Raw genomic sequence first — 144179 nt, 5'->3', positions numbered from 1 at the left:
CCTAACAAAGGTAAGATTAGTACCCCCCCTGTAGATATTCTTTCTAGAACAGATCCCAACCCTAATAACCCAATTGTTGAAGATGTATCAGAGGATCAACCACCTAACAGACAACCTTCCACTTCTATTCCTTCTAAAGGAAAAGTAGGAGAGCCTCTAAAACTTGATTTGGAAGCAACTCCAGGCCATAATCCCACTCCTGAAGAGGAGATAAATGAAGAAAATCCAGATGTCTGAAATACAAGAACTCAAACCGAAAAACCCTTCAATATTGAGACAGAAGTAAGCAAACTAAAGATAGTTTTTCCATTATCAGAATTAGCTAAACATGATGTCTACAGAAGTCAAATCAGCAGATCACTCAAAATTTCTGTGAACAAAGATTCAATAAATGTTTTTGATGACAAATCTGAATTGATATTTGGCCCTGGAGTAAATGCAAAAACAGTAGAGGGAGAAGTTCCTCCTTTTTATGTAGGTTTAAACATTTATAATAAAATACTTCATAATGCCATGTTTGATTCTGGTGCTTCTCATAACTTAATGCTTAAATCTGTAATGGAGAGGTTAGACCTTGACATCACCAGGCCATATAAAGACCTTTTCTCTTTTGATTCAAGTCAGGTCAAATGTTTGGGTTTAATCAAAGACTTATGTGTGTCACTAGTCCAATATCCTGCCAAAACCATCTTAATGGACATAGTAGTAGCTGATATTCCACCAAAGTATGGTATGTTATTGTCTAGATCTTGGGGTGCAAAGCTTCAAGGATCTCTACAGTTAGACATGTGTTACGCTACTATTTCAGTGTTTGGTCAACCCAAGAGACTATATAAGGAAACCTTAATGAAGTATGTAGTAAGTAGTCAAGAGAAACCTCAAAATTTCCCTATCTACTCAGTACATTCATATATGGATTCTTTTATCCTTTACAATGCTAAAATTGATCCCCCACATGAAATAAAAGTTCTAGTAGATGAAATAGGAAAAATTGCAAATGAAAGGTCTAGTGTTTGAATCCAAGAAATTTCTAAAAATCATGAAACATTAGATAAACCAGAAGAAACTAAAGAACCAGATCTCCCTATTAAATAGATCCTTGAATCTCCAGATACTAATTATGAACATTAAATCCTTTGGTACTTAGAATTTGATGGTTCTGTGAACAAAATAGGAGCAAGAGCAGGAGTCTAGGTGCACAATCTTGAAAACAATCATGCTAAAGGCCATGCCTACAGATTAAACTTTAGGTGCACTAATAATATGGCTGAATATGAAGCTCTATTGGTAGGTCTTAAACTGGTCAAGAAATTGGGAGCAACTAGAGTGTCAGTCCTAGGAGATTTTGATTTAATCATTCAATAGATAAAAGGAAAGTTCTTGACAAATGATCCTAGATTAAGAGAATACAGAGGAACAGCTATAGAGATCCTCAATACATTTCTAGAAACTCAGCTTGCTAAAATCCCAAGAAAACATAACTTGCAAGCTCATAGCCTAGCAATGTTTGCCAGCACCTGTAAATTAACATTTGAACCAAATCATCAATTCACAACTGAAATTAGACACAGGCCAGCCATACCTGATAATGGAAAGCACTGGCAAGTGTTTGATAGTGATAATCAGATGAACATTTTTTTAACACTAGAGGAAGAATTTTCTATCACTAACATAGATGTAGATATAGTTAGTGAGTCTGATCCAACAAATCAGACAGAAACAGACATTTCAGCAGAAAATGAAACTCAAATGCTTCATCCAATGAAATTTACCAAAAAGGGAATACATGATCTTAAAGAAATAGATGTTGATGAGATTATTGAAGAAAAATCCGAAGTTATCAATTTGAAAGACAAACATTTGCCCAAAGGATTAACTCCTTTGGAGGATCGCTTTAACTTCAACGATATTCCAAAGAAACCCCAGATGGAACCTCTAAAAGCAGACATTGAAGACTACAACATAGGAACCGAAGAGAATCCAAAAATGGTAAAATTATCCAAATCTTTGCCCCCTGATCAAAAACTTAAGTATGTTGAATTGATCAAAGAATTCCAGGATGTTTTTGCCTAGAGCTATGAAGACCTGAAGTCTTATGACACCTCTATAATTCAACATACAATACCCCTCAAGGAAAATCAAAAACCATTCAAACAAAAGCTCAGAAGAATCAACCCTGTACTGCTTCCTTTAATTGAAAAAGAAATCAAACGAATGCATGATGTAGGGATAATTGCTCCAATCATATTTTCAGAGTAGGTGTCTAATTTAGTGCCTACCAGGACGAAAACAGGAGAAATCAGATTATGTGTTGACTTAAGAAATGTAAACAAGGTTTCTTTGAAAGACAATTACCCTTTACCTAAGATGGATCATATTTTCCAAAGAGTAGTAGGTGCTTCTAGGATTTCACTTTTGGATGGGTTTTCAGGTTATAAGCAGATTCTGGTTCATCCTGATGACCAAGAAAAGACTGCATTTACAATACCATGGGGTACATTCAAATATGTTAAAATGCCATTCAGACTTAAGAATGCAGAGGAAACCTTTCAACGAGCAATGGACATAGCTTTTGCAAAAGAAATTCACTATTTTCTAGTTATATATCTAGATGACCTCACTGTGTTTTCTAGACCAAATCAGCAACATTTAGATCATTTGAGACAAGTGTTTTTAAATTGCAGAAAGTATGGTATTTCATTAAATCCTAAAAAATCTTTGTTTGGTCTAGAAGAAGGCAAATTGTTAGGCCATATCATCTCCAAAGATGGCATCAAAATTGATCCTACTAGAATAGAAGCTATTCTGCAAATACCCCACCCCAGAAATGTCAAATAAATTCAAGCTTTCATAGGAAAGATTAACTTTTTAAGAAGATTCATATCTAATTTGGCTAAATTAACCAGATTGTTGAACAATATGTTAAAAAAGGATTCAAAAGTTAAATGGACAGTAGAAGCCGAACAAGCATTTGAAGAAATTAAAATGGCTTTGACCAGAACACCAGTCCTTACAAGTCCAAAGTTCGATAGAGAATTCATAGTTTTCTCATTTACATCAGAACACATTATAGCAGCTGTTTTACTACAAAAAGATGATCAAGGATGTGAAAAACCCATAGCCTTTTTCAGTAAAGCACTTAGAGATGCACTTCTAAATTACAAAATCATGGAAAAACAGGATTTTGCACTTGTGAAAGCCATTAAAGACTTTAGAGTCTATATATTGTACTCCCATGTAATAGCTTATGTGCCAAATGCTGTTGTCAAAGACATCCTAACTCAATATGGAATTGAAAGAAAACGAGGTAAATGGATAGCTAATATATTGGAGTATGATATTGAAATAAAACCTACGAAGCTTATAAAATGATAGGGATTGGCTAAACTCGTGATTGAAACAAACTTTCAAGCCCTGGATATTAATGAACTGGATAACGAACAGGAGATGGCAACTCCACAAATTAGCCAGGCCTTCTTAGAATCACCTTGGTATGATAATATAACTCATGTATTATTAAACCTGCAGGCTCCTCCAGGGTTATCCAGAACAAATAAAAGGTTTTTAAAGATGAAAGCTTCAAAATTCTGTATTTTAGATAATGCTCTTTTTTGGAAAAATCATGAAGGTATTCTATTGAATCGTTTAATAAAGGAAGAAGCTGACAAAGTTCTTAAAGAATTTCATGCAGGGGACTGCGGTGGACACCTTTACTTGAAATCAACTATAGAAAAAATCCTAAGGGCTGGATTTTACTGGCCAACCTTGTTCGCTGATGTAAAGAGGTTTGTCACTGCTTGCCACAAATGCCAAATTTTTGAAGGAAAAAGGAAACTTTTACCCTTACCCTTGAGACCAATTTCCACTGAAAAGCCCTTTCAACAATGGGGTTTGGACTTCATTGGAAAAATATACCTTCCCTCTTCTGGCAAACATAAATGGATTCTTACTGCCACAGACTATTTCACCAAATGGATAGAAGCCATTCCTTCTAGACAAGCCAATGATACAGTGATTATAGGATTCTTAGAAACCAACATATTGTCCAAATTTGGCTGTCTTGAAAAGATCATGACTGATAATGCTGCTACCTTCAGGTCCAAGAAAATGATAAATTTCCATAACAAATACCATATCACTTTAGGCCATTCTACAACCTATTACCCTCAAGGTAATGGTCTAGCTGAATCTTCCAATAAAAGCCTGATTAATATTATTAAGAAATTGTTGGAAGAGAACAAGAAAAACTGGCACAAGAAACTTACAAATTCACTATGGGCAGACAGACTTACTACAAAGAGATCTAGTGGAACTAGCCCTTATGAGTTAGTTTATGGCATGGAGGCTGTGTTTCCTTCATCTTTAGGAGTTCCTTAATAAAATTACTGCAAGAAGCTCAGGTGGAACCTAATGACATTCAAAGAAGAATAAATTAGACCATCCATTTGCAGCAGACCAGGGAAGAAGTGCACCAAAGATGCCACGTATTACAAGAAAAACTCAAGAAAATATTTGATAAAAGGACCAAAGCAGAAGACTTCTACCTTGGAGACAAAGTTCTAAGGTGGGATTCTAGGAGAGAAGACAAAGGAAAACATGGGAAGTTTGACTTCCTATGGAAAGGGACATTTATCATCCAGGCATTGCAAGGGAACAATACTTACTTTCTGAAGAGCCTAGATGGTATAGAAACAGAAGAAGGACCAGTGAATGGTCGAATGCTGAAACATTACTTTGATCTAGTTTTTTAATGTATTATGACTCTAACATGTACATATTATATCCTTAATAATGTCACAGTTTGGATTGGATAGTAACTTGCTGCAGTTGAAGCCCGAAGAGAAGGGCCTAAGCTCCACAAGTGTGCTGTCACATATACAATAAAGCAACCAGCAAAAGGAGATTTCAGAACACTGTAAAAGTTACTCATAAGGCTCTCTGACCTGTTGTTCTTGACTTTCCACCAGGGAAAGCCATCCCCAAGTGGAGCCACTATTATACTCCTATACCAATAGGTGTCATATTTCATGATTGACTTGTTGAGCTCTGTAATCTGTTCATCCCTTTCTTTGTTGCAAAGGTTTTCCATATTATCAAAAAAATCAAAAAATGTAAAAAATGTAAACAGGGTATGCCCTAAAAGAAAAATAAAAGGGTAAAAAAACAAAATGGTCAAAAAATGAGAAGAAATGAACCCAAAAAAAAATAGACCAGGAAAGTGTGCAAGTCCAAAATTCCACTACTTTTATTTTCTGTAATAAGCATTGTGTGTGGCTTGTTGATTTATGCCACAATTGATGAATGGCCAAAACAGCTTAATCTTGGCTAGTTCATGTTTGAATTTCCTGTTCTAGAGATAGAGAATAAAAATCTGACCAAACTGTTTAATCTTGGCAGATAAGTAGATAGGTAGAGAAGCAAAGAAGCTCAACAATTTAATATGAGCCCTTGGATGTAATAAGTGCAGACTTAGGTAAGCTTACCATGAAAAGAAAAGAAAAGTTGATGAGGGTTTGCTAGTCTAAGTGCACCCAAAGAAAGAAGGAAAAAATGCTAGGACTAAAGTAGGCAGGGTAGGTAGATGGTGTTGCAGAATGATAATTGTGATAGATTTTGTCTCTTAATATGTTAATCTTATCTCCATCACAAGTACAAGGTGAACATTAGACTAAGAGCAGCTCAAGCAAGATAAGATTCAATAACTAATGCCTAAGTAAAACCCTACTTTACTTAGGGAAATGGCAATATTTCCCATATAAATTCCTTTTTCCACTACAGCCTAAGTTTTAATGCAAAAAAACATTTTAAACTTAGCACCGGTTCATTTCATAAATTCATATTAATCTTTTAAATGTTTATTATATAAATCCTTTACAATCGTTACCCTTCCCGTATTATATTAATATTAACACTACCCCGATATTTTACATACCCCGCCCTTGTTAACTATAACCATATTCGCTGTATATAAAACAGGGATTAATAAGTTTGTTTGAAACTTATTAAGAACCATAACCTTTCCCCCGCCGCGCAGAAAAGGGTTAATTAACCACCTGGGTTAATTAATAACCATCCCGCAGACCAATAGAAACGCACCCAAAACTATTAAAATTGTTTGAGAAACACATTGGCCCCACAAGTTAACCTCCCGCCATGTGCAAAGCGCGTCCGCCATCTGATCAGCCCATCCACCATCCAACGGTCGATGATCAATATCGCGACCCCCTAACCGCCGAACGTTAACGCGCGATCAACTGGCGGTTTTCCACCATACCAAAGCCACACGTTGCGCTCTCAGCCTGCTCGCTCTCCCTCCGTCTGAAACTGCCCAGCCCCACAAGTGGTGAAGGCAAAACCGCTTACCAACCTTCGTTGACGTCATACGCTAACATCACCCTTTGCTAACATCACCCGCCATGTCATCTGCCCCCGTACTCCCCCTGACGTCATCTATATTACTTACGTCATCCTTCCTTCAAATCAAAAAATCCTGCCAAAACTTCAGTTTGTAAAAAAAAAAAGGGGTAAAATCGTCATTTTTTCTATATTTTTCTGCATATCGCGCTCTCGTGCAAAAAATGATCTGCTCCAATTTCCGACCAAAAAGGCTACATCGACGAGCTCGCGGCCATTCAAACTGCAGCATGCAGTTTTCATCTGTAAACACAGGTACGTTTTTCAGCTATCTCCAACAATCGGCTATCAGTGCATCAATTGCCAAGACTTCTCAGCAATCTCCACAGAAAGATCTAAATGTTATGAATTAAAAGGCGTAGAACAGCCTCCAATGTCCCAACAACAAGTGTTTATCCATAGCTACGTTGTTACCATTGGAAAAAGGGAGATTTTGGGCCAAATACCGGACAAAGATGAACAAAGATCACAGTCAAAGAGTATCAGAGCAAGTTTCAAGACAAGTCAAAGTGTATCAGATTAGCAATAAAGGTAGCAGATCATAATTAAATTTAGCAGATCAGAGTTAAAGTGTAGCGGATCAGCACTAAAGAGTATCAGTTAAGATAGGCAGCTGGCGCAGAGCTACTACAGAAGACAGCTGCCAGCCGAATTAATGGTCCTGCCTCCAGCACAACATCAGTTATCTTTTTCTAGCTGTTTCTATTCTTCTTGTAAACTATTATTAGTTAAACCTAGATATTATCTCACAGCTGTTATGAGATATTTATTTTACAATTTTGAGCATAAATACCCTCTCCATTGGAGTATTGAGGGTGGATTCCTAGACTTTGCTGTAATACTAAAATTTTGGAATATAGAGCTGTTTGAATCAACTGTCGAGGCTACTGGATGAAGAATTGAAGCAGAGGACTTGTCACAGATTTCTTGAATCAACCACTGGATCAATAAGTCCTCTATACCTTGTGTTTTAACAATTTCCTTGTTTATTATGTCATCTGTGTCTCATAATCTGAATGATAAAGAAAAGATTAATATCAGAATATGCTTGATTGCACTCTGTTTTCAGTCTTTATTGTATATTTTCATTAGAATTAGAATAAGTCGTGAACTCTTAATTGCTCCTGTTTCCTGATTCTTTCATGTTGATTATTTGCTAAAGAATACTTAACTACTTCTTATAAGTAATCACCCATTTTCCCTCTTTCAATAGGTTGAAGGATTTTTAACTGCCCTTCACCCCATTTGAGCCCATTCCATCTGTTTCAAGTCTATATTTGTTCCTTGTTTGACTGCCTTGCTCTATGAAGCCATCCTCTGTTAAGAAACCAAATCCAGAAAGCCATTTTCTTCGACTCCATTAGCCCAATGGACTGAACTACTCTGTTTTACCTCTCTACTCTATTGAATCTCACCACCCAAACTCAAACAAAACCCTTGAACTTCATAAATAGCCTAATACCTTTAAAAAACAAAGCTAAATCATAAAGAGAGAGCCCTCTCTGGATACAGATTGGCTAGATTCTGTATCTAAAATATTGGTCTGCGGTTACCTCGGCATCCTTCCCTTTCTTACAACTTTGGGGAAAACCTGAGTGATAACAAGTTCTCTTATTGGTTCAATATGTAATAGGTCCAAGGGGACATTTAACAATCTCTTATTCCTATATACATAAAAAGCATTAATATATTTTAGGCTTAACTGTAATGGTGCCAAATGCAGGACCTGTGCAAATTTTTATTCTCCTTGAAAGAGGTCATCAAAGGCATCCTCTTCATGAGTGAACTATTTGAATTTAACCATAGTGGTAAATTCTTTAGCAACGTGATTTCGGTCATGTTGTGTCCCGGGAACTGTGGCCAATTTCAAAGACATAATAATCTCTGCTTCTTTTACTACGTGCCCATAGTCATGTAGTGTGAAAGCACCACATTGTAATGGGAAGGTTGGCCAAATGGATTTCTTCTGTTCCCTCGAGACTTTGGTTAAACCGCCCTCCCCTGCTATCTAATAAGCTATTTCTCTGGCCAATAGCTTGTCTAGGGCTTAATATCGGAGGACATGTGGAGAAGCAATGCTCCAAAAAACTCCGATGTAAGTGAACATCTCTTCACCAAACCAGCTGGCCACTGGTAAGATGTCTACTTTGGCCTCTTCAAAAAAACTAGGGGTTGTTCTATCAAAAACAGTTTTATGAATATGCAGCATAATACCCTGGTAGATTTTGTAAAAATGGGGATGGAATTAAGATTCCTGCAAAATTTTATGGTATATATGGATGGGGAACAGGTTGTGTATAGTCCACTTCCAACCCATGTTTGGAAATCGAGAACAAAAACAAATTGCGTCCATAACAAAAGCACTCATCAAGAAAGGGGGAAAACTTCTTGAACAAACACTTCTCTTTTGTCTATATTCCATGATGGCCTTTGCTAAATTGTCTGATAAGATCTGACTCCAGTTCATAATAGTTGCATTAGCTACTGCATCAATTAATGGGACCCACTCCATAGAAAAATTGGTGCTATCAGGTTTACCGAATAACCAACACATCATTGTTGCTATGAAATTATGAGGGGCATAGAGGAAATTATGAGGGGCATAGAGGGATGCTATTGAGTACATACCAGATTTATCCCATTTGAATTTTCCTTCACTTGACCTCTAGGTGTGTGTAATGTCCAGTGGGTCCTCATTTCCTTTGGCAAAATTCTCAAGGAACTCTTTGTATAGAGATTTTGAGGCTCTGGTAGCTGGTACATCAGTCGCAGAATGTCTGGTGTGAAAGACCCCATGACCTCTTGTCTTTTATTCCTGAAAGTCTTGTCCGAGAGATATACATCATCAATTACCCATTTTATGATATCTATTTATGATAATATCTTTGGTCTCGCAGCTATTTGGTACAAAATGAACATGTTGCTTCAAAATAGGAGGCATCAAATGATTCTTGGGCATTAGTAGTTGCCTTGGTTACTAGTGGTCTGGGCTTCTTTTCTTCTAGCAGGTTATAGATGGCTTCCTAGGATGTCGTTCCTCTATCTGTGTTGTAGGTGGTATCGAAGAAAAGTGGTATCATGTCTGATTTCTTAGATGCAGTAGCTTTTCCCTTCTTCACCATCCTTTCCAACATTGTTTTCTTCAGAGGTTTCCTAAAATCGAGAAATGGAAATTATTGGCTAAACACACGGCCAAAATGACAGTGAAAATTCAATGATACAGTTAACTCCAAAAGGTGACAAGAAAGGATCTCTTATTTGAAAATACAGATGAAAGATATCAAATCACGTTGAGTTGTTTTTAACATAGATGTCATTAAAACTTATTAAATATGCACGAAGATCTTTTATCATGGCCTTTATTACTCATTTAAGTTATCACATTGCAAATAGGAAATGGAAAAATTTAAGGTGACAGGTTTAATGTGTGAAATTTTGATTATGCATTTGCGATAAGATTATCGCAATATCGCAATTTCGAGTGTGCATTTTTCGAAGTTGTTTAAAATTTTGTGAGATGCGAGTGTGATATTTTACTAAGCACCAGACTTAACTGCAATTTATAACATTTATCGCATACTTTCATCAGGTTTGGGTCGCATCGTGTTTCAAAAACATTTCATAGTTCACAAGATTGGCTTTTAATTAGAGCGTTGTGATGCAATGAGTGTTGGATTGCTATGCCGCAATATTGCAATTCACATATTCCAAAGGCTTTGTTAGTTGTTCTTTTCGTAAATGCCAATATGAGATTGTGATAGGCACTTTATTTTACAAGGAATACCTTAAGTCTTAGTTTTAAATGGACAGTTCAATGATATCCTAAGTTTATTACAGTGATCCCTTCTTATCTCAATTCGTAAATCCTGGTTTGCTAATTAAACTTTGACACACATGATCCAGCGAGAATTGCTAGCCTTATGTTAGGAATACTGAGAGGGGGGGTGAATCAGTATTTATTATTTTTCGTTCCAGTGATTGCCAAAAGAATATATAGATATGTATGTGTATATACTGAACACATAAATCAACAGCTGGAATAAATGCTTTTATTAAAACTCAAGACAGTGCAATGAAATAAATACAATATAAGTATCTCTGACTGTGAGTAGTTGCCAAGATCCAACTTGGACTTCAGTGAGGCTCCAACCTCCAGAGCACCAACTCTGTTTTACCAAGACACCAATCTTGGACTTAGGAGCACCAACTCCCAAGGACTTCAATCATGTTCAATTCTAAGGCTCCAACCTCTTGGGTTCCAACCCAACTTTGGTATACACTCGTGTGCTGCTGCACTCTTTTCAGCTTCCGTTGCTTCTGCTGCCCCCTTTGCCTCTACTGCTTCCACTATCTCATACTCAGGTTATACCATACACCAATAACCTCAACTGTTCTCTGTTTTTACTGTTTTATACATCCTCATGCCTTTGTCGATTCGTTTCCGCTCACTCGCTGGCTCTTTTGCTTCCTCATCGCTCGCTTCAGCTTCCTCAACACTCGCTCTCTTCTTCAGCTTCCCATCTTTTGGTTTCCTCTGTCTATTCATGCTCACAAGACACATTGAGTCAATGGAGTGAGCCAAATAATCCACGGAGAACACATCTTACTGATTAAAAGACTGTAACAGCGCTGCTTTTTTCCAATGATTGCAGGCATACAGAGGGACTGCTTCATTTAAGGGATAGCCACATTCTATTGCAATCATAATCACCATGATTCAGCCTCTTAAACTATCGAGACAGTTATCATATGCATTTTTGCCTCACAAGCCCAGCGCAATACAATTTTGAGTTACATAGGAAATATATGAAAAAACAGGCGAAAAAACGCTAAAGGTGGACTTAAAATTTTAATTCACCCGCATTTAAACCTGTATCGGGTCCACCTTGTAATCGTAATCGGCAGTCGCCAATGGTCGATGGCCGATGGGCCGATCCACTTGCGGATGCGATATTGCATTGAACCATGTTTTATATGCCCGTCGAGTCTGCATGCTTATCGCAATCGGCGATTGGGTGTGGGAAGACTTTATAACATATGCGATTACCGCGGATGCGATATATCATTCAATCTAACTATGATATGCCATCGGGTCCGTGTATATTATCGCAATTGGCGCTTCCAGAGGTTCTCCTATAAGTCGAGCCTAAAACATTGCCGATGACCGAAGGCCGATACACCACTGCTCCAACGAACCGGATGCGATATGATATTAAGCCACAGTCTATATTCCCGTCGGGTCCGCAACAGTTCATTGCAATCAGGGACTGCCCTTGGCGAAGGTCCGATGCGATATCACTATCGGCAATCGCAATGGCCCACTTGACACTGTATCACCGCTCCCGAAGTTCCGATGCAACATTGTGTGCCGGACCTGATATAGCTTCAACACTTCCGTGAATAAGGTTTCAAATCCGCTGATAGTTTTAAAGCTTATGTACACGCCTTAGCCTCCGTTTACGCCTCCGATAGTGTTAAACACATATATGCATAGTTTTTGTTGCCGATGGTGTATTTGCATATATAACCAAGTCTTCCACCTCTGTTTGCATTATATGCATATTTATATGGTTTTTAACCGCTGATAATGTTAAAGCATGTATACATGGGTTTTACAAGCCCGATAACGTAACTGGATATATCTATATGAGTTATACTCCCGATGGCTCCCGATTACTCTGTCTGCTTCTTCTGATGCTCTGTCTACTCCTCTGTTGCTCCGATGGCTGTGTCCTCTACTTTTTTTCTATGCTCCTTTGATCGGTCTCTGTGTGCTCCTCTTCTTTGGCATATATATATGTGACATATACATATATATGGCTCCTCTGGTGGTGCTTCATGCTCTGTTAGCTCCTCTCATCTCCGTCTGCTCCTTTGGTGGCTCTGTCTATATATTACTCCATTTGCTCTATATTGCTCTGTTTGCTCTTTTTCTCTGCTCCCGATAGGCTCTCGATAGCTGTGTATGCTCCTCTTCTTTGACATATATATGGCATATATATATATTGCTCCTCTTGGCTCCTCTTGCTTGGTCTGCTCCTCTTGAATATTGCCATATTGACATCAATGACAATCTGTGTCCAACAATCTCCCCCTTTGTTATTGATGGCAATATTCTTCTGCTCTCTCCCCCTTTGACATCAATGGCAAAGGAATGCATACGAACTCCCCCGTCAAACTGCTCCCCCTGTCCTGCTGCATCTTTATGAATGAACTTGAGTGATGATAACAAAATAACCCCCATCTTTTGACGCAAATGTTCGAATGCTTCCCGAGGAAGAGGTTTTGTGAAATATCAGCTATCTGCTCCTTAGTACTAATATATTCCAGAGCGATGTTTTGTTCAGCTACTTGCTCACGAAGGAAATGATACTTGATTGGTATGTGTTTGGTTCTTGAGTGCATCACTGGATTTTTGCTGAGATTGATAGCGCTTGTGTTGTCACAATAGATGATAATCGGTTGATCTGTACATATGTCGAGATCTTTTAGAGCTTCCTTCATCCATAGTATCTGAGAACAACAGTCTGCTGCAACAATATACTCGGCTTCGGCTATGGATAATGATATGGATGACTGTTTTTTGCTGAGCCAGGATACTAAACAGTCTCCTAGGAAGAATGAATTTCCACTAGTACTTTTCCAATCATCTATACTTCCAGCCCAATCAGCATCAGTGTATGCAGTTACCGTCAGTGTTGAGTCCTTTGGGTACCAAAGGCCAAAATCAGAAGTTCCCTTCAAATATCTGAGAATTCTTTTACAGCTAATAAATGAGATTGTTTGGGAGCAGATTGAAATCTTCCCACCATTCCTACTGCTTGCATTATGTCTAGTCGTGTAGCTGTTAAGTATAGAAGGGCTCCAATTATTAATCTGTAATGAGTTGCATCTACTAGAGGGAGTCATCATCTTTGCTCAATTTGCAGTTTGTGGTCATAGGTGTACTCACAGGTGCACAGTCCACCATTCCATATTTTTTGACTTGAGATATACACAATCCTGCTCTGGTTTGAGATACTTGAAGTCCAAGGAAGTGGGACAGCTCTCCTATCATTGACATCTCAAACTCTTTTGCCATGCTTTGAGAAAATTCATGGCTCATTTCATCATTATTACTAGCAAAAATCAGATCATCGACATAAACAAGAGTAGCTAGTAACTTACCTTGATCTGTCTTTATGTATAGATTACTTCCAGCTACTCCCTTTTTGAAGCCTTGTTGTTGTAGATAGTGATCCAATCTTGCATACCAAGCTCTAGGAGCTTATTTCAATCCATACAAAGCCTTTTTCAACTTACAGACTAGGTCCTTTCCTGCTGTTAGATCAAAACCTTCTGGCTGCTCCATGTAGACTTCCTCCTTGAGTTCCCCATTTAGAAATGCTGATTTCACGTCCATTTGATAGATTTTGAATCCTTTTGAGCAAGCAAATGCTAAGAACATCCTGATCGCTTCCATACGGGCCACTGGTGCAAATGTCTCTTCAAAGTCAACTCCTTCAATTTGTGAATAGCCTTTGCAGACAAGTCTTTCCTTGTTTCTGATAACCTGTCCTTCCTCATTCATTTTATTTTTGAACACACATTTGGTTCCTATTATGTTTTTGTCCTTTGGATGAAGTACCAGCTCCCATGTCTTGTTCTTCTCAATTTGGGTCATTTCTTCTTCCATGGCTTTTACCCAATGAGGATCCTTACTTGCTTCTGCAAATGTTTCTGGTTCTATCATAGATAGGAGAGAAATGACTTTTCTCTGGGGTGTGATTGTTATCCTTCTTCGGGTCTGCACAACTTCATCTTTATCGCCAATGATCTACTCTTTTGGATGATGTTTTTGGACATACTTCATCTTTGAAGGGGTATTAGGTGGTTCTCTTTCCTCTTCTTCTTCTCCTTCTTTCTCATCTATTTCTTCTTCTTTAGGTTCTTCTTCTTCAATGAGAAAGTCATCTTCATGTTCTTTAATTTCCTTTTCTGGAAGATCTTCATCAACCTTTACATCAATGCTTTCCACTATTTTCTTCAGTCGATAATTGTAGCACTTGTAGGCCTTGCTCCGTGTAGAGTAACCAAGAAATATCCCTTCATCAACCTGAGAATCAAACTTTCCGGGTGAGCCATCATTATTTTTATGAAGCACTTGCTTCCAAAGATCTTGAAGTACTTCACCAAAGCAGGTCTTCCTTTTCATAGCTCATAAGGAGTTTTATCACAGTTTGGTCTTAATTGAGTTCGATTTAGTGTGTAGACAACTGTCCCTATGCTTCTCTCCAGAATCTAGGCTATAAGTCTGCTGCTAATAGCATGGTTCTTGTCATCTCTTGGACTGTTCGGTTTCATCTTTCAACTACCCCATTTTGCTGAGGTGTTCTGGCAGCCGAGAATTCCCTTTTAATTCCATGAATATTACAGAACTTACTAAACTCGTTTGATGTGAATTCTCCTCCTCTGTCTGTTCTGAGGCACTTAATTTTTGAATCTTTTTCATTTTCTACAAGGGCTTTTAGATTCTTAAACACTCAAAAGTTTCAGATTTATACTTTGTGAAATATATCCACATCATTCTACTATAATCATCAACAAATAGCACAAAGTACCTTTCTCCTTGGAGTGCTTGATTTCTAGTTGGCCCACACACATCAGTATGGATGATCTCCAAGGGCTTCGATGTACAGTGTTCCTTTGTCTTGTGGCTGGTTCTGGTCTGCTTTCCATGTTGACATGGACCACACACTACTTGATTTGGTTTGAACAGCCTTGGGATGTCTTGTACAACTTTGATCTTGCTGATATTGATCAGATTTTCGAAGCTTGTATGTCCAAGTCGCTTGTGCCACAGCCAACTTTCATCTTTCTGACTCAAGTAGCATTTATTTTCCTGAATCTTGTTCATAATGTAAATGTTGTTTGGTGTTCTCACCCCTTTTGCCACAAGTTTCCCTGAGGTAAAGTGCCTTATTTTACAGTCTTTGGTGTTGAAAACAACCTTATGTCCTTGATCATAGATTTGGTTGACACTCAGAAGGTTGTGTTTGAGTCCGTCAACCAGCAGAGCATCTTGAGCTTTTCCTTTTCCATTGATTATAGTAATTGTTCCTCTTCCTGCAATTTTGCCAGTTCCGCTTCCAAAGGACACATTCCCTTCCTTTTTGCTCAGTGAGATAAACTTCCTTCTGTCTCCTGTCATGTGTCTGGAGCACCCACTATCCACAAACCATTGGTTTCCATTATTTTGAGAAAATAGAGCCAAGCCGCATTTGTCCATGCCAGAGTTCTTGTTACTCGTCTTTCTTCCTTTGAGTGGGCAGTCTTGTTCATAATGTCCATTATTGTAGCAGAAAGAGCAAATCAAATCAAATTTGGTCAAGGGATCAAATGAATTGAAGGTTTTGATTTGTCCCTGCCTTTTGGGGGCATATGAGTTGATTACTCGGTCCTTTTGTGTTGTCTTTTCACTTCTGCGAGCCATATAGTGTCTAGCTTGGTGACCGAAGTTTTTACAGTGAAAGTAGTGTCCAAGAAAGATGGTTTTGAAGCAACCACGGTTTGAGTCGATTTCCTTCCTGGGAATTACTCCTCCCTCGTCCTTTGGATTTTTGATGGGCCCTTGGTGGAGTACAGGTTTGTATTTGCTGTAGTGTCCATGATTCGACTCCACATTCTTCTTTGGAGTAATTCTTTCTTCATTCTTGGAATCTGGGATGCACTTTTGATAACATACTTTTTCATCTTTTGGATTGCAGGAAAGTGCATCGGCATAGCTTTTCGCACTTTTCTTAGTGCTTGAGGATTCTCCTTTGAAACCTATTCTAGACTTATCATGTTGAGGTTTTTGATTTTTCAGAATAGTCTCAAGTATTTGAGAGCTTTTACAACCCTTTTTAATTTGCTCCAACTCCTTTCTCAAAGACACTATTTCAGCCTCGCGTTCTTCACAAGTCTCTTCTTTTTCTTTAAGCTTTGCTTCCAAGATATCTTCTCTCCTTCTTATTTCCTCGTTTTCCACTTTGAGAGAAATGATTTTGTTCCGTAGTTTCTCTTTTTCTTCAATGGTGCTTATTAACAGTTCATCTACTTTTCCTTCTAGCCCCGAGTCATCATCATCTGTGAGTGCCATGAATAATGCTTCTTGGCTTTCATCATGATCACTTTCCTCATCTAATTTCTTTTTGATGACCATAAACTCATCCTCATCAGACTCATCTTGCTTGGAGAAGAAGTTTTTCTTATTGAACCCTTTCTTTTTATGTGCCATTCTTTTAGAATTTCCTTCATCATCATTGTCATGTTTATGAGGACATTTTGTTGCATAATGACCTATTTTACCACATTTAAAATAGATAAGAGGATACTTGCCTTTAAGCTTAGATCCTCTCTTCATATTTCGTACATATTGAGCCAATTCGAATTCCACATCTGACTCATCACTACAGTCATTCCTTTCTTTCCCTTTCTTTGACTTTGAGGCCTTGAATGCTGCATCTTTGGAGCTTGGGCCACCTTTCCTCATTTCATAGGCAGTAAGAATTCCATGGAGTTCATCCATTTTGAGGGTATCTAGATCCTTTGCTTCTTCTATAGCGCTTATTTTGGAGTCAAATCTGTCTGGAAGAGACCTTAATACCTTTTGAACAATGGTACTTTCTTCCACCTTTTCGTCCAATCCTTTTAGGGAATTTACTACTTCAGCTACTCGAAGGAGGTATGCTGCAATATCTTCTTCATCTTCCATCTTCAAACTTTCAAATTGTCTTCTGTGAGTTTGAAGCTTTGCCTTTTTGACTTTTGAGTCTCCATCGTACAAGCCAACTAGCTTCTCCCACATTTCTTTGGCAGAGGTACAGTGCATGATTTTTGTAAACTCGGAATCAGTGATTCCACTAGTGATGGAGTTCATTGCCTTTGCATTTGTGATGTAGGATTTCTTGTCGTCTTGGTCTGTTGGAAGAGTGGAAGTCGTTCAATATTCAGTTTCACAAAAATGCCAGACTTCAGGTCCAAGGGACATTAAGTAGTAAGTCATTCTTTTCTTCCAGAAACCAAAGTTAGTGCCATCGAACAGAGGAGGTTTTCCTGATGCCTAGTGATTTCTCATCATGGCTGCGGATCCTTCTTCAAGCTGCTAGGCTAGAATGAAGAAGCTGGCTCTGATACCAATTGTTAGGAATACTGAGAGGGGGGGTGAATCAGTATTTATTATTTTTCGTTCCAGTGATTGCTAAAAGCATATATAGATATGTATGTGTATATACTGAACACAAAAATCAACAGCTGGAATAAATGCTTTTATTAAAACTCAAGACAATGCAATGAAATAAATACAATATAAGTATCTCTGGCTGTGAGTAGTTGCCAAGCTCCAACTTGGACTTCAGTGAGGCTCCAACCTCCAGAGCACCAACTCTGTTTTACCAAGACACCAATCTTGGACTTAGGAGCACCAACTCCCAAGGACTTCAATCCTGTTCAATTCTGAGGCTCCAACCTCTTGGGCTCCAACCCAACTTTGGTATACACTGGTGTGCTGCTGCACTCTTTTCAGCTTCCGCTGCTTCTGCTGCCCCCTTTGCCTCTACTGCTTCCACTATCTCATACTTAGGTTATACCATACACCAACAACCTCAACTGTACTCTGTTTTTACTGTTTTATACATCCTCATGCCTTTGTTGATTCGTTTCCGCTCACTCGCGGGCTCTTTTGCTTCCTCATCGCTCGCTTCAGCTTCGGCTTCCTCAACACTCGCTCGCTTCTTCAGCTTCCCGTCTTTTGGTTTCCTCTGTCTATTCATGCTCACAAGACATGTTGAATCAATGGAGTGCGCCAAATAATCCATGGAGAACACATCTTACTGATTAAAAGACTGTAACAGCGCTGCTTTTTTCCAATGATTGCAGGCATACACAGGGACCGCTTCATTTAAAGAACAACCACATTCTATTGCAATCATAATTGCCATGATTCAGCCTCTTGAACTATCGGGACAGTTATCATATGCATTTTTGCCTCACAAGCCCAGTGTAATACAATTTTGAGTTACATAGGAAATATATGGAAAAACAGGCGAAAAAACGCTGAAGGCGGACTTCAAATTTTAATTCACCTGCATTTAAACCTGTATCGGGTCCGCCTTGTAATCGCAATCGGCAGTCGCCAATGGCCGATGGCCAATGGGCCGATCCACTTGCGGATGCGATATTGCATTGAACCATGTTTTATATGCCCGTCAGGTCCGCATGCTTATCGCAATCGGCGATTGGGTGTGAGAAGACTTTATAACATATGCGATTACCGCGGATGCGATATATCATTCAATCTAACTGTGATATGCCATCGGGTCCGCGTATATTATCACAATCAGCACTTCCAGAGGTTCTCCTATAAGTTGAGCCTAAAACATTTCCGATGACCGAAGGCTGATACACCACTGCTCCGATGAACCGGATGCGATATGATATTAAGCCACAGTCTATATTCCCGTCGGGTCCGCAACAGTTCATCGCAATCGGGGATTGCCCTTGGCGGAGGTCCGATGCGATATCACTATCGGCGATCGCAATGGCCCACTTGACACTTTATCGCCGCTCCCGAAGTTCCGATGCGACATTGTGTGCCGGACCCGATATAGCTTCAACACTTCCGTGAATAAGGTTTCAAATCCGCCAATAGTGTTAAAGCTTATGTACACGCCTTAGCCTCCATTTGTGCCTCCGATAGTGTTAAACACATATATGCATAGTTTTTGTTGCCGATGGTGTATTTGCATATATAACCAAGTCTTCCGCCTCTGTTTGCATTATATGCATATTTATATGGTTTTTAACCGCCGATAATGTTAAAGCATGCATACATGGGTTTTACAAGCCCGATAACGTAACTGGATATATCTATATGAGTTCTGCTCCCGATGGCTCCCGATTACTCTGTCTGCTTCTTTTGATGCTCTGTCTACTCCTTTGTTGCTCCGATGGTTGTGTCCTCCACTCTTTTTCTATGCTCCTTTGATTGGTCTCTGTGTGCTCCTCTTCTTTGGCATATATATATATATGACATAGATATATATATATATATATATATATATATATATATATATATATATATATATATATATATATATATATATATATATATATATATATGGCTCCTCTGGTGGTGCTTCATGCTCTGTTAGCTCCTCTCGTCTCCATCTGCTCCTTTGGTGGCTCTGTCTATATATTACTCCATTTGCTCTATATTGCTCTGTTTGCTCTTTTTCTCTGCTCCCGATAGGCTTCTGATAGCTGTGTATGCTCATCTTCTTTGACATATATATGGCATATATATATATATTGCTCCTCTTGGCTCCTCTTGCTTGGTCTGCTCCTCTTGAATATTGCCATATTGACATCAATGACAATCTCTGTCGAACACCTTAAAGGGATTTGACTTGATATCTTATATTATTTAGCAATTTATTCCCAATATTTTAAAACGAAAGCCTTTAAGTGCTAAATTTCTTTGGAGGATTGTTTATAAGGGTCCCCATTTATTAATAGAATATTAACTGTTAAATCAATAAATGGGGGGGTTGTTCAATAGTACAACAGAACCACATTTATAGCATTGGATGTAGACTAAGGATTTTCTTTCTTCTCCTTTTTGGCTATCCCATTGGTATTTTGTAACATTTTCTTGGGACCTTTTCCCTCTACGTAGTTTTTATTCTCCCCCCTGTGGACAATTTGAAGTATGTCCTTTTTCTCCACATAATCAATAGGTGAGCCTATTCCAGGCTTCTTATTTGTGAGACCTAAGATGAATATCTTGAGGACCATAATAGTGGGAATTTGGAATTCTTTTATAGTAGCCTTTTTCTTTTCTTATTATTTGGGGTTTTGCAGGATAGTTCATTTTTCTTTTTGAGATTTTCTTCAGGGCCTTCTTCACCTTTTTCCTTTTTACAACATGATAATTTATAGATAGATCATATTTCTTGTAGATAGATCTATTGTCACGTAATATAGAGAATTTTTGTATAGATTTAATCACCTTCATATTTGTGCATAGTCCAACCAAGCCTTTTGTTATGATACTATATATTTCCCCCAAAGTATAAGATTCATAGGGGTTTTCGAATAATTCTTGAATTTTCAAGTAATCTACAATTTTAGAAGGTAGAGCTATACGATACAGTTGTTTCCATAAGATATTATTGCTATCTTTTACTTCATACATTATTTGAATCCAATCCCTATGGAAGTATTCATACTAGGACATTTTCTTACATTTGAGATTCATTAATATCAGAGTGTTTATTTGATATTTCTAATTTTGCACCACACCAATGTTCAAGAATGAATGATGTTAGAGCTCCAATCATGTTATTTTGGGGATTCCCGTCTTCATTATGTACTGTTGGAATTTCTAAGTCTAACCCGTTAGAAACCCTTCATGTACTTTCTGATTTATTCCTACCTACTTGTTCTATTAATTAATAAGTTATTTACCATGTAAATACTAGAAATAAATACAAGTACATGCTCAACACATTACAGATCATCAATTGAAGGAAACAAAACAAGCACACAAGTGAAACCGTTGTTTTTGGACCAATGTCCCCAGAAAAACCCAATGCGGGAAAACTGGTGCAGCTATCTGAGGGTTTTATTATTATGAATTTTTTGAATACAATCTGGGTGCCAAAGTCTGCTCACCCAACAGAGAATAATCTCTTCAGTAGTACCTCTCCTATGGAGACAGATGCTCTGGTTGAAACCCCAGATAAGCACTCCAGCAGCTCCTCAGCTCCAATTTGCCCGATGAAAAACCCAAGCATTAGCCTCTAGGGAATGCATCAGCCTCTTCTGCCCTTTAAGTCAGCTTTCCCGGTAGTTCCAGTAGTTTTGGCAGTTCCTGGCAGTTCCGGCAATTGCAGTCTTTCCCGACAGTTCCAGATTTTCCCCTCTGCGTTAGCTTTCCCAGTTATTCCTGTTGTTCTGGTTGTTCCTATAGTTCCCAGTAGTTATGGTTGTTCCTGGCAGTTCTAGCTTCTACCCTCTATGTCAGCTTTCCTGGCATTTCTGGAAATTCCCAACTGTTCCGACTGTTCCTAGCAGTTTTGGCTTCTACCCTCTGCGTTAGCTTTCCCAGATGTTCCAATAGTTCTGGCTTCTACCCTTTGTGTCATCTTTCCTAGCTGCAATGATGATCCTCCCAACATTATCTCTACCTCTCTTCTTCTGTATTCACTGCCCCTTAGCTGCAACTCTGATCAGTCTCTCAACTTTCTCAGCAAACCCAACCTAGAAAGTCGAAATATTGATCTCTTGGTGTGTTCTCCAAGTGACCCTCAAGCCTCCTATTATACTTTTCTTGTTGACAGATCAACGACCAATATTAAGTCCCTAATCAATGGCTAAGATTAGATCTGGCTTGATCCATGACTTTTGGACCATTCAAACACAATTTTATATTAATTCAAATTAATATTTTAATTTCCCTAAGTTTATATTAGAGACTCCATTAAAAATATTAATTATTTTAATATCTCTCAAACTGTTTAGAATCTACCCAAGCCCCTTTTGGGTATTTTAGATATCATGTTCCTTAGCCTCTCCACCAAATTTTGTGGCTAGAGCACATCCGATGCTACCCCAAATCAACACTCCCTCTTAGCGAGGACTGCGCTCTCGCAATACTCCTCATTGAGTATTACTCTGATCATCCGTCATCGGTCCCTGATGCTAGGCCTATTGCCCATCATTTGTATTTTTGCATCTTGTACTTCCACCCATGGCTCTACCACTACCACTATTGCATCTGTACGATAGCTCCCTCAGCATCTGTGTTGCTGCCCATGGCCCTGCCACTGCCACTATTGTGTCTGCACTACATCCCCTCTCATCATGTTGCATCGTGCAGCCCATAGCACTGCCACTACTAACTGTTGCACTGCAGCTTAGTTACTGAGAAGTAAGTAATCTCCCAACACTGACATCTCTGTCAGGCTAGAGACATCCACGATGTTGAAACTCCCTCTATCACTGACAAGTGCTCCCTCTATGACTTCTGTGTCACTCCAACTACTCCATGCATCTTGCATCATTACACACCTTTTTGTGCCATCCTACACTGGTGCAACACTCTCGTGCCTCTCGCACTGCTGCCTCACGCTGTCTTGGGAATCCTGCACCGTAGCTCCCTCTGTCATTCCAACCTCATCCGTCTCTACTAACAACTGCCAGTACTACTACTCTTCTTCGGGGCTCCCGTATCAAGGTGCAATCCAAGAGGCTAGGTACCTCGAGGATCCTGCTCCTCATCACCTGTAGTCCACTTAACTACACCTCGATGTCTCCCCACTTCTTCTCAAGTGGCACATGGGTACTCAGGGCACAATCATCATCCCTCAAGGCGAGGGCCTTAATATGATGTTTATCTAGAATGGATAGGATCCTGGCCTTCTAGACCACAAAGTTGGATGCTCCATCCAGCCTATCTTGATCCCTTATCCCATTCATGATACCTCTCTACTATTCTCTGTTGACTCCTCCGCGTCTCTCTACTTCCCGCCTAGAATTTCTCAGTTCGACTCCTATCGAGTCTCTCTACTTCCCATATGGAAGTTCTCGGTTAGACTCCTTTGAGTCTCTCTACTTCCCATCTAGAAGTTCTCTTCTAGAATCCCTCTGAGTCCCGATTTCCCTCCTAGAAATCCTTCTGACAACCGTTAAGTTGCCCCTCTCCAATCATCTATGCAACTGCACCACTGATCAGGATTCCTTAGCTAGAAATCCACCATGGTAGCAACTCCCTACCCTTGGTCTTACCCTGTTAGGTATTGTTTTGACTACAGTACTCCACCAGCTTCACTTTGCAACTTACACACAACCTCCTAAGCCCCAACAAACTGAAGATTAGAGCTTCTAGGCTCTATGCAATCCCAACACCAGCAAAATTTGCACCTCCTAGCCATGGGCATCAATCCTTCCTGACTAAGAAATATGACTAAGCATTTCATAGGTCGAGTCTGCTCCCCTATGCCACTACACTAATCCTCTTCCCGGTTCAAACTTAATGACGCAGGCACTACGTCACCCCTTCCTTGTTGCTTCTCTGCTAGGAACAACTTCTATCACTTAGGATAGCTATTTTCTGTTGCTGCTACTATGCTCAGCTGGTGTCCTTAGTTCTCCAGTGATCTGCAACCACCCTCTGATACCATGTTGGAAATTCTAAGTCTAACCCGTTAGAAACCTTTCATGTACTTTTTGATTTATTCCTACCTGCTTGTTCTGTTAATTAACAAGTTATTTACCATGTAAATACTAAAAATAAATACAATTACATGCTCAACACATTACAGATCATCAACTAAAGGAAACAAAACAAGCACACAAGTGACACCGTTGTTTTTGGACCAATTTCCCCAGAAAAAACCCAATGCAGGAAATCAGGTGCAGTTATCTCAGGGTTTTATTATTATGCAGTTTCTGAATACAATCTAGGTGCCAAAACCAACTCACCCAACAGAGAATAATCTCAGAAATAGTACCTCTCCTTTGGAGATAGATGCTCTGACTAAAACCCTAGATAAACACTCTGACAACTCCTCAATTCCAATCTGCCCCACGAAAAACCCCAGCATCAGCCTCTTATGCCCTTTGCGTCAAATTTCTCGGCAGTTCTGACAGATACTTCTTCTACCCTCTACGTCAGCTTTCCTGGATCTTTGGCAGTTCCCAGTAGTTCCAGTTGTTCCCGACAGTTCCGATTTCTACCCTCTGTGTCAGCTTTCCCAGCTATTTCGACAGTTCCAGCTATTCCCAGCAGTTTCAGCTTCTGCGCTCTACATCAGCCTTCATGGCAGTTCCAACAATTCTGGTTGTTCCTAACAGTTCTAGCTTTTGTCATCTTCGTCAGTGTTCCTGGCTGTTCTAGGTAGTTCCAACTTCTGTCCTCTGCGTCAGCTTTCCCAGTTGTTCCAGCAATTCCCGACAGTTCTGGCTTCTGCCCTTTCAATCATCTTCCTCGACTACTGCCCTGATCCTCCCAACACCATCTCTGCCTCTCTCCTTTTGTATTCACTACCCCTCAACTGCAACTCTGATCAGTCTCTTAACTTTCTCAGCAAACCCAGCCCCAGAAAGTCGAAATCTTAATCTCTTGGTGTGTTCTCCAAGTGACCCTCAAGCCTCCTCTTATACTTTTCTCATTGACAAATCAACGATCGATATTAACACCCTAATCAATGGCTAAGGTTAGATTTGGTTTCATCCATGACTTTTGGACCATTCTAACACAGTTTTATATTAATTGAAATTAATATTTTAATTTCCCTAAGTTTAGACTTAGGGACTCCATTAAAAATATTAATTATTTTAATATCTCTCAAACTGTTTATAATCTACCCAAACCCTTTCTAGGTATTGGATATCTCATGTGCCTTAGGCTCTCAACCAAATTTCGTGGCTATATCACATCCGATGCTACCCCAAATTAACATGTACAACATCCCCTACTTTATATTTAACTATTTCTTCTGCCATTTTATCTACCAACACTGGAGAGGAATCTGTTTCCCACAAACTTCTGAGTGTACTAGTAAAACACTGGATTAGTGTCCTATAGGTTTCTACTTCAATTTTACACCTCATGCACATTAGCTTATATTAAGTGAAAATTTGATCAATCATCTGCCTTATCTGACCATAACTTATATTGTCAATGTTCCATTCTTTATGTGCACCATTGGAAAATGTTTGAGATACTAGTAGCTTACCCTTACCACTCAAATCAAGAGAAAGATAACTAGAGTATTGGATAGGCAATGGATCATAAACTGGTAGTAGATGAGAGTCAAATGAGGTTTATGAATTTTATGATTTTTCTTTAGGAAACAAACTGAGAAATTTATCTACCGATTTCTAGATAGAATGTACAAGGATAGGATGGCTAAACAATAGTGAAGAAGGAATGTTTTTATCTTTGGACGTAGAAGACAATTTTCCCAATTGTGAGAAAAAACCTTCAATGTTTGTATGGGTCAACACAAAATCTTTGTGGATTTCATTTTTGATTTCCTCAAACTATCCATCTATTTTCGAAGGCAATGTTCTTTCTTCACTATGACCTTCTCGTACAAATCATTCCATTGTAGAAACAAAAAACTAGAAATCATTCAAACTTTTATTTATACTACATACAAAGACTTGTAGAGACTCTACTTGTTATTTTTGTGCATTTGATGTTGATGCATGCATACCTAAACCTTTAAATTTAGTATATGTCCAATTTACTTGTTCACCGACTCTTTTTATTCTTCATTCTATTCATATGGCTAATTCATATTTGAGGACTAATGAACCTACTTTAGCCGCCTTTCTTGTTTCTTCAAGGATGATTCCTTTAAATGGAGGAAAAGTAGAGGTGGATTCTATCTTACTACCATCACAAGTTGTCCAATTGTGTTTAGAAGAAGAATACGCTAATAACATTTATATATCCATGTTTTCTTCCTTCTTCTTCCATTCATTAAAATAAATCCATGGATCTATATAATCCATATATTCCTTCCATATTAATGAAAGATTTGTTTTTTCTGCTACGGTTGTAGTCAAATAGAATTCCTTGGCATCTAGATGAGTAAATAAATATCAATTTATCATACATGGTGGCTTCATTTTGCTAAACATTTATGTTAGCCTTGGATCTTCATTTTCAAGGGATGGAAGTTCACGTAGCATCATGAAAGTATCATGTGGAAATGAGATGTCATTGCATGTTAGCTTTGGACAAGAATTGTTTAACAGAGCAGATGGAGCTTCTCTTGTCATTGGATTATGATTTCTATGGGAGGTAATATGTACAAGAGAATTTATACTTACTAATGTCTCACACATGAGACACTTGATTACTAAATCTGAAAAATTTAAAATTTGTGAAGCTCAAATAACTCAATGTGGGAAGATTCTGTACAAGGGGATAGATGATGTGACACAAATTCTTTAGAAGGAATAGGATGGGAAGCTTTATATTCTTGACATTATCTTTCACTTTTTTGAGTTGGGATGTCACATCTCCTTGGAAATGATAGAATGGAAGGGGAGGGATTCTCTTTGATTTGTGCAAATGTGGTCTTCTGTATTTTTGGAGACCTGGGCATGTCCACTACCCAACCTTATCGAAAACTTAATTCTTCCCATTTTATGACCTGGTGTTCAATATTATTATTTTGAGAATCAGTAATGACTACAACACTTGACATTGAATCTTGGCTAGGAGAATGTAACACAATAGGATACAAGGTATTTGTATGCTGAAAACAACCCCTTTTATGGTTTGAAATATTTTTTCTTTTTTTCTTCATATCAAATCAAGAGGTTTTGATCTGTAGTTGCATAATGTATTTAATACATTCATCAAAGACATAGAATGAAAAATTTCGATAACAATCAGATAATACTAGACCATTGCACAAGGGAGTAACAATCCGACCATGCAGGGAGTCAGTGTACTTGTTATGAGTGAGTTCTCTTATAGTTGCTAAGACGAATGTGTTTAATCCTCAGTGAATTAAAGAAGAGATCCTGACACTTATACAACCAAGATGGAAATATGAATTATTATGTTTTCGGGCTTCCTGTTGAAGGTTTTTGGGATCTAACATAAGAATGGTTTGGATGGTTATGTGTTTTCGTGAATTTGACTAGCATGTTCTTTAATAGAGACTCTTGTGATAGATTTGAGATGAAATATAGAGAAATCAGAGTACACTTCTGAGGGGTCGATATTAGGAAGCTTCCGGCATGATGAAGGTTGGATTTCTACAATCTCTAGCTCAACCTAATTTACTATAGATGACGTGCATTATGAAGCAAAATTTTCATATCAATATTTTCTATTTTTTGTTCATTCCCTTGAACTTCACGAAAAGAGATAGACTTTCATCTACCTTCCATTTTTAACTGAGAATAGAACCAGACATTATTGGCTCTGACAATAATTTGTGATAAAGGCTTCCTCCAACAGAGAATGAAGCTTGCAGATGAAAATTATTTTGGATTTAGCTACACAAACCTTTAGGAAAATCCAATGCAAACATCTTGTTTCAATGACCTCTTTCCTATACAAGAAAATTGCACTCGAGGATCCTAAGTGAACCTCAGATGAACCTCAGATGAACATCACTCAATCACAAAAATTCTATGCACAAAGATATAACATGGAATGGAACTTCTTATTTTTATTAAAGAAAGTTGATATTATATCATATGTATGTTACAAATATATCCGAAGATTGATAAGACACAGAACTATCTCAAGCCAAACCAAAGGTTGACTGCAAAGCCATTTACCAGTTATACTAGCTCGTTATAAGCTAGGAACCAAAGGCTTCTTGACCTATTATAGACTCTGTCTATTAACCAAAGTAGTCTAAACCAAAGGACTATTTCCCTATGAAACTTTAGCCACTTTAGGTTCTCATTAGGCTGACAGGAATTGATGTGCAGGCTTCTCAAACTTTCGACTCCTAGTCTCTTACATACTGAGCTCTCTAAATCTCTCCCAAACTCCCGATGCCCCAAATGGTTCTCCTCATTGTTACACATCATTTTGTCAATGTCCCTATACTCCCCGTCCCTTGATCCTGGAGGACCTCTACAATGAACCCCGCATGATTTTCCTTCATGGACAAACTCCCATTATGTCCCTCTTCATGAGCAGATCATCCCCCTTTTGCACCATTTCCCCTAAAACTTATGTTTTGAACAGTTTACAAGGTCGATGTTAATAACCATTGTCTCCCCTGCACCGACTTTTAGATATTATCACTTTTCCCTGAGCCGACCAGTGTGACTGAGTTGTGTTCGAGTCGCGTCGTTCCTATTATCGAAAGTTTTTTAAATTAGAGTTGAAGCTTCCAGCTCTAGAAGCTCCGTAACGGAAGTCTGGTAAATGGTTTGTACGGATGGGGTCGAGGATGATAGTTTGGGATCCTTTCCCATATAATGATGGAACTACCTCAAGGGATAAGTCCTTCTCCCATGAGAAAAGGATCCATCTCCCATCCATATTTCCTATATAAACCTCCCTTCTTCCCAAGCACAAGCTAGTTAGAGTGCTGGTCGAGTGTGAGTATACTATTTTGATTAGACAAGCAAGATATTACTAGTTGTAGCCGTATAGTTGTGTGAGGGAGAAGTGTGTTTGGTTTGGAGTGAAGCCTAAAGGGAAGAGCCTTTAAACTGTTGTTGTTTGAAGCCATCATGTAATGCTAGTAGAAGCGTGTGGGAACCTGGTCTTGTCAAAGTAAGACTGCGACATCAAGACTAATGGTTGTAATCTCTCTTTGATATTAATATATGTAATTATCGATTGATTTCCTACGTGTTTTGTAATATTACATACTCATGGCTTAATGTTTCTTGACTTGTTAAGTAGGTTAAATTGAATTTTTTCTATTATTATGTTTGTGTGTTGTTGTTGTTTACTTGTTTCAGGACCTTGAAGAAGGAAGCGAGAGATTGCTGGAGCGATCAAGTGAGGACATCATCAAGGAGGATAAGTGACCAAGCAGTAGGACCTCTTGATTGGTTCTAACCTAAGGAAATCTTCCATAGAATGTATCTATTGTGGCTAGACCCATTATCGGGCTAGAGGAATTCGTTCATTTCTGCACTTATAATTTTACTTCACCATAAATTGGCGACTCTGCTGGGGAGATCCCATCTTTTGTTTGTTTTGGATTTCATGATTTCATGAGAACTTTGCTAGTTTCACATTTTCCCTTTGGTTCTATTTCTTTTCTCCTGCTTATTGGCCTAAGTCTAAAATTCATAGTAGCAAATCTGGTCCCTGTTTTGAATTTTTTTTTTCCTTAGTTGCCTTGGCCAGTGCGTTTAATCCACTGACAGTCACGCTGACCAGCGCGAATTGCAGAGTAACAGTAATGCCGACCAGCCTCTGGCACTTGTTGTCAGTTAGGTAGTTGCACCGATGCCTATAAGTGAAGATTAGGGCTTGACCCCAATCTTGTCCAATGTGTTATTCTCTTGTGTTTTAACCCTGTGAGCCTTTTTGACTGTTTTCTCCCTAACTAGGCAGCTACTTTTCATTTGGTTTTTTCTTGCTTGTTGGCTTGTCATCTTGCTATTTGATTGATTGAGTCATTCAGTGGTCAGTGACACTAGGGCATCTAGTTAGTCACCCATTCAACAGCTTGTGGACTCATCAATTCTTAGTGTGGGTGTGTTTTCTCCCTGCATTTGTTTTTGGTCCTTTTATGACTTTGACCTCTTTTGCACAAGTTTGAAAAAGGTTTCATTTACTAGCTTGAACGTCTTTTTCCAGCATAGATTACATTGTTGGTCTTGTGTTTGGTAAATTCGGTGTTTCATTGATCTGAATGAACTTCTCTTTTCATGTTTTCATCTGCTTGAAGAGGCCATAGTCTCGAAAAAAAATTCATTGAAAGATTGTATGTGAAAAGTTTGTTTCGTTGTTTCAATAGAAAGTTTGGAATTCTAGCTTGTTGCATCATTATGATTTGCATCTCTTAAAAACTAGAATTTCACCAGCATTTGAAAAAGGAAGAGATTTTTTTTTCATTTTGAAAAGACTGATAGATAAGTGCTTGTCAGGAAATTAGGAATTGGAATGCATTTTTCATTAGTTTATTTTTTGAAAAAGTGAAGTAGTGAAAAATCATTTCGTTTTTAGTTGCTTGATTTTTTGCATTTGATTGAGTAGTTTCTACCCTCTCTAGTGTAGGCATTTCATCAAATTGAAAGGGTATTGTCTCATTTAGTTGCATTTTAGGTTTTTCGAGTAGCATCACTAAGACCTGAAAACTGAAACTTAACTCAAGATCAACTCTAAAATGAATTCAATTAACCTAAGGCACATTTGACATTAACGATCATATCTAGAAGGCCTAGGCTAGAGATGTGTTTCAGTGTCTTTAAACCTAGCAGCTGTCGTTAGATTCAGGATTAGACATCGCTAGCATGGATTTGTGCTCCCCATATTGTCGAGTATATAACGGGAGACCCCACTAGGCTGTAATCCTTTTATCCTTAGGAAGCCAAGTCGACCACCTTGCGAACATAATACACCAAACATAACATTCGAGGAGATTGCCTACTCGTACTTCTTGGTGCGCCAGGAGGTATTCTGCAGTTCACGGTTGCTTGGTAATCCTGTATACCTATATCATCCAAAGTAGTCATTTGATCTTTTTGACTCATTAAACTTAAAATATCATTCGAGCACTAGTCCTTTCGAGCTCATTTCCAATCGAAAGTGATAGAGTCATCTTTGTTTCTTTCTCGACTCTTTAAAAATGAAAGAACATCAGTATTTTATATGTCTTAATAATTGAATGACCATCATCCAAAACATCCTGTTTGTATTTTTAACCAAATAGTGAGTTCCCTTAAAAGGACATTTCAAAGCCTTGAAGTTAGTTGTTCTGTCGACAAAGACAAGGTCATCATGGCTAAACCATCTGGTTCACCCAATCCCTCTTCCTCTCCTTCATTTGAAATATTGTATAAGGAGACATTTCCTAAGTTCTCAGAGTCACTTGAGGACCAAAATGTTGAACTCGTAATTGTTTTGATTGTTTAACCTTTTTCATCTCGTCCTCTGCATACCTTCGATTCATGGTCATCTGCTAATCTTGGCCCAAAATCTCCGGATAACCCTGTTCGAACTCCAAAGAACTCACCAACCACTGACAGTTAGCTTGGACTAGTTATCTATCCTCCGAACCCTTTGTTTGACACTGTTGAGATATCACCGCAACATCCTTACAGTCCATACGACCAGCCAGATATTCCTTTGGAACTATCCCCCCATACGCGTTCGACCATTCATTGTCGTTTGTTTTCAAACATGGAACCCGAAGTTTCTACTCCACACATTGTTGAGGGGGAAGAATTGCAATTGCAGTTTCCTCTCCAGGGTTTCCCTTATTCGGAAGGTATTCCCGCCAACTTGCCACCTGGCTATGTGTCTTTGGTACACTTAGTTTTAGGCACACCTAGTGCCTCATGACTCTACCATAATTCTATTTTGGCATCAGGCGTCAGGCCTACGTCAGGTATACTCGTCATGAACATGTATTCCCAACCAGCTATTACTTCAGTCCTAGTGCAACCCACCATCCCGAATAATCTTGTATCATCAATCCCAGTTTCACGTTAGTCACAACTGGTGGTTTCAAAGATTGTCTCTACCAGTTCTTCCATCCCATTAGTCAGTGGCCAGATTGTGCCACCACCTGGGGGGTAGAACCTGAATGTCTCTATGGTGTCAGGTGCCACTAATGTGAGTGGCTCACAAGCTCACATGCTTGGTATAAACCAGCCCACTTCTGGTATTATCTATAACCCTGTTGACCCTACTAGATCAAGCAATGTCCAATACCAAAAGGTTCAGAATCATGTTGGTCTGTCTGGATCAAGCAATGTTTAGTATCAGTGGTCATATGGGGCTTAGGTCCAATACCAAAATCCTTACGTATCATATGTTCTCAAGAATTGGTTAATTAACCTTACACCCTCCAATCTGGGCAGTACATCTAGCATGGGTACGACTAGATTCAGTTCAGTAATTTCCTTGGCACTATTCAAGTACCCTTGCAACAACAAGGACAACCTTTACAACAACCAAGGTAGCCTTTGTTATCGCAAGGGCAACCTTTATTGCAGCAAGGGTTTTTCACGCAATAATAAGGGCAGATTATCCTGCAACAAGGTCACCTGCAACAACTGCAAGGTTAATCCTTCCAACAATTGCAGCAGGTCACGCAGCAGCAGATGCAATATGCTCCACATACCTCTCAACCCATACCCACACAGGGCCAACCTCTGCAAACCCAGGGACAAATTTTTCAACCACATGATCAGCCCTTACAACAACAAAACCAACCAGGGAAGCAACAACCCACGTATACATATCAACAAGGTCAACCCTTGCAAGGACAGGGTCAAGGTCAAGTCCTGTAGTAGCAGGCATAGATTCCTCTTCTCTAGGTAACCAGGTTCAAAATCCTTCCAACTAAGGGAACCATGTACAAAACCCCTATGTCCAAGGGAAATAAGTGTATCAACCTTATGCCCAAGGACTGCAGGTCCAGAAACCTCTTGTTCATGGAAAACAAGCTCAACAGCCCTATGTTCCAAGACAACAGGTCCCATATCCATATGTCCAAGGTCAATAGGCTCAATAGCCTTTTAACCCATACGTTGCCTATCATCAACCTATGCCTGGACAGTTTCAAGATATTCAAGGTCAGAATCCTCCCTTTGGTCAAGGTAATCCACAATGGGGGAAGCTTCATATGCCATATGGCCAAAAGCCCCCACTATGGGGCCAAAATCCTTACCAGTAGGGATGGGCTCCTCCCTATGGACCAGTTTATCGACCTCCCATGCCTTTTAACACTAAATTACCTTTCTTGGCTACACTTGAGTTGCCATATGTATCATGCCTTACAAATGATCCAATCCTTCATTCACCGCACTGGCCTCTAGTGTCATCCAATATACCAAGTGATTGTCCAAAGTTTGATGGAAAAGCTAAAGAAGATCCTAAGGCCCATGTGATGACATATCACCTTTGGTGCTCATCGAACTTATACAGGGACGATTCCATTCGCCTTCGTCTTTTCCAATGGACCCTCACGGGTGCCGCAGTAAAATGGTACATCAAGCTACCTCGAAGTACTTTCCATGACTTCAATTCGTTAGCCATGGCTTTCCTCGCGCATTTTTAGCCGCTGGTTCGTTATGAAACTAGCACCTATTTGCTTACATCGCTTAAGCAAGACACTGCAACACACATCTCTGATCATACCCATGAATGCAGACGTAAACTTCACCTGATCAAGTTTGAAATAACTGATCAATTGCTCACTGAATGGTTTACCAAATCACTCGTAGCCCCAATTGCTCACGATATAGCTATGGGTGGATGCGTCACTGAAGAGCAAGCCATTTCCCATGCCCAATACTTGGATCTGGTCTACTCTCAGTCTGGCACCTTAAACGAGTTGTTACCCAATGGTCCACAGCCATCATCTGATCCCCCAGCATCAAAGTCATCAGTTGTTCCTCCCATTAATGGAGTTATTGTTTAGTATCCCAGGCCCCTGCTAAAACTTCTTCCAAACACAAGTTGGTCTCGAATGTTACTCCTAATAGTTCATCTCAAAACTTGCCAGGACCTGGTAAAAACTTAGAGGTCCACGCTGTCCAGTCCACCGTAGTGAACAAATCCTCGAAAGGAAAAAATAAAGGCAAAGGTAAAGCTAAAGCCGATGCCCCAAAACAAGGTCCTCTCAAATCGTCTGCCGACGAATCTTCGCAATGGAAACATAAGTATCGCTGCCTCATTTGCGAGGAGGATCACTATACTAAGGATTGTCCACAATGATCCGAAGTTAGTCGCTTGCTCAAAGGGACTGCTGTTGTCCTTAAAGAGCCATTTCCGTCTCAGCAGACACAAATGGCAGACCAACCCTGATCTGCTTCCTCTGGATCTCAAGTGTTCATGATGAGCATGCCCATTAATGTGGCTACCCGATCAAAAGATTATCAAACTCCAACTCTGGCAGCTAGGAAAGAACAAAAGAAGCACCTTCTTCTTCTACCTAGAGTTCTGGCCCTCTGCAAATCAAGCGCCCTAGCTCTGATTCCGCTATGTGACCACCCTCTCGAGGTGTGCTGTAGAAATCATCGTATAACCCCAACGCCCAAGCCACTCAGCACTACAATATTGTTGAGGATTTGGCTCAGGCATCGTCTACCATGTCAACTCTCAAGGTACTCCAAAGTTGTCCATCACAGCGGAAGTCTTTGGTGTCAACTATTGGGGGCATCGATCCCACTAATTCTAATTTGATCTGTTTTGATCTAAAGAACCATGTTCCACGACTCCCTCATTAGATTCCCTTTCTTATTCAAGTAATCATTAACGAGAAGACCATCCACTGCATTGTCATCAATGAAGGTGCTTCTACCTGCTTCATGTCAACTGCATGTTGGAAGGCTATTGGTTCCCCTATGCTAAACCAGTCTCTGAACACTTTGGAAGCTTTCGATGGGCACGATTCGTGACCCTTCAGTGTCTTACCTAACCTTTCCATCACCCTGGAAGGCAAGACAATGCAAGTCGAAGTAGAGATTGTTGACACCAATCTCAATTATAATCTTCTACTTGGCCAAAGTTGGACTCATGCCATGCATGCCGTGGCCTCCTCTTTGTTTCGGGTGATCTATTTTCCCCATCAAGGGAAGATTGTCACTATCAATCAACTATCTTTCTTTGCCTCTTCCTCTTCATATGGAAATGTTCTGTACACTAAGCACTTTGGTGCTCCCTATGAGAGTGTGGGGGAAGGTCTCTTCAAAGATTCTTCCTTAATGGGAATTTTTCCACTCCCACCTCCTCATGTTCCCTCTATCAACATGGTCTCGGTCAAATCTGATCCTTGGGTAATACCTGCACCAGATCATGTTGATGCTTGGGGTGAGGTCATGCCGCTTAGTCCCGCTGAAGTCAATTACATGGAAATTGTTTTAGCTTCGAACTCTGCATCCTTTGATTCTCATATGTCGAAGACCTCTCTTGATATGTACTCTCAATCCACCTAGCTTGAAACTTTGGAATCATCTAATCCCTTAGCCGAGACATTCCTCGCTGATGAAGGTATCATGGAAATCATGTCTCTCGAGGAACCACCATGGATCGATACTCATCATCAATCCTCGTTCCTGCCTCGCCCAGCGGTCGTGTCTACCACTTTCTAAGAGCCCTCTTCTCCGTTTCCACCACTGACTCTTACTCATGAAATATGGTCAAAAGGAAATTTGGGTAATATTACCCAAAAGATGGTGATTGACATTTATCAAACTCGGTGTCGTTGAACACGTTCATATTGGGGTATCTTGTTCTCCAAATGAGATCAAGACATATAATCATCTATTTCAGGAATTTTGTGATGTGCTTGCATGGTCTTACGAAGAAATTCCTAGCATCGATCCTAGCATTGTGGTTCATGAAATACCAACATATCCGCACGTGAAGCTCGTTTTCCAATGGCTTCACCCGGTGCACCCTAGGAAGGCCGCTGCTATTAAGGGTGAAGTCAAAAAGCTTCTCAAATTTGGGTTCATCCATCCCATCCCCCTTGTAGACTAGTTGTCCAATATTTTCCCATTAACTAAAAAACAAGGCACAATCTGCGTTTGCGTGGATTATCGAGATCTTAATTGTGCCTGACCTAAAGATAACTATCCTACTCCCTTCATTGATCAAATCATTGATGAATGTGTCAGGAGCCAGATCTTTTCCTTTATGGATGGTTTTTCTATTTATAACTAGATTAATATCGCACCGGCCGACCAAGAAAAGACAAACTTTATCTACCCATGGGGTACATTCGCATACAAGAAGCTCCCTTTCGGCCTAAAAAATGTTGGAGCCACGTTTCAACAAGCAATGTCCTATGCATTTCATGATATTCGCAACATTGTTCAGCCTTACTTGGATGACCTTCCTGCCCATTCTCATAAGCCCCAAGATCACCCAGACCATCTTTGGTAGATTTTTCTACCCTACAGGCACTATAACATTCGGTTAAATCCACACAAATGTGTTTTTTGTGTGGAATCAGGTTGACTCCTTGGCTTCATCGTTTCCAAGGATAGGATTCGCCTAGATATGCTAAAAGTTGAGGCCATTGAAAATTTACCCCCTCCATCTTCACTGCACCAACTTTAGAGCCTGCAAGGAAAGGCAAACTTTCTCCGTTGTTTTATACCCAACTACGCCAGGCTAACCACAATATTTACCCAGTTTCTCAAACAAGGAACACCCTTGCATGGGATGAGGTGGCCCAAAAATCTTTTGATGGTCTTAAGGCCGTCCTCATAAATGCTCCTCTGTTACATCCACCAGACTATTATCAAGATTACTTCCTTTACCTAGCTACAGCCCCTAGCACCATTGCTATGGTGTTAGTCCAAGATGACAACAAAGGCAGTGAACATGTGATCTACTACCTTGGTCAGAACCTTCTCGACACTGAAACGCGTTATGCACATGTCAAGAAGTTTTCTTTGGCTGCCGTTCAGGTTGTTCAATGTTTTCGGCACTATATCCTTTTATGTACAACTATAGTGATTTCTGAATGCAACCCTATGATCTATATCCTGACTCGTCAGTTGTTGGGGGCAAGTATTCTAAATGGATCGTTTTCCTACAAGAATTCGATTTGGTCTTCACTACAACAAAATCTAAGAAGTCACTTATTTTCACTGAATTGATTTTTTCCCTTCCCTCCAAAGCTCTCCCTATTGGTGCAGATGAACAGCTTCTAGATGAGACCCTTTTCTTGATTAGCACCCTTGATCCATGGAATGGTGATATCATCATGTATCTCCAAACCTCCACGTTCTGGTCCACGTTGACCAAGGATGATCGTCGAAGGATTCGACATCATTCCCAATCCTATCGTATTATTGGCAATACTTTATACCATGTCGGTGTCGATTTTGTTCTTTGTCGATGCCTCACAATCAAGGAAGCTGAAAGAGCTCTCAATAATTTCCACTACGGGGCATGTGGTGGTCATATGTCTGGTTACACTACAGCTCAGAAAATCCTTCACACTGGTTATTTCTGGCCATCTATCTTCAAAGACTGCATTCTTACTATCTGCAAGTGTCACGAATGCCAAATTTACTAATGCAAGATGCGCACCCCACCCACTCACCTACACCCTGTCATCACCATTTGTCCCTTTGCCAAATGGGGCATCGATTATATGACATGTAACCCTCGTTTAGTCGGGGGGCATGGCTATATTATCATCGATGTAGATTATTTCACCAAATGGGCCGAAGCGATGCCTACATATTCTGCAGATGGTAAGATAGCGACTCAATTCCTTTTTAACCATGTTTTTTCCAGGTTCGGCATACCCCAAGCCATTGTCACAGACCATGGCTTCCATTTCAGAGATTACATGATGGTAGAACTGACATCCGATTTGGGCTTGCACCACGATGGCTCAACCCCATATTACCCTCAGGCTAATCGCCAAGTTGAAGTCATGAACAAGGTTTTGGTCACCATGCTTCAGCGTACTATTGGGATGCACAAGTCAAATTGGCATCTCATGCTTTTTTCAACTTTGTGGGCCTATCAAACTTCAACCAAAGAAGCAACTGGTTTCACACCTTTCCAGCTGGTCTATGGTTTGGAAGCAACATTGCTGATCAAATGTGAGATTCCTTCACTTAAGCTCGCTGTTGAACTCCTCCTTGAAACATTACCTCAAGAGGAACGCCTCTTACATTTAGAATGACTGGATGAGACTTGTCGTCTTACTGCCTTGGTCATCGAAACACAAAAGAAATGGGTCAAATCCCATTTCGATCATTCGGTCTCCCCTCACGCTTTCTCTGAAGGTGATTTGGTCCTGCTATACAACCAAGCTAACTATAAGCTGGGGGCAGGCAAGTTCAAAGCTATGTGGCGTGAACCCTATATTGTAAAATGTGTTTTGTAGAAAGGAGCCTATGAGCCTATTGATCATGGGAAATCCTCTCGATAAGCCCCGAAATGGGCTTTACCTCAAAATGTACTATGATTAGGTCATCTTGCATGGATACTCATGTACATTAGTGTGTGATTTATTTTTGTACAGTGTGGTTTTGTGTGATAGTTTTCAAACGGCTTTCCTGTTTACTATGCTTTTCTTGCTTTGCAAATGTCTGCAACTTCTCATGTTGGTTTCACCGATGGTGCTTGTCATAGTACCTAGAACCTATCATCCATGACATGGCTATCTATGACCCTAATAATGAGTTGATTGACCTTCAAGGTATTTTCCTGGGTCATACAACCAACAACATTTCTGAATATAGTGCGGTCATCGAACTATTGTCAGAAGCCATCGCTCTTGGCATTAGAGAATTGGTTGTCAACCCGGATTCACAACTTGTTGTCCTTCAACTCAATGGGCCATATTCCGTCAAGAACCCTCAAATATTACGAACGTATCTCTGTATCCTTCTATCGGAAAGACATTTTGATTATATTACATATCATCATATTCCTAGATGCATGAATACATTGACAGATACATTAGCTAATTATGTGTTGGATAGACATTTACGAAACATGTAAAAGATAAGACAAACCATTTGTACCATAATAGAAAGGAAAATATAACATATATGTGTGTGTGTGTGTGTGTGTGTGTGAAAATGTTTGATACATCAGAACCCCAAAAAATAATATATGTCTATAATAACATCAGTGGCTCGCAGGCCTCGTACATCTGTGGCACGCAGGCCTCAAAATATATGTAAGTGCTGGACCTAGGAACTACTCAGCATAGTGGTCATGGTAGCACAAGACATCTCGTGCAACCCGACTCAGTAGTAGGTGGATCTAATCCAAGACTCCCACTGTGTGCCTCTGGTACCGACGAGGCATGTCTCCTATCCAAGTATACTCAGGGATACCATGAGTTAACCCCTCAAGGTTCCTCGCGATCTCCTCTTCGTTTTTGCTCCCCTCCTTATAAGAGGTGACAGCATCGATAGGGTGAGGTATGCACCTGGCTATCGGGGAAATTCCGGCTGGCTGCACTAGTCCAACATCTGTCTAAGAAAGATATCTAAGTCCTCCCCATCTGGTAAGGGGATATCTGGGTCTCCATGAAAATCATTGTCATTGTATGGCCATTCCTCCATGACAATCTTCTATCATCATATCCATGAGAAGAATGCTAGTCAGTATGACATATGCTGACCCTTCAGTGATCCTGGGCATTAGAAGACTCCAGCGGGCCATCCGTGGATCGTGTGGTGCAGGAGGATCGACCTCAGTCAACTGATACTGGAACAATGGCACTTGTTCCAGGAAGAAGGCCACAAGTACTAATCCAAAGCCAAAGTGCTTCAGGGTCCCTGCCTTGGCCTTGGAAAACTCACGCTTGATGTTCATCTTCATGGCCTCTGCCCAGTTGAAGATCGTAGGAGCTATGTAATCAAGAGCATAAAGGAACTTCGACTTGTTAGTCTCATGTTCCACATAGGACCCCTCCACTCTGTGGATAGTCAACAGAAGCACCCTTAGTGTTAGATCCCTTACACTGGAAATCTCTGTCTTCTCACTCTTGGATTTCAGGGCCTGAGGACAATGTTTGGCAAGCAGAGAAGATATGCTTGCCCCGATCGGATGTGACCCATACAAGTTCACTGGCTCGCCTTTGTGAGACAGCCGAGTGATGAAGTAGATATCTGTAGTTGTCAACTCTAGCTCCTAGTCATCAATGACAAAAATCTCATGATTGATGTCCCAAAGGCTTATCAAGTATCGAAGCAACTCGGTGTGGGCCCACATCTGTGGTGTAAGGAAAAATTTGAGGAGCTCGCAAACCCTCAAAGCCTCCAAGAAATTTGGATCATTCAATGCCTGGCTGTCAACATCTTTGTGTTATCCTTCCTTACAATCCACCATTTTCGGTAATTTATCTCCTACAAAAGCCATTTATTTGAGTCAATCATCAATTTTGGCACATAAAATTCAAGTTTTAACGGTCATTTTTTGAGAAAAAATGGTTTTGCCCTATCCACAGTGCCGGCGCGCCTGTTTTAGAAACAGCCGCACCAGTCAGCACGGATGGTTATGCAAATAACCCTTCGCTGGCGCGATCCTGTGCCCGAAAATCACGCCAACGGAGGGCGGAAATTTCTCTCAAAAACCTCCCTAAAAATCCTAAAAAATGGCTTAAAACATAAATGAATAGCATGAAAATGGAGCTCAAGGCTTCAGCTGTTACCTGGAACTCATGATCATCGATTGACCTCCCGGATCGCCTATAATCTGCTCTGGAACAACTAGGGAAAAAGTGGGTAAAAAGTCTTCACTGCAAAGGTAAAATCGTAAATGGTAAAAATATATTTACTTTTCTCCTTTCTATTCATTTTTTCATGAAAATATCAAGTTTTGTAAATATTTTTGACCTATTTTACCTCAAGGACTCGATAATACACTTTTTCTTACTTGTGCAACAACAGGTGATGAATGTTCAGCGATGACAATGAGTCGCATTTCAACTCTTTTCTCGGCACGTTAAACTCATATGAAAAGATTGCCGAGTATTTTTTTCCCCTTTTGACTCGTTAAAGAAAATAAAAATGGGGGGTCCTTTTTCAGCTCTTTTCCGACCCTTTAAAAATGAAAACATGGCCGAGCCCTTGTCATTTCGAACTCGTTAACAGATGTGAAACGTTGTGCACCTAGTGTAAGTTTACCCCTTTTTCGGGCTGGGAGGCACTATTTACAAAAAAGGTACTCCTTGTATGAAATGGTGAAGCGGTTCTCTCAAGTATTATTTTCTACCTTTTCGAGCTCGAGAGACACAAATGTACGAAAAGGGACCATTTGGATTTTTCTTTTACATGCCATGAAAAAGATACCGAGTTACACCTTTGTCAGACTTGTTAAACTATTAAACGACATCAGATTCGTCACCATGACAAACATGAGCTTCTCCTTCCTAGGGCTCGTTAAACTTACTAGGTCGGATTCATCTGAAGGATGAACTTACAGTGCAAGCATATGTTATCCCCTTCAAGCTTGCGATTAAAAAATAATTGGGGTACTTGCCAGAAATGGTGGGGGAAAATTTGGAAATCTATCGAGTCATGTCAACAACTTACTCTTGAACATGACACTCTTTGCTTCGTGTCAGGTTGGGACGTCCTCCTCTATATCATTGAACTTCCTAGGTTTGGCCATTCATTTTTGCCTTCCATCTGATCTCTGCTATGTCACCATGACCATCGATCCTATGGATCCAAAAGCTGCCAAATTTCTAGTTGTGTCACTGATATGTTCAAGAGTTGTCCTTCTGCAGTTACACTTACCTCTGTTTCTTTGTATCATCCAAAATCATTTTGCATCCTCTCATCTCACGTTGATCATGTGGGATTCATTATGGCCCTCCTTTGACACGATCATTTTCCGTCGACATCAACTCATTATCTGGGAAGTTGATCAAGAGACTCCCTTCCAGTACCTTAGAGCTTGCATGCCTTAATGGCAAGTTCTTTGCACTCAACGAAAAATTCACGTCATTGGCTTTCAATTTATTGATTTCATGAGTGTTCAACTTCAGTTCCTGTATTCACATTCCGTGAATTGTGTTGATAGTACCTTGAGGGTCATTGTCGTTATTGGTGGTTTCTCTCATGCCTGTTAACAATTTACATCATTGACTAGCAATCAAGTGACTTTCTAGCATGTTCAATGTCAATACATCTATTCGCATGCTAGGATTTGTATTTTGATCGGGTCGTGTTGGAGTGCAAGACCCTAGACTCAGATCACACAAGTCCAAGTTGTGAAGTGGTGTTGCATGGTTTATGATGATATGCATGTCTCTTTTAGATGGTTGGCTACGACCAGACCATGAGTTATCATATGTGTTCCTTCTCATTATTGTATGGCCGCGACCATACCTTGGTTTCATTATGATCCTCTTTGATGGATGGTTGTGCCCATACCTGGATCCATTTACATGATGATTCTCTGGATGGCTAGATCCATGGCATGATTCATGCATCATTTGATAGAGATCTTAGTTTATGTATATGTATCTATACTTGCTTGTAGGTTTTTCCAATGACAGACCAGTTCCCTGCATTGATATATAAAGCATTTCATCCCTCACTTCGGCTCGGCCTTCACACTTTAAGGGGCATCTGTTACACAGTATTTTGTCACTGTCCCTGTACTCCCCGTCCCTTGATCCTGGAGGACCTCTACAGTGAACCCCACATGATTTTCCTTCATGGAGAAACTCCCATTATGTCCCTCTTCATGAGTAGACCATTCCCATTTTGCACCATTTCCCCTGAAAGTTATGTTTCACCTAGTTTACAAGGCTGGAGCTAATGACCTCTGTCTCCCGCACGCCGATATGTAGAGATTAACACATTTACCCACATCGACCGATGCGACTGAGCTGTGTTCCAATCGTGTCAGTCCTGTTATGGAAAGTTTTTTAAATTAGAGCCGAAGCTTCCAGCTCTAGAAGCTCTGTAACAGAAGTCCAGTAAATGGTCTGGTGGATCGGATCGAGGTTGATAGTTTGTGATCCTTTCCCCTATAATGATGGAACTACCTCAAGGGATAAGTCCTTCTCCCATGAGAAGAGGATCCATCTCCCATCCATATTTCCTATATAAACCTCCCTTCTTCCCAAGCACAAGCTAGTTATAGTGTTGGCTAAGTGTGATTATACTATTTTGATTAGAAAAGCAAGCTATTACTAGTTGTATCCATCTAGTTGTGTGAGGGAGAAGTGTGTTTGTTTTGGAGTGAAGCCTAAAGGGAAGAGCCTTTAAAATATTTTTGTTTGAAGCCATCATGGAATGCTAGCAGAAGTGTGTGGGAACCTGGTCTTGTCAGAGAAAGATTGCGACGTCAAGATGAATGGTTGTAATCTCTCTTTGATATTAATATATGAAACTATCGATTGATTTCCTACATGTTTTGCAATATTATATACTCATGGCTTAATGTTTCTTGACTTGTTAAGTAGGTTTAATTGCAATTTGTCTATTATTATGTTTGTGTGTTGTTGTTGTTTACTTGTTTCGGGAACTTGAAGAAGGAAGTGAGAGATTGTTGGAGCGAGCAAGCGAGGACATCATCAAGCAGGATAAGTGACCAAGAGGTAGGCCCTCTTGATTGGTTATAACCTTAGGAAATCTTCTGTAAAATGTATCTGTTGTGGCTAGACCCATTATCAGGCTAGAGGAATTCGTTTGTGTCCACACTTATAATTTTACTTCACCACACTCACCCTTATTTATAAGTTCAAGGAGTGTGGACAAAAGAAATTCTATGATACTATTGATACTATCTAGTGTCTTTTCCGTAGTTGCTCTAAGATGTGGGTCAAACCACACCAATCATCATAGAAGTGCTTCGATTCCTAGAGAATCGTCCATTAAAGTTTTATAATAATGAGGTTTTAGGATAAGGAAACATCCTAAAAGTATAAAATTTGAGATATAGGGAATCCCATGATACCTTTATTTACATAGTGGAGATATTATTAGAATCCCATGATACCGGTCACAGTCATCGCCAGGTGACTAGACTTTTACATTATTTCGCACAATGGATGCTTTTATCATGAAAAGCCCACGAGAAATGAATATTTGTACAATAGTTATATTCCTAATGTATTTGTGCCAAGGAATCTTTGTTTGGCATATCTTCCACTAGTGTCCAATTCTTTAGAAAGATGCATCGAACTATCATGGGCTTCCCATGTACTATTTCATGCTTTCTTAATCCCAAAGTACAGGGCTGCTATAAAACTTCAAACAGTCATAAAGTTTGAATAATGGTGAGCAGAAAACAAAAAATAATATGATTATCACAATTCTCAGATAGATAACTAAATAATCATAAGTATGAAAACCTATGACCGATGTTCAGAGGGTTCAAGAGAATATGCTTATGCTTACAACAAGATGTTGATGATTTATTGATTTAGAGGGAACTAATTAAACAGGCAGTTCGTTAATCCATTCTCTTTAATGATTATCACTTCAGGAGCTTATAGGAATAAATTGAGACACAGTTATTCCTACCTAGGTATCTCTGTAAGACATAAGAATATGAAGAAAGACATAATGTGTAAACTGGAAAAACTTACAGGAAACACAAACTATGTAAAACTGAATTCAGAATCCTCTGCTTTGTATTAAGGGTCCAGAAAAGCTAGTACATCAAATGTTTACAAATGCTTCTTCAAGAGTGAACTCTCTTTCAATGGTCAACCTGGTCCATTGGTGAAAAATGAACTTGGTTCAATGCTGAACTTGTTTCAATGTTTGAACCCTGAACCTCTCGAGAAGAGAGTTATTTATACAATAGTAGAACAAAGAAAATATCCTAAACTATTTAAGGATTTATTCCAGGAAAAGGAAATATCTTCATACAAGAAGATAGAGACAACTATTGAATTTTTGCTTACTGTCCTTGTTATTCAGGTTCTGTTGGCTTTGGTCTTTGATATTTTTCCCTTTAAGCTGCTTGTCTGTTTGGTCTTCATGCTGATACACTTTCATCTGATACTCTTTGACCTTGATGACCTGTCAATATCCTTTATTGTTCCTTTTTACCTTTACTGTACATTTCAAGTTTTTACTGTGTATTTCAAAAGTAAATCATTTAGTTTTTACATGTCTTAGCATTAGGTAGTTTGGTTATTGATCATCTTGTTTGTCTTTTATCTGTCTCCTCTATTCTAACTTTCACTATGTAAATTGTTTGTTTTAACATTTACTGTGTAAAATGACTTCTTTCTGCTCTGTCTCTGGTTTAAACTTGATCTTCTGTTTGTACACAAACTTCTGATAAATGAAGCCTTTTAAATAGATTTCTTGAGAATCTTAGAGTAAACAGGTTTTTAACTAGTGTCAAAATTGTTTATCTAGTATCCTAGTCTTCTACTAATCACCTGAAAAATATAACAATTGTTAAGAAAACATAGGTTGGTAGGGAAGAGATAAATGGCTTTAGGCATGGTGCATGTGTTTGGACAAAGTCCTAGCGATGTTTAAATGGTAATCAGAGGTCAAATTGAGTTGCAGAGGCTTAAGGTGGCATAGGCAGGGTTTAGACAGGTTTCAATGAAAAATGAGTGAAATAAGCGAAAGTGAGGGTTTTGTCGTTTAAACAGTTAAATGGTTAACTTTTTGAAATTTGGTGCAAAGTGAATAGTGGATGGTTTTTTCATATGTGGGGAGCAGTTTTGGAGGCTCATCGCACTGCTTTTGGCTGTGGGGTGGTTTTTCTCCAAGGGCATGCGAGTTAACGTGGAAATGACACGTAACTACAAGGGGCCCAACCAAAACCACGAATCTTGGGTGCTCTCGGGCCTTTAAAGTTTGAAGATAGTGAGCACGATATAGCTGAGGGTCATTGGATCTGGGAGCGGATGATCTGACAGCTATCGTGTGGTGAAGTTGCACAAAAGATAGTCGACTAGGATTAGTGGGAACCATGGGTTAATTACAAAGGATTTGTAATTATTTTATGGATAAGTGTGGGTTAAACATATCACGATGGGTTTGATAAAAGTGGGACCGGGGAAAAATATAAAGAATTTGTAAGTTAAACAGGTGTCAGGAAGGGTTTATTAACCACACCGAGGGTTAAATGCGGGGTTTGTTTAATCACAGTTAATGTTGTAGGGTTAATAGAATGCGAGAGGTGAAAAAACATAGAGAAAAGGGGTTTTGTGGGTTTTAAAGGTTTTGTCATGAAAATGGTAAAAGCGGAGTTAAAGTCAAATGAACTGGAGGGGGGATAAAACCTTAGGATAAGGGGTATTATGGGTTTTTAGGAGAATCACAAGGGGAAGTTGACTTTTTCAATGGGGAAATGAGTTTCACACTAGGGAAAAGGGGTTTTGAGTGAGGTAATGACCTCTGGAGGGTAATTTGCTAGGAAATTTTGTGAAACCAAGGGAAAGGGTGAAAAAGAAGGGATGATGAGGAAATTAGTGTGTATGTAGTGGGGAATGAAATGAATGAGGGGAAGTTAACCAAATAAACTTGTGAACACCTTTTAACTTTCATAACTACTCATGCACATTGAAACACATGATCAAGCATGGTAAATGTACTTCTGCAACTTTTCTTCTACCTACCCATTTACTTGCCCTAACATTTTCTCTTCACTTAATTAGGTGCATTTAGGCTAGCAAACCCTTTTCTTTCCTTTTTCTTTTCAAAAACAAACTATCTAATTTTAACCTTATAACATCCAAGGGCTCAGATTAAACTAATGATCTCCTTATTATTCTCTACCTAACTATTGAATGCCAAGATTAAACAATTTGGCTAGATCTTTATTCTTTAACTATAAACATGAAATTTAAAGCATGAACTAGTCAAGATTAAACTATTTGACTGTCATGGGTTGTGGCATTTATGACAAGCTACACACAACCATTATTTTTCATAATGAAGTAAAAGTAGTGGCACTTAGACTTGCACACTTTCAGAGTTTATTGCTTTTTGTTTTTCTCTCTAACCTAACATTTTATTTTTGCCTTCATTTTTAGGACATCTATCCTAACATTTTCTTTGATATGGACATGTTATCAAGATATTTCCTAACATTTTTTATTCAATATTCTTTTTTTCCATATCCTAGCTTAACATTTTTTTAAAAATATTTTCATTTTTTGACTAATTGATTCTAACTCATCAAAACCAAAAAATGTTGCAACATTGGCTCCAATTGGGGACTGCTTTCTCCTATAGAATGCAGAGGACCTGCAGATCCATGTGCCTTCTCCTCAGGCTATGGAGTCTTCTGTTGTAAAAAATCACACTGACAACTTGAAAAGTAAACTAAACTAGAATTTTTTACAATGGTATTAAAGAAATCTACTTCAACTTCTTAGTACTGAATGTAATTTTTTAGAAACCTTCCATTTACAAGATAAGTGGAATATATTCCCTCAAGATTTTCTAGCACAAAAGTGTTGTTTCCCTTCAGTTCAACAATTGCTAAGGGTCCAAACCACAAGTTATCAAACTTTCCATGCTTTCCCTTTTCTTCTCTCCTGGAGTCCCATCTTAGAACTAGATCACCTTCCTTGAAGTCCCTTTCCCTAGCTCTTCTATCAAATAGGCTCTTGATCTTATTTTGATACTTTTTCAGTTTGTGTTGAACTTCATATCTCTTTTCATTTAGTTCAATAATCTGATTTATTCTCCTTGAAAAGTCATCAGGTTCATCTGTTGAATCCTACAGGAATTTTAAAATAGTGAAGGCCAAATTGGTAGGGAAGATTGCATATTTCCCATAACTAATTGGAAAGGAGATTTTCCAGTAGACCTCTTTGGAGTAATTATGATTGCCCATACTGCATAACTTAAATGAAATTCCCAGCTCTTTTTATGATCTGCAAGAGTCTTTTTTATTACCTTTACCAAACTTTTATTTGATGATTATGCAAGTCCATTACCCTATGGGTAATATGGAGTTGAATGATGTAACAAAACATGATATTTCTGGCAAAACTCAATCATTTTAAAACTAGAAAAAGATGTTTCATTATCAGTGACAATTTGAGTTGGGCAGCCAAATCTAGATAAGATGTTCTCTTCAATAAATTTGATTACTACTGAATCAATAGCATTTTTCACTGGAATTGCTTCCACCCATTTACTGAAGCAGTCTGTTGCAGTAAGGATCCATTTATGTTGATTAGTTGAAGTGGGATGAATCTCTCCAATAAAATATAATCCCCATTGGCTAAAAGGTTCTGAGACTATTGATGGAACCAATGGAAGAGCTACTCATTTTTGCTTACCAGCAAACATTTGACAAGGAACACAACCTCTGACCTTTGCTCCTACTTGTAAGAACAATTTTGGCCAATAAAATCCTTCGCTTAGTATCTTGTATGTTGTTGCTCTACAAGCATAATGTCCTCCACAAAATCCTGTATGAAACTGGTCAATGATTCCTTTAGTTTCTGATTTTGTTAAACATAATAGTAAAATATTTAGGGGGTCTTTCCAGTATAAATTTGCATTTATGATATAGTGCCTGAATGCTTTTAGTTTAAGGGTTTTACATTGGCTTTTGGAGAATGAATCTGGACATTCAAAATGGATCAAGAAATTTATAATATGTTAGTACATATCTAACAACAGAAATTTTTCATCAATGTGTAAAGGACTGATCTGATCTAAAGGTAAAGGTTCTTGTGGATTCTTTTCTTCAGGATGAAGGGAAGGTTCTTGTGGATTCTCCTCTTCTGCAAGGATAGAAAGTTCTTTTGGATTCTTCTTATCTGAGGTTTGAGAAGGTTCTTTTGGACTCTTCCCTTGCATCTCTAAAACAGAATTGATTCTGAGCACTTTACAGTTGGATTCAGCTAGAAGTTTAGCTAATCCTTGCCCTTTTACTAGCTCTGTAGTTTTGATAGTTAGATCAAACTCTAGAATTTGAGTGATCCATCTACCTGTCTTCCCATCAGTGTCTGGTTGGGTTAAAACAATTTTCATAGCACTGTTAGGAACATAAGCAGTAATAGGAGAATGTAGGACATACATCCTAAATTATTTCAGGGCTTGAATAAGGGCATAGGCTTTCTTCTCAATTATGTCACACTTAAGCTCGACATCTCTCATAACCTTACTGAAAAAGGCTATGGTTTGGTCATGAGAATCTTCACTCTTTTGTAGTAGAACATCAACAAGGGTTGTTTCTGAGACAAAGGAGAAGATACATAATTGTTTAGTGTAATCAGGGTTGGCCAAGGTGGGAGCTTCAGAGATGACTTTCTTGATCTAATAAAATGCACGCCTGGAAGAGACAATCCATTTAACTTCATGATCCTTTCAGAGCATATCAGTTTTATCTTTTACAATCTCAACATAATTTGGGATGAATCTCCCTAAAAAATTAATCTTGCCTAGAAAAGCTTGAATCTCCTTCTTGTTTCTAGGTAAGGCCAATGTTTCAATGGCAGACACACGTTTGGGATTAATTACCACTCCTTCTTTTGAAATTATATGGCCCATCAGTTTACCGTCTTTGATAGCAAACAAAGACTTTTTAGGATTCAGTGATATTCTGAATTTTTTACACCTGTAAAAAACCTTCATCAAGTGCTTTAGATGATTCCACTCAGATTTAGAAAAAACAGTTATGTCATCAAGATAAATGACCACAAATTTATTTACCTGACCCACAAAAGCCACATCCATGGCCCTCTAAAATGTTGCACCAGCGTTGGATAAGCCAAATGGCATTCTGACATACATGAAGGTACCCCAGGGTGTAGTAAAGGTTGTCTTTTCTCTGTATGCTAGATCAACATTTACCTGATTATAGCCTGAAAAACCATCAAGCATAGAAAGTCTTTTTGATCCTGAAACCATTTGAAGTAACTGATCCATTTTGGGCAAAGGATAGTTATGTTTTAATGATGCTTTGTTCAAATTTCTAAAGTCTACACAAAGTCTAATTTCTCCATTCTTCTTTCTAACAGGAACTAAATTGGCAACCAAATTAGAATATCTAAGAGGGATAATGATCTGGGCATCTAGTATTTTCTTAATTTCCTTTTCTACAGTTGGTAGAAGAGCTGGATTGACCCTCCTAAGTTTCTATTGATAAGGAACTGCTTCTGGCTTTAAAGGAATCTTATGTTGTATTAATGAAGTATCATAGGTTTTAAGATCAGCATCGGTCCATGCAAAAACATCCTTATATCTTTGAAGTAACTTAAGATATTGAGTTTTGATCTCAAGATATCGAGATGCATGGATTTTGATGTTTTTAATATCATTATTTGTTCCAGTGTTAATTTCTTCTATATCATCTTGTGAAGAAATGGACTGAGGGTTTCTGAGGACATCATTTTGGTCGAACAATTTTTCTAAAGGAATGAGGCCTTTGGCAATAAAATCGCTAGATAATTGAACAATGTCATGAACAACAATTTTCGAATTGAAATTTGAAGTATCATTTTCATTTTCGTTTTCGTTTATTTCTATTCTATCTTCATCAATTTGAAGAACTAAAAAATCATCTATAACATGCAGAAAAGATTTCAACTGTTCACCATCTTCAAATATCTGCCAATGTTTTATATTGTCTGGGATGGATGGTCTGTATTTGATAGTCTGTTTTTGACTTCTATTTGATAGAGTACATTGGTATGATCATGGATTTTAAATGAACTAGCAGAAACAACTAAGGCATCTGCATGAATACTCTGATCTCTAGGAATATAAGTCAAATTAAAAGCATCAAATAAGTTTTCAACTGAATCCCAAACTTCATTTCGATAAGATCTAAGTCTAGGATGCTTAGTTTGGCAAATGTTTCTCACTTGTTTGATAATAAGTTTTGAATCAGTAAAAACAATTTAGTTTTGAACTTTTAAGCTTTTGGCTAATTGAAGTCCCAAAAGGAAAGCTTCATATTCAACCACATTATTGGTAACTTCAAATTCAAGTTTGCATGATTGGGTGATATTTTCTTTTTCTGGTGAAATCAAAACTACCCCAGCTCCTGCCCATCTTTTGTATAAGAACCATCAAAAAATAGTTTCCATACATCAGTTTGATTTGGTACAAGACTTTCAATTACATCTTCTATTTTAACTTGAGTTTCATGTTTTTGTTTTGAAGAGAGTTGAAAGCAACCAAAATCCTGATCAATTGCATAAATAGGATGGTTCCTTAGCTGGTCAATTTTGCAAATAGTGTACACAAATCCTACCTCTCTATATAACCTTAGTTGGTCTCCCCCATAAACTGGAATAGTGGCATAAGACATATCCATCTGAAGAGTTCCCCCTAATTTGGCACAGCAAGACTTAGAAAGGAGCATTCCAAATTTGGGAGGGATATATGTCACAACTATATCAAGCACTACACTTTTCACTGGAATTTGGGAAAGGGTGACTATTGAATCCTTGATCAATCCTAAGCAGGGCACCCTTTTAGAATCAAAGGTGTACAAGTCATGATAGGATCTAGTTATGTCAAGTTTCAAATGGTCCATGATAATTTTTGGCATGAGGTTATGTGATGCTCCAGAATCAAGCATACAATTATATAACATGGAATCATTTGTCTTAAGAGTTACATAGAAAGGAAGCACTATTTCATCTATCATATCTGAGCTAGGACCAAAAAAAACTGTTGGTTTTTCATCTTGCAGACTAATGATATCACTTTCAGCATCAACTAAGGTGTTTTGTATCCATTTGGAGACTTGATTTTTATACCCAAGGTTTTTAGAAATTTTTGAAAGTGGAATTGGGATTTTAACTCTTTATAACTCTTTTTCAATAGTAAATGTAGTCAAAGCATTTTTATCATTCTGAGCAGTATCAGTTGATTGATTTAATGGTGGAATAACAGTTGTTTGAGTTTCAACAGGTTTGGTACGAGGTTCAATTATTGGAGTCTCCTTAGGAGGTCTTCTAAGGCTAGGTCTAGCCCTAAGATCATATCTCTTGTTCAACTCTACAATTAAAAATTCAGAGAAAGCATGGTATTTAGAAACCTGTGAGTATTCTTGATCTTCTTGAACCTGATTTTGTTGTGAGAGAGGAATAATAATTGTTTGATTAGAAGAAGTATCCATGTTATTAGTATCTTCAGTAATAGTCATAGTATTGTCATCAGGTTGCTGGTCATCTATGAGTAAAGGAGTATGAACCTGGTGATCATTACTAGGTCTCTGAAGAATTTGTAATTGTATATCCCTTCTATACTGACCTTGATTTTGATTTTGTTTTTGGGGTCTAGTAACCATTTGTTGAACCATCCTAGGTTGAGTCTCAATATTGGAAATTCTATTGGATATATTTTTAAGAAGAGATGTTATTTCATCTATTTTAGAATCTTCAGTTTTAGTCTTAGAAGAACTAGAGGAACTAGAGGCCTCCTGAGCTTTGAGTTTTCTTTGGGCCTTTTCCTCTTTAGCTTAAGGAAGTCGAAGCATCCCTATTTGCTTCCACCTCTATAGCATTTGTTTGCATGTCTTCAAGAATTCTTGAAGTTATTTCTCTTAGCATTACAGCAAAATCATGGTCAAAGGCTTTAGAAAACCTAGACTTAGCTGCTACTACAGGGGTTTACAATCAAGGGGCATCTTGTGATAAAGTTTGTTGAATATTTTGATGAAATATAATACATGTTCACCAAAGTTTCTTTTGAGTTCTTCAAACTCAATCAGAAAGTAAAGAGGATCTTTCTTTACATCCCATTGGTTTTTAAATATGTTTGTAAGCTCTTCCCAATTTCTAACGGAATTTACAAGTAACTGCCTAAACCAGAATCTTACATTTCCTTCAAGTGACTGCACAAACAATCTCATGTAAACATTTTCTTGTTCAATATTCATGTTGTCTACAAAGTCTAGAAAAGCCTAAGGATGAACTTCAGCTGTGGGACTAGTTTCTCCATTATACTTGGGAAGGTATTTCAAGTAAGCAGCTGGGAATGCATCAAGGTTAGTAGGTAAGCCTAAAGCTACATATCTAGCCTGTAAAATAGGTTGGAATTCCATAGTAGAAGGTGGTGTATGAGGTGTTTTTGTGGATGAAGAAGAAGATGATGAAGGAGAGGAAGATGAAGAAGAGGTACAAGAAGGTGAATGAGGGGGTGTGTGACTATGCGGAGGTGAAGGAGGAGGGGGTCTCCTGAATATATTTAAAGGAGTTTTAAGAACTAACTTTGGGACCTCTGAATGAATACCCTCTTTTGTTTCAAAAAGTGGATTTGTGTATATAGAGATGGTCTCTTCTGGTTGTTCAAAAATAGAAGCTTCAGGTCGTTCAGAAGTGGAAGGGAATGAATAAGAGGTAGGGGATATGAAATCTATGGGTTTGTATTCAGGTAAATGAACACCCAAGTCAGATTCAGTTTTAGGTGATCCTGGTGGTAGAGGGGGTTCTTTATGTGTTTCAAAAGAATGAATGAGGAAGGCTGAACCTAAATCAACTCCCCTATATAATAGTTCAGAAACCCTAGGAGGTATTTGTGTCCTATCAGGATCAGATGGAATATTACTAAAAGGATCAAATGATTCTAAATCTTCAGACTACAAGGCAGAAGAGGAAGAAGAAGATGGTTGTTGTCTCCTTTTAGAACTGGCTTTTCTCAAAAGTTTTTCAAGTTCTGACAGAGGATTAACTATGTCAGATTCGAATGAGATCTGGTGTGCTTAAAAGGTGCCAGTTTTGGCTAGTGGAGTCGCTAGGTGAAATATTTTAACCTATCTAGACCTTTAATCACCTTAAAGGAATAGAATTAATATCGTTGTCCCAGGAAAACTTAATGGAATTAGAATCCCCATCAACGGCGTCAGACTGATGTTGTACCTTTGAGATAATAGTTTTCAAATATCAATGCCAGAGCATCTAAGATAATTGTTTTGGGGGTTTGTGTTTAAGTTTGGAAGACCAATGAGTAAAATAGATGTAACACTTTAATTCCTAACCTTTTGAATAATATTAATCCCAAAGTATAGGGCTGCTATAAAACTTCACACAGTGATAAAGTTTGAGTAGTGGTGAGCAGAAAACAAAAAATAGTATGATTATCACAATTCTTAGATAGATAATTAAATAATCATAAGTATGAAACCTCTGAGCGATGTTCAGAAGGTTCAAGAGAATATGCTTATGCTTACAACAAGATGTTGATGATTTATTGATTTAGAGGGAACTAATTAAACAGACAGTTCATTAATCCATTCTCTTTAATGATTATCACTTCAGGAGCTTATACGAGTAAATTGAGACAATTATTCCTACCTAGGTATCTCTGTAAGACATAAGAATATGAAGAAATACATAATGTGTAAGCTAGAAAAACTTACATGAAACACAAACTGTGTAAAACTGAATTCATAATCCTTTGCTTTGTATTAAGGGTCCACAAAAGCTAGTACATCAAATGTTTACAAATGCTTCTTCAAGAGTGAACTCTCTTTCAATGGTCAACCTGGTCCAATGGTGAAAAATGAACTTGGTTCAATACTGAACTTGTTTCAATGTTTGAACCCCAAACCTCTCGAGAAGAGAGTTATTTATACAATAGTAGAACTAAGAAAATATCCTAAATTGTTTAAGAATTTATTCTAGGAAAAGGAAATATCTTCATACAAGAAGATAGAGATAGCTATTGAACTACTGCTTGTTGTCCCTATTATTTAGGTTTTAATGGCTTTGGTCTTTGATATTTTTCCCTTTAAGCTGCTTATCTGTTCGGTCTTCATGCTAATACAGTTTCATATGATACTCTTTGACCTTGATGACCTGTCAATATCATTTACTATGACTTTTTACCTTTACTATACATTTCAAGTTTTTACTGTGTATTTCAACAGTAAATCATTTAGTTTTTACATGTCTCTGCATCAGGTAGTTTGGATATTGATCATCCCTTTTGTCTTTAATCTGTCTCCTCTGTTTTAACATTCAGTGTGTAAATTGTTTTTTTAACATTTATTGTGTAAAATGACTTCTTTCTTCTCTATCTCTGGTTTAAACTTGATCTTCTATTTGTATACAAACTTATGATAGATTAAGCCTTTTGAATAGATTTCCTAAGAATCTTGGAGTAAACAGGGTTCTAACTAGTGTCAAAATTGTTTATCTAGTCTCCTGGTCTTCTACTAATCACTTGCAAAATATAACAATTGTTAAGAAAACATAGGTTGGCAGGGAAGAGATAAATGGATTTAGGCATGGTGCATGTGTTTGGACAAAGTCCTGGCAGTGTTTAAATGGTAATCGAAGGTCGAATTGAGTTGCAGAGGCTTAAGGTGGCATAGGCATGGTTTAGATGAGTTTCTGTGAAAATCAAGAAAAAGGAGTGAAAGTGAGGGTTTTGTCGTTTAAACAGTTAAACAGGTAACTTTTTGAAATTTGGCACAAATTGAACAGTGGATGCTTTTGTCGTATGTAGGTTTTATAGGCTCATCACACCGCTTTTGGTCGTGGGTTGGTTTTTCTCCAAGGGCACACAAGTTAACGTGGGAATGACACGTAACCACAAGGGGCCCAAGCAAAACCATGAATCTTATGTGCTCTCGGGCCTTTAAAGTTTGGAGATCGTGAGCGCACGATATGGATAAGGGTCGTTGGATCTGGGAGCGGATTATCTGACGGCTATTGCACAGTGGAGTTTCACGGAAGATAATCAGCTGAGATTAGCAGGGCCCAAGGATTAATTACAAAGGATTTGTAATTATTTTATGAATAAGTGCGGGTTAGATAGATCGCGATGGGTTTAATAAAAGTGGGAACGAGGAAAAATACAAATAATTTGTAAGTTAAACAAGTGTCGGGAAGGGTTTATTAACCACACCGAGGGTTAAATGCGGGGTCTGTTTAACCACGGTTAATGTAGACGGCTTAATAGAATGCGGGAGGTGACAAAACTTAGAGTAAAGGGGTTTTGTGGGTTTTAAAGGTTTTGTCGTGAAAATGGTAAAAGCGAAGTTAAATTTAAATGAAGTGGAGGGAGGACAAAACCCTAGGATAAGAGGTATTATGGGTTTTTAGGAGAATTACAAGGGGAAAGTGACTTTTTCAATGGGTAAATGAGTTTCACACTATGGAAAAGGGGTTTTGAGTGAGGAAATGACCTCTGGAGGGTAATTTGCTAGGAAATTGTGTGAAACCAAGGGAAAGGGTGAAAATGAAGGGAAAAGGTGAAAATGAAGGGATGATGAGGAAATTAGTGAGTATGTAGTGGGGAATGAATTGAATGAGGGGAAGTTAATCAAATCAACTTGTGAACACCTTTTCACTTTCATAACTGCTCCTGCACATTGAAACACATGATCAAGCATGGTAAATGCACTTCTGCAACTTTTCTTCTACCTACCCATTTACTTACCCTAACATTTTCTCTTCACTTAATTGGGTGCATTTAGGCTAGCAGACCCTTTTCTTTCCTTTTTCTTTTGAAAAGCAAACTATCTAATTCTAACCTTATAACATACAAGGGCTCAGATTAAGCTGATGAGCTCCTTATTATTCTCTACCTAACTACTGATCTTCAAAGATTAAACAGTTTGGCTAGATCTTTATTCTTTAACTATAAACATGAAATTTAAAGCATGAACTAGTCAATATTAAACTATTTGACTCTCATGGGTTGTAGAAATTATGACAAGCTGCACACAACCATTATTTTGCAAAACGAAGTAAAATTAGCGGTGTTACACTAAAAAATGTCACCATGGCTATGTACAGTTAGTATGGCTCTATCAACAGTCGTGTTATCCTCCTGGGCAAGTCTTAAGCCTCTGCTCTCCATGTCAAACTCCAAAAAGAGAGAAAGTCTTTATAAATGAATTTATCTCTGGGTACGCAGGTTCTCTCAACCTTACCTGCGGGTACGCACCCAATGTTCACAAAAGCTGCGTCCTTGTACGCTCTGTATGTAAAGGGGCAGGTGCGTCCCCCTGTAAAGGTCAAAATGCGCAAGTTTCATCTTTAAAAAGTTACTTGTGGTCATTTCTAGAGCATTCTAGAAGGTTGTTCGACGTGTATTGAGCGCCTCCAGATGGTTCATGTATCCCTACCAAAGAGGAACTTATCCCATCAAGAGAGGAGCTATCCCATCCAAAGAGGGGATTATCCCATTGATGGTGGACTTGATTAACCTCCTCTTGAGCACTATAAATACAGGCATTGGGCCAGAAGGAGGGGAGGTTGAAAGCTAAACATTTCTAAGGGTAGATGCTGCAGGAATTAGGACTCCCATTTAGAAGCTTGTGAGGAGAGATTGTCATCTTTACTTGTTCTATTTGGAAGTGGGTGAGCTTTGTCAAAGTAAAGGAGAACTCTTTATGGACCCTGGGAGGGACTTGCACAACACCAAGGCTCAGGTTGTAATTGTTCCTTTTGTTTCCTATTAATGCAAATGAGTCCATTCTTCTCAATAACTTCTTATTTATGAGTTGTTTCATGTACTCCTTGGTTTATGTGTTAAATATGTTTTATTCTATGAGATTATCAAGTGCTATTTAATCGTTTGATTGTTAGTGGATGCAGGTTTCAAAGTGAAGGAGGAGCTCATCCGGATCCGCGGAGCTGGACTGCTACAACAGCGTTGGACTATAGGTAGGATCTAAACACTTGATTTCTTATATAGTAAATGCATGTTTAGAGAAGGATTGCTCTTGTTTGTATTGTTTGTCACTAGAGAGTCTTAGGCTCCTAGGGAGGTTGATTTGTGTCCGCACTATCGACTCTTTTCGCCTGACAAAATGGCGACTCCGGTGTAGGAGACATTTACATGATGTCAGGTTCAGTTCCCATTTCCCAACCTCAAGGTGGCCAATTACCGCCTGGGGGGCAGCCCCAATTACCGCCTGGGGGGAAACCTCAAGGTACAAAAATCGTGTCTGGGGGGCAACCTCAAGGTCAGTATGTACCTATGGTGCAATACATGCCTCAGGGTCAACCCCAGCCTCAATATGTACCCCAAGGTCAACCTCAGTATCAATATTTACCTCAAGGGTATCAACCCCAAGGGTATCAACCTCAAGGGTATCAACCTCAAGGTCAAGGTCAACCCCAGTATCAGTATTTACCCCAAGGTTATCAACCTCAAGGTCAATACTCGAGTCAAGGTTATCAACCACCTCAAGGTCAGTCATATGGTCAAGGTATGGGAACTGTACCTTTCAGTTATCAATCCTATCCTCAATCCGGTTATGGACCTCAGTATTCTCAACCTGTTACGGGTAAATACACCGGAATGTTAGTGTGGGATCCATCACAGGGTCAACAGGTGTTGCAGCCAAGTATACAGTTGGTACCTCAAGCTGGACAACCCGTAGTTTCTGGTTCACCCCAGCAATCGTAACCTGTCCAGTCAAATGTTCAAACTTCTATAACTTCGGTAGTTACTCAGCCGCCAATTTCACCTAGTACTCCATCTCAAACGGCTGCTGCAACTACCGCTACATCTACCGCACTTACTTCTGGAGTATCGACAGCTCCGGTTTCTACTATCTCTGCAACCACTCCTCAGGCATCTTTACCGTTGTCTGGATCTACGATTCAAACCACGGTCCAGATGCCTATAGGTCAGCCTGGTATAAGTACGGTTGTCACTACTCAACCTCAATTTGTTCAACAACCGTACCAGGGACAGTACCAACAAGGGCAAGCTGTCCAACAGCCGGTTTACCAGTATCAACCGTATCCTGGGTACACTTATCAACAACCTCAACAACCCCAGTACGGTCCGGTTAATCCTGGTTTTCCAGGAGGATATAATATCCCTAATGCGATTCCTGTTCCTAGTTATCCTGGATATCCTCCTCCTGGGGCTGGTGTCATGACTCAGAGTTTTAGATATCCGAACCGGCAATTACCGTTTATCGCAACTTTGGATTTACCAGATTTGACGCGCCTAACGAACGATCCAATTCAATATCTTCAATTATGGCCGCCAATGCCAAATAAGTTGCCCAGTGATATACCCAAGTTCGAAGGTAAGCCTGGAGAGGATCCGTCCAATCATGCGATGACTTACCACCTCTGGTGTGCTTCAAATTCTATCTCGGATGATTCGATCCGCTTACGTCTTTTTCAGCGTACACTCATTGGTCTCGCGGCCAAGTGGTACATTGAGTTACCACAGGCCTCTTTTTACAATTTTAGCCAGTTAGCTACCTCGTTCATAACTCACTTTCAGTTGCCGGTCAGATACAATAACGGCACGGAGTTATTAACTTCACTAAAACAATCGACGTCCACGTATATTTCTGATCACATTCATGAGTGGAGACGTCGAAGGAGGTTAGTGAAAGTTTTTATTCCGGACCAAATCTTAGCTGAATGGTTTGTTAAATCATTGTTACCGAAGCTTACTGAAGATGTAGCTAAGGCCGGAGTAGTTACTGAGGAGCAAGTCATTGCTCAGGCACAGTACCTTGACTTAGTTTATACTCAGTCGGGTACGTTACACGAGAAGATTCCAGATCTTCCAAAATCGAATCAAATCGCTGCTACTCCTTCGGGATCTCATGCCGCTGATGGTATGATTGGTACGGTGAACACAAAGAGCAAGAAGAAGTCTTCCAAGAGTTCTACTACTCCTATAATCACCTTGCCTGATTCCCCGACAGGAGAGTCTTCTTTTTGGGGAAAATTCAGATGGTTCTTTTTGGGGTTTGGGGTTTCAAATTCCGCCTTTCGCGAGGGACGCACCCCGCATTTAGGACACAGAGCATCGGGACGCAGCTGGCCTGAAGGTGGGCTGCATCCCCCGACCTTTTTCCTGTGTGGGAAAAAGTCGGGGGACGCAAGTCACCCTTAGGGCACCTGCGTACTCCGCAGAGCGATTTTTGAAACCCAAAAGCCCCCAAAAATCAAAACTAAAACCTAAAACAAACTTTTAATCGGATGAAATTGAAGAGGAGGATGTTTTGAAATACCTGGAAGAGACGGCGTTTGATTCTGACGGTCGGATTCTCCGCAGCGACCACGGGAAGTTTCTTGCCAAAAGCCCTTTTCTCAACCTCAATAGTAAAATGGTAAAAATGACATGGTAAAAAGTCTTTTTATAGGTTTTTTGGATGAATGAATGCTAGGTTTGTTCATTTTTCACCATGGAAGGATATTTTTCAATGTATTTTTGCCTATCTTAAACAGGTATGAGTAATGTGTCGTTTTTGTGCAGGACAAAGGAATTTAGAGGGAAAATTGTCATTTTTCACGAACCAAAATATCAGAGTCATCTTGTAAGCCCTTTTCTGACTCCTAAAATATGAAAAGATTTCCGAGCGTTTCTTTTACACTCGTTAAAACGGAATTAAAAGACAGTCCCCTTATAGCCCTTTTCTGACCGTAAAAACAGGAAAAGATTGTCGGGTTTTTGTCGTTTCAAACTCGATACTGGAAATAAAACGACATGTCCTTGATCGCTTTTTACTTTTCAGGTCAGTGGCACTAATTATGAAAGTACTCCTTGGTCGCAAGATCAAGCGGTTCCCCCAGGTATTATTTTATACTTTTTCAGGCTTGAGGGACACAAATCTACGAAAAAGTTCAACTTGGAGTCTTCTTAAGTTTTTCAGACTCTCTAAAATTGAAAAACGTCAAGTTTCTCCTATACTGGGCTCGTTAAACATGTCACAGTAAAGGACCTGTTCAATTACAAACAGGAACGAACCACTCCTTCCTAGGGTTCGAATCAAAACTAGGTTGGACTCATCCGAAGGATGAGCTTATAAACAAGCATATGTTATCCTCCTCAGGCTTGTTAAAAATAAAGAGGTACTTGCCAGAAATGGTGGGGGAAAAGAGAGAAGAATGAGCCTATTTGTTATCCTTTGTCTCAGAAGAAACTTTATTACCACTCTTGGACACGACGCTTTTCATTCACCTGGGTTGGGAAATCCTTTGCCTCATAGTTGATCAAACCACATTGAAAGTCTTCAGCCGGGTTTCGGGGATTAACTTTGACTCATTTGTCACCAAGCCATCTGTTGTGTCGTTATGTGTTCAAGAGGTCTGCAAGCAAAACTTTCATCTGCAAAATACTTGTCATCCATTTGACCATCCCTGAGTCAGTCCTTACAACAACATTTCTTCAACTTGAACAATGATTTCGTGTTGTGGGCTTGCCTGCAACGGGTCGCTTTCTATCGACATCAACACATTATCTAGAGAGATGACTTAGAAATCGTCAATACCTTGAAGTCTGCAATGTGGCGGTCATATGTCTGGGTATGCCACAGCTCAGAAGGTGTTGCACGCTAGCTATTTCTGGCCGTCCATGTTTAAAGATTGTATCATTGCGGTCCGGAAGTGCCACAACTGTCAAGTGTTTGATCGCAAGATGCGCGCACCATCTGCTCCTCTCCATCCTATAATTGCCGTTGGTCCTTTCGCCAAATGGGGTATCGATTTTATTACTTGTAACCCTCACTCGGCCGGGGGGCATGCGTATATCATCCTCGCGGTTGATTATTTTACTAAATGGGCCTAGGCGATGCCTACATTCGACGCAAGTGGCAAAACAGCTGCAGTTTTCGTATTCAATCATATTATAACTAGGTTTGGTGTCCCACAAGCGATTATCACTGACCATGGGAGCCATTTTCGAAACATCATGATGACTGAGCTTACAAGCCAGCTTGGTTTGCGCCACGATAGCTCTACTCCTTATTATCCGCAAGCCAACGGTTTGGTTGAGTCTATCAACAAAGTTCTGGTTATCATGATCCGACGAACCATTGGTATTCATCGGTCGAATTGGCACAACATGTTATTTTCAGCGCTATGGGCATACCAAACCACAGTGAAAACTTCAACAGGGTTCACTCCTTTCCAGCTAGTTTATGGCTTAGAAGTTGTGTTACCCATTGAATGCGAAATCCCATCACTTCAAATGGTTGTCGAATTACTCCCAGCTACTTCCGAAGAGGAGAAACGTTTATTATACTTAGCTCAGTTAGATGAGACTCGATGTGACGCTGCATTGGCAATCGAGACTCATGCGAAGCGAATGAAAGCTCAATATGATAGAAATGTGACCCCTCGAAGTTTTTCGGAGGGAGACCTAGTGCTATTATATGATCAAGCTAACGATAAGCTAGGTGCTGGAAAATTCGTTCCTATGTGGCATGGACCCTACATTGTAAAGCGAAAGCTAGCAAAAGGGGCTTATGAGCTGGTAGATTTTGATGGGGACTCTTTGGGTAAACCCAGAAATGGACTTTACCTAAAGAGGTATTATGCTTAAATGGTGGGTATGGAGAATTTTTAGTTAGGTTAGGCTTTCTTTCTAGCTAGTGTGTTTGTTAGTTTGGTTAGTGTGCTTAGCTTAGAGAGTGTGTTTTTCGTCGTTATTCTGGCTTATCTTGGTTTTACTCTTGATATTGCAGATGTCGACGCCTCTCCAAACATACATCGGATTTGCTGATGGTGCTTGTCGTAGTACACAGAATATCTCTTCCGCAGCTTGGGTTATCTATTCGCCCTCTGACGAGTTAGTTTCTATGCATGGGGTAAGCCTCGGTCAAACAACGAACAACATTGCAGAATACAGTGCAGTGGTTGAATTATTATCCGAATCTATTTCATTTGGAATTCGACGTTTGATAGTGAGGTTAGATTCTGAACTTGTTGTATTACAACTTAATAGAGTATATGCCATTAGAAATCATGTGTTATTAAGGTTATTTTTGAGAGTGCGTCTCTTGGAACGTGAATTTGATTACATTGAATATCAGCATATTCCAAGGTCTTTAAATACATTAGCAGATGCAATTGCTTCTCGAATGTTGGACAGACATTTACGATAATCATGCAAGTAAATTTAAAAACATTTCATCACATATGTTAAACAAGATAAGCCGGTAATAATGATATATATATATATATATATATAGATAGGAGTGTGTCAAAAATATACATCGTCTTCGATCGTAGGTTGAAAAACACCTTATGATCGGCAAAAATGATAAGTACAAAAAGCCAAAAATGTCATATGTGTCTACAAAAGTGACTAGCCAATCACTGGTGGTGCTCTCTATACGACGCCACTACACGGGCTACCTTACACAAAAACCTCCTAAACGGTCCAGGGACTGCGACTACATAGCACTGAAGTCTGATAGGAATATCATCTATGGTAGCCTCAGGTATATCCACCGTCAGACGCTCTAGATCCTGCTCCAACTCAGCTAGCGACTCTGCAGCCGCGTCTTGTGGGGCCGGTACCAGTGCAACTGGATGTCTCCTCTCAAAAGGCCGGAGGTTGGTTGAGCGCTGTGGACAACCATCTGCATTTTGAAAATTTTTACTGTCAGTTTTGAGACGATATATATAAAAAACAAAAAATATATATAATTTGAAAACTTGTGGAAAATGAAGTACCTCTGTCGTCCCATTGTTCTCCCGGTGGAAGAACCATGTCCGGATCACCTCGAAAATCTACTCCGGCATACGGAAAGTCCTGGATCGCAAAAACCTGGTCCTCTAACCAGTGAAAGTAACCAGCAGGGAATCGAACAACTGTCGCGCCCTCGTCAGGATGCCGGGCCATCACCGTAACCCATCGTATCAGCTTTGGCTCCCGAGGACCCAAGATATCAACAGTGAGATGCTGAGGGATCAACATCGGAACTCTCTCTAAGGCAAAGCTCGCAACTAGAGGCCCATATCCAAAGGTCTTCAGTTGTCCGTTCTTTGCCCTAGTCAGTTGGGCCTTCATATTGGCTGTTATAGACAATTTTGTGCCTTGCAGCATCAGGCATGAATTGTCAATAATCCAAGGGATCCAAAGTCCCTAAACATGATGTTCCTACCCCTAGAGGAACAAGGTCAGCAAACCAACAGCTCTCAGATCAGTTCTCCACCTGAAAACACTCAAAAACAAGCAATCCTGAAATCAAAGCAGGTGCTCCACTAGGCTTCTGCGCTGAAACTCAACTCCTCCATGGTGTACCTGCGTTGCAAAGCAGGTAGAACAAAGGCCACCTGTGCTGAGCGAGATGGGACAAGTGGCACACTGAGTCATTGCTCTGGAATCTTCCAAAAATGACACTTGGATCAGGGATTTCTCCTTGTGATGAGTCAGAGGCTCTGTTTCTCCAAGTGGAAGCAAGGTTCTCCAAGTGGACTCAAGAACTGAAGATCAACTGAAGAGAGAGAGGACACAAGGTAGCTACACATCAGTTGCAAGCTGACTCATCCTTTCTCAATTCATCTATATATTGAGCTCTCTCCTATGAGCTCAGGAGGCTGGAATTTTGTGCAAAGTAATGATATGTTGTTGGTTTCACTATAGAACTATTGGGTGATTGCTTGAAGGAGGTGAAGAGGAGAAATTCTTTCTGCTGGGAGGTGTTGCTGGATTGGAGCCTTCAATGGTTGTAACCTTCTCAGAACTTTACTTCTTCCATTAATAAAAGCTATTGAGGTTCTTCTATATGCATTTGTTTCAATGATGTATTGTGATGATTGTATATTTGATTTATGCTAATCCTTGAATCAGTTATGAATGCATGCTTCTTGTAGTTTCCTTCTTTGTTATTTTGCAGGATCTCATTGTAGCTGGGCCAGCAAAAGAGCAAAGAGCTAGGAGCAGGCAGCAAAGAGAAGAGATTGGAGAAAATGTTAAGCGCAAGGCAACGGTTAGTGCATTTCTTCATTCTCTCTTGCTTTCATAAAGAAGTAAACTTTAAGTAGTTTTGTTTACAGTTGTTGCTGAGGTACTATCACCCTTAGAGTGGGATAGGGTCATCCGAATCAGATACTTTTCCCTACAACAAACTGGCGACTCCGCTGGGGATCGTATCTGTTTGATTGTTTGTAGTATTTTGCTATTCATTTCCTGAACAAAAGAGTACCAAATCGAAAAGCTTTTGACTATATCAAAAGCGAAGTAGAGGGCAGCTACTCTAGCTCATTTCTTAGTATGTTCATGATTTGAAGAGCTGATCTACAAGGATCCTTGTAAGCTCTTAGTGATAGCTTTTCATCCTCCTTGTCATCCCTTAGTGTGTGCTTGACTGATAGCTTCTGATTTGAGCAAAAACTGTGAATTTTTGAGAAAATTGTGACCCGGAAACTGAGAAAACGCAACTTTCGTTTTCCAAAGCAGGTAGTACACAGGCTACCTGCTTTGCAACGCAGGTCCCGAAGGGGCTACCTGCGCTGAGAGCCAGACTGGCTGTGCAGCACCTGCGTTGGCCCAATTTTGCCTTGTGCAGTTGGGGTTTCCTCCCTTTTTCTTGCCTTTTTCACTATAGATTTTGCAGCCAGTTACCAGTCTTGTACCTATTCTGAAACCAACCTTACTTGCCATCATTCCGCCTCTGTTATATAATGAAATTATACTTTTTCTTTTGTATTTCTTACCTCATTTACAATTTCCCATAACGAAAGTGAACTAGTCTTGCTTTGGCCTCTTAGATCTGAACCTGTGTTAGGCATTTTGCTGGTCTAAAGAGTTAACTTGTTTGCTGTCCATAGCTGATTAGTCTTTTTACTTTCGCCATTATGGTTTGATTTCATGTATTTCCAGTGATTAAACAAGTAAATCTTAAGGTGTCTTTTGATTTTGGACAAGCTTGTTTACTTTCGCTTGAAATCGAAATCAAAGTTATATAACAACTTTCTTTTTGTAATACATCAACATTAAGAAAGGGAAAAGAAAATACATGCATTGTGCATTTTGCATTTGACTGTTTGCATGCTGATTTAGGAAAAGTGCATCAGTGTGTGCTCTATGATCTGTTTGAAAAGATGATGTCTTTCTTTTCCTTCAGTAGTTAAGATTTTCATAAGTTGAAAGAATCGAAAAAGCTTGCTTATCATTCTTAGACTGCATTTAGGAGTTGTATCATACATCACGTGGTGATCCATAAAGGCAAACTGCTAAGCAAGATCAACCTAAAAAGAACTGAATTTATCTAACAACGCTTTGAAACATAACGAAACACAGTAGAGGTCTAGGTAGAGACGTGAACCGGCGTCGTTAAACATAGTGACTGTCGATCTCTACGAAGGTGGGTGATTCCTCCTGAGAGACGATAGCACTAATACGGACTTGTGCCCCCGCGTACCGTCGCGTATATTGGGGGACCCCTATAGGAACAAAGCCTTTATCCATAGGAAGCCGTGTCGGTCGCCCTACCGATCGCGATGCAGTGAACACAGCATTCACGAAGATCGACCACTCGTACCGTAAAACGTATTCTGTGGTTTCGCGAAAGGTTTGGCACACCCTCTGCCTAGAACTCCAGAGTAGTTTCTTTTGGCCTTTTTCAAACTCTATAACTAAAAAATTCCATCCGAGCATTTGTCACTTCGGGCTCGTTAATACATCGAAGGAGACTAGAGTCATCTTTAGCTTTTTCTCGACTCTTAAAAAGTGAAAAAGCAAGTTGTGTCTAAAGCGTCGTCATAATAAAATTCATTTTAAACGGAACATAATCACCTCCTATTCCTGCGTTGATCTTCAAAGTTAGTCTTTTGGCATCGTAAGTTCTTGTAGAATCGCTAAAATCTTTTGGATAGACTCAAAATGTCTAAACAACCGTCAACATCTAGGACTGTGTCGTCCGACACAGCAACAGCAGAGCCTCCTGCTGCCACTCCAACGATGTTTGCTCGTATACCATCTGTCCCGGCAAATTGTCAACAACAAGCCGGAGTCCAATCAGGGACGACAATATGGTTAGTTCCTATTTCTTCATCCGGATTATCATCTGGTACTTCTTATGTTGAAACTCAACAAATTGATCCAATGTGTCTTCAAAGGCCAATTTACCCTTTAAGTACTGGATTTCCACCATGTGGAGGGCAGTATGCTCTTTCATTGTTCCCTCGTAGAGAACAACCATATGAGAGTTTACAACAAGGATCAGGTCAAACTGGAATTACATCCAGCGGTTGGGTACCAATATTGCCTCAACAATCAGGAGTGGCATATTCAATGCAACCAGTACACCCTGTGTCGAATATTCCCACCACACCTGCTACGGCGAATGCGTCACAAGTACAAGCGCTACCTGTTGTAATACAACAACCTCTTGTCTCGGCGGCTCAATCACAATCTCAGGGTAGTGCCTCCTTATCTGGAGCGACTCGGGCTCGAACAAGTACTGTGACTCCTCATCTTGGTCAATCATCCAGTATTGGTCAACAGTAAATGGTCCAACAACCAGAGCTGGTTCAATCTCAACAACCGCCATTCCAGCAATCATATCAAGGACTTGAGCAACAAGTCTTTGTAAGTAATGGGCAACCATGCTATAATGGTTATGCCCATCAACTTTGTCAAAGTTGTCAGCACTATGCTGGTCTGCAAAGACCCATTGCTCAGGCGATACCATCTTATCCTGGATATGCTTCGCCTAACCTGAACCAACAGTTGCCCTTTGTAGCAACTCTAGAATTGCCAGATCTAAACCGGCTGACAAATGATCCAATTGCTTATGCCCCTTGGTGGCCAGCGATTCCGCATAAACTTCCATCGGACATTCCTAAATTCAATGGAAATCCAGGTGAAGACCCGTCGAATCACATCATGACTTTTCATCTGTGGTGTTCATCGAACACTCTAAACGATGATTCGATAAGACTTCACCTCTTCCAGAGGACATTGACAGGTCCAGCGGCTAAATGGTACATTGAATTGCCAAGAGCCTCTTTCGACAATTTCAGCTCCTTAGCCACGACTTTCTTAACCCATTTTCAATTACCGATAAGGTATGAAACGGGAACAGAACTCCTTACCAACTTCAAACAGACAACGGCCACTCACATATCTGATCATATACATGAGTGGCGACGTCGTCGTAGGATGGTGAAAACTTATGTTCCCGATCAGCTGTTAGCTGAATGGTTTATAAAGTCGTTACTTCCGGCTATAACGGAAGATGTGGCCAAGGGGGAGTCGTAACAGAGGAGCAGGTCATTGCTCGTGCTCAATATCTGGACTTAGTATATACTCAGTCTGGCACGCTCTACGACAAAATACCTGACGCCCCCAGACCTGAATTTTCAATTCCTCCCCCTCCTAAATCGAATACTGACTCTCACGCCAGCAATGGCGTGACTGGCAAACGCAAAATTTCTAGTCAAAATGCAAATGAGGAACTTCTTGCCTCAGAAGTAAATGCCATGTCGACCGACAAGGGCAAACAACTGAAGCAACCAGGGGGCAAGAAGAAAAAGAAAAGGAAAGGGAAACCCCCGATAGGGTGTCATATATGCGATGAGGATCATTGGACGAAAGATTGTCCTCATATAGCTGAAGTTAAGAAACTCTTCAAGAGTTCAAAAATCCCAGCAGTATTGACTGATCCGTTTCCTAGTCCAAGACAAAATCTGGTTGCTAATCAAAATGCTTCCCGATCCCAAGTGCTTATGTTGTCCACCTCAAAGCAGCAAAATAATGCTTTGACAAGGAATAAAGATCACAGGAATCCAAAGCAATTGAACAACAAGGCAAATAAACAACCTAGTAGTTCAACAACAACTTTGACCAAAGTTGTGCCACCCATCGTTCCTAAACCAATGATAAAGTCGCCAAAGGGAGTAGTACACAAATCGACATTTAATCCTCGTGAAAAAATAACACAGGATTACAATATAATAGAGGACCTGACCCAATCGTCGTCCGGTATGTCGACACTTGAGGTAGTGCAAAAATGCACCTCCCAAGAGCAAGCTTTATTATCAGCCATAGGTGGGATTGGCCCAATGGATTCCAATCTTGTGGCCTTTGATCATAAAGGATATGACCCTCAGATACCAGCTCAACTAGCTTTCCTTATTCAAGTGAAAGCCCTCAACAAAACTGTTCATCGAACAATTATTGATGAGGGGGCATCTACATGTCTTATGTCGATGAGTTGCTGGAAAAATTTAGGCTCACCACCCTTGTCGAAATCGTCAACGACGTTAAAAGAATTTGATGGACGATCATACACTCCATACGGGATTTTAAATAACTTGCGAGTTGAACTGGGGGGCAAAACAATAGAAGTTGATGTGGAAGTAATCGACGGAAACCTCGATTACAACATCCTACTGGGAAGGCCTTGGATATATGCCATGGCTGCAGTTGTGTCGACCTACTACAGGAGGATTGTATTTCCTTTTCAAGGAAAAATTACAATCGTCGACCAACAAACATTTCTCCCCAACAGTTCTCAAGTTACGGGAAGCAGCACAATGATCCATGAAAGTAATCAATCGCTCCAAAATATTGGAGTAGGTCTCCTAAAAGACCCTGCCTTAATGGGTACTTTTGCCCTACCGCCGGCGAGTAATCTGGCGGAAGTAGCCACAGTGGAAACCTACAATATGAAATCTTCTATATCCAACGGATTCGGAAGATTCCTAAATATTTTGTCAGCATGGATCATCGCCCTAATGGAAATACTGTAAATACAGTGGGCTCCGAGGACGGTTCTTATCTCATGTCAACCTCGTTAAAAAATGAAACAAGGAGTCACGCGGATAGTTCTTTTACTATGTCAACCTCATTAAAAAATGAAACAAATCCCCTTTTCAAAATTCAAAGGTAAACCTTCATTCCAACCACCAAGTTGAATGCAATGAAGCTTGGGGGGCACCCTCCTTTGACATGCGTTATTATGATGCTGGGGGCATGCAAAATAAATGAGCAGTTTTGGCAAGGTTCATGCTCGTTAAAAAATAAACGCAAAACCGAGCAGTTTTAGCAAGAGTTCATGCTCATTAAAAAATAAATGCACATGTGAGCAAGCTTCCCCCAGAGTTCAAGCTCATCAAGAAAAAATGAACCGGTAAATAACCATTTGAGACCGTAAATTCATCAGCCATAAAAGCCTTGGTCGTGTTTGTGCACCGTCACCTCCACTTTTCATTTGGCCGATCATTCACATCCACTTGATTGTTTACCTATTTTTAGGAACAGCTGCGAAGAGTGATTTCACCTAGCCATCCTTGTGACACTGCCGTGATTGGAAAATTCCAACCTGTACCTGGAATCTGCTGCTATCCCTGTTTATCACTCGTTCCTCAAAATACGAGTCTTCTTTGAGCTCTTTTCACTGACTCGTAAAAAATGAAAAGTTTGCCGAGTTTTGGCCTTCCAGCTCGTTAAAAGGACCGGAAGAGCTATCCCTCCTCTAGATTTTAATCTTTTTGGACCTGAGGGATTATTGCACAAAAAGATCGAGCGCTTGCCTGGTTCGGCTCGATAAAGATATCAAACATTCATCCCTTCTGTATTGTTTTATACTTTTTTCGGACTGAAGCGATTAGATGACGAAAAAGGAATTCTGGAGTTGACTTTATGTACCTTTTCAGACTCTCTAAAAATGAAAAGGACCGAGTTTTCCTTATCGTTAGACTCGTTAAAATGATTAAATAGCGACAAACTTGTCTTTAGACGAGCGAGTTTCCCTATCGCTAGGCTCGTTAAAACATAGCAATGGGCTTGCCCGAAGGGCAGGTTATAGAACAAGCATATGTTATCCTCCTCAAGCTTGACAAAAATAAAGAGGTACTGGTCAGCAATGACTGGGGAAAAATTGGGAGAACCTCACAGCTTTAATGGTAGCAAGTCGCTCTTGAACATGACACTTTGTCCTCCGTATCACATCGGGTTGGGTTGTTTCATTCACCGGTCTCATCACCATGGTCCTCGCCACACCATCCATATTTGGGGTAATGCTACCGATCCATCACATCAGTGTCGTTATATGTTCAAGAGATGTTGTTCTGCAAAGAGGCAACCGTGTCCCATCCACTGCCATACATTGTCCTTCATCCATTTCATGACCGCCACCCTGAATCATACATCACAGTTTGTTTTCACCTCATCACAATCACTAGCTCCGTTCCGTGTCACTGATGTAAGATTCATTAAGGCCCTCCTTTGACGGATCGCTCCTTGTCGACATCAGCTCATTATCCAAGGAGTTGATCTAGGAACAACCCCTTCAGTACTTTGAAGCTTGCATGCCTCAATGGCAAGTTTCTCACTTCCGGCGACAGGTATACATCAATGACCTTCGACCAGAATATTTTGCATGGTGGTCGACGCCAAGTCCTTTATTCCCACCATGTGAATTGTACTGTTGTACCTTGAGGGTCATCATCCTTATCGGTGATTCCTCTCGCATTTTTTAACGGTTTACATCATTGACCGGTAATCAGGCGATGTCTTTCCATGTCCGACTTCAAGAAATTCTCACATGGATCGACTTGTACATCGAGTGAAGATCGGAAGAGATTGAAGACCCCGGATCTAGTTTCATCCATCCGGGCTGCGATATATATTCAGGATATAAAGACATTTGATGTGTACATCATTGCAGCAGATGATCATCCTTCTCAAAGGATGATAATTTCAGCAGAGAATTATTAGTCTACCATCAGACAATCGTCTGTTCTATGTACCAAAATGAATTTATAAAGCTGAGCATGGGAATGCCCGCCTCAGCTAGATCATGAAAAAGTATGAAAAATAATGTATTGTATTGTATCTTATTACAGGACACTTCTCAGCAGATTGAATGAACTTTGGATCCTCCTAATAAAGCATTTCACCCGATAAACGACCTCATACTTTAGGGGGCATCTGTTATAGACAATTTTGTGCCTTGCAGCATCAGGCATGAATTATCAATAATCCAAGGGATCCAAAGTCCCTAAACATGATGTTCCTACCCCTAGAGGAACAAGGTCAGCAAACCAACAGCTCTCAGATCAGTTCTCCACCTGAAAACACTCAAAAACAAGCAATCCTGAAATCAAAGCAGGTGCTCCACTAGGCTTCTGCGCTGAAACTCAACTCCTCCATGGTGTACCTGCGTTGCAAAGCAGGTAGAACAAAGGCCACCTGCGCTGAGCGAGATGGGACAAGTGGCACACTGAGTCATTGCTCTGGAATCTTACAAAAATGACACTTGGATCAGGGATTTCGCCTTGTGATGAGTCAGAGGCTCTGTTTCTCCAAGTGGAAGCAAGGTTCTCCAAGTGGACTCAAGAACTGAAGATCAACTGAAGAGAGAGAGGACACAAGGCAGCTACACATCAGTTGCAAGCTGACTCATCCTTTCTCAATTCATCTATATATTGAGCTCTCTCCTATGAGCTCAGGAGGCTGGAATTTTGTGCAAAGTAATGATATGCTGTTGGTTTCACTATAGAACTATTGGGTGATTGCTTGAAGGAGGTGAAGAGGAGAAATTCTTTCTGCTGGGAGGTGTTGCTGGATTGGAGCCTTCAATGGTTGTAACCTTCTCAGAACTTTACTTCTTCCATTAATAAAAGCTATTGAGGTTCTTCTATATGCATTTGTTTCAATGATGTATTGTGATGATTGTATATTTGATTTATGCTAATCCTTGAATCAGTTATGAATGCATGCTTCTTGTAGTTTCCTTCTTTGTTATTTTGCAGGATCTCATTGTAGCTGGGCTAGCAAAAGAGCAAAGAGCTAGGAGCAAGCAGCAAAGAGAAGAGATTGGAGCAAATATTAAGCGCAAGGCAACGGTTAGTGCATTTCTTCATTCTCTCTTGCTTTCATAAAGAAGTAAACTTTAAGTCCCTTGCAGCATCAGGCATGAATTGTCAATAATCCAAGGGATCCAAAGTCCCTAAACATGATGTTCCTACCCCTAGAGGAACAAGGTCAACAAACCAACAGCTCTCAGATCAGTTCTCCACCTGAAAACACTAAAAAACAAGCAATCCTGAAATCAAAGCAGGTGCTCCACTAGGCTTCTGCGCTGAAACTCAACTCCTCCATGGTGTACCTGCGTTGCAAAGCAGGTAGAACAAAGGCCACCTGCGCTGAGCGAGATGGGACAAGTGGCACACTGAGTCATTGCTCTGGAATCTTCCAAAAATGACACTTGGATCAGGGATTTCGCCTTGTGATGAGTCAGAGGCTCTGTTTCTCCAAGTGGAAGCAAGGTTCTCCAAGTGGACTCAAGAACTGAAGATCAACTGAAGAGAGAGAGGACACAAGGCAGCTACACATCAGTTGCAAGCTGACTCATCCTTTCTCAATTCATCTATATATTGAGCTCTCTCCTATGAGCTCAGGAGGCTGGAATTTTGTGCAAAGTAATGATATGCTGTTGGTTTCACTATAGAACTATTGGGTGATTGCTTGAAGGAGGTGAAGAGGAGAAATTCTTTCTGCTGGGAGGTATTGCTGGATTGGAGCCTTCAATGGTTGTAACCTTCTCAGAAATTTACTTCTTCCATTAATAAAAGCTATTGAGGTTCTTCTATATGCATTTGTTTCAATGATGTATTGTGATGATTGTATATTTGATTTATGCTAATCCTTGAATCAGTTATGAATGCATGCTTCTTGTAGTTTCCTTCTTTGTTATTTTGCAGGATCTCATTGTAGCTGGGCCAGCAAAAGAGCAAAGAGCTAGGAGCAAGCAGCAAAGAGAAGAGATTGGAGCAAATATTAAGCGCAAGGCAACGGTTAGTGCATTTCTTCATTCTCTCTTGCTTTCATAAAGAAGTAAACTTTAAGTACTTTTGTTTACAGTTGTTGCTGAGGTACTATCACCCTTAGAGTGGGATAGGGTCATCCGAATCGGATACTTTTCCCTACAACATTGGCCGACACAGCATCGCACCAGTTGAAGATGGTGCCTCGAAAACAGTCAATCGCCATCCGCATTTGGGACCCGGTGGCAATATGTAAAGCGGCTGCACCGCAAATTCTGGTAACCGTGAAAGCTATCACCTTGAGTTCACGCAGAGAGATGTGTTTGATTTCTACGCCTTTCGCATGGTGTGCATTGGGTATGCACCAATATGCCCGGAGACTAGCAAGGGATTGGCCACCCGGCCTAGTCCCGGCTAGATTGAGTTGCTCACCCCTATTTGGCAAGCCAATGAGAAAGTATATGTCAGAGGGCTCTATCTCGAGCTGGTGTCCTCCGATGTAAAAGCATTGCTCATGAATGTTCCATCTCTCAACCAGCCACTGCAAGAATCTCACCTGAGCCCTCATGCCAAGTATGGCCCAGTATTTATATAGTCCGCATGCTTTTAGGGCATCAATGGAAGGTTGATGATTGATTGCGGCTAAATCAACGTCCTCGTGCTCTCTTTCTCTCCAATCCAACATGGTGAGTGCCCTACACACCAAGAAACAAAGATTAGAATTAGTTTGGGAAAATTCAGATGGTTCTTTTTGGGGTTTGGGGTTTCAAATTCCGCCTTTCGCGGGGGACGCACCCCGCGTTTAGGACACAGAGCGTCGGGACGCAGCTGGCCTGAAGGTGGGCTGCGTCCCCCGACCTTTTTCCTGTGTGGGAAAAAGTCGGGGGACGCAGGTCACCCTTAGGGCACCTGCGTACCCCGCAGAGCGATTTTTGAAACCCAAAACCCCCCAAAAATCAAAACTAAAACCTAAAACAAACTTTTAATCGGATGAAATTGAAGAGGAGGATGTTGTGAAATACCTGGAAGAGACGGCGTTCGATTCTGACGGTTGGATTCTCTGCAGCGACCACGGGAGGTTTCTTGCCAAAAGCCCTTTTCTCAACCTCAACAGTAAAATGGTAAAAATGACATGGTAAAAAGTCTTTTTATAGGTTTTTTGGATGAATGAATGCTAGGTTTGTTCATTTTTCACCATGGAAGGATATTTTTCAATGTAGTTTTGCCTATCTTAAACAGGTATGAGTAATGTGCCGTTTTTGTGCAGGACAAAGGAATTTAGAGGGAAAATTGTCATTTTTCACGAACCAAAATATCAGAGTCATCTTTTAAGCCCTTTTCTGACTCCTAAAATATGAAAAGATTGCCGAGCGTTTCTTTTACACTCGTTAAAACGGAATTAAAAGACGGTCCCCTTATAGCCCTTTTCTGACCGTAAAAACAGGAAAAGATTGTCGGGTTTTTGTCGTTTCAAACTCGATACTGGAAATAAAACGACGTGTCATTGATCGCTTTTTACTTTTCAGGTCAGTGGCACTAATTATGAAAGTACTCCTTGGTCGCAAGATCAAGCGGTTCCCCCAGGTATTATTTTATACTTTTTCGGGCTTGAGGGACACAAATCTACGAAAAAGTTCAACTTGGAGTCTTCTTAAGTTTTTCAGACTCTCTAAAATTGAAAAACGCCGAGTTTCTCCTATACTGGGCTCGTTAAACATTTCACAGTAAAGGACCTGTTCAATTACAAACAGGAACGAACCACTCCTTCCTAGGGTTCGAATCAAAACTAGGTTGGACTCATCCGAAGGATGAGCTTATAATCAAGCATATGTTATCCTCCTCAAGCTTGTTAAAAATAAAGAGGTACTTGCCAGAAATGGTGGGGGAAAAGAGAGAAGAATGAGCCTATTTGTTATCCTTTGTCTCAGAAGAAACTTTATTACCACTCTTGGACACGACGCTTTTCATTCACCTGGGTTGGGAAATCCTTTGCCTCACAGTTGATCAAACCACATTGAAAGTCTTCAGCCGGGTTCCGGGGATTAACTTTGAGTCATTCGTCACCAAGCCATCTATTGTGTCATTATGTGTTCAAGAGGTCTGCAAGCAAAACTTTCATCTGCAAAATACTTGTCATCCATTTGACCATCCCTGAGTCAGTCCTTACAGCGACATTTCTTCAACTTGAACAATGATTTCGTGTTGTGGGCTTATTATCTAGAGAGATGACTTAGAAATCGTCAGTACCTTGAAGTCTGCATGCATCAATGGCAGGTTTCTCACCTTTGACGTCAGTTTACATCATCGACTTTCGATCAAAGGATTCCGTGAAATGTTCGACATCAACTCATTCATTCACATCTCATGGATTGTACTGGGTACTTTGAGAACCATTGACATTACTGGTGGTCTCTCTCACACTTTTTAACAGTTTACATCATCGACTGGTAATCGAGTGGTTTCTACCATGTTCGACATCAACTCATTTATTCGCATGGCTAGAATCGTACCAATTCGGGAAGTGGAAACGAAGACCCTGGATCTAGTTTCCACCATCCAGGCTGCGAGGAGTTTTGTATTCATTATCTAAGTAGACTAATCATAAACAGATGGCTGCGCCCATACTGTGTCTACAAAAGTTTATGATTATGATGTACTGCAAGATCATTCCTGTATCAGAGTAGTTAGTCAGTTAGTTAAAGTTTTGATCTGAGTATGGGAATGCCTACCTCAGTGATGATATAATCTTATACATGTATTTTGTGTTGAAAATTGCAGGTTCTGACCAGGCTCTCCACGAGATAATCCTTGAAATGATAAAGCGCTTCACCCTTCCTAGATTTACAAAACCCTAATCTACTACAGGCTTCGCACTTTAGGGGGCAATCTGTTACACTAAAAAATGTCACCATGGCTATGTACAGTTAGTATGGCTCTATCAACAGTCATGCTATCCTCCTGGGCAAGTCTTAAGCCTCTGCTCTCCATGTCAAACTCCAAAAAGAGAGAAAGTCTTTATAAATGTATTTATCTCTGGGTACGCAGGTTCTCTCAACCTTACCTGCGGGTACGCACCCAATGTTCACAAAAGCTGCGTCCTTGTACGCTCTGTATGTAAAGGGGCAGGTGCGTCCCCCTGTAAAGGTCAAAATGCGCAAGTTTCATCTTTAAAAGGTTACTTGTGGTCATTTCTAGAGCATTCTAGAAGGTTGTTCGACGTGTATTGAGTGCCTCCAGATGGTTCATGTATCCCTACCAAAGAGGAACTTATCCCATCAAGAGAGGAGCTATCCCATCCAAAGAGGGGATTATCCCATTGATGGTGGACCTGATTAACCTCCTCTTGAGCACTATAAATACAGGCATTGGGCCAGAAGGAGGGGAGGTTGAAAGCTAAACATTTCTAAGGGTAGATGCTGCAGGAATTAGGACTCCCATTTAGAAGCTTGTGAGGAGAGATTGTCATCTTTACTTGTTCTATTTGGAAGTGGGTGAGCTTTGTCAAAGTAAAGGAGAACTCTTGATGGACCCTGGGAGGGACTTGCACAACACCAAGGCTCAGGTTGTAATTGTTCCTTTTGTTTCCTATTAATGCAAATGAGTCCATTCTTCTCAATAACTTGTTATTTATGAGTTGTTTCATGTACTCCTTGGTCTATGTGTTAAATATGTTTTATTCTATGAGATTATCAAGTGCTATTTAATCGTTTGATTGTTAGTGGATGCAGGTTTCAAAGTGAAGGAGGAGCTCATCCGGATCCGCGGAGCTGGACTGCTACAACAGCGTTGGACTACAGGTAGGATCTAAACACTTGATTTCTTATATAGTAAATGCATTTTTAGAGAAGGATTTCTCTTGTTTGTCTTGTTTGTCACTAGAGAGTCTTAGGCTCCTAGGGAGGTTGATTTGTGTCCGCACTATCGACTCTTTCCGCCTGACAAGAGGCACTTAGACTTGCACACTTTCAGAGTTTATTGCTTTTTGTTTTTCTCTCTAACCTAACATTTTATTTTTTCCTTCATTTTTAGGGCATCTATCCTAACATTTTCTTTGATATGGACATGTTATCAAGATATTTCCTAACATTTTCTATTCAATATTCTTTTTGTCCATATCCTAGCTTGACATTTTTTGAAAAATATTTTCATTTTTTGACTAATTGATTCTAACTTATCAAAACCAAAAAATGCTACAACACAACCAAGGCTTTTGTTATGATGCTATATATTTTCCCCCAAGTATATGGTTCATAGGGGTTTTCGAATACTTCTTGAATTTTCAAGTAATCTACAAATTTAGAAGGCATAGATGCAAGATACACTTGTTTCCATAAGATATTCTTGCTATCTTTTACTTCATGGATTGTTTGAATCCAATCCCTATGTAAGTCTTCATACTGAGACATTTTCTTACATTTGAGATTCATTAATATGAGAAAGTGCTTATCTAATATTTCTGATTATGTATCACACCCTTTTTTGAGGATGAATGATGTGGGAGATCCAATCATGTTATTTTGGTGATTCCCATCTTCATTATGTACATCATCCCCTGATTCAACTTTAACTATTTATTCTACCATTTTATCTACCAATTCTGGAGAGGATTTTGTTTCCCACCATCTTCTAAGTGTACTAGTAAAACAATAGATTAGTGTCTTATTGCATTCTACTTCACTTTTACCCCTCATGCACATTATCTTATATTCAATAGACATTTGATCAATCATCTGTCTTATCTGACCTAAAATTAGATGGTCAATGTTCCATTCTTTATGTGCATCATTGAAAAATGTTTGAGATTTTGGAAACTTACCCTTACAAGTCGAATCAGGAGTAGGATATCTGAAGTACTGGCTAGGAAATGGATCATAAATTGAAAGTATAAAAGAGTCAAATGAGGTTTCTGATTTTTTGATTTTTCTTTAGCAAACAAAGTGAGAAATTTATCTACTGATTTCCAAATAGAATGTACATGGACATGATGGCTAAACAATAGTGAAGAAGGAATGTATTTATATTTGAATGTAGAAGACAATTTTCCAAATTGCGAGGAAATATATTCAATATTTGTATGGGTCAACACAAAAGCTTTGTGGATTTCAGTTTTTATTTCCTCAAACTACCCATCTATTTTTGCAGACAATGTTTTTCCTTCAGTATGACCTTCTTGTATAAATCCTTCTATTGTAGAAATAAAAAAGTGGAAATCATTCAAACTTTTATTTATACTATTTACAAAGACTTGCAGAGACTCTACTTGTTCTCTTTGTGCATTTGATGTTGATACACGTATATCTAAACCTTTCAAAGTAGTATTGGTCCAATTTACTTATTCATTGACTCTTTGTATTCTTCCCTCTGTTGCTATGGTTGAGTCATCTTTGAGGACTATGTATGTATCTCTTTAAATAAAAGGCCATTCCTTATCCCACAAATTATGATTAAATGGTTTTAAATACAGATAATTATAACTCTCAAAATCTACGCTTGGAATACATCGGTGGTCCATCCCATCCATTTCTAGGTCACTACATGGAATATCATTAACTAAATGAGAAGGGAAATGTTGAACTATGCATGATTAATCACTTAGAAAAAATATGATTGCATCTATTAATAATCATACTCAGGATATATACTCACATACACACGAGTTGTGGGTTGACATCCCATCCCCATTCGTTTCAAGGTCACCATAGGGAAGATTAGTGGGGCGATGTTGAATTCTAGATATTTGATCAATGGGAAAACTATGCTTGGGATATTATTATATAAAAAATTTACCAATCATTATTTTCTTCCAAATATATCGAAATGGAAGTGAAATACATTACATTTTAATGTTGATTAAAACAACATAATATACCTAAATGTAATATTACTAGCACTTGCACTGAGAGGTGCAAAGGAATACCGAAAGCTCGAGATTGAACTCTGTGGACTCTACGAGGTTTTTGCAAGCCTCGCTATTTGAGTGGTTCGGGATCCTTGCCAGCAACGATACAAAGGGAGCAACGAGGGCGGGGTTGGAGGAATCGTCGAGATTGTTTCATTTTCATTCTTTTCCCATCTATTTCAATTTTAAATCAAAATCATGTCCAGACCCTTAATCGTGCATTAACAGATAACTTTTCCCAATGAACATTGTAAACTGTGTATTTAAGGATAACATTTCCCAATGAGCATTGTAAATTGTGGATTTTATCTGTTGATGATTTTGATGATTTCATGGCTTCCACGCTTTCAAACGCATTATGTTTTGTAGCAAGGGGGATCCAGTAATTCAAATTATGGTGGGATGGCATTTGTTTTTCCTGGCTTTCTATGCGAGATTCAGTTTCCACTGGGCTTTCTTTGACATTTTCTTTCTTTGAACCTATACCCTTGAGTGGGATCTTTATCTCCTACTCTAGTAGAATGCTTGATTTTATGGGATTTTGAGGGAACTTCTTCCAAATGTTTTCAATAGTGTCGAAGATTTTGTCAGCTGCAAAACTCACAAATGTTTCTTCCTTATCTAAACGGTCAACAATGTCCATGAAATCCCATGCTTCAAAGAAATCTTGGATAGTCTGCATAATAACATCATGCTGAGATTCACTGCCATCATAAACGTAGATCATCAGTTCGATCAAAGAGATTACTCACATCTTCCAAGACTTTTTGCTAACAATCTTGTAATGCTCATCTATTAGATCTGGAGATTCAGCTTCCTATGGGACTGATGTTGAACCTTCAACTTCATTTTGCATAGGCCTTGTTTTCTGATTAATTAATGTTATTAATTATTTGCATCTAAATCTACCCACTTCACATCCTTGATCCATATGCTCCTTTGTTTGCTTAAACACTGATTTATTTGCGATCCACAGGTTGTCCGCATTTTCTCCTGGAATTTCTATGATCTCCAAAGCTTCTTTAGAAAATTGTAAGTGAAAATATCTAGAACAATTCCTCAATACAACAATTCTTCAAACATTACATGAGCCTCTTCCCATAACCCCCCTCAAACGCAGATAAAGAGCAAAGAATTGAATGTAATTCGGTCAGGTTGAACTCCTTCCCGGATCATTTCATCAAAAGCTTTTGAGGCTTGCTTGAAATCCACACTCCCCTTAGCAAAGGCATCAATGACAACATTATAAGAAACAAGGTTTGGCTTACAACCAGACCTCTTCATTGACTCAAAGACAACAATAGCTTCCTTGCACATACTATTGCGACCATAAGCATTGATGAGGGTATAGAAGGTGTAAACAACGTTTCCATAGCATTCTATCTTGGATTTACCAAATACTTTCCTTGCAAGTCCCACTCTCCCATGCTGACCCAAAATGCTAATCAGAATGCTCAATAGTTTCCCTTGCTCATTTCTTCGCCTTTCACGAGAAATTTCCCACTCAAAGCATTCAATTTCCTACTTGCATTCTACTATGTTCCCAAGCTCCCTGAGAATATAAGCATAATCCTCAGAACCAGAAAGCTTGGGGGACCAATAGGTCAACAGAGATGCAATATTGTCCCTAGGGTCAATGTGGAGAGCTTGGTCCAAAGCTACCTCTACAAGTTTACGGTATTTTCCATAATAGATTTTAGGTCTACCAAAATGCATTTTGGCATAAATCTAGTGGACCGACAAAAACCCTAAGAAAAGTGTTAATCACCTTAATATATATTTGAAAATATCTTGTAAAAACCCAAAAGAGAATTATAATCAAAGTTTTCAATGTCAAGCTCATTTTTAGTACTGATATACCTAAACAGCACAATCATCACACTAATAATTAGAGTGAAATGTGAAATTACCCATTGCTTATATCTTAAGGCGCGACCACACGGTGGAATAAAAATATTTCTCTTTATCAAAATAAATGCCAAGGAGTTGAATAGCTATGTTCAAACCCTAACCCATCGCTGAGAATCCCTCTTTTTGGAGTGTAACCATAATGTCCAAGTGAAAATTTGGGAGAGTAATTAACAAATCGAGCATGAAACAATAAACCAACAATGCCTTCCAAAATACTGAGTCATCCATCTATGACTCCATCACATGCATAGGTCAGAGTGGGATATGCATGTGTGAGACCCACGACAGCCTGACCTCCAGGTGTGACTCAAAGGAGCATTTTGTGGCGAAATGGTAGCACATTTGACTATGGATAAGAAGGTTGTTGGTTTCACTCACATCGGGTTCAATCACAAAGTCCACATCTTTACAAAATGTACACACACATGAATATAACTAGACCTTTGAACATGGTAAAGGATTTATATAACATGATATAGGTGGCACAATGGTTGATGTAAGTTATAAGGATAATAATGGCACATATATCTCATGTTTGAGTAGCTGCGAGATGAAAAATGATGCATTACTTCCATAATTACCAAAGATATTTTTATCCAAAAAAAAAAAAATCACACCATAATGAAGACATTGTGGATAATCAAAGGTTGTTTAAACATTATGGAACCTAATGTTAAATGTTTGAACCTATTTCTTTTCCTAAAATACCTTTTAAATTAGAAAGAAAACTATTCAGAATAGTAAGAGTGACTCTATACACATATTATCCAAAACAATCACACTTAGAAATATATACATGGTAAATATTACATGTCAATATTGTATTAAGTAAAAATAACAAAAAAAATTAGTGTATACATTTGGAGATACATTAGAGATCCCGACCTTTATATGGGAATCTAGTTAATGGACAATATCTCTCAACGTAACTAGTTTTAGCAACCTACTATAATCTAGGAACGAAATCCTTTACATAGAAAGAATCACACCTAAGATAAGTACGAGTTATAAATCTAAGAGTGAGTTTCTAGTTAGATTTGACTATGGAATTATTTATGTTGACTATGGTTGACCATGTTCAACCATCTTTCCCATGGGTGACCACTATAACCATGTTGACCATGGAGACCATTATTGAAAATGGATTGGTCATATTTGACCTTAAGTGACCATGGTTTCACAATTCTTATATGGTTTATCATGGTTGACTATTAATAACTAAGGTTGATTTCGTTTGACTATGGTAAAATATGGTTAGCTATGGTTGACAGTGGTTAACATATTATTCAGTAAGGTTGATTATGGTTTACCATTGTTGACTATGTATGACCATGTTTGATGATGGTTAAAGGGGGTCATCCATGGTTAATGATGATGGTTGACAAGGACGATGAGGATTGACCATGGTCAACTACGTGTTGATGAGAATTAACCATACATATATATGGTAGGAAATTCATAACATGGATTTTCAATGAACAATTATGGTTATCTATGGTTGACCACTAATGATCATGTTAACCATGTTTGGTCATTGTTCTCTTCAATTTTTTTTTTTGAATTATTTAATATATATATATATATATATATATATATATATTCTTTGACTTTCCTATTAAAATATTCTCCAATATTTTAATATAATAACAAATGGTGGAATATTATTAATTTTATTTAAAAACTATTTGTTACAAATAGATTAAGGTTATTTTTAAGTGTGACTATGCATTTACAACTATTCATTTCGTATTCTATTATTATTAATATAATTTAACTGATTTGAATTCAATACTATTTTAATGAAAAATACAAATAAAATAAAATAAAATGATAATAAATCTATAAATTTTATCAACAACTAATTTTGAACGACTAGTTCCTAAGAGCTATTTCCTGATGGCTAACTCTAGAACCTATTTAAACACTAATGATTTGATTTTTTCACCTTTGTCTCAAGGGTGAACCACATTAGATGGTTCGAAATTTCGACCAACAACTTATGATGTGATTAATCCTAGAAACATTATCAAAATTATTAATCAATTACATAATTAAATATTTTAAGTAATTAATTGATTGTTAATGTATTTTAATTAACTAATTATGCTATAATTAATGTATTATATTAATATTGTTAATAACACATTATATTGTATTATTATTACTAGTAATAATAATATCATTAATATTATTAAGGTTGTTAATAATTTATCAATTTTATTAATGTAACATAAATTTTCTTATTAATATTTATTTTTATATTATACTTTTCATATATTATTATTATTATAAAAAAAATTAATTAAATATTAATACAATAATTTTATTAATTTATGAACTAATTATTCATTTCTTTTAATATCTAATTTTTTTTGTTGTATTGCTTCTATGATCCATAATGAATTAAACAAAAAATTTAAGTAGAAATCAGAAAAGAAATTTTTGGTAGATGCATTTAAACCAAAAACAAACAAATATCCTAATAATAAACCACAATCTACCAAAAATTTCTCTTCATACCGAAAATGTTTACTTAACCTAAATCTTTATTAAACAATACCGATATACCAAATACATTTAAACCTTTCTGTAGGAGAAATAAAGAGAATACCTAAATCTTTATTAAACAATACAAATATGCCAAACGCATTTAAACGCATAGAAATAAAGAGAATAAATTTATTCATCGAGAACCATTCTAGAGGCTGACAAAGGTGGAAGGAACCTTAGGTAGCTACTATACTGCACGTTACACTGAGTAACCCTAGGTAGTAGATATACGGCCAGGCATTTCATAAATGGCCACACGTTTCATAACGTTTTTATGAAAACACATAAACCTAACTACTTTTACAAAGCTAAATTTTTTATAAATTTATATATATTTAAAAAACCATTTGATATAGGATCATAAATGACATTAATATTTGTATTTTTATTGAGTAGATTTTTAATTTAAATATAAATCTAAACCTGCAAAAACGAGTTATTATTTAAAACTCCAATATGCCAACATCCTTTTATTCTCAGTTATACAATCAGAATTTTTAATTAAGAAAAAGACTAATATATCCAACTTAATTCTAATTAAGAAAAAGACTAATATATCCAACTTCTGATAGAAAGAGAAATAACTTGCAATCGGAAATTTGTTTATTCGATTCTGCACAATAGCGAGTGACAACCAGCCAGCCCTTTTTTGTGTATGCTTTCGATGGCGTGAGCTAAACAAATTTAAAATCATTTAGCTTATTGGAAAACTCGTATGGTTGGTTGCTTGGATTTATCTCGCCTAAACAAACTGGTATGGTTGCTTCCTTGGATTTATATGGTCTAAACATCCGCGTGCATGATGGTGCAGAGAATTACACCATTTATTTTTATTTTTTTTCCAGCAAGGAGAAAAGGGCCTGTTTTGTATTATAAAAAAACAGTATATATTTCAGTTGATATGGCTATCAAAGCCACCAAATTATAATAGTAGGGGATCAGATCCTGGAACCATGTCATTTGAGAATGGCTTGGTAGCATACCAATTTGGAAGGATCCCAATCAGTTGGAACTAACCGAACAACTAGCACTGGAATGGGTGTGTATCACTGATATGATGAGGAATGTAGGTTTTTGCCATGACAGTAGGGGAGTAGGGGCGATCAGATGGGCTGGGAAGAAAAAAAACTGGGGAAATCGAGGTAGAAGACACCTATTTCAACCTTTGCATGACAGATATACAACCCACTGAAAGATGTTGGTTTTACAAATTTTGTCGTACGAAAATGCCTTCCAAGATCATCATGTTCCTCTGGCTATCATGGAAAAATAAAAACCTCACATGGGATAACCAACAAAAAAAATCGAGAAGGGTGGGGGATTAGCTATGTCGGAATGAGGGGGAAGATAACAGTCATCTATTTCTGGAATGCCCTTCTTTTGTCCGCATATGGAAACACTTTTTTGCTAGTATGAATATTCCATATGTGCAATATAATAATATAACCGAACTCTTTAAAATGGTGGAGTGTTCAATGTAAGAGATGGATGATGCTTTCCTTGGAAGTTTTTTGGGAGATTTGGAAATGGCGCAATCAATGTATTTTCGGAAACGTTAAGGTGATAGAAGATATGGTTCTTACTCATATAAATCAATGGATCAGTGTTGAGAATGACAATGGTAATTCACACAAGGATCAGGGTCACAAGGGGGCAAATCCATGCACTGCTTAACAATGGGCTTTTTTGATGGGGCATCACAAGGAGGGAGGTGCGGTTGTGGCGTTTGGATTAAGTACTCTGAGGACCAAGAGCTTTGGATACACTAGTATGCGGGAGAGGGATCAAGCCTGAAAGCAGAAACCATCACATTGTGGGGATTACTACGGTTAACACAATATATGGACATCCCGCAAATACATATCTATGGGGATTCCAGTTGTATCATTGATCACATTATTAGAAAAAAGAAGATTCAACAAAATACACTACAAGGTTGGCTAAGTCGAATTGAAAAGCTATGGGCCACATTCCAGGAATCTATCATACAATATATCAGTCTGGATTACAACCAGAATGAAGACAGAACATCCAAGAAAGGCCTCTTAGATTCATCAGAAGGACCGCACATCCAAATAAATATGATGAAAACTACTATCGAAATTGGATGCGTTCTCCTACCTGGGTAGAACTCATCTACACTATTTTATGTGCAGAACACGGTCATTAAGAGACCTGTGGCCCGCCCAAAATCCCTTAAAATTAGGGATAAGCTGAGCCATTTATATATGTTAATCATTCCAATTATCAAAATATTGTCCACAAAAAAGTTGTGGGATATAGAGATTTGTCTACTTATTTGTAATGCATTGAACTGACCTTTCGCCATCGCTTTCTTAATATGTAGACTTATACCGTCCATAGCAAGAATAAATAAGAGGGGGGACAGGGAACATCCCTGTCTAAGACCCCTCCCAGCTCCGAAAAAACTAGATATATATACATTTATATAACCACAATGTACTTGACATTGGTGACGCATGCCATAATCCATTCAGAAACATTGGGTTGAATCCCAATTTTGTGTATAACCATTCAGATATATCCCCAGTATAAACAGTCGTATGCCTTTTTGAGGTCAACCTTCATAATAGCGGCATTCATTTTTTTTTATGTGAATAGAGTGCAGGCACTCCTGAGCTATGGCTACAACATCATGTATTTGTCTATTTGGGAGGAAGCCATACTGTTCCGAAGATATAAACCTTGATAATATAGATTTCATCTTGATGGCAATAGTCTTTAAATAATCTCATAAATAAGATTGCGCAGAGAAATAGGGCAGAAATCTGAAAAAGTCGACGTCGATGCCTTCTTTGGGATGAGGAAATATATGTAGAATTAATGTGAGGATCTTCTAAACATGTTCCCCATATGTCCATAGATCCCGCCCATCCCCAAGGATCGCCACCTGTGGCGGGTGGCCCATGTCCAACGTTGTCCCCTCGGAATCAGTGGTAAAGTGACTCAACGTCCATGGTGGCTCTAATGTAGGCCTCGTGGGCCGAAGTGTCAAATGCGAATAAGTACATCGAAAACCCACCAAAATGGAGAAAAAGTGTAGGGAAAGAGTGACTGCCTGAGATAATATCCTGCCAGAATATCTTGTGATCCCCCACCTGCAATGAGAATGTCAGAACCCACGTCGAGAAGACGATTCCTAAATCCAACACTATAGAAAATTTATTGCGCCTGACATGCGCCGGAGATAGCCCCTTGTAACACGCCGTTTTTTTTTTCCTATAGTCATCCGGGCGCGTGTTATATCTGCCTATCTCCGGCGCATGTCAGGGCGTAATAAATTTTCTATAGTGTTGGATTTAGGAATCGCCCAAAACACCCTGGATCCCACAAGCCGAGGACCAGACCGCCGCGGAAACTATGTCAGATAGTGAAAGGATGTAGGCAAGCCATAAATCCCATGCTATAGGGATTTTAATGCCTTATAGTACCCCCTTTTATGTATGACCATAGCCATGCCGCCATTTCATGCCATGGTAATCGGCCACAATAAATGTGGTTACGGGACACACGAAATGTTTAAAGATGAACGCACAGTACAGGAAGACACGACCGTCTAATCCTCATCCTTTTGCGGGTCCCATGAACGAAGGCAGGCATTTTCTTTTTATTTTCTTGCGCATTTTAGAAATTTTGGATTTTCCATGGATTCCATTTAATTTAAAGTTGCTAAATGAAACTTATATAAATATTGTTTTACTGTATATAACATTAAATTTAAACTTAAATTACGCCGATATTCTAGTTACTTATTTTAAACATTTGTATGACTTTTTTATAAAATTTATAAATTTAAATAATAATTTATAAATTAAATTAATTTGTTTACATTTTTTTTAAATGGTTATATATAATTTTTTTTTTTTCAAAGATATAGATATATTACACTATAATATATATTAAAATATGTTATTTGTATTCATAATTTTAAATAAATAAAGTTATTTATACTCATTATATTAAATTCATATTGTTTAGATGTGAATGCTACATCTATTTCATTTTATCAATATTTTTATTTTCATTGTGCTCACTAGATTTGTTGTGCATTTTACAACCTAGTATGAAGGAGATATGTAATTGGCTTTGTATTAACCTAAAATTAACAAGTGTCTATTTTAAAATAAAAATAAAATATTCACTTAAAAAAACACATTTTATATATTTATATATATATATATATATATATATATATATATATACACTTAGTTTTAATAAAATGCATGCATTGTTGCTATTACTTAGTATATACTTAGTTTTAATTAGTTTTAATAGGGACAACACAACCACAAAATTTATTTTTTCAATTTCTTTATATGATATATACAAAAAAATTTAAAATAATTCTATATACATGACATTAAAATATTTTACCTGAGATGTTTTATATGTGGACTACATTGTCCACATTAAAATTGTTTTTTTGTTATATATATATATATATATATATATATATATATATATATTGTTAAGCTTGGTAGATGTTTTATTCATTAGTTTATCAAGCAAATTTACACCACATAGATTGGTTAGGTGGTCTCAACTTGCCTAGTGGGAAACCAAGTCTGTTAGCCACCTATCCGCATTGTATTGTAAGTCTATTAAAATATGTGATTTGTATTCATAATTTTAAATAAATAAAGTTATTTATACTCATTATATTAAATTCATATTGTTTAGATGTGAATGCTACATCTATTTCATTTTATCAATGATGAGCCTCATCATCACCCCCTACTAAAAATGTTGCTCATCCTCTGAGCAACTCAATCTATGTCCATGTCTTTCATTACTTTGGTGGCCTCCCTGACATTCCAGGCTTCTGTTGTAGTCTCCTCCTCTTGTGGATAAAACCCCGCATTCCTCTCTATTACTTCCCACTTCCTTCTTTCTTCTTCTTCCTTTCTCCCCTCTAACATACCTAAAAGAAATGGTGGGCTGATTTTTAATCCAATCCAGTTGACCTTGAGTCTCTATAATGTGTGCTTATACATTGGGAATCTCTCTAGTGCATCCCTCATTCTATCAGGAGAATGATATTCTTTGATCTTTAAGTTGTAAGGTAAGGTGTTCCATCTTATTTGGCTGGCTTGTTGGCTGTCATCTCCTAGTAATCTTAGCATGTATTCAAAATGAGTGACTGCTTGTTCTTGTACAACAAGGTATTGTGGTGCAAGATTGGGATCATTTGTAATGAGGTTGTGAGTGCTGATGACAGTCATTGGTTTAGATTGTTCTGCCAATGGAAATCGCACTTGCGAGGGCAGTATCTTCCACGAACTGCCAAAAAAATGAGATTTGTCATACCCAACAACAAATTGGAGACTTACAAGAAGTATATGAAATACCATGCCTAATATGTAAATTTATTGGCGTTTGGCCAACAGAAAGGGACTTGGTCAAATGGATCCAGAAAAAATGGCAGCCAAAAGGCCATATTGAGTCGAAGCTAGGGGCTAAAGGCTTTTTTACAGTGATTTTCACCATTCTAGAGGATAAGAAAAGAGTTTTCGAAGATGGTCCATATGTTTTTAACAATGCAAGTCTCTTTATGGGACACTAGGAAGAATTTTATAACCCTAATAAGGAGAAACTCTTAGCAACGCCTGTTTGGTTTTGATTATTTTCCCTACCCAGCAAATTCTTTGATCCAGAGATTTTATAAGGGATTGGAAACTCCATTGGAAACTTTTTCAAGGTCACAGATTCCACGCGAAAGGGAAGGTATACCTCTTATGCTCAGATCTGTGTCTACATGAATATAACAGAGCCATTACCTGAATGCATAGAGCTTGAATACGATGATGAGTTTTGGCAACAGCCCTGGACTACGAGCATATACCTTTTAGATGTCATAGATGCCACGAGTACGGGCACATGTTTCGTGAATGCCCTCTGAACTAGTTCAAACCTCAAGAAGCACCCAGCGCAAATGGCTAGACCAAAGAAAAAGAAGACACATAGGGTTTCTAGGAAGTTCAAAGAAGGAAACGAAATGAGAGGAACCAAAAAAATTCCAACCAGTCTCCAAGTGGTAAAGGCTTATGAAACCATAATTGATATGACATTCTTTAGGAGGAAGAGGAGGGTGTGGAAATCCTTAATGGAAATACGGGTTTGGAAAACCACCCAACCCCTCAGAAGGGTGGGAACACCACTAAAATAAAAGAGGAAGAGGAACCCTAGGAAAGAGAAGTCACCATACAAACGGTGGATCAAGCCAACATGGATATCGAAAGCCAAAAGGAGGATCTTAGAAGAGAAGAACAAGTAATGAAAAGATTATTGAATGAATGACGACATCTAGATGAGTGATTCATCCTGGAGGATCGGAAGCAACTCTACAAAGATACCTTTCAACAATACAAAGCCAAGCAAATAATGACAACCACTGACCAACCGGAGCATCTGGGATCCCAAGCAAGCCAAGTTCTAGAACAAGGACTGGAACAAGGACCACAAGGGAAAGGAGGGAAGAAGCGAGGAAGGAAAAACCTAAGTGAATCCATCCAGATGGTAGGAGAAACATTGGTAAACTCTGGAAGGGTGGTGTCATTGTCAGCGATCTTCCACCAACTTAACAAACCCTTGAAATGACAATTACATCTTAGAATGTAAGCAGCCTCAACAACATGGGCAAACAAAGGTATTTGAAGGACAAACTCAAAAGATATAAATTGAGTATTATGGCGATCCAAGAAACCAAGATTACTGAATTAAAGCTTAAGGAAATCCTGAAGAGCTACAAACCCCATTATGAAGTAGTGACTCAGGATGCTAGAGGCAGTGCTAGAGGCCTTTATATCCTATGGAACCCTACTAAAATAATATTTGAGGATTGGGTTAGCCTCCCAAGAAATCGATATCGAAGGAGAAGGATATCTCTCTCAAGAATAAGAATTTGAAATTATCTCTCTCTCTCTAACATGTGGAGTTTTTGAGCTGTTGGAGGGGAAAAAATTGCAGTGCTGAAGTTGGGCTGAAATTCTGAGTTGCTAGGGGCTGAAATTTTGTGTTTTTGTTAGGTCATAGATATTGGACAATAAGAGACTATTGAAGGTTTCTGAATTATATTGAAAGGTTGACTTGGTGGAGGAGGAAGATAATTGGATCTAGGGTCTTGGATCCAGTCCAGAGGTGGGTCATGGGTTGGCCAGTGAGCTGAAGATTTCCATTCCCTCCATTTTAACCCTGGGATTGGGTCCTCCCAGAAGTCCTTAATGCAAACCACCCTAACTGGGAGGTAAATGCTTGGAGATATTCGAGGGTAAGGTATTGATCCAATATAGGGAGTTGTATCCAAGCCTCTTTCCAAATTTGGCCTTGCTTCCATTCTTGATTTCCCAGAACCCGTGATCTCGAATGAGGCCCTGGTGGTCTTTTGCTCAATTCCAAATCGAGGAGTCATTTGGTCGGTTATGATGGTATTGCAATGGATCTTTCCAACCTGCAACCCTGTATTTTCATGCCCAAAGCTGCTTCCATATCTCTTGTCCTCCGTGTAGCCATCACAACCAATATTTTGCATTAAGGGCATGAGATAACAACTCAGGATTTTTCAGTCCTAGGCCACCATGCATCTTTGGTTTACACTACTTATCCCATGCCACTAGGGGTCATTTGTTGGGTTGTGTTATATTCTTTCCACGACTACCCCACGTAGTTAACTAGGGGGTTAGAAGGGGGGCGAAGCCCCCCCTTCGTTGCGCCGATTGCATAGCGGGGGGAGTCACAAGGGGTTTGAGGGGTGCAGGTAACCCTATATTATGTTGGACAGACTTACCTATGGTTTTGTACATGATTTTTCGCACATGGTTTTGGACGTGATAGTTTTCGGTCCATGACTTTGGACGTGATGGTTTTCGGTCCATGGTATTGGATGCTTCGGCATGTATAAATATGTATTGTAACATTGAAAGGAACATAATGAAAAATCAAACTGGTAGTCCCGATTTTGGGATCAAGGGGAAAATCTTTGTGTATATGTGTTTTATGTGTTATGCTCTCGCATTGTTTATTTTTTATGTTATCGAATCAAATGCAGGTAATTTCTATAAGGGGTTAAAACCTACATTTGGTATCAGAGATGTTTTTGCTTCAAGGGGACGCCTTTGTTGCTGAGGGGGTTTTTCTCGGGCTTGTGGTAGATCATGTTCAGTGGGAAATTTGCGAGATCGATTCTAGTGGTGAAAGAAGATGGTGAGCAGTGGAAAGATAGAGATCAAGAAATTTAATGGGCATAGTTTTGAGTTGTGGAAACTCAAGATGGAGGAACTGTTGGTGGATAAAGATCAATGGATCACGATAGATCTGGGTACTAAACCAACGGGAGTGTCCTATGAAGAATGGAAGAAGTTGGATCAGAAGGCAAAGAGCACAATACGATTGTGTGTCTCGGATTCAATTTTCAAACCAAATAACTATATTACTTAAATAGTGATATTTTGTGCCTAAAATTAATTATGTCAATAGTTTTCTTCCTATTGAACATTAGATTAATTTTTCTTTTAATCCAATTTTTTAAATTTTTTTTTTTTTAACTTAAATCTTTATTTTATGTTCATAAATTTATTAGGTAAATGTGAAAAGGTAAACATGTATTCACATGATACCATGATACCATTTGTTACTTGATAATTTGCATGGTAATTCATAACTATATTAGGTAGATTTGAAGAACAAGTTAGTATTTTAAATTCTATCCATTAATGGAGAACACTGGAAGAATATGTGTAACATATTTCATTTATGAACATAAAATAAAGTTTTAAGTTAAAGAAAAAAAAAGATTTGGATTAAAAGAAAAATTAATCTAATGCTCAATAGGAAGACAATTATTAACATAATTAATTTGAGGCCAGTGTGCTTAGTGTCCTCCATTAATGGATAGAATTTAAAATATTAACTTGTTCTTAAAATCTACCTAATATAGTTATGAATTACCATGCAAATTATTAAGTAACAAATGGTATCATGGTATCATGTGAATGCATGTTTACCTTTTCACATTTACCTAATAAAATTAAGAAACTAGGATGCTCCTTATGATGGGAATGAAATTTTTGGGGTTAATCAAAATCCCTTTCCCTAAACAAATCAATCTTGAGGCCTGTGGGTTATGTCCCACTAACCCTTATCGGAAGCGTTTTAGGCTACAAGCCTCTAAAACCATGGACCATGCATAGAATCAGAGCCACCACCCTATCGGGTCTTTTCCCCCATCGGAGGCATTACACATAGGCGTTCAAGCCTTAAACCCATTTCAACCGTTAACTATCGGAATACAGGAAAGTCATAGAAATCCCGCTCTGAACCTTTATACTGGACTTTAAAATATATATACTCAATTCTATACATCGTCGGGTCCGCCATACAATTGCCACTATAAGTGATGTTCCTTTAGGCCCCCCGATACACCTGATCTCCGATAACTCCTCTTGGCCCGATCGTCGATCTCTGATTTATCGGTGATCGCTATATTGGCATCTTGATACTCTGGCCATTGATACTCCTATCTTGTGATATGCGATCAATCCTCTGTCGTTCAATCATTTCTGATCCAACGATCTACATTATGTCGCACTATCGCACTCGGCGTTCTGCCATTCTGCTGTCATGGATCTTCTAACTGGCCCATCCGCGATCAATCTTCCGGACCCGATAAGCTTTAGGCCATACTTTATAAAGGTTCAAGTCTAGAATTTCAATTCCAACTAAGTTTTCGTTGTTTCATAGTGTAAACAGGAATTCGCTCGCCTTCAATGGTTCCTGTACTTAACACAGTTTTCTCCCAGATTTGTCTTCACACACAAAGTTCATATATATATAACAATTAACTCTACATCTTGGATTGCCATCGATCCTACCGTGGTTGATGGTTGATCACATGCATGCACAATTGGGATTAAAACCTCGACGCACATATATGAAATAGAGTTGGAAAAGAGACATTCTACAGACACGCTGGAAATACAAACACATATTTATTATAATAAACACAACATAATTACATCTAAGGCATTTCAGCCTTAGAACAAAGTCTCCTCTCAACTACATTGTCCCACTCTGAATTCACAATTTCTATCTATATAACTTTGTCTCTCCTCTCTTCTCTCATGAACTTGCAGGTTCATGATACATATATATATATATATATATATATATATATATATATATATATATATATATATATATATATATATATATATATATATATGGAAACACTGTTGGATCATTGGATCAGATCACTGAAAGGATCTGATCATATCCTCTAAAAAAATCCCTTAAAGCACTCATACACATGCATGCATATAACACATGGCAGATAACAATCATAACAAGTCTTCGAGAGACTTATCCAATCCATCTTTAAATCTATTTTAAAATAGATTTTCCCTGTTTTTCTCCCCTGGTCCACGTTCTCCTCTTCTCTTTGCTTTGGATTCCTCCCTTTGTCTAAGGGTGCTGGATGCTCCTGCATCAGACTCCCGAGGCATAAAAATTTATGACCTCCTGGTCATATGCTTCTCCTTGTCCTTAGCAATTCTACCCACTGCATTTCTTCAGTGGAACTGCCGTCATGGTCTACTATGAGTTGTAACCAAACCTCTATAGTAACACTCAACTTCTACTACATGATACCTCACCAAGCTCTCCTCACATTACTAACATTTAAAAAAACATTAAAATTAAGTAAATTAAAACTTTATTATTATTATTATTATTATTAATTATATAAAAAAATTAATATGTATGTTAAACATATTTATTTAAAAAAACACATACCAAAATTATTAGCCATGGAGATTCATCTCTATTTTACCATGAAAATTCTTAATTTGCAAATAACTTTTATTATAATACTGTGCCAATACCAATACCATGGCTTATTAATACCAAATATCCACCAATCATAATTCATATTCTTATGACATTATTTTTAATTAATTAATTGATTAAAAGAACAAAAATACCATAACTACTTTTAAGATAAATCTTAACCTTTAAACCATAATTACTATTAAAACCATTTTAAAATATTTAATAAAAAATAAATCTTTAATAATTAAACTAAAATTCTAAATATTCTACCCAAAATAAAAATACTTAAAATTATATCTATAAAATGTGTATGCCTTTAAAATATCTAGTTAAAAAATATCAAATATTAAGGAAAACTTTGAAAATCTTGTATAGCTAAAAATTAAAACAAATCCCAACAACAAAATATATACAAGGAAAACCTCAAAAGCTAAGGCATCACGGCGATATCGAATTTAATGCATCATTTCTATTCCATAAGACTCTAACAACCCTTTTCACGTTGAACCATCACTGCAGGTGGTTCATAACAACAACGGGTCTTAACAGGCTGAAATTTTTGTGTACATTTCAATTCAACGCTAAAAAATTGAGAGACCAATGATTCAGAAGAATCGTCGTCTTGGACAGAACCAAGAATAAAAATCAACCGAACATTAGAAAAGGAGAAAGGTCTCTCCTCCGCTTTTTGGGATTTACAGTTAAAGGAGTCGATGTATATATGTATGTTTACGACCGATCCAGCACCGACCAAGAGTTTGCCAATTTTCGGTGTATTAATGAAGTGGCAATATTTTCCAGCACATTTGTTATCCACCTGTCGTTGCCCTGAGGAACCACGCCTTTGTACTAAGAGGACGACAGCTTCCCAGATTTCTCCATTGATTACCTTCTCGGATCCTCAAATACGCTGAGTCTCCGCCAGATTCTGTCACCACGCTCATTTCGCTCCCCATTATCTCCAGCTCAAGGTTTTTTTCCAGTGATCTATGTGAACCCCAATCCTTCAACATAACTTCATCCTGCTTCCGCTGCCATCTGCTCTCTGAGATCCCCATGGCCAAAGAGTTTAATTCTTCGGTCATAGCGCTCTCGACGTCATCATATTGGTTGTTTTCTATGGAGCACAGAGCCTTCATTGCTTCGTTCATTGTGTGCTCTTGAGTTTTATCTCTGGCAGACCGAATTTGAAGGGCGAGGTCATGATATTCTATCTTGCAACTTCATTGACAAAACAAAACTGAACAGGGAATCAATATGCAAAAGAGCGGGCCGGCCTTTTTGAAAATATTTGAAATGACCGCGGGAGATACAACGGTTTTTCTGGTTGATGGAGCTCTGAAGAAATTCGAATGTGGTTGTTGAAATATGGATGAGCGCTGAATTTTGGGCGCTTAAATTCAAATTTGAATTCGAATTCAAATGGGCTCGTTATTGAATAACATTAATGCACTGATTACTATCAGTGCAGGAAATCTCGGTCGTATCTATACATCAAATCAATTCGCACCATTGCATTTACTGCCGGAGGATGCCCATGGCGATACCATGGGGGCGGGGTAAGCATTAATGGCCCAATAACATGGGATCTATTGATTGCCGACCAGATATCCAATAATAAATTTAGCCCGATCAAAAGGATCAGCACGTAAGCAAACACGGCCTAGGGCGTCAGAGGGAGCTTGTGTGTGTGAGAGATGATGTTGACCCATGTCTAATCAAAAATGAATTCCCAGTCGACCCCCAAAAAACCAAAGTTCAAAAAACCAAAATGAATTCCCCGGAAAATTAGAGTATCTGATCATCGGCGATTCCCCTTCCCAAGAAAAACCAGAGCATGGAGGCCGAAGTATATACAATCTAGGCCTGGATCAGATTGTAACAACAGAGGCCCACACAACAACAAATACAAAAACAACCTAGCAAGACCACCACCGATAGCACAAACGAAAACCAAAACTCTTACATGGTTGAGAAATAATGAAAGAATTACTCCATTTACACCACAGTGAATAGAAACCAAGAGTGTGAAAACATGAATCCGCCACCTGGGATTGAAATGGGCATGTAATAGACGGAAAGTTAGTCCTCTGAACGCCGGGGAGAAGAGTGTCTCCTAAAGATACATAGCAGGATGTATACAGCTGTGAGAAATAACAGGATGATATGGAGAAGTTCCGAGCAGATGAGTAGATATAAAATATCGGGGTAATATGCAGGCATATTAAATGGGGGATCCCAGAAAATCTGATATATTGTAAATGGAGTTCCCGAGATATAAGCATCTACACTACCCAACAATACTTATACTAAGAAAAAGAATCAGAGCACACCGGAAAGCTTGCAATCTAGAACTGTAAAAACCTGACAAGAAACTGGTCTGGTAATTCATCTCGCCCTGATGAGAAGTTGTAGGTTCTCCTGCTGCATCGCATACCTCCGGCGTTTAGACCAGCCCGCAAAAGACAAGGTTTGAATCCCCAGCATTGTTTTTGTCCACAAACCCGCTTTCAACATCCAACCCCCATCGCCCGCAGGCCCGCTTCATGCTCTGGTAATCAGGCAAATCTATCTCAGCTAACTCATCTTCGGGAACAATATATCAAATCCCACTTCTGAATGTGGCCTCCTATTTTAATGTGACTCGGCCCTCTCCATACAACTTGTGGAACAATTCAACACTGAAATTAGAACCTGGAATGACAGGAATGAAATGACAAATCGATCCTCCTTGGAAAGCTTGATTTCCTTGCTACTATGATACCCTAAATCTGAAGACAAACTCGGCCTCAAACTGAAGGATCGAATTCCCGAAACTAGCTATTTATGTTGACTTGAACAAAAAAACTATTACTCGGCCCTCTCTGAATATGACCTTCTTGGCACCAACTGAAGTAGGAATATGTCCTGCTGGAAAATTTTACCGCTCCTCCTGGAAATGAATAGTGGACCCTCCTAATAATTTAGAATTTTATAGAAACATTTGCTCACGGTACACACTAAAATTCTACGCCTTCTCCAATTACACTATTTATTCTATCGATTATTACGCCGTAAGGCATTCCCTCTGAGAAAGACATCCCTAAAATGTGACGTGTGCGATCTTGAGCCATTGATTCTATGTGTTAGACGATTGGGGTGTTTTCTGCCGATGGTTTAATATGTTTTTTTCATAGAAAAATATTATTTTTTCCACCAGTTGGAAGACAGAGAGGGAGGATCTGGCAATGGGCCATGAAAGGTCAGGCCTCCTGGCAATGAGACTCTTCGCAGTGACTGAACCGAAACGTGTCTTCGCAGTGACGAAACGTGTCTTTCTTCTTGGTTTCGTGTCTTTCTTGGTTTCGTGTCTTTCTTCCTGCCTGAGGGCCGCGTAGCCAGCACAGCCTTGTGCTGTTATATCACTATTTGTACTGTCTGCTTCACACATGGGATTTCTGCTCAGAGGTCTTCCGGTTGCAAAATTCTTAGCGGTCAGTGTTTCTTGCCCTTCTTTCTTTATGGTTTCTGATTTATGTTAGCCATTCTTTCTGTTATGGTTTCTGATTTATTCTTTTAAAGCTGTTATGGTTTCTGAAATCACTGGGATTTGTTCTTTGCTCTGCTTTGGCATTTTTGCAATCGTACATTGGCCGTTTGCATCTTTGTGCCTGATAATCTGTAGGGATATATCAAACCTGGGTTCAGATTGGTTTTGGTAGCATCCAGGTTCATGCCAAAACTCTAGGGGTAAGCCAGGGAGTCTGACTCTAAACTGCGCTAGATTAGAATATGGCTATGCTTCAAAGGGATTGGCACAGTTTTCATAGCGGGCATATCTTGCCTGCCCTGGGTACGAAGTGTCTGGTGTGGCTAGGGAACTAGCTAACAGGATGTGATGCCTCAAATAGACCTGTGTCATTCTGGTATCTGATGATTTGGTGTATTTAACTTGGAAAGATACACCTTCAAAACAAATAGTTGCAAATGCCATCAAATGTATCTGTAACATTGCCTTCACGTGAGAACTTATTGATCTACACTGCCTGCACATGTTTCTAAATGTATTTTTTTCCACATCAATACCACATGAGACTATATGGACTACATCCTAGTTACTCATGGGTTCACCATTCTCTTGATATCGTTTTGCACACCTTTAGATTAGTCATCCATTGGTGATTCACCAACATTCATTTTAACTAATTCCAGGAGCTTACTTCTCATTGAATCAAAATGTACAGTTTGGGCATAGTCTTGTATTATAAGCCTTGATCATTGTAAAAGAAGCATCTCTGTTTAGCTGGGAATTTTTTTTGTTTCTTTAGTTGTCTAATACCAATGATTCTATTTGCAATTCTGAGACAATAGAGGAGAGTTATGTTCGCCTTCCCATTCCAACTCCCTCAAAGTGCTTACTATCACTAAGTTAATTGTGTGCACACATCAAATACCAATGACTTATAATTCTTGCCACGACTGCAATTAATAGACTATTGTTCTTGAACATCACAAGCTGGTTCGAATTCACATCAAGTACAGGCTTTGAATTGGACATTTCAACATATTCTTGACAACTCTTTTTTACTTTGACTTCTAATTCTATTTCTCAATCGACTTTTTCAACTTTACTTACAAGTGTTAATGATGAGCTTGGTTTGTAATGCAAAAAGAGGCTCCAGTTATTCCAAAATGGTCATGAACATGCAGTTTCACTTGCATTGATAGCAGTATTTGCAGCTGCTAGGAGTTCTTCACGATCATCATTCGACTCCCAAAATTCTTGTGTTTTATAGAACTTATCAAACTTTCTCTAGTGCCCCCTTCATGTTCTGATATTTGTATTATATCAGCATTAACCTTGACAACTCCACAGAGAATAATTCTAATTCCAGTTTCTGGTACAAGCTTGAAAGAAAACTTTGCCTTTGGATTTACCTTGCCAAGAGAAAACATCTCTGTGTTTTTTGCTACTTATTCCCACAATCTGTAGAGGTTGCTATAGGCATTGTGACTGTTTGTGTTCTTAGTGTCACTGCTAATCTAGATAGTATCATAAGGAGAATCCTCACTAGTGCATTGAACAGAGCTGTCTTGTTGTCCATCACATAGAAATAAGTCCAATGTGTATGTGCATTTGTAAATGGTAGCCAAGAGTTCTGTTAGAATTTTTTCATGTGGCTACTAAAGTAGATATACCCATAAGGAACTTTGTTGATATTGTTGGTAAATTATTTACTTGCAGTCATGGAAGCCATTTGAGCACTGTACAAGAATAACAGTACCCTCTAGCTGGAAATGGGTGAAACAGTTGGGTAGGAGGGACTTAGAGCTATTTTTATAGGGCATTTCTTTCGACATGAACTTGCAATTGGGCTTAATTTGTTCTTTCTTTTTCCTGTCATCCTTGAACTGTGTTGGACGTGGTGTAAATTTTGCACACCTTGGCCACATACACCTCTTGTTCCATTTGACAGCTTTTCCAGTAAGTTTAAACTGGGGATTATGCAAAAGCTAGCAGTAGGTGGTTGCATTTTCCTGTCTATATGCTACAGTGTTCTCGGGATATGGATCCCTGTGTATTGGTGGCTGAAGGAGAAGCATGAAGGTTTTGCAAATGTGGGCAAGTATATTTTCTAGGCTCTGACTTGGTCTACAATGTCAGCTTATGTTCATCACTCAATCACAAAAGAAGGTAAAGACAAGTTCCCACTTTTATTATAGTCATTGTGGAGCCTATCATTCATTCTTCGTACTTTCTTCATCTTTCTCGACATTCAACAATTGACAGAACAAAGAAGCGTGGATGTTGATATCTTTGTTGAAATTATGGTTCTTCCCTTTTTGGCTTTCTTTCGTTATAGTAGTTGTTGTGCCAAAAGTGGTGAAGATTCCTCCTCACAGACCATTCAAGAACCTCTCTTGAAAGACAATTTCCCAAAAATGTGGAAACATTAAGGCAGTCACTATTTATGCAAGAGCCAACCTTCTCAGTTGGCTATCATTTTCTTGGATGAGTCCTTTGCATGTTGTTGGTTATAAGAGCCCTATGCACATTGATGATGTACCCCAAGTTGCAGATGTGGAGAGGGCAAGTCAAATATACCATAAATTCAGAGATCAGCCAGAGGCCAAATGTCATTCTAGTCATTGGCAAAAGGCTTATTCCTATCTCTCTGGAAGGAAGTACTTTTGATTGCATCCTTAGTAGCACTGGAAACTTGTGCATCATATGTAAGTCCATATTTTATAAGTGCCTTTATTTTGTTTCTAGATGGAAAGAAACAATTTGAAAGTCAAGGCTATGTGCTAGTTTGTGAATTTCTTGTGGCATAGGGTCTTCATCAATCTCAAATTTGAATTTTAGAAGTATCCATTTACTAACGAAGTTCCATTCAGTAAACTCAGGGCTAACACCCACACTCAGATATATTCTTTTCTTAGGAGACCAAGAAGATCAACTTCTTTTATTTCTTCCTTTCTTATGTTAAATCTATTGTTTACTGCAACTTTGTCATTGATATCAAGTAGGGGACAAATCTTGTGAGGTGTGTTTGCACTGAATGCTGGCTGATGTACTGCTTTCCATCATTTTTTATGTATCTTGGGTTGAGCCTCCAGTAACAATTCTTGTTATATTTCTCTCCAGTACAATTTCTAAATTTAATGATATCATATTGTACTAAATTTAATGATATCATGTTTGTGACTAAAGAACATCAACAAGGTTGCTAGTGCTCAGAAACAGGCTTCGCTTTTATCTTTAATGAGTCAAAATTTTCTTGGGCAGAATTTGGCAAAAGAAATTGTAAGATCGAGGCAAGCTATTCAACGCCTTTATGAGAACAGGGCACACCTGAATTCAATATTCTACGCACCTTGGAGAAAGTGTTGGTAATTTTTTCTTTACTACTTGTTCTCGGATCATCTTGCATGCAGTTTAATCTCTGTTCTGTTATTGAATTTGCAGTTGTTTCTCTCTGCCTTTATCTGACAATAGCCATTTTTTACTATATAGGAAGCAGTTGCAAGCTAAATATGATATTAACTAATTTGTAGTTGCTGTTTTTATTTCCCTTTTTACAATAGTTGGATGCTAAGTTAGCACTATCAGGATACATCTATGGGTTGTCCCATTCTAGAAGTGTTAGAGATGAACTTGGTTTGTGCTCCTACTCCAGTGTTAGAACAAAGCCTTTAACACCTGATGTACTTGGACATATTTTTTCTTCCATTTGACATAAGCCATGACTTTATTTTCCATTTTATCCCCCAATAGTAACAAAATATATCTTCTATGTTCTTTCTTGCTTTACTCTATTGAAAGGATTACTTCCTCCGAAAATTACCAATACCAGATAACAGCTTCAGTCACATCTTTTAAAGGAAATATGCTGGAAGATATTATGCTTCAAGCAGTGCTTAGAAGATGCTTATTGTATAACCAGGCACCAAAGCCACCATTGTCCAACTACTAATGCTTTCAAGCCTGACTGTAGCTAACCTTAGCATAGAAAAATTAATAAAACTTGAGATAAATATAATGCCTCAAATAGACCTGTGTCATTCTAGTATCTGATGATTTGGTGTATTTAACTTGGAAAGATACACCTTCAAAACAAATAGTTACAAATGCCATCAAATGTATCTGTAACATTGCCTTCACGTGAGAACTTATTGATCTACACTGCCTGCACATGTTTCTAAATGTATTTTTTTCCACATCAATACCACATGAGACTATATGGACTACATCCTGGTTACTCATGGGTTCACCATTCTCTTGATATCGTTTTGCACACCTTTAGATTAGTCATCCATTGGTGATTCACCAACATTCATTTTAACTAATTCCAGGAGCTTACTTCTCATTGAATCAAAATGTACAGTTTGGGCATAGTCTTGTACTATAAGCCTTGATCATTGTAAAAGAGGCATCTCTGTTTAGCTGGGAATTTTTTTTTGTTTATTTAGTTGTCTAATACCAATTATTCAATAAGAACTTTTCTTGCAAGGTGTGCTTCTAGTTAGTATAACTTGAATCCCCTGTTGTCAATTAATTTGCTGATTCATTGTGGAATCTATCCAACAAATAATTTAAAGGTAAAGGCCTCCAGTAAAATTGCCAAACTTATTGGATTGGTTCAATATCGACCAGTCCTCTGTGTTCCCAAATAAAGCTTAAGCAAAATGACTTTACCAGAATCCGTTCTTAGACATTCCAACATATCAATTGCATGAATTTTGCAATTCTTCATGATGCAACCCTTACCAATGACACTGTGGTAGGTTGGAGTTGTAGCAATAAAGGTAATGTTGGATGCTATGCGTAATTTGGAAAAGGCTTACAAGGTAACATTTCCCCAATTTTTTTTGAGATCATGGTACATATTCTGAGATTTGGAGGAGCCATTTACCTGAGGCATTGTGACTGTTTGTGTTCTTAGTGTCACTGCTAATCTAGATAGTATCATAAGGAGAATCCTCACTAGTGCATTGAACAGAGTTGTCTTGTTGTCCATCACATAGAAATATGTTGGCTTCTTGGAGGCCGTCTTCAATAATTAAAGCTGAGAGCACCCTTTGAACCAAAGCCACCATTGTCCAACTACTAATGCTTTCAAGCCTGACTGTAGCTAACCTTAGCATAGAAAAATTAATAAAACTTGAGATAAATATAATGCCTCAAATAGACCTGTGTCATTCTAGTATCTGATGATTTGGTGTATTTAACTTGGAAAGATACACCTTCAAAACAAATAGTTACAAATGCCATCAAATGTATCTGTAACATTGCCTTCACATGAGAACTTAATGATCTACACTACCTGCACATGTTTCTAAATTTATTTTCTCCCACATCAATACCACATGAGACTATATGGACTACATCCTGGTTACTCATGGGTTCACCATTCTCTTGATATCGTTTTGCACACCTTTAGATTAGTCATCCATTGGTGTCTCACCAACATTCATTTTAACTAATTCCAGGAGCTTACTTATCATTGAATCAAAATGTACAGTTTGGGCATAGTCTTGTAGTATAAGCCTTGATCATTGTAAAAGAGGCATCTCTGTTTAGCTGGGAATCTGTAGCTAACCTTAGCATAGAAAAAATAATAAAACTTGAGATAAATATAATGCCTCAAATAGACCTGTGTCATTCTGGTATCTGATGATTTGGGTATTTAACTTGGAAAGATACACCTTCAAAACAAATAGTTGCAAATGCCATCAAATGTATCTGTAACATTTCCTTCACGTGAGAACTTATTGATCTACACTCCCTGCACATGTTTCTAAATGTATTTTTTTTCACACCAATACCACATGAGACTATATGGACTACATCCTGGTTACTCATTGGTTCACCATTCTCTTGATATCAGTTTGCACACCTTTAGATTAGTCATCCATTGGTGATTCACCAACATTCATTTTAACTAATTCCAGGAGCTTACTTCTCATTGAATCAAAATGTACAGTTTGGGCATAGTCTTGTACTATAAGCCTTGATCATTGTAAAAGAGGCATCTCTGTTTAGCAGGGAATTTTTTTTTGTTTATTTAGTTGTCTAATACCAATTATTCAATAAGAACTTTTCTTGCAAGGTGTGCTTCTAGTTAGTATAACTTGAATCCCCTATTGTCAATTAATTTGTTGATTCATTGTGGAATCTATCCAACAAATAATTTAAAGGTAAAGGCCTCCAGTAAAATTGCCAAACTTATTGGATTGGTTCAATATCGACCAGTCCTCTGTGTTCCCAAATAAAGCTTAAGCAGAATGACTTTACCAGAATCCGTTCTTAGACATTCCAACATATCAATTGCATGAATTTTGCAATTCTTCATGATGCCACCCTTACCAATGACACTGTGGTAGGTTGGATTTGTAGCAATAAAGGTAATGTTGGATGCTATGCATAATTTGGAAAAGGCTTACAAGGTAACATTTCCCCATTTTTTTTTGAAATCATGGTATATATTCTGAGATTTGGAGGAGCCATTTACCTGAGGCATTGTGACTGTTTGTGTTCTTAGTTTCACTGCTAATCTAGATAGTATCATAAGGAGAATCCTCACTAGTGCATTGAACAGAGCTGTCTTGTTGTCCATCACATAGAAATATGCTGGCTTCTTGGAGGCCGTCTTCAATAATTAAAGCTGAGATCACCCTTTGAACCAAAGCCACCATTGTCTAACTACTAATGCTTTCAAGCCTGACTGTAGCTAACCTTAGCATAGAAAAATTAATAAAACTTGAGATAAATATAATGCCTCAAATAGACCTGTGTCATTCTAGTATCTGATGATTTTGGTGTATTTAACTTGGAAAGATACACCTTCAAAACAAATAGTTACAAATGCCATCAAATGTATCTATAGCATTGCCTTCACGTGAGAACTTATTGATCTACACTGCCTGCACATGTTTCTAAATGTATTTTTTCCCACATCAATACCACTTGAGACTATATGGACTACATCCTGGTTACTCATGGGTTCACCATTCTCTTGATATCGTTTTGCACACCTTTAGATTAGTCATCCATTGGTGATTCACCAACATTCATTTTAACTAATTCCAGGAGCTTACTTATCATTGAATCAAAATGTACAGTTTGGGCATAGTCTTGTACTATAAGCCTTGATCATTGTAAAAGCGGCATCTCTGTTTAGCTGGGAATCTGTAGCTAACCTTAGAATAGAAAAATTAATAAAACTTGAGATAAATATAATGCCTCAAATAGACCTGTGTCATTTTGGTATCTGATGATTTGGTGTATTTAACTTGGAAAGATACACCTTCAAAACAAATAGTTGCAAATGCCATCAAATGTATCTGTAACATTGCCTTCATGTGAGAACTTATTGATCTACACCGCCTGCACATGTTTCTAAATGTATTTTTTTCCACATCAATACCACATGAGACTATATGGACTACATCCTGGTTACTCATGGGTTCACAATTCTCTTGATATCGTTTTGCACATCTTTAGATTAGTCATCCATTGGTGATTCACCAACATTCATTTTAACTAATTCCAGGAGCTTACTTCTCATTGAATCAAAATGTACAGTTTGGGCATAGTCTTGTACTATAATCCTTGATCATTGTAAAAGAGGCATCTCTGTTTAGCTGGGAATTTATTTTTTTTATTTAGTTGTCTAATACCAATGATTCTATTTGCAATTCTAAGACAATAGAGGAGAGTTATGTTCGCCTTCCCATTCCAACCCCCTCAAAGTGCTTACTATCACTAAGTTAATTGTGTGCACACATCAAATACCAATGACTTATAATTCTTGCCACGACTGCAATTAATAGACTATTGTTCTTCAACGTCACAAGCTGGTTGGAATTCACATCAAGTACAGGCTTTGAATTGGACATTTCAACATATTCTTGACAACTCTTTTTTACTTTGACTTCTAATTCTATTTCTCAATCGACTTTTTCAACTTTACTTACAAGTGTTAGAGATGAGCTTGGTTTGTGCTCCTACTCCAGTGTTAGAACAAAGCCTTTAACACCTGATGTACTTGGACAACAGATTTGTGTTACCCATCTTTGATCTTTTCCTTAAAAATCAATTCCTGTATGAAATTCTTTCTTATCAATTTGCATGCATATAAATTGTTCAGCACTGTCAGCTCACACCGTGTACTTGATCCAACCATGCAGCCAAATATGAATCCATCAATAAGAACTTTTCTTGCAAGGTGTGCTTCTAGTTAAGATAACTTGAATCCCCTGTTGTCAATTAATTTGTTGATTCATTATGGAATCTATCCAACAAATAATTTAAAGGTAAAGGCCTCCAGTAAAATTGCCAAACTTATTGGATTGGTTCAATATCGACCAGTACTCTGTGTTCCCAAATAAAGCTTAAGCAGAATGACTTTACCAGAATCCGTTCTTAGACACATCAAGTACAAGCTTTGAATTGGACATTTCAACATATTCTTGACAACTCTTTTTTACTTTGACTTCTAATTCTATTTCTCAATCGACTTTTTCAACTTTACTTACAAGTGTTAGAGATGAGCTTGGTTTGTGCTCCTACTCCAGTGTTAGAACAAAGCCTTTAACTCCTGATGTACTTGGACAACAGATTTGTGTTACACACCTTTGATCTTTTCCTTAAAAATCAATTTCTGTATGAAATTCTTTCTTATCAATTTGCATGCATATAAATTGTTCAACACTGTCAGCTCACACCGTGTACTTGATCCAACCGTGCAGCCAAAGATGAATCCATCAATAAGAACTTTTCTTGCAAGGTGTGCTTCTAGTTAATATAACTTGAATCCCCTATTGTCAATTAATTTGTTGATTCATTATGGAATCTATCCAACAAATAATTTAAAGGTAAAGGCCTCCACTAAAATTGCCAAACTTATTGGATTGGTTCAATATCGACCATTCCTCTGTGTTCCCAAATAAAGCTTAAGCAGACTGACTTTACCAGAATCCGTTCTTAGACATTCCAACATATCAATTGCATGAATTTTGCAATTCTTCATGATGCAACCCTTACCACTGACACTGTGGTAGGTTGGAGTTGTAGCAATAAAGGTAATGTTGGATGCTATGCGTGATTTGGAAAAGGCTTACAAGGTAACATTCCCCCAATTTTTTTTGAAATCATGGTATATATTCTGAGATTTGGAGGAGCCATTTACCTGAGGCATTGTGATTGTTTGTGTTCTTAGTGTCACTGCTAATCTAGATAGTATCATAAGGAGAATCCTCACTAGTGCATTGAACAGAGCTGTCTTGTTGTCCATCACATAGAATTATGCTGGCTTCTTGGAGGCCGTCTTCAATAATTAAAGCTGAGATCACCCTTAGAACTCTCCATATCCTTTGTGTCATTCAAACTTCCAAGCCTCAAGGCCTTGTTATTCACAGTTCCATTTGACAATATTTTTTTGCTTGCTTGTAATAATGGGACTAGCCTTCCATTCTGATGGTCTCCAGATATATAATTTGTAGATGCATGTATGTCCTCCACCTATTTGATTTGTTCCTTGACGAGGTCTAGGCCATCCGAAGTGAAGAATGCAAAAAAGAGGCTCCAATTATTCCAAAATGGTCATGAACATGCAGTTTCACTTGCATTGATAGTAGTATTTGCAGCTGCTAGGAGTTCTTCAGAAACAGGCTTCACTTTTATCTTTAATGAGTCAAAATTTTCTTGGGTAGAATTTGGAAAAAGAAATTGTAAGATCGAGGCAAGCTATTCAGCGCCTTTATGAGAACAGGGCACAGCTGAATTCGATATCTATGCACCTTGGAGAAAGTGTTGGTAATTTTTTATTTACTACTTATTCTTGGATCATCTTGCATGTAGTTTAATCTCTGTTCTGTTATTGAATTTGCAGTTGTTTCTCCCTACCTTTATCTGACAATAGCCATTTTTTACTATATAGCAAGGAATTGCAAGCTAAATATGATATTAACTAATTTGTAGTTGCTATTTTTATTTCCCTTTTTACAATAGTTGGATGCTAAATTAACACTATCATGATACATCTATGGGTTGTCCCAGAAACATTAGACAGAATGGAGTTGCATGTTTTCATGTTAGAATGTGTATCTAGCTCATAAGGCTAGCATTCTAGATCTTTTTTGCATCTATGCTATATTTCAGCAATTTTCAACCGAGCAAAATATATAAAAGTGGATAGAAGCTCTTCATTTGCTGATCAGAATTCTTGCATCACTTTAAAAATTGGGAAAGTTCACCAACTATTTAGGAAAGCATGTAGTTCCTTAATGCTTTTCAACTATTCTGATATAATAATCACTTCTTAATTTGCATAGCACTGTGCAGCTTATGTTGGTTACTCACACAGTAATGTTAAATACAGATACTTTGCCTTGGCCTACTCTATTTTCTCACTGGGCAATTCAACTTTCAGCATTGAAGGACATTTCTGGACGTTTTCTGTATTTCTTCATCTCTGGTAACAACCTTAATCTCCTTTCCGAGTTTTTGCTTCATTTCTATTTCATCCATGGACCATGATAGAAAATCCTCTTCCATCAATTGTACGTTAGCCACTGAGCAGCTACAGAGTCTTATAAATTTGATTCAAAATTATTTCCCAATTGAAATGATTCAGTTATATATATGCTTTCTTGATAATTTAAACTTTATTCCTTTGTGTTAAACTAATGCAAAGTGGTGCCATCGTGCCTGTCTTGTTTCTAGTGAACAGACTCTAGAAAATCTTAGATACAAACTTCAATAGCTTTGCTTATGTCTGTCAGAATTCTTGAATAGTCATATCCCTGTATTGATATTATATTCCACTTGGCATTTTTTTTGTCTTGCACACATTAAGAAAGCGGAAAACAAATACATGCATGTACATTTACATTTAGAATGCATGCAGAAATTGATTTAGGACTTAGTGTGTGCTCTCTGCTCTATGTTGAAACAATTTCACTTCTCTTTCCTTAGTAGCTAGGATTTTCACTGCAAAAAGAAAGTAAATGATTGTTTATCATCTTAGATTGCATATTTAGGAATTGTATATGTACATCACGCGATCAACCTTAAAGGCAAACTTCTTAAGAAAAATCAACTGTAAAATGCATTTCAATAAACATAAAAATGCTTTGGAACCTAACGCACACCATTTAGAAGTCTAGGCTAGAGACGTGTTTCGGCGTCGTAAAGCCTGGTAACTATCCCTTTCATCGTAGGTTGGGTGATTCCTCCTCTTTGAAACGACAAGTGCCAGTGCAGACTTGTGCTCCCACGTACCATCGAGTATATATTGGGAGACCACAGTAGGCTATATCCTTTATCCATAGGAAGCCGTGTCTGCCACCCTATCGATCGCAATGCACTGAACACAGCATTCGGGAAGATTGACTGTCGTACCATAAAAAGTATTCTGCACTTTTGCGATTGGTTTAGTAATCCCCCTGTCTAGATATCTAGAGTAGTCACTTTCGTTCCTTTTCAGACTCCTTAAAAGAAAAGGACCATCTGAGCACTTGTCACTTCAGGCTCATTAAAAATCGAAGGCGACTAGAGTCATCTTTAGCTTTTTCTCGACTCTTAAAAAATGAAAAAGCAAATTGTGTCAAAGCGTCATAAAATTTATTTAAATCGAAATAACCTCACTGTTCCCTCGTTGGTCTTAGGGTGAGAAAATGGAGTCCACCAATCAAGGATTTCCCCTTGGGAGAATCCTACTCCCTTTTCCTCTAGGGGGAGATGTTGGTGCACCTCATATGGCTACATTGTTCCTTCCAGGGCTTGCAATTGGCCTGCCAGTATGCCTTTTCTCGCCCTCTGCCATTCAAAACACCGTGATTCTTGAACAGTCAACTCAGCAACCAGATAATACTAGAGTTACCCAAATCGAAGACGACTAGAGTCATCTTTAGCTTTTTCTCGACTCTTACAAATTGAAAAAGCAAGTTGTGTCAAAGCGTCATAAAATTTATTCTAATCGGAATAACATCACTGCTCCCTCATTGGTCTCAGTTTGAGAAAATGGAGTCCACCAATCAAGGATTTCCCCTTGGGGGAATCCTACTCCCTTCTCCTCTAGGGGAGATGTTGGTGTACCTCATATGGCTACATTGTCCCTTCCAGGGCTTGCACTTTGCCCGCCGATATGGCTTTTCTTGACCTCTGTCGTTTAAAACACCATGATTCTTGGGCAATCAAATCAACAACTAGATGATACTAGAGTTACCCCCAAACCTTCTATTTCATTTGTTTCTCCCTCTCCTTCTTCCTCTTCGCTTGGTGGAACTATGCTTCAAAAAAAATGATCGTATAAAAGTTGTTGTAATAAATATCTTTTTTCATTATGTTTTCAAGCTTAGATGCCCACTCATTTAGAAAAAAACTGAACATGCTTCTTTCCCTTTGCCCTTTAATTCATATTTTTTCAAGTAATGCTATAGGAATGTAATGAATTTTAAACATCTTACGCGAAGAAAACAACATTTTTGTGTTTTGTTTTGTACCAGAAAATGACAACAAACCTTACTGAAAATGCAATTTCCTCAATGTTATCTGGACCAACTCATATTCAACCATACCTACAAATTGTTGAACTTGAACCAATACAGTCAATGCAAAATTCAACTCCACGATATCGTACTGCAATTTCAGACGGAACACATAAGAAACACATCATGCTTCCAAAAGATTTCAATGATCTCGTAGCAACAGGCTTGCTACAAAAGGGTTCTGTTATAAATGTTAAAAGTTGGACTACCTCAGCTATTGGTCCTTCAACGTAAGTTTCTTATAAATTTCTTATTTCAAATTTAACATTTTTTATTTATAACACAACTGCTTCTAACAGTTATTCCTATGACTCTCATTTGTAATGTAGGTCTATAAAGCTAATAGACTTTGAAATATCTACTTCATTTGCACCCTTAATTGGCAATCCAAAAACTATGAGTATCCCCATCACATCTCGTGAAAACACTCCATCCTCATCGGACCCACATCCTTTATCAAAAAGACACTACCCTCTTGCATCTACTCCAACTCCGTCCATTCTGCCAATTCAAATTCCCATCAAATCGTTAGACCCTTACCACTCAAACTGGTGCATAAAAGGATACGTCCAAAGGAAAACAACTCTTCAACAGTTTCAGAATCAATACGGACCCGGTAAAGTGTTTGGTTTTGACTTGTTCGATACAGAGGGTGGAGAAATACATATTACATGTTTCAACAATGTCGCAGATTATATTTTCGACAAAATCCAAAATGAAAATGTCTACATTGTCTCTAAAGGGAATGTAAAAATGGCTAATAAGCAATACAACCACTTGAACAATGACTAGGAAATTTTGTTGAATGCAACATCTACCATAGAACATGTTGCCAACGAAAAAAAACATAATCCAACAGTGCGATTCAATGTAAAATCAATTGGTGATATCAGAACAACAAACGTCAACTCCATTGTTGATATTCTTGGTGTTGTCACAGACATTTCCAATGTATGCACTATACGTAGAAAAGATGGCTCTGAAGTCAATAAACAAACAGTACAACTTCGAGACATGTCAGGGTATAACATAGATGCAATCTTTTGGGGAGATAATTTTAATGCCATGTCACAGGAAATCTCTTCCCTATGTGCTACAGGAAATAACCCCATCATTGCAATCAAATCTGCGCGTGTTGGAGAATTTAATGGAAAAAATATCGGCACTACAACGAGATCCATTGTTCTTGTAGATCCTGACATTGAAGAGGCCCATGCGCTGAAGGCGTGGTTTAAAAAAGAAGGTTCGATTGCAGCTTCCACATCTTTGACAACAAGATCTCCTTTTGGCCACCAACAAAAAAAAATAACAATTGCTAACATTTATAGTATGGATTCCTTAGAGAAACCAACATTTTTCCAGCTAAAGGGCACAATAACAAAAATTGGGATGGATAGTTTTTACTACATTTCTTGCCCGTCGATCGTTGGTGGGAAAAAATGCATGAAAAAACTTATTCCACAAAATACAGGGATGTGGTTCTGTCCAAAATGTAACGCTGAAGTAAGCGACTGTGATTACAGATACTTATTCAAAATTGACATACAAGATCACACTGGTGAATTGGCTTCAACTATTGCTTTCGAAGACGCGGGATCTACAATTCTTGGGAATAATGCCAAAGACTTCTATCTATTATCTTCAGATCCAGAACTGATCAAGCAAATTGTCTCTAGAGCTCTATGGACAGATCATATCTTCACACTATCGGTGAAGACATAAACTTTTAAAGAAATCCCACGATTGAAATGCGTTATCATAAAAGAAGAAAAACTGCATTTCACGACAGAATGCAACAACATCCTTCGAGAAATTCAGAACATCTCATCATTGTAGATAAATATTTCAAAATGTATTCCTTGCTTTTTGGCAACTCCTATTGTCCAATTTTATAAATACAACTTTACAAGATATACTGTTGCATGCCTTGTTATGAAATTTTCTTATATACCATTGAAATAAGTATTCGTTCTCCATTGTATCTATCTTTATGTGAGTAGACAAATTCACATTTTTTTTTTCCTTTTATCAGCTTTACACATGAAACTACCTACATGTATACAGAAAAAATACTAATACGTTCTTTCAAAAACATTACTTAAATAAAAAATTTCACATAACACTATTCAGAACTTAGATTTTTTTCCCTTCTTTCACTTTCGCTTGCATTTTTTGCCCTTCTTTTGCTTTCATACAATAACATGGTTGTTGTCTCCAAATAACATTCTTCTTTTCCCCTCTCTTGCTTATAGGTACCATAAAGTTTGCGAATGGCTTCTTCTTCTAATAATGAACGTGCTCGAAGATACTATGCAACAAATAAAGAATGAATCAATGCACGGCGCCGTGAGCTTTACCAAGCAAAAAAAAACACCATGGAATGTCAAAAACATAAAAGACAAAAGGATAACCAACCTTCCTCGTCTGAAATGGCCCACCCTGAAAACAATCCTCCCTTGCAATTATCAGACTCTTTATCTTCTCAGCAAACCTCTCAAACAAATACATCCATGCCTCATTGCCCTAACCCCTCCTTCGCACATGCTTTCAACAACGTTTATACTAATCAAGCACATCGAGATTTCCGTGCAAAGATTGATAAACTTCCACCTAAATGTCCATGCTCCATTTGTCTTGAATCATATCCTCGAATACATATCCGCAATTCCAACCACGTGTATTCTTGCTCCAGATGCGTCTCTGAAACAAAGGGTCATCACTTCTCATTATCAAACAACATGGACCCTGGTCCTCAGCCAGCTGCCCTTACATCTCTTTCACAAATAGAAGAAATTCTCATTGCTAGGGTTAACCCTATACTGCAAGTAACACATGCACGCGGTGGCCAGTATAAATACAGTGGCCACACAATTTGCTTTCCTCAAGACATTACAAAAATCGCAAACATGTTGCCATGTCGTGTTGAACACTTGGACATCCTAATTGTCACGCGTCATAGTAATGACCATAAGGCTTATGATTTCATTGTCAGTAGACATCGCGTTCTCACTGCATTGGAATACGAATTGGAAAATGACCCATACTATAAGAATGTTCGTATTGATACCAACGCACTGGCATCCTTACCAGCGATCCCCACCGATGTCTCCTCCTCCCTTCACCATTCCAATACTACAGAAACCACTGTCCGCCTTCCACTTGAACCACCCCATGAGCTCACCGAAGATTTCACAGACCCATCCGTAGACCAAACATCATCCTTTGTACCCATCATACCTAATACAAATACAGAAATCCAAGAAATCCACCATTATTTGCATGCTTACAACCACCAATCTGATACTAGAATTGAGTGGCCAACAATTGGTTTATCGCCAGTCAATGAATACAACACAGAAGGTCTACTCTCTATGGCTTTCCCCGCCCTTTTCCCGACAGGCGCTGCAATGCCAAATCAGCCAAGAATGAAAGCAGTGCAGCTACATGAATATGCACTTCATCTCATACGTTACTATGATAACAGATTTGGAAACCACCCACGCTTTCGTTATTACATATATAATCTCATGATGCGGCATCGCAGTCAAGCAACAGCATCGATTTTTGTGAAAAAAAACATCACAGATAGCTTTCCAATATCTATTCAAGATTTGAACATCCGATTAGAACAATTTCCAGATGAGCAATTGGCAGAGCAAGTCATGCGATTCGGTAGCTCTTTACGTGGAACAAGGTCATTTTGGCATAAAGCTAAAAATGAACTAACTATCTCAACTCGGTTGCCTGATGTTCTTCTTCACATTAAGTGCAGATGATACAAAATGGCCTGATCTTCATGCAATCATGCCCGAATGTCTTCCTTCTGATATTGCAAAACAACAAAAGTGGAGAAGTGATAACATTATCTCTAACCCACATTTAACATCACTATATATGCACCATAGATTCACAGCATTTCGTGAGATTATCTTAGAGAAACACTTGAATACAAAAGATTACTGGTACAGGTACGCATTCTACCGCATTTTTTTTTCTCCAAGAACTCTAAACAACATTCCTCACCTATTGCAAAATTATCTTACAAAAATGCATACTTGATAGGTATGAATGGAAACATAGGGGATCTGCGCACATCCATGGTTTCCTTTGGATAGAAAATGCACCTGATATGGAAAACCTCAACTGGGAAGACACAAAAGCAGTCGATATTACAAGGCAGTTCTTCGACAAATATATTTCCGCTTGGAACCCTCGTGCTCCTTCGACTTCAAACCAGCCAAATGCTTGGACAAATCCCGAAGACCCTTGTCTATTGTCCACACCGCAAATCTTCAGAACCAATCCTTTCAGTGACTATGAACAACTCGTCAATTGTGTTGAATGTCACACAAAATGCTCAGAAAGCACGTGCCTAAGAAAAAATGGATCCTCACTCCAATGTCGTTATAAAGCACCGTGGGAATTACATCCAAAATCGGCCTTATTCATTGATTCCAATGGCCAAAAAACATACACCCCTGCTCGCAACGACGATCGACTCAATAGCCATAACCCTACCATCCTATCTATTTGGCGTGCAAATGTTGACTGCCAACCAGTACTCTCCATACACGTTGTACAAAAATATATCGCCAAATATGCATCCAAAGCAGAAAAAAATCTGAAAGCTTCCACCACATGCTACGTAGAATTGTCCTCGCTTCACCCATTGCTGACCCAGCAACATCCACATTTCGAAAATTTCTTGCAGAAACCCTTGTTGATCGTGACATTGGAGCACAAGAAACCTGCCATATGCTGCAAAAATTACCATTAACATTATGTAGCCGGCCATTCATTTATTTAAATGTAAACCAAAAAATTCTTATGCACCTTCCACAAATGAACACCACCTCCACTACATCCCCGCACATCATAGATACATATATCCAGTGCCCTTCTACCCTAGAGTCTACATCACTAATAGAATTGGCAAGATCCTGGTCATATGATCCTCGTCGCAAAACAAACAAATGGCAAAAAAGGCCTACAAAAGCAATTGTTCGGGTCGTACCACATTACTCCTCCATACCATCCACAACAGAACCTTACTACGCTAACTTTTGCAGGGTTGAGCTTATGCTATACAAACCTTTTCGCCATATCGTACAAGATATAGGAGATTCTGCTGCAGAATTCATCGCAAATTGGCAAACATTTCGTCCATTCTACAATCCTTGGCATCAACACCGCACACTATCTGATATTGAATCTGTCACAAATGATACCTCAACTATAAATGAAACCAATCCAACAGACACCATGGAAATAAATGAATGGGAATTACTTTCCCAATTATACCCTACAAATGAGCTTCTCATAAATGACCTTGACATGCTTGGTCTTCGTGGCTTTGATGACACCCATAACTGGAATCATACCACTATCCCATTCGATCTACAAAATAGTGCAATACAATTCATTGAGAATAGCCGCTCCATCCACCACATTCTTCAAACACATCAACATATCCTGCCGACCCTTACTACATTATCTCCAATGCAAAGAAAAGCTCTAAATATTATTTCTAATCATTTTGCTAGGAAGGATTATTTACCCGCTCTCAGAATGATAATACAAGGCACTGCTGGTACGGGAAAATCCCTCCTTATTAATTGCATCAAAGATATGCTCATACGCCTTGCAAGCCTGGAACCTTCGCTGATCATGTTCCTCGCCCCTACAGGGGTTGCTGCCTTCAACATACAAGCATCGACAATCCATTCTTCTTTGCACCTTCCTATAAAGGATCTTATGCCCTTAGAAGGTAATGCTCTTGCAAAATTCAAAGAAGAACTCAGGCATATAAGATACATACTAATCAATGAAATGAGCTTCATTGGGCCAAAGCTTCTCAGCGATATTGATGAACGTCTTCGCGAGGCATTTCCCCACCAAAGAAACACTCCTTTCGATGGTTGTTCCATAATATTGGTTGGTGATCTGGGTCAGTTACCACCCGTCAAAGACATACCTCTATATGTAGGGACGAGCCACGGAAGCGCACTGTGGAACACCTTCAACACAGTCATCACATTAGACACAATATTTCGTCAACAAGGCGACGACATCGCACAGGTTACTTTTAGGAACATTCTCCAGAACATTAGAGATGCAAATCCAACAATCGACGACTACAACATACTCATGTCGTGCACAGATTCCTTTTTATCAGAAGAAGAAATATGTTCATTCCATGATTCCATGCATCTATTTCCAACGAATGCTCAAACAATGGTCCATAATAAGCAAATGATGAAATCTCTAAACACTCCTATCGCACGATCCATTGCTGAAGATGACAACACATATTCCAGTATTTCCTCTGAAGACGAGCAACTTGGGCGAATTGTATTACTATGCAATGGCAAAAAAGTTATGTTGACTTCCAACCTTTGGGTTTCAGATGGACTTGTTAATGGTTCCCTCGGAAAAATTGTAACCATCTTTTACAAAGAATCAACTGCACCACCACAAATTCCAACATTTGTTGTTGTAGATTTTCCCAAATACATTGGGCCTCCTTGGGATGAAAGAAACCCCACTTACTTGCCTATTCCAGCAGTAAAAAGAAATGGTCGTACACAAATTCCACTGAAGATGGCTTGGGCTTTAACCATACATAAATCTCAAGGTATGACACTTCCAAAAGCAACAATTGACATTGGAAAAACAGAACGTCAGGGTCTCACATTCATAGCTATTTCAAGAGTGCCTTCTCTACAAGATCTTCGGATTAACCCTGCATTCAGTTTCGATCGTTACAGTAAAATGAAGGACAACAAAAACATTGCTTGCAGAAAACACGCCGAAGAAATTCTCCATTCAATGCCGCCTCCAGATAATCTGCTCCAACCCATACTTTGACTTCACCAAAAGGTTTCCTCCATTTATTTACCTCATTCTATTTCATAACATACTTTTCATATCTTTCAACAACAACCAACTTTAATCAATATTAGTAAATAAGCAAATATTAGAATGTCTTTATATTATCTGTACATCTCATTCTAACCTTTTCTTTCTTTTGCAACAGGCCACATGGACTCAGAAATAACATACCTGCACAACTACAAGTCGACTGGCAAGCAAAAAAACTGCATCTCCAGCTACGCATTAACCTCCAATGGTGTTCAATATGCCGTTATTCACCATGCATCTTCCACTAACAATATATAAATCCCCATAGCAAAGGTAACTTCATTTCCATTCATTCCAGATTCATTTTAACACAACTCACCTTCAAAGTATTACTAATAAATTTCCGCAACTGATTTACATATTGCTAATTCTAACTAAATATACATTTTGCAGGTCCATTACTGCTTCTTCAGGTCTTCGCTACCTCCACCATGTTTTCATACAACTTCAAATATGGAATGACAAGCACAGTGTTCTTTAGACTATTATATTCCTTCTCGGACCTCTTTTGTTACAATTCACTGTTTGTATTTTCCATTTCAAACTTGAAAAAGGATGTTTCAAACCGCTTTTGTTACAATTCACTATTTGTATTTTCCATTTCAAACTTGAAACTGGATGTTTCAAGATAAATACCGTTTTCATGGTTTGTTTCCTCACAACTATTTGTGTTTTCCATTTCAAACTTTAAAAAGGATGTTACAATACACTATTTGTATTTTCCATTTCAAACTTTAAAAAGGATGTTACAATACACTATTTGTATTTTCCATTTCACACTTAAAAAATGATGTTTCAACATCAAATACCATTTTCATAGTTTATGTCCTCACAACTATTTTTGTTTTCCATTTCAAACTTAAAAAGGGATGTTTCAAGATCAATACCATTTTGATAGTTTATGTCCTCACAACCAATTCATTGTCAATGGGTTTTAACATATTTTGTTGACAAAATCAATTGATTTTAACGAATATAATACATGTTTCCAATATATCTTCATATTAATTTAATTTCCCATTTGAATAATGATTTCTTAACTAGCCCTTTCCAAATCAATATGGCTTCCCGGTTGTTGTTCGCATATTAATTTAATTTCCCATTTGAATAATGATTTCTTAAATAGTCCTTTCCAAATCAATATGGTTGCCCAGTTATTGTTCGCATGGATTCATTCATTTATCTTCACCTTTAACTCCACAATTTTTACCAACTACAAACGAAGGTCTCTAAACAGGTTCAATGCATATTTATGGCTACTTGCATTCCATTTCAATGGTTTTTGGCATGGCTTCCTCAAATTAAAACTCGAAATCATCGACCCTTGCTTTCAAAAAAGCCCGCAAAAGCTTATTCACATTTCAATATTCTTCCACACACTATGCCTTACTGCATTTTCTTTGCAACATTGGGTGCAAATGCTAGTATATATTTATTCTATGGCTATTGATTTCAAGGACCTGGGGATCGTCGGAACCCATATGCAATTCCGTTTTGTCTTGACTAATTTAGTTATCATCTCCACCGCCGCTCTTCGAATCTCCTGTGCAGGATGGTTGCTTGCTTGTATTTATCTGGTCTAAACACCATTTATTCTATGGATTATATATATTTATTCTATACAACAAAGAAGCTATCGATTTCAAGGACCCGGGGATCGTCGGAACCCAAAATTCCGATTTCGTGAATCGTTTCCACGCATAATTTTTTTTTACTTGCGGGAGAAGGACGAAAATTACATGAACAGTACTTGGACATACAAAGCCCCGAGAGAGAACGCCTTCCGCTTAATTAAATCAATATTATTAATATACCCTTTTTTAATTTAATATTATTAATTAATATTAATATTAGTGAAATTTATATTAAAATAATAATAATAATATTATGAATCATTATTTTGTTAACTTAGTACTATTATAAAACTATAATAATAATTTTATATAACTATTAAACTTAATATTAAATCTTATATTAAACCTAAATCTCATATTAAAAAACATAAACCTAATATTTTTTTTTTTCTAATTAAGACTAACCTAAGTACCCACGGGGATTTGAACTGGTGACCTATCGCAAGAAGTGTCTTATCAGTGCACCCATTCACCATCAATCCAAAGACCCGTGGGCAACATAAACCTAATATTAATATAATTTACAACTATTATTAATAAACATAATATCAACCTAACATACCATATCTTTAATATAACTCAATAAAAGAAATAATATATGTGATCATGAGGATGGCATCTTGTATTAAAACGCAATGCTTATTTTAAAATCTAAAACCTTATATTCAAACTTATTACGTAAACCCTAATATTAAAACTTAATATATTTTGATTAGAGTCAAAATTATAGATGCACTATCGAGAAAATACACAAAAATGTCAATCAAATACAAAAATAACAATCAAATATCAAATAAATAATGAAATTATATATATATATAGTTAGATCAAAATTTGAATAATAACTATTAAATATTTACAACGAGATACCTGCAAAGTTTCAATATAAATATGTTTGATAATATACAGCACTCAATATAATATTTAAATTTTTTTTTTTTTTTGAATAATGAAACCTACTTCCCTTCTTTTATGTTTTGTTTCAAAAATATGAGTGTATTCATTTAACTAGACACTGCCGAGACCAATATGATTTATATTTCATTGTAATTAAGTTTCAAAAATATGAGTGTATTCATTTAAGTAAACACTGCCCAGATCAATATGATTTATCTTTCACTGCGTCACTTGCTTAATTACATAAGAGTGGATAAAGCTAATTGCTCCATAAACCTTATGGATTGTGAAGCATATAAATTCAACGTTGGATTGTTTGCGGTTTGTGAAAGATGCTAATCATGCAATTTTTTGGAAGAGAAAAAATATCCAACTAGCAATAAAACGGGCATTTCCCAATCAAGTTGTTTGCAAGGAAACAAATGAACCATAGAAGGTCCATTGCTCCAAGAATGCACTACTACACTGCACTACATTCAATCTTTTAAGTTATAAATACAAGAAATTATGAAAATTGTTCACAGATTTCCACATAACTCGTTACATTTTATTGGTCAAATATTAAACATAACCTTAAATATTATATACATTTGTTGAATTGAGGCTTTTGTGATCCATATCAAGTTTATGAGAAAAGTTTTTCGGCATAAATCACATGATAGAACATTTGTCGACGCGTTTCGAACCAACGAGTGTGGTTCATCGTCAGGACAAGTTGAAGAACCAGATCATGGCTGCATATTTAAATAGGGAGAGTAGATCGTCCAACAACTAAATTTGACTAAAAAGCAGCTATATTGGAAAAAAAAAGAAAGGCTAAACGACTAAGATTCACCAAGAACGGCTAGATTTGACTATTTAATTTTTAATTATATAATAATATTAAATTATTATTTTATTACTTATCATAAGTTATTTAAGTGAAAAGTTAACCAAGTTTGAGTTAATATTTATATTCAAATTCTAGAAATAATATTTAATATTATATTATTCCTTGTTTCTGAAGGGGGTTTATATTATTCCTTGTTCCTGTAGGACACCCTATATTGGTGAGACTGGACACTCCATTAATTAAAAAATTAGTGAACACACAGCTCATCTTAAACATAGGAGAACCAAGTCTTCCGCACTAGCAGAGCATGGAGAGAAGACCAAACAACATGTCTGTATTGAAGATGTCAATGTTATTGCTAGAGTTTTGTAGTTCCATCACCGAAAATTTAGGGAAGCCATCGAAATTGAAAGGAGACCAAGTAATCTCAATAGAGAGGATGGCTGGAAGATCAGTGGTTGATGGGTCCCGACCCTCGCCTCTTAGTCGTTTCCTCCCCTTCCTCCCCTCCCTCTCTTAATAGCTTGTTCTATAGTTTTTTCCCCCTTGATATCCTCTAACCCTCTTTTTTAGACATAGTTCTTTGATCCTACTTAGGGTTATATTATTTATTATAAGATATTAAAATAGGATATTTATGTTATAAGTACACGGCTTTACTAATAAAATTAATTAAATACTATTATGATAACACTATTATATTGTTAATAACAATACAATAAATCCTTTCAAATACTAATTTCCCTTGAATTAATAATTCTGGTTCCCATTAGATTTCTAGATATTAATGCCTTAACAATTGGTGGTAAGAATAATACCTTTATCATTTCGAATACTACTTTTAATATAGGTAAAATTTTAGTATTGATTTTCTCTTTTCATAACTAATTTGAAGAGATCTAGTATACATAATATAATGATAATTAAGATTCTATAAAATTTATATTAATTAATATAGAATTTTATCATATTTTAATAGTAATATAGATATTCCCCCTTTTTAAGACTAATCTGAATGGATCTAATATGTAACTAACATTATTTTAATCCTTACCTTTGATAATATCCATAGATCTTTTAAATTTATTGGTTACACAAAGCATTAATAATAAGATTATATTATAACACTATTATAATTATAATTTAATATTAAATATTATTTCTAGAAATTTGAATATAAATATTAACTCAAACTTGGTTAACTTTTCACTTAAATAACTTATGATAAGTAATAAAATAATAATTTAATATCATTATATAATTAAAAATTGAATAGTCAAATGTAGCCGTTCTTGGTCAATCTTAGTCGTTATAGCCATTTTTTTTCAATATAGTCGTTTTTTAGTCAAACATGGTCATTGGATGATGTGCTTTCCTTATTTAAATATGCAACCATGATCTGGTTCTTCAACTTGTCCTGATGATGAACCACACTCGTTGGTTTGAAACGCATCGACAAATGTTCTATCATGTGATTTACGCCGAAAAACTTTTCTCATAAACTATTATATACATTTAAAATGCTATATTATTAATTAAACTTTTGACTTCGCTTTTTTATTATTATTATGTAATCACGAAATCCACGTTAGATAATAGCTAATAGAGCTCAATACTCAAACAAACTTATGGATTGTGAAGCATATAAGGTGGTATAAACAAAGACCTGTGCTGAGTTATATATTATCAATTAAACTTTTGACTTTGCCTTTTTTTTATTATGTAATCACGAAATCCACGTTGGATAATAGCTAATAGAGCTCAATACTAAAACAAATTTATGGATTGTGAAGCATATAAGGTGGACCTGTGTTGAGTTAGAAATGCATCAAATGCGTAAACAAAAACTTCATCTAGTAAATGAAATTGAAATATGTTAACTATTTTTTGGGATTGTTATTGTATTTATAAGTTATCTAGATATAATTGTCTGGTACCTAGATTGTATATGTATAAATAAGTTTTTTTCATTAATACAATCGCTCTTTCATTGTGCTGCTTATTAGGGCTTGTGTAGTGGTGTGAGAACCTGGGTTGAGTTGTTTAGAAACTCCATGACTATTGAGTTTGCTTTTAAGGAGGCTTTATTTGAAGTTTATGGAGGGATGAATGTACGAGTTTCATAAAATGCATTTTGAGGAGCACATTGTTTGCAAAGGCATGAGATATAGACTGCGGGAGTGCTGGAAACCAAGTTAAAAAAAACCAAGGTAAAAGTGATTACCCACTGATAACTCTTATTGTTGGCACAATGGGAAATGAATAAATAACATTGAATATTAGAGAATATTTGAAAAATTCTTGGAAGTGAATTATAAATTATTTTAGTGGAATATTTTTTCCATATTTGGTGTTTGAATTTAATCCACATATTACTCGTTCATGAAAGTGAAAGTAAAAAAATGATTTACAATTTTTTTTTGACAAAGATTTGTAAAAATGAAATGAATATGGAGACATTTTCCAAAATATGAGACCAAAAGTAAAGTGAATATATTTCCTATATATTTTATATTACTTCCATAAACAACATCTTTGTGTCGAAGTAGACATACCCAAAATGGTGAAAGTGAACAAAGAAAGAAGCAGAGGCAAAAAGGTGAAAGTGAATAGAGAAACATGAAAGCTAATGGGAGAAAAACTTGGTGAGTATCAAGTGAATGGAAATTGTATCAAATTATGATTAAAGAAAAGAAATCATTTCTTTTATCAATTATATTTAAGAAAACTAAAATGGTTAAAGAAAAGTGAAATGAGAAAGTAAAAGTGACTAATTCTGAAATTAATTAACTTGGAGTTAAAAGTGGTGGAAATATTTAAGGAAGAAAAAGGGAAATAGTGAGGCTTGAACCTAACTCTCTTCAAAATTATTTTTAAAACCCACCATTAGACCACTAAGCCAATTTTATTTAAAACAAAAGGAGAAAGGGATTTATATTTTTTAGAGGAGTATTGCATATATTTCAAAAATTTGAAAAGGATTTGTTTGAAGATTTTATTTGGCTACAAAAAAATTATGACTTCAATAGTCTCCATAGTTGGAGTTGTGTTTAGCATAAAGTCGAATTATCAAGAGTGGTTTAGAAATATTAAAAGTGCTATTGTTTTTAACGATTTGTGGGAAATTTTTCAATCATAACAAATAATGATGGAAAATAAATTTCACCCGAGCCACCTAATGACGAAAATCAACGTGTAATTTGGGAGAAAAAAGACAAGAAAACATATGCATTAATCATTGCATCAATGACAGAAGAGGTAAGCATATATGTTGTTTCTTGTCATACTCCACTTGAAGCAGTACAAAAATTGAAGGAACTTTATGATTCATGTTCAGAACTTGAAATTATTCAGTTGTTGTTGAGATTGTTTGATTTGGAGATGAAAGACAATGATCCTTTGAAGATGACCTTTGAAATAAAAGCTATTTTTCATGACATAAAATTCACTAGTGTTGACGTAGATTTACAACTTACTATTTTTATTAAAGTTGTCCATCATGTCTATTCACACTAAGAATCTCTCCAAGCTAGTCAAAAGTTAAAAGACATTACATTTGATAAATTAGTAATAAAATAGTTTAGAAATAAAAGGCCTTTAGGTTGAAAGAGCCTCCACAAAATTCTAACATAGAAACTTTATACCTTGCGCAAAAAGATCAAAAGTCTGATGGTGAAACATCTAGAGGTGATAAAACTACTAGAGGCCATGGTAGAAGAAATTATAGAGGTAGGGGGGACAAACACAGTCAGAGAGACGAACAAAAAAATGATAGAAAACAAAGAAATTTTAATGATAAACCAGTTGTAAAGCGTTTTAGATGTGGTAAAATTTGTCACATTGCTGCTAATTGTAGAATTCCTTGGGAGAAAGTCAGTGAAAGGAGAGAACTGTTGAATGAAAAGAAATATGAACCGCCACTAGATAAGGGAAACTAATATGGTTTTTCACATTACATTGTTTCTCATTTTAATTTTAATATTAATGATGTTTTTAGTACTTTAGTTTCTTCATGGCAAGGCAGTTGGATTTTGCATTCAGGAGCCACATGTCATACGAATTTTAGAAGATATTTTTTCGAAACATTCAATGACCAAGTTGACAGTGTTTATTTGGGCTTGCTAAAAAATCTCTCAAGTTAAGCCTTTAGGAATTAGATCCATTCGTTTGAAGATACCAAAGCTTGCATATTATGTTATACATGATGTCTTTTACATTCCAAAATTTCAAAGAAATCTAATGTCTCTTATACATATTGGAAAACAAGGGAATTCCATACATATTTTCGATGGCATCATTGAGATACGTAGAGCATATGATCATGCAATCATTATGACCAGTGTTGAAGAAGGTATGATTTTAAAATTGAATGGCACATCATCTACTATAATGAATTCTCATGGTAGTTATGCTATTTTAGCACAATGAAATGATACTCTATCTTCTAGTTTGTTATGGCATGCTCGTTTTAGTCACATTAACTATGATAGTATCATAATTATAAGACAACAAGGTGTAAAAGGATTGCCTACAATTCCAAGAAATCTTACACCATGTGACGATTGTATTTTGGGGAAACATTCTAAGTACCCTTTTCATAGTTCTTCTTCTAAAGCTTCAAGAAAATTCGGTCTCATAACATTCAAATTTATGTGGTCTTATGCCTGTTGCAATTTCCAATGGTAATAAATATATGTAACATCTATTGATGATTATTCAAGAATGTGTTGGGTGTGTTTGTTGAAAGATAATTCACAAGTATTTGAAAATTTTAAAACTTTTCATTCAATGGTCAAAAATGAAACTCAACTGAACATTGGCATTCTCAGAACTAATAATGGTAGTGAATATACTTCTAATGCTTTTGAAAAATATTTGAAGGACAATGGAATCAAACATCAGACTACCATAGCTTATAATCCACAACAGAACGGCATTGTAGTGCATATGAATATAGAACTTTGCTTAATATGGTTAGATCTATGATGTTCCTAAAGAATGTTGATGTTTCAAGGAGAAGAAGTAATTTGTGCAACCTATATTCGGACTTGTTGTCCCTCTTCTATCATCAATAATAAGTATCCCCATTAAATGTGGTATAATCATATTCCTATTATTCAACATTTTAGAATCTTTGGTTCTATATGATATGAATTGATTCCTAAACAACAACACAATAAGTTGGGTGTCAGGAGTCATAAATGTATTTTCTTGGGATATTCTGCTACTTCCAAAGCTTACAGGTTGTATGATGAGGAGAACAAGAAATTTATTCTTTGGAGAGATGTTATTTTTCTTGAATGTGATAAAGATAATTCCACTGTTGATAGACAACTGACTCATTTGGAGAAATTTGCATCCAAAAAGTTTTGTTTTGAATATGATAATGATGTTCGACATACTGAAGGGGGGGTTCACATTTTGGATCAGTTTGTGTTTCTTCCATCTTTGAATCATGAGAATGTTATTGCTGAAGAAAATTTGGATGATAGTAATGTTTCTGCATGACCACAGATTTATCTTGAAGAGCCTCTTGTTGAGACTGTTTTTCAAGATAAGCAACCATCACAACCAATTCAGTAATCATTACAAAGATCTCATGTGATCAGAGATTTCCAAGAAATTATGTTTACTTTGAAATAGGGAGTTATTTTAAAGGTGATGTTACTTCGAGTTCATGTAACGTTTCTCATTACTGTGGATTCAATAATTCTATAGTTAGTGAACCTAGTTTTTTTTAAGAAGCTGCTAATTGTGATGAATGGAAGGATGTAATGAAAACATAATATGATGCACTTATTAAGAATGATACTTGGAGGTTAGTGGATCCTCCTACTCATGTCAAACCTATTGGTTATAAATGGGTGTATAAGATCAAGTACAATGCATATAGTTCACTTGATAAATGCAAGGCAATGCTTGTAGCAAAAGGCTATGCTCAGAAGGAAGGTGTTGACTACACAAAGACATTTTCCCTTACAGTGAAATGGGGCACTTTTAGAACTTTTTTTTCTCTTGCAACTCTAAATAACTAGAAGATACACCATATGGACATTAAAACTAATTTTTAAATGATGAATTGAAGGAGGATGTTTATGTTGGAAATATTGATATGGGGGGGTGAATCAGTGCTTGTTTTTACGACTATTGTTTTACCAGTTAAAAACACACATATATATTCATAACACAAGAAGAACAACAATAATAAATACTTTTATTAATATAATCTTTGCAATAAAATAGATACAATATATAAGTGGTTGTAATCAATCGCCAAGCTCCAACTCGGAATTTGGTGAGGCTCCAACCTCTAGAGCACCAACTTTATTTCTCCAAGACATCGATCTTGGACTCAGAAGCACCAACTCCTGAGGACTTCAATCCTTCCATTTCCTAAGACACAAGTCCCAAAGACTCTTATCCTTCATACTTTTGAGGCATCAACCCCAAGGACTCCAATCCTCCTTACTTCTAAGGCACCAGCCCCAAGGAATCCTATCCTTCTTGCTTCTGAGGCATCAACCCCAAAGGACTCAAATCCTCCTTACTTTTGAGGCACCAGCCTGAAGGGTTCTGACCCGATCTTGTCAAGGTTAATTTCATAATAATGTTCTGCTCTCAGAACTCTTCTCTATTGAGTTTTGTCTATTTATAGCTTCACTGCAGTCTCTAAGCTACAACATCAATGACAACCAGTCTTCTTATGAAGTAGTCTTCACAACTCTGCACATTGCCCACACATAGTCTCCAATAGCCTTCATGCTCTCTGATAATGTCTTCACATAGCTTTAGTTAGTCCACTATTAGCTGCTAAGCTCTACATAAAGAACAACTTCTTGTTCAAGCTTATGTTCTCTGCTGGCACCTTCTCCCCTTCGACTGTCTGCTGTCCTATTGGCCCTTCGGCCCTCTTTCTGTTATGCTAGATCCTCTCACTGCCTCTATCTACTCCAACTTATTTTCCACAGCGTTTTAGTAGCCTTCAACAACATTAACAGCTCCATGTTCTCTGATTTTTCTCATCTCCTTCGTTACACATGCCTCTGTCTATTAGTTTCCTTTTTTTGTTGGCTTTCTGGCTTCCTCAATGCTTGCTTATCCTATCAGTTTCCTCCTCAGTTGCTATCATTTTCTCTACACTCGCTTGCTACTTTGGCTTCCTGGCTTTCGGTTTCCTCTATCTATCCAAGCGTTCCAATATTCACAGGAGACGTTCAAGAGGAAAAGGGGCCATATACATAGAGAATACCTATTACAAGTTAAAGACTATAACAACACTCCTTTTATCCATAATTATTTGACATATACAGGGCTTTACAGCATAACAGACATGCCATGCCCTATCGTAATCGCAATTGGCTTGATTCTAGTCTTCTAAGCTATCGAGAGCATTCCTTAATGTATCTCTGTCTCCAAAACCCGTGCAAGACAAATATACAAATACACAGGAATTACGATTGAAAACAGCCAAAAAACTAAAGGGAAGACTTCAAGAATCCATACACCCGCATTAATACTGTATCAAATCTGCTTCTGCACAGTTTCATCACAATCGGCCCCAAAACCTTTTCCACATTATCCATGCCTTTTCCGTTCGGAACCGGAATGTCCTTGAAGAATGCCTAAACACCCCGAATCACCCCATGGATCACCCTTATAAGTATATCCGCCTGTTTTCCTTTTAAACAAAAATATTTTGAAAAATGCCCCAAAATACTGGTTTTTACCTTTTCCTATCGGTGCGCTTACCGTACGCCAAAGTCAACACACCAAGCATTTGTGACCATTGATCTAGAGCGATGAGATCTAATGGTCCAAATCAAATCTCCTTATCGGCAATCGGAGGTCCCAATGGAATGCACTATCGACTCTATTCCTTTGGTCTGATGCGATATCGTTGATCGCTATCGGCAATTTACAATGGCACTTAACACTTAATACACTCCCACTCCGATTTGCCGATGCGATGTAAGTCTCAGACCCGATTGGATCCCGAAACTCCTGTGCGTATATTTTCAAGTCCGTTTTTCTAGATCCGCTAAGTGTTTAGCGTGATTTTCCAGTGTAAAAGGCTTTCGACAATGTGATAAGGAAATACACAGGATTGATGTAATTTGGGTTTCTACAAACCTGATAACGTTCAAAATCTCTGATTAAAGGATTTGAGATCCGGATTCTCAATCCAACTATGTTTTACGCCCGATAATTAATGTATTTGGGTTTTTTTGCCTTCAAAACCAGTTCCATGGAATGCGCCCGCCAAACGATACTTTAACACAGTAATTCCATTTAAACATATGAAAAAAACACAGGCTGGCACCTGTAAATGCATGCATATATGGCCTCTGATAGTGTATTTGTATGCATATAACTATTTTGTGGCCTGACAGCTCCCGATAATATAAATGCATCCATTGCTCCTCTAATGGCTTTGTCTGCTTCCTCCGATGACTGTTTGTGTCCTCTGTACTTTGGCATATATGTATGGTGTATATATATATATATATATATATATATATATATATATATATATATATATATATATATATATATATATATATATATATATATATATATATATGGCTCCTCATGTTCATTCTTCGTGGGCATGTATTACATGCAGCGCTCCTCCAATATAGCTCCTCTTGCTCCAATGTGGCTCCTCTACCTTGGTAGTGTCTTTCAAAGACCTCCTTGCATATATGAACGCCTCTCTTGCTCTGATATCCTGTGATATGATTTGATCTGCCTCCTTTGGTAACTCCTCTTAGTTATGGCTTGGCTATCCTGATGGCCTTGCTCCTGTCTCTTCATGGATCTGTTCTGCTTCCCTTGGCTCCATATCATCATCTAGTATCTAGAATATTGCCATATTGACATCAATGACAACCTAGGTCAACAATCTCTCCCTTTGTTATTGATGGCAATATTCTTCTTCTCTCCCCCTTTGACATCAATGGCAAAGGAGTGCTCTTCTTCTTTTTACTCAAGATAGAGGATTCATGCTTTATCATCAATTTGCACATTATTCCCTCTTCATGTCTTAGAACTACTCTATAATGGCTTCAATAATGCTTAAAGATGCTCTAATTTAATGCTTTCATTTAGGTTGCGAATGGCCATACACCAAGTGTCCAAGTACAAGCTTTTATGCTTCAATTCATATTGATGTCTTCATAGGTAGAATTGAGAGACCTTCATAGTCTGAATCAGGAGAAAACTACCACCTAGATTGTCTTTCTTTAGATCTAAGTTCCTTTGTGCTCCTATACATATATTGTCCTTGTGTTCTTGTACAAGTCTTTGCATGTTATTTCTGCTAGCAAATTTAGATATACAATCTATGACTGTCTTTTAAAATCATTCTGCTGATTTGCATCTATCTGCAATGCTTCAGTTTGTTATATGCTACCAGCTGCTCTTACTTCAAACTCCATTTCAGATGTATCTGTTTGTTTGAAGACTGCCTCTATTAGTGTCCAGAATTTATTTGTTCTCACATTAAATCCCCGAGTTAAGACATAAACTTCTGTGATAATAGCACCATCGTTGTTTTCCTTATTTTCTCTAGCATTAGATGACTTTCTCTATTGCTTCAATTACTACTTAGTGATTAAGTGGAAAGCATCTTTAACAACAGTCCAAAGAATGGTTATAGGATCATATGCTTCAATGGAGTACCCCTGAGAAATGATCTTTATCAGAGAATGACTATTATATAGTTCAGCAAGGATTTCATAAGGACCCTTTCACTAATAGCTTTAGAAATAATGATCAAGAATCACAGGCTCCCCCTCACTGTATGCATCATCTCCTTTTGGTAGAGACTTCTCATAAAATGCTTAGATTATCAAAATTCAAGCCAGTGACATATGTTGTTAGCTGGAGAGCTCAAGGGACTTTTGGATTGTATTTCCTTCCTTCTCTGTACTTGTGTAACTTTCTTCTTTTGCATGGTTCTAGCTTGTGTAAGAGCCCAAGTTAAGTTAAAGCTCGTGCCATATGACCAATGTTATGAAACTTGAAGCATTCTACATTGTTCATGAATAAGAATTCATGTTTTCCTCCTACAAAATTGTTTCTTGGAGATTGTTTGGGACTATAATATCTATCTCTATGATATGCTTTATAGTCTTTTTCCATGTGACCAATGTTTATACAAGAATAACAATAACCAAAAAATGAACTTTGGTACCTGGGAGATGGAGGTTTCCTTGATGTACTTTTGAAGCCTTTTTGCCTTGGGATCCTTTGATGATAACCATTGCCTCTCGCATCTGTGACATCATCTATATTTCTTCTTGGAGCTGGATTTCTTCTTGGAGCAAGATTTCTTCTATTGTAGCCTTCATTTTTCTCCTTGCCTTTGCGAGAGCTGGGAGCATCTCCATTTCTTTCTGGCTTCTTCACATCTCTTTTTTTTTAAAGAATTTTCATTCTTTTTTGAGGATTTACCTACATATTCGAGACCTGATTTATCAGATGGACATCTGTGATAGCTGAGCATGTCATCCAAGGCTTGAGAGTTCTTCAAGATTTTGTTCATCCCTTCAACCTTTGTTTTGAGGAAGACAATCTCTTCTTCCAATCTTTCACACTCATTATTCTTCTTGGCAAGTTGTTTCTCAGTTCCTACCTTGCTACAGGTAGCTTCTTTTGCTATTATTTTAAGGGAGATGATATCTGACTTCATTTTGAAGATTTTTTCATTCTTTGCCTGAATGCTCTTCATTTCTTCCTTTGTCTTCTCAGCTCGTTGTACTTGTTTCCTGGCTTCTTGTAGTTGATATTTGAGAGAGGAGACCTCAACCTTGTACTGACCAGTCTCTTCTTCAAGTTTGTTCAAGCTCTTGTGCCTTTGTTCAAGTTGACTTAACAAGGTATATTTCTATTTCTTTGCTTTATTCAATTGATTTGTCATGGATATGGCTTATTCACGATGCTTTCTTTTGCTTTGATGAAATCCCTTCTTAAGCTTGGCAAGCTCTTCATCCATTTCTTGTACTTGAAGCTTGATGAGGTCAACTTTCTTCCTTGTTTGATCTTGGTCACCATCTAGAGCTATCTTCTTAAGTTTCTCATTTTCCTTTTTCAGATTATTAATCTCTTCCATGGCAACCATAAGTTGAGTGAGGAGATCTTCTACAAAATCTTTTTCATTCTCTTCATCTTCTAGGTCTACTATAGCCGTGATGTCATCATTCTCATGTTCAGCTTCTATGATGGGATCTGGATTTCCTTCTAGATTTCCATCATCTTCTTGACTAATGGTCATGGTCAATGCTCCTTTTGAGTGAAGGTCATGAAGTTTGTCCCATATGCCTTTTGCTGATGAATCTTTTCCTAGATTGTTCTTTAATGAATCAAGTAGCCCATTCAAGATTGCCTTTACTAATTTTTCATTGTACTCCGTGGATTCTCTATCCATCCTGCTATCATCAATCATTGATTTCCAGATTTCAATGCCTTGAGTCTATAAGAAATTCCTCATTCTTGCTTCCCATATATTAAAGTTCCCGTTGAGCCTTGGAGCCTCCTCAATTTGATTGTCTTCTATTTTAGTAGTAGAGGGAGACACATCCTTAGGAGGATTGGAGACTTTCTTTCTTGACTTCGCCATTTGTGTTCTAAAGGTCAACCTTCAAGCTGTTAAGCTTTGAATGAAGGTGCCTGCTTTGATGCCAATTGTTGGAAAAATTGAGAGGGGGGGTGAATTAGTATTTCTTTTTACGACTATTGTTTTACCAGTTAAAAACATATATATATATATATATAGAACATAAGATGAACAACAATAATAAATGATTTTATTAATATAATCTTTGCATTAAAATAGATACAATATATAAGTGGTTGCAATTAGTTGCCAAGCTCCAGCTCGAACTTTGGTGAGGCTACAACCTCGAGAGCACCAACTCTATTTCACCAAGACACGAATCTTGGACTTAGGAGAACCAACTCCCAAGGACTTCAATCCTTCCATTTCCTAAGACACCAGTCCCAAAGACTCCTATCCTTCCTACTTCTGAGGAATCAACCCCAAGGACTCCAATCCTCCTTACTTTTGAGGCACCAGCCCCAAGGACTCTTATCCTTCTTGCTTCTAAGGCATCAAACCCAAAGGACTCCAATCCTCCTTACTTCTGAGGCACCAGCCTCAAGGGTTCTGACCCAATCTTGTCAAGGTTCATTTGATAATAATGTTCTGCTCTCAGAACTCTTCTCTAGTGAGTTTTTCTATTTATAGCTTCATTGTAGTCTCCAACCTAAAACATCAATGACAACTAGTCTTCTTATAAAGTAGTCTTCACAACTCTGCACACTGCCCACACATAGTCACCAATAGCCTTCATGCTCTCTAATAATGTCTTCACACAGCTTTAGTTAGTCTACTATTAGCTGCACTAAGCTCTGCATAAAGAACAACTTCCTGTTCAAGCTTATGTTATTTTCTAGCACCTTCTCCCCTTCAACTGTCTGCTATCCTGTTGACCCTTTGGCCCTCTTCCTGTTCTGCTAGATCCTCTTGCTACCTCTGTCTACTCCAGCTTATTTTCCACAGTGTTTTAACAGCCTTCAACAACATTAACAACTCGTTGTTCTCTGCTTTTTCTCATATCCTCCATTCCACATGCCTCTGTCTATTAGTTTCCTTTTTTGGCTTTCTGGCTTCCTCAATGCTCGCTTATCCTGTCAGTTTCCTTCTCAGTCACTGTCATTTCCTCTGTGCTCGCTTGCTGCTTCAGCTTCCCAGCTTTCAGTTTCCTCTATCTATCCGAGCATTCCAATATTCACAGGACATGTTTAGGAGGAATAGGGGTTGTATACATAGAGAATACCTATTGCAAGTTAAAGACTGTAACATCGCTCCTTTTATCCATAATTATTTGACATACACAGGGCTTTACAGCGTAACGGACATGCCACGTCCTATCGCAATCACAATCAGCTTGATTCTAGTCTTCTGAGCTATCGGGAGCATTCCTTAACGTATCTCTATCTCCAAACCCCGCGCAAGAAAAATATACAAATACACAGGAATTACGATCGAACACAGCCAAAAAACTAAAGGGCGGACTTCAAGAATCCATACACCCGCATTAATACTGTATCGGATCCGCTCCTCCATAGTTTCATCGCAATCAGCCCCAAAACCTTTTCCACATGATCCATGCCTTTTCCTTTCGGAACTAGAATGTCCTTGAAGAATGCCTAAACACCCCAAATCACCCCGCGGATCACCCTTTTAACTATATCCACCTGTTTTCCTTTTAAACAGAAATACTTTGAAAAATACCCCAAAACACTGGTTTTTACCTTTTCCTATCGGCGCGCTTACCATATGCTGAAGTCAACGCACCAAGCATTTGTGACCATTGATATGGAGTGATGAGATTTGATGGTCCAAATCAAATCACCTTATCGGCGATCGGAGGTCCCAATGGATTGCACTATCGACACTATTTCTTTGGTCCGATGTGACATCGTTGATCGCTATCGGTGATTTACAATGGCGCTTAACACTTAATACACTCCTACTCTGATATGCCGATGTGATGTAAGCCCCGGACCCGATTGGATCCCAAAACTCCCATGCATATATTTTCAAGTGCGTTTTTTTGGATCTGCTAAGTGTTTAGCGTGATTTTCTAGTGTAAAAGGCTTTCAGTGATGCGATAAGGAAATGCACACGATTGATGTAATTTGGGTTTCTATGGACCCGATAACATTCAAAATCTTTGTCTAAAGGATTTGAGATCCGGATTCTCAATCCAACTGTGTTTTACGCCCGATACTTAATGTATTTGGGTTTTTTTGCCTTTAAAACCAGCTCGATGGAATGCACCCACCAAACAATCCTTTAACACAATAATTCCATTAAAACATATGAAAAAAACATAGGCTGGCGCCTGTAAATGCATGCATATATGGCCTCCGATAGTGTATTTGTATGCATATAACTCTTTTGTGGCCCAATAGCTCCCGATAATATAAATGCACCCATTGCTCCTCTAATGGCTCTGTCTGCTTCCTCCGATGGCTGTTTGTGTCCTCTGTTGCTCCGATGGCTCTGTTTGTTCCTCTGTACTTTGGCATATATGTATGGTATATATATATATATATATATATATATATATATATATATATATATATATATATATATATATATATATATATATATATGGCTCCTCCTGTTGGTTCTTTGTGGGCATGTATTACACGCAACGCTCCTCCAATATGGCTCCTCTTGCTCTGATATGCCTCCTTGCTATATGGTTCCTCGTCTAACTCCTCTTGCTCCAATGTGGCTCCTCTACCTTGGTAGTGTCTTTCAAAGACCTCCTTGCGTATATGAATGCCTCTATTGCTATTATATCTTGTGATATGCTTTGATCTGCCTCCTTTGGTAACTCCTCTTGCTTATCTCTTGGATATCCTGATGGCCTTGCTCCTGTCTCTTCATGGATCTGTTCTGCTTCCCCTTGGCTCCATATCATCATCTAGTATCTAGAATATTTCCATATTGACATCAATGACAACCTAGGTCAACAGTTTATATGTTTTAGCCTCAAGGTTTTTCTATTAAAGGTAAATAGAAAAAGATATGTAAGTTGGTAAAGGCATTGTATGGACTGAAACAGACATCCCATGCATGGCATGAAAAACTATCTAAACACCTTCTCAAGGTCAATTATAAGTTGTTTGATTTGGATGATGAAACTCTTTTTGTTAAGAAATTTGGAAATTCAGTTGTATATTTGGTTGTATATGTAGATGATTTGATGATTACAAAAAATAAGGATGACTATATATCGTTTGTTAAAAGAAAGTTAATGAAGTTTTTTGACATGACAGATTTGGGTTTATTGCATTATTATTTAGGTATTGAAGTTGATTAAAAACCTAAATATATTTTTATTTATCAGAAGAAGTATATTGGATAGTTATTGGGGAGATTTTAGATGCAGGATTGTAACCTTGTTGCTACTCCCATGGAGAAAAAATTGAAGCTTTCTTCTAGTAAAGGAAATACGTTTGAGGATCCAACAAAGTATAGGAAACTTGTTGGAAGTTTGAATTTTCTAACGACTACTCGACCTTACATATATTTTTTTGTAGGGATGCTTTCCACGTTCATGCATCATCCATATGAGGTTCATTGGAATGCAGTGAAGCGCGTGCTCAAGTATTAGAAAGGTACTCGAAAATATGGCATCAAATATTCCAAAGTTGCAGATTTCCATCTCAATGACTATTCAAATTCTGATTTTGTTAGAAATAAGGAGAATGGGGTCTCTACTTCTGGTTATTTGATGAATCATGGATTAGTAACCATCAATTTGTTATGAAACCAGCTCACAAAAGATAGAAAAGAAAGATCAATGCCTTAGAATTCAGCCTCTTCCAGAGGGAAACCTCCTTTACATTACACAAATGAACAATTCTTGGATGATACAAATGACAAGACCTCCTTTCTATATATAGGAGTCTAAGGGGTCATAGTATAATCAGAGTCGACATAACAATAATAATGTAAGGAAGCAATAATAACAATAGTGGCTTCTATGGAGCACAATAATAACAATACGGGGACTACGTGGGCACAAAAATATAATAAGGGGGTTGTACTAATAACAATAAGGGGTTACACTAGTAGTATAGGGACCTAACATGCCCCTCTCCTTCAAAAAGTGTTGTCCTGAATGCTTCTATACAAAATTCTTGTCCTCCCATGTGGAATCTTCAGCAAGTAAGTTCTTCCACTTGATGAGATACTCTGAAATTGATTGATTTCGTACTTGTTGGGTTCTTGTTTTTGTGAATGCTCCAAGTTCCAATATGATTTTTCCTTCCTTGTAAAGTTTTGGCAATATTGTTTGAACTGGGATCTTCTGCAACTTTTGAATGAGTGGCTACACTTCTTCATCCTTTTTCCATTCATCCCTTGCTTCGTGTATCTAATCTAGTTGGATAATAGAAATAGCACAAAACAATGCTTCCACATCCTCATCATTTCTTGAGAGTGCATCTGCAGCAAAATTTTGCTTCCCTTTTCTATAGATGATGTCAAAGTCATAACCCAACATATTTCTGACCCATTTTTTCTGTTCTTCTAAATATAATATTTGTTCTAAAAAGTATTTAAGACTATCATGATCCATTTTTACCTTAAAGTGTCTTCCCATTAGGTAAGGTTGTCATTTCTTAAGTACATGTAGTATTGCCAACATTTCCTTGTCATAAATAGCTTGCTTGATATGTAGCCGTAAAAATACCCAATCACCTATGTCAAAACATTGTTCACTGCGATGTTGATCTACCTAATGTTTCATTTGATTCTGCACCAAAGTGGCGTTATCCTTTAAAAGTTGGAGAACTTGTTGTTGATGCTCGATGTGATCTTTCACTGCTTGAACCTTTTTCTTCTTGATATGTCCTTCTATATTTAGAGTTTGAGGAGTGGTAATTTCCTCCAATGCTTTACAATATATGGTCGGATTCATTTCTTGATGCTCGATGTGATCTTTCACTTCTTGAACATTTTTCTTCTTGATATGTCCTTCTATCTTGATAGTTTTAGCATTGGTAATTCTGGCCAATGCATTACAAGATATGGTTGGATTCATTACTTCTTTCTCGATGTGATCTTTCAGTTCTTGAACCTTTTTCTTCTTTATATGTCCTTCTATCTTGAGAGTTTAAGGAGTGGTAATTCTTGCCAATGCTTGACAAGATATGGTTGGATTCATTTCTTTTTTCTCAGGGGTTGGTTCCTGGTGTATATCCTCTTCTTTTGATGTTTCATTATCCTTTTCTTCCTCTTCTTCATAATCTATGTAAAATAATTTCTTCTTAGCACACTTATGACCTTTAGTGCATTTGCTATCACAATTGTAACAAAGCCCCTTTTCTCTTTTTTCTTCCAATTGTTGTGGTGTCACCCTTGTAGGTTGTGGAAGGCTAGGAGAAACAACACTTCCATGTTTATAGTTGTGAGGGGTAGAATTCCTTGTTTCCATAATTTTGCTTTCCACTTTTCTTTCCAACCTAAATGCCTTCTCCAATGAATCAGGTTCCCAAAGATGAACCTCATGTTGAATGTTATCCTTTAAAGTCCCTATGGAGATATCAATCCTCTGCTTCTCTGGAATATCATTTTCCCTTATATTCAATTTTTGAAAGTCCTCAATGTTCTCTACCATTGAAAACTTTTGTTTGAGATTTATCAATAGGCTAAAGAAGGTGTTTCTCTTTGTATCCTCATAATGTGTTATCATTTCCTCCATGAAAATTGACCATGTAACAAGTGGTTTACGAGAACAAAGCCCTTTATACCATAAAAATTGATCTGGTTATAAATAATTAGATGCAATACGTACCTCTTGTAATAGTGGTACACCAAGTAGATCAAAATATTTCTCCATCTATGTATCCAACTTACCAGATCCTTGCCATCAAACTTCCTCATCTCGCTTTTTCTTGATTTTAAGAGATCGATCTTGAAATGATTGTAACTCTGTAATTTCACATCTCCAAGTTCTGAAATGTGGTTTGGTAGTAGCCCTCTGATTCCTCTTTATAACCCCGAAAATCTGATCAAGATTAAATTCTGTAAGGAAGAGTTATGTCAAATCTCCCATGATGAACCGAATATATACTCGTTTAGTAGAGTGAAATTGTACGAAGATCCACGTGTCACGGTTTCAATATTAGTACCTAAAACTGATACACTGAAAACTACAGTCCGTCGTCTTTCTATAACATTTTACGAAATATCAATCTGATGCTCAGAGAAAACGTTATGATGATTTTCCCAAGGTCACCTGTTTAGGATGTAAATCAGGAGCTTGTAGAAACCCTAAATGTCTCAGATGATATCTCTGAAAATATAGCGGGACAAGACCTGAAATTTGAATTCAAGATGTAGAACGATTTCTTCTCAAATGGGTTGTTTCTTTAGCTTCTAAAACTTCGTAGTGAAAAGGTTATAATGAAAATACCACAATGAATCGTTTTAGATGAAATTTATAGATCTTGAAAAAACCATAACTTCCTCATATCATATCTCTGAAAATATAGCGAGACAAGATCTGAAATTTGTACGCACATTTCAGCAATATTTCTTCTCAAATGGGTTTTGTTTTTAGCTTCTGAAACATCACAAAAAAAAGGTTATAGCGAAAATACCATGATGACATGTTTGGAGTAGCAAAACCCTAGAATCCAAAGCCCTGATACTAAATGTTATGAAACCAACTCACAAAAAGATAGGAAATATAGATGAACGCCTTAGAAATAAGCCTCTTCGAGGGGGGCAACCTCCTTTACATTACACAAATGAACAATTCTTGTATGATACAAATGAAAAGACCTCCTTTCTATATATAGGAGTCTAAGGGGTCATAATATAACCAAAGTCGACATAACAATAAAAATCTAAGGGCACATTAATAACAATAGTGGGCTTCTATGGGGCACAATAATAACAATATGGGGACTACATGGGCAAAACAATATAATAAGGGGGTTGTACTAATAACAACAAGGGGTTACACTAGTAGTATAGGGACTTAACACAATTGGAGATCACACAAGTAGCTTGTTCCTACTGATTCTACCATCGAAGTCAAATATGTTGCAGCATCTCAAGCTACAATATAAATTATTTGGCTTCACAAAATACTTGAATAATTGTAGGAGAAACAAAAAGCTTCAAGTCCATTATTTGTTGGCAATTCTTCTACAATTCGTTTGGCCAAGAATCCCAAGTTTCATGATAGGAGCAAGCATATTAACACCAAATATCACTTGATTCAACATTACGTTGAGGCCAAATTTATTCATCTAACACATTGTCCTACTTCAGAGTAGATCACAGATATATTTACTAAGGCTTTGGGACCTGAAAAGTTGGAAAAGTTTAGAATGCTACTTGGCATATCATATGTACCTTCAAATTAAGGGCAAATGTTAACTAATCCTTTAAGATTATTATTGTACATAATGTAATTAGTTTTTAATTTAGTTCTTACTATTAATAAGTTATCGAGACACAAATGTATCATACCTATATTTCATATGTATAAATAGGTGATTTTATCATTAATACAATCGTTCTTTCATTATGCAGTTTATTCAAGATTGCACAAAATATGCCCTATGTAAAAGGTGATATTTTTATAAATCTAAAGTTGGAGTATTCATAATTGTTTAGTCATAATGAATCCCTTTGTTAAGCCAAAGTTACAATTAAATAATAACAATAAAAATAAATTAGGAAGAAAAATAAAATATAGAAACAACTAATCACATTGATTAAAACATTGATAGATTAGAGGGAGTCAACTTGTGAGTATTGGAGGGAATACAAAAACTTTGTGACTTGGGATTAAGGTTCATAGGGAATATAGAAACTTTGAGACTTGCAAATGAGTTGTAACAATGCATACCTAATGTTAAATTGAATGCAAAATAACATTTAACTATTAAAGAGTCTTTGTGATGACCATGAATGATTGTTAAATATATTAATACATACGTATATATTTTGAAAGGAATTCAGGGAAGATAAAGCAAGGAGAAGCTAGATTATCTTGAAATCTCTTAGGTAACACTTATTTTGTAATCTCACATGCAAACCCTTTTTTACCTATCTAGTATATCCAATCTTGCATGCAAACTCTTTTTTACTTGTCCAACATATATGATGATTATTAGATTATTGTTGTCTCTCTCTAAGAAATGGTCACTCATCTCGTAAATGAGTTTGAGAAATAACAGAGGATGCACTATGTTCTTTCTAGGAAAACCTAGACAACATGAATTTTAATTCATTCACTCAACACATGTTCATTAACTAGTTTTAGCTGTCTAACCCTGTCCAACCTAAACCTGTTTATTGCAAGACTAGAGCACGTTAGTTATGAATAGACACCATTAAAAAGAGAAAAAAATAAATGGAACATTCAACTCGATGTTACAAAATTAATCCTAAGAAAGCGAAAATTCACTTAGAGGGAGGCTAGTGAAGTGACATTAATTCATGGTTTCCTTGTAGCGTTTGAATTTGTTAGCAATGGGGTTCATTCCTAGTGGGATTCCAGGAAGGGGAAAAATGGGTTATCACATTATTTGTATTTTTTATGACACAAGTGGATGAGAATTCAAAATAGAGGGCATGCATTTCAGTATTCCAGGAAACTACAATAGGAGGAAAATGAGAATGGACATTTTATATTTCTCATTAATGGTTGATTAATGGTTAATCATCATAAGTGTTTATTTAAAATGTTGCCTCATAATATATATATATGACACAATTCATTTGAAAGAGTTACAATGTATTTAAAAGAGTTAAGTGTTGGTTTCACAAATTGGAACCAATTGAATTGTATATTATAATGATCATAAGAATGATGTACATAGTGTATATATAAATACAATATGAAAATTGCTAATTCAATTTTCAGGTTTTCTTGGACTCTAATAACTTACTATCATAACACACACTAACCCAAACTATAATACTGAGAATTAGGTGTCAAACATGCCCTCCTTAATCCGAAGGGATGTATCAAAGTCCAAGAATGAAAGCTAAAAATGAAAAAATGCATCTAAGCCAAGAAATAAATGTCTCACAACAATGGTTTTAAAGGATCACCACAAAGCAAGGATGGCAGTTTTTAAGAGAAAACTACAAACGATACCAAAATATGGGAGATATCAAAGTTCTCAACCAGTGATGGTTCAAAGATGACCATGAATTTCGAACTCTCATGAGAGTTCCCCAAACAAACCAACTTTGGAAGTTCTATCAAAGTAGTTCCTTGAACAAATTTCAACATGCCATAAACATGCAATCATGCTCATAGAGAAAAACAACTCTAAATTTGATTTATGAGCTTGGACTCTAAAATGTAAAAATACAACTTTTATTATCTCTGACTCGGGCTCGCTTGATAAATCTTTGAGCTTCTAACAGATCATCAATTTCATTAATTCCACCCTTGTGAGATATAGGGTGAGAAGATGAAATAATATTCACTGTAAGGCTAGTCAATACTCATGAACATAGCTTGTTGTATGACTTGTAAATTTTCATGGCAGTTTCATATTAATCCTAATAAGCAACCCATCCAAAATTAATTTTGTCTCTTGCAATAGTCTTATTCTTGAAACTTCTTTTGAATGATGATTTTTCTTTCCACAATGTTCACAAGAATGAATATGATAACAATGATCTTTCTCATGTCCAACTTTGTCACAATGTTGGCATTTAACAATAAAATAATCCTAAAGAAAACCACCACTACAAAATTGTATAGTCTTTCAAAATACAGGAACATGAAAGGAAACATCCTTATTATATCCCACACCAATTCTATTTTTTTTTGTGCATAATTTTTTCCCAAGGTCTAAGGAATGTCTTGGGAACTGCAGGTTTCAAATTTGTATGTAAATGACCCTTACATACCCTTTCCATGTTGGAGCATTAAAAATGACATTCAACTGTGTTCAAATTTGCTTCTAAGATGGTTTGATCCATCATTGACTACTGGTGGAAAACTGATTGATATTTACAACTCATCTTTAATTCATGTAATTCATCTTTTTGCAATTGTGGCTCTATTTACAGAAATTCAACTATCGTGTGAATTTTTCAAACATGCTTTAATGTCAAAAAGGGTGTCCTTGTTAATTTGGACTATGTTATGAAACAATATTGATCATTAGAGTATTTAATAACTCTATCGAATAATTAATTCTCACCATTTTCTTGGACTCACTACCAGAAAACAATCATCTTTGAAAAGGTGTTCACCCCCACTTACAATACAACATAAAAGAGAATATGTAGTCAAATTTGGCAAATAAAATGACCAACCTTAAAAATAAAGCACCACTCTTAGAGATTTGAGTGAATAATTTTCACAGAGAAGAAAGTAAACTTTACGCTTCAATAAGACCGAGTGCAACATGTCGATGGATCAGTGCTCTAACCTCTCTGTAATATTTTTTCATTTCTTTAACAACTTTTGTGGGGTCAAAATATTAAAATAGAGGTCACATCCACAATTCATATGAGGTGGATGTTGTAGTGAGCTAACTAGTAAGTCAATTACACCGCGGAAACAAAAATCTTGAATCTGTAGGCCAACAAATATCAATTTTATACCTCAACAAACATTGCAGTCAACAATCAGTGGAAGTTGCAGCTCGTGCAATAGATCCTAGTCTCAAGGCAGTTCCCATGCAACGTGGATCCAATTTTGTGAAGAAGGCGGGTCCCGTGACTCGATCTAGAGACCTTTACCATTTTAAATGGTGATATAGAGGCTCTTATGGATGTAAATATTCCACCATAACTTGATGAGAATGAGAAGCCTTAATGGATCAATTCTTGAACTCTAAACTTCTAAAAAAAATTACCATTCTACACTGACAATAAACTGCAAATAATCTTGGAGAATATTCAGAGAAGGATTTTCATATGTCTTTTTTTTTAGTTTTACTTTTATCTCCTCAGGTACATACTCCAAACAAAGCTCCTTTTGCACCAATTTCACTAAGCATAAGTCAAATAATATTCAAAATATTTGCAACAATGATCACTGTTGTGGCCTTCTCAGGTGTCAAACCATCTTTAGAAAATGCAATCACTATAGAAAAATCAATTAATGAATTCAGATTTAATCAAATAATGAATATACCTAATGATTCTGCTTCCTTTTCTTTCTAGCCAAATACAAAACATCAAACCCCAAAGTTTGGATTTAGTTTGTTCAATTGGATATGAAGTTTTTATTGGATCAAGATGCTTGGCATAAATAAGAGGCATAACAATGAAAATAAATCAACAAATTCAATCTACAATGGTTTGTGAATGGAATCTATACGGTTTCATACCTTTATAGTGAGAAAAAAAATAGATAGTGTTCGATTTTGAAGATTTCATGAAAGTATTTGTTACGTTTATTTTAAGGTTGAACATGTTTGCACATCCTTTCAATGTAAATATATACGCGCTCCCAAAATTCATTCCACACCTATACACAAACATGGCATGATATTTATCAAATTATTCATACCCAAAAATGGTGCTTTACATAGATACTTCCCACGCAGGCCACCAATCAACAAAGAAAATTTTAAGGATGAAGAGCTCAACGAATCTTACTAGTCCCTAATATGCAAACTATAAAATATTTGGAGATATCTTTATAAAAATATTGAAATTTCTATTGATTTTATATATATTATCTATAAAATTTCAATGATCTTTAAGGTAAAATAATCTTATACTACAAACTTTGGGTGAATCATTTTGAAAAAAAATGGAAATCGACGAATCTTTTTTTTTGGAAAAAGCATGGAAAATTAGCTCACTTTCGCATATTAACCCCTAAAATTTTTCATGTTGATCAACACTATTATCAACAGGAAACCCATAATACATGTCTAACCTTAACACCTTTTATATTATGCAAAATGAGGATTAATACACAATAATAATTTTTAGGTTCACAAGATCGATGATCTGAAAATACAGAATAAGATCGTCTTCTTCACAAGTGCAAGATTAAAATTGGGTCTTTTAATCGAATGACTTAGTTTAACTGAGCTATTAACCAAGATTGCATGTATGTGAATGCAAGAGGGAAATTAAGTTGTCATTATGCTTTAAACATAAAACTAAAATG

This window comes from Pinus tabuliformis, chromosome 7 (genome assembly GCF_031772625.1).
Source record: "Pinus tabuliformis cultivar Carrire ecotype Pingquan chromosome 7, CPIR1, whole genome shotgun sequence".
NCBI classification, from domain to species: Eukaryota; Viridiplantae; Streptophyta; class Pinopsida; order Pinales; family Pinaceae; genus Pinus; species Pinus tabuliformis.
This window is presented reverse-complemented; position numbering follows the sequence as displayed.